Below are 139,225 nucleotides of genomic sequence, written 5' to 3' on the forward strand. Positions count from 1 at the left end.
TATAAGTGATATCATTTCCCAACTTATCGGGCTTATTGATTTATCGAACTAAATCTCACCCATTGATAAATTAAAGAAATAAATATCAAATATATGTGCTTGTTATTATATTAGGATTAAGAGCACATACTTCCATAATAACTGAGGTCTTTGTTCCTTTATAAAGTCAGTATAAAAGAAACGACCTCTAATGGTCTTACTCAATACACTCTAAGTGTACTAGTGTAATTATATAGTTAAGATAAACTAATACCTAATTACACTACGACCTTCCAATGGTTTGTTCCTTTCCATCTTGGTCATGAGATACTGTTTATAATTTATAAGGTACTGATAACATGATCTTCTGTGTGTGACACCACACACCATGTTATCTACAATATAAATTAATTGAACAACTACATTTATCATAAATGTAGATATTTGACCAATGTGATTCTTATTTCTAGATAAATGTTTATACCAAAAGCTAGGCTTTTAGTATACATTCTAACAGGATCGGCGCCTAAGTTCCCTTCCTGGGAACGCGTCCTCACAGTCTCTCCCCTCCAGTGACTTACCTTTACTTACCTGCCAGACGTCTGGTCAGCCCTTCGACCCGTCTGGACTTTGTGCCAGCAATCCGGTCAGCCCGTCGACCTAGCTGGACTTCGTGCCAAATGTCCGGTCAGCCCTTCGACCCATTTGGACTTCGTGCCAACTATCCGATCGGCCCGTTGACCTAGCTGGGCTTTGTGCCAGACATTCGTTCAGCCCGTCGACCTGTCTAGATTTCGCCTGCACACTCGATCAGAGTGTTAGATACTGACAAACCAAACTTAACCTAATTTGTCATTCATCAAAACCTGAGTTAGACCGTTAGTGCTAACCACACCAACACGAGCTTCCTCCTGGTCGGCCGATGCGGTACTCGATCGGATGAACTCAATCAATGGCATCCTCCAGTCACTCGGCATTCCCCTTTTGGCTACCCTGTCAATATGCGCCACCAGCAGAATTTGCTTAACTGGCTTATCCAGAACAACCGAACTTAAGGAACTCACTAACTTAGCTAACTCATCAGTATATTGGTTGTTTGACCGGGGGTACTTTCTACATGGTCACATCTTGGAAACATGCTTTTAACTTCTCGAAAGCTTCAGCATATAACTTTAGCCTAACGTTATTTATCTCGAATGTTCCTGAAAGTTGCTGAACCGCCAACTGAGAATCTGAATAGATTAGGACTCTCATGGCTCCCACATGTCGGGCTACCTGCAAGCCGGCAATCAGGACCTTATACTTCACCCAGTTATTTGTGGCTCGATAGTCTAGCCCTACGAATAGCTGCATTTTGTCCTCGCATGGTGCTATCAAAACGATACCTATTCCACTACCTTACCGAGTAGACGAACCATCCACATATATTTTTCAAATTGTATTTGATTCAGTATTCTATATTTTTGTAACAAAATTGGCTAAGACTTGAGCCTTGATTGTTGTTCGTGGTTGATACTGTATGTCAAACTCACTTAGCTCCGTTGTCTATTTGATAAGCCGTCCGAATGCCTCTGGGTTGAGAAGGACTTTTCCCAGCGCACTGTTAGTCAGCACCACTATGGGGTACGAGAGGAAGTAGGGGTGCAACCTCCGAGCAACGAGGACCAGCCCGTATGCCAACTTCTCAAGACAGGTGTAGCGACATTCTATGTCTTTCAATTTATTACTCAAAAAATACATCGGCTGTTGTTCAGTGCCATTCTGCCGGACCAACGCTGAGCCGACTGCTCGCTCTGTGGAGGACAAGTATATCCAGAGTGGCTCATGCAGCGATGGCTTTACCGATATAGGTAAGGAGGTTAAGTATCTTTTAGGCTCCTTCAGCGCCTTATCGTATTCTGGGTTTCATTGAAACTTTGTTGTCCGGCGCAGAACCTTGAAAAAAAGGTGGCTCTGATTGGAGGACTTAGAGATGAATCTCGATAGAGTGGTGATTCGCCGGGTCAGGCGCTGAGTTTCCTTCAAATTCTGAGGCGATGGCATGTCCTGCAGTGCCTTTATCTTGCTCGGATTAGCCTTGATCCTCCACTCGGTCACAATATAACCGAGGAAGCATCTGCTCTGCGCTCCAAACAGGCACTTACTAGGATTGAGCTTGATCCTATACTTTCTCGAGGTTCGATAAGTTTCTTCTGTTGGAATGTATACTAAAAGCCTAGCTTTTTGTATAAACATTTACTTAGAAATAAGAATCATATTGGTCAAATATCTACAAGTTAAGTGTAGCTGTTCGATTAATTTATATTATAGATAACATGGTGTGTGGTGTCACACACAGAAGATCATGTTATCAGTTATTTATAAATTATAAACAGTTGCTCACGACTAAGATGGAAAGGAACAAACCGTTGGAATAGTCGTAGTGTAATTAGGTATTAGTTTATCTTGACTAATAAATTATACTAGTACACTCTAAGTGTATTGAGTAGGACCATTTAAGGTAAGTTCTTTTTATACTGACTTATTAAAAGAACAAGACCTTAGTTGTTATGGAAGTGTGTGCTCTTAATCCTAATATAATAGCAAATACATATATTTAGTATTTATTTCTTTGACTTATCAAAGGGTGAGATTTAGCTTGATAAATCAAAATGGCCGATAAGTTGAGAAATGATATTATTTATAGTGTGTGTTGTTGATTATAGAAGGAATCTGTGTCCTAGTAATCTATGTTGATAATGTCCCCAAGAGGAGCTCATAAGGATTGTCATGTTAAACCCTGCAGGTGGACTTAGTCCGACATGACGATAAGGTTGAGTGGTACTACTCTTGGACTGAGATATTAATTAAAATGAGTTGTTAGTAACTCAATTAATTAGTGGACATCTGACATCTTAAACATAGGGAGACTAACACACTCATAATAAGAAGGAGCCCAAAATATAATTTGGGATTGGTGCGGTAGTTCAATAATAATTCTTTAGTGGTATGAATTATTATTGATGAAGTTAAGTTGTGTGTTCGGGGCGAATACGAGAAGCTTAATTTCATCGGGAGACTAAAATCAATTCCTCATTTCGGTCCCTATCGTAGCCTCTTATTTAGAAGGTATTATACCCACCTTTATACCCATCCTAATGGGGCCGGCCAAGCTAGCTTGGAGCCCAAGCTAGGGGTCGGCCAAGACCAATAAGATGAGCCAAGTAGGTGGCCGGCCAATGCTTGGAGCCCAAGTATAAGTGGCCGGCCCTAATAAAATTAAAAGGATTTTATTTTTAAATTTTTTCTTATATGGATTCCATGGTTTTAAAAGAGAGTTTAAAATTTAAATCTTTCCTTTTATAACTTTCTACATAAGATTAAGAAAAGATTTGATATCTTTCCTTATTGTAGATTGAAAAGGAAGAATTTAATTTTGAGAAAATTTTCCCTTTTTGTAACCATGTTCATGATTTAAAAGAGATTTTAAAATTATATTTTTTTTTCCTTTTATAGCTTTCTACAAAAGATTAAGAAAAGATTTGATATCTTTCCTTATTTGTAGATTGAAAGGAAGATTTTAATTTTGAGAAAACTTTCCTTTTTTGTAATCATGTTCATGATTTAAAAAGAGAGTTTAAAATTAAATATTTCCTTTTATAAGTTTCTACAAAAGATTAAGAAAAGATTTGATATCTTTCCTTATTTGTAGATTGTAAGGAGATTTTAATTTTAAAGATAACTTTCTTTTTTGGAAATCATCCACATGTTTTAATAGAGAAATTTTAATTTATAAAATTTCTTTTATAACCAACCATGAAGGGAAAAATTATTAGAGAAATTTTTATTTAAAAATTTCCGGAAACAAATTAGGAAGTTTTAATTTTGAGATTAAAACTTACCTTGTTGGGAGAGATTGGAAGGTGGCCGGCCATATTGTTTAAGAAAAGGAATTTGGTTTTAATCAAATTAAATTTTCCTTTTCATGGCAAAGTAATAAGGAAGTTTTTATTTAAAATTTTCTTATTTACCAAGACCAATGATTATAAAAGAGGGGGTAGGGGTGCCTTCATGGTTAACAACTCTATTCTATTTTTCCTCCCTCTCTTCCTTGGTGGTGGCAGACCCTAGAGATTCTTCTCCTTCTCTTCTCTTCTTCTTTAGTGGCCGGTTTCATCCCTCTTATGGAGCTCTTGTTGGTGGCTGGCTCAAGCTAGGAGAAGAAGGAGAGAAAGGAGGTTTTGTTTCTTGCATCCCTTGGAGCTTGGTGGTGGTGGCCAGACCTCTACTTCGCTTGGAGAATTGGTGGTGGCCGAATATAGCTTGGAGAAGAAGGAGCTTGGTGGTTCTCGTCTCGGAAGATCGTTGCCCACACAACGTCCGAGATTAGAAGAGGAATACGGTAGAAGATCAAGAGGTTATTTGCTTACAAAGAAAGGTATAACTAGTAATTGTTTTCCGCATCATACTAGTTTTTCTTTGTATGAATTCCAAACACAAGAGGCATATGATTCTAGAGTTTCGGATTTGTTTCGAAGTTGTGTTTTTTTGTTTTGTTTTCTGAATTTGTGATTCGATTGTTCCTTTTGGTTAAACCTAGAGTTATATAAGAAAATTAAATATTAGCTTTCCTTAAAAGGCTTTATCTAGGAAGTGGTGGTTGCTCCCATATCCAAGAAAGTCTAGTGCCTCGCCATGTTTAACCTGGAAGCCGATTATGGAAATTAATATTTAATTGAATTTATAACATAGGTGGATTTGGATCAATAGTGTTAAGTTCCGCTTGCGATCCAAGTCTAAACCATTAAGAACAGATAAGTTAAATTTGGAATCAATAATGTTAAGTTCCGTTTGCGATTCCTAATTTAATTTCTAAAGAACACAATAGGTTGTTTAGGAAAAGGTTCGACACTTGTATAAAATTTTTGTACAGTGGAATCGGTACGATCTTATTAGGACCAACCAACATCTTCGACATCTGCACAGAGGTCAACATCTCAGAAGGATTTTATTAATATATCGTCTGTTGGATCGAAAGCGCCAGGTTCGGCACTGGACTTTTGCTCGGCGCTCGTTACCTCCGGACTTTCTGCTGGACGCCCGCTTCTCGACCCATCCAGTCTTCCACCTGGTTCGTGACACCAGGATTTTTCACCTAGGCTTACCACCCCCTAGGACTTTCGCCTGAAGCACTCGACCCGCCAAGACTTTTCGCATAGGGTTACCATCCCCCATGACCTAGGGTTGCCACCCCCTAGGGTTTTTCCCTTGCCTAACCGTAGCTAGGACTTTCCTAAGACACTCAATCATACACATTAGATAACAATTAAACTTAACTTTGAATTCCTTTGTCATTGTCAAAACTTGAGTTCGATCGTCGGATGCTTCCCGCACGAACATCGTCGATGTATACCTCCATATTTTTGCAGATCTACCGTAAAAAAACCTTGTTAATTAATCTTTGTAGGTGGCTTCAACGTTCTTCAATCCGAATGATATAACGTTGAAGCAGTAGGTTCCGTCAAGTATGATAAAGCTAACATTCTCTTAATCTTTCTTAGCAAGAGAGATATGATGGTAGCTTTGATAGGCATCAAGCATCAGATCGGCTCGTAGCCTGATGTAGAGTCCACCATTTGATTAATGCTTAGCAGGGGATAGAAATCCTTTGGACAAGTCTTATTTAAGTTACGGAAGTCGATGCAGACCTGTTAGAGTGTATACTGAAAGCCTAAGCTTTTGTAAACATTTATTTTGAATAAAGAATCACATTTGGTCAAATTGTCTACATTTAGTTGTAGTTGTTCAATTAATTTATATTGTAGATAACATAGTATGTGGTGCCACATACAGAAGAGGATGTTATCAGTACCTTATAAATTATAAACAGTAGCTCACGACCAAAATGGAAAGGAACAAACCATTGGAAGATCGTAGTGTAATTAGGAATTAGTTTATCTTAACTATATAATTACACTAGTACACTTAGAGTGTATTGAGTAGGACCATTTGAGGTCGTTTCTTTTATACTGACTTTATAAAGGAACAAAGACCTCAGTTATTATGGAAGGTGTGCTCTTAATCCTAATATAATAACAAGCACATATATTTGATATTTATTTCTTTAATTTATCAATGGGTGAGATTTAGTTTGATAAATCAATAAGCCCGATAAGTTGGGGAATGATATCACTTATAGTGTGTGTTGTTGATTATAGAAGGAAACTGTGTCCTAGAGATACTAGGTTGATAATGTCCTCAAGATGAGCTCGTAAAGATTGTCATGTTAAACCCTGCAGGTGGACTTAGTCCGACATGACGATAAGGTTGAGTGGTACTATTCTTGGATAAAGATATTAATTAAATGAGTTGTCAGTAACTCACTTAATTAGTGGACATTTGACATCTTAAACACAGGGAGACTAACACACTCATAATAAGAAGGAGCCCAAAAATGTAATTTGGGATTGGTGCGGTAGTTCAATAATAGTTCTCTAGTGGAATGAATTATTATTAATAAAATTAAGTTGTGTGTTCGGGGCGAACACGGGATGCTTAATTTTATCGGGAGACCAAAACTAATTCCTCCTCTCGGTCCCTATCATAGCCTCTTATTTATAGAGTACTATACCCACCTTCTATACCCACCTAAAGGGGGCCGGCCAAGCTAGCTTGGGAATCAAGCTAGGGCCGGCCTAAGCATGGTTTATGGGTGGCCGGCCCTAGCTTGAACCCAAGCTAGAAGGGGCCGGCCCTATTGAAATTAAAAAGAATTTTAATTTTTAATTTTTATTATGTGGAAGATATAATTTATTAAAGAGAATTAAAATTAAAATATCTCTCTTAAAATGATCTACAAAAGATTAAAGAAAGAGATTAGATCTCTTTCCTTATTTGTAGATTGGAAAGATATTTTATGTTTTCTCTTTGAAAATTATTCACATGTTGAAAAATTAAAATTATAGAAATTTCTTTTTATCAACCATGAAGGGATTATAAAAGGAAATTTTATTTTTAAAAAAAAATTCCAAAGACAAATAAGGAAGTTTTAATTGTTGATTAAAATTATCTTATTTGCTCTATATGAGGTGGCCGGCCACATACAATTAATTAGGAAATTTTATTTAATTTTTCTTAATTAATTGTTGTCAAGAAAAGTTAAGGAAATTTTATTATAAATAAATTTCCTTATTTGCCAAAGCCAAGGAATATAAAAGAAGGAGTTGGGGTGCCTTCATGGGTTACAACTTCTATTGTTTTCTCCCTATTTTCCTTGGTGTTGTGGCCGGCCATCCTCCCTCCCTTTCTTCCTCTTTGTGGTGGCCGAAACCTATCTCTTGCTTGGAGCTTTTGTGGTGGCCGGATACTACTTGGAGAAGAAGAAGAAGAAGGAGAGAAAGCTTGCATCCCTTGGAGCTTGGTTGGTGTTATTCTTCATCCTTGGTGAAACTATTGTTTTGGCCGAACCTAGGAAGGAGGAGAAAAAGGTGCTTAGGTGGTTTCTCATCTTGGAAGATCGTTGCCCACACAACGTCCAAGGTTAGAAGAGGAATACGGTAGAAGATCAAGAGGTTTTTCTAAAAGGTATAACTAGTATTTTTCCTTTCCGCATCATACTAGTTATTTTTGGAAATAATACCAAATACAAGAGGCATGCGATTCTAGTATTTCGAATTTGTTTTTCGATGTTGTGTTCTTTTGTTTTTTCTTTTCCTTGTGATTTGATTGTTCCTTTCGGTTAACCTAAAGTTATTTTAGGAAATTAAATATTAGCTTTCCTTAAAAGGTTTTGTCTAGTCGGTGGTGGTTGCTCCCATATCCAAGAAGGTCATGTGCCTCGCCACGTCAGTACTGGAACCAATTATGGAAATTAATATTTAATGGAATTAATAACTTAGGTGATTTGGATCAAACGTGTTAAGTTCCGCAGGAGATCCAAGTCTAAACCTAAAAGAACAAATAGATTAAGTTTTGGATCAAACGTGTTAAGTTCCGCAGGCGATCCAAAATTTAATTTAAAAGAACACATGGTAGCTAGGAAAAGGTTCAGACCTATGTACAAAATTTTTGTACAGTGGAACCTCTAGGTTTTCCGAGTAGCAACTAACAAGACCTACCACTTATTTCTTGACTTGGAGACCAGTGCAATGTTGGCTAGCCAACTTGGGAATTATACTTCCCAGATGTGGCCGACCTCTAATAGTTTTTCTACTTCCGCTTGAATGATCTGGTTCTACTCTTAGCTGAAATCTCTCTTCCTCTACTTCATTGACCGGGCATCCAGTCGGATGTGAAGTTTATGCTGCGCCACGCTTGGCGAGATACTCGGGAGCTCATGGATCGACCAAGCAAACATATCATGGTTTTGCCTAAGATAGGCCACCAGCTCCGCTTTCCTTTCTTTAGCCAAATCAGCCGCGATGAAAGTGGTGGCTTTTGGTCGGCTGGGGTGTACCAGAACTTCTTCTTTTTCATTGTAGATCAGCATGGGAGGCTCTTCCAGAATTGCATTTACCTCCATTTGCTGAGACTTCTGAGCTGCCTTTAACTCATATTTAACCATCTCGACATAGCACCGCCAAGATGTCAACTGGTCGCCCTTGACCTCGCTGACCAAGTCATCCACCAGAAACTCGATCTTTTGGAAAATATGGACACAATCGCCTGAAACTCGTTGAGCGCCAGTCGATCCAATATCACATTGTAGGCGGATGGCGCGTCCACCACGATGAAGTTTGCCTTCCTAGTTCTTTTGAGTCGCTCTCCTTCGAGTGATATGGCTAGTTGAGTTTGGTCGATCGACAATACTTCATTACCCATAAATCCATACAGTGGCGTTGTCATGGGTTGCAGATCGCTTCGATAAATTTGTAGTTGATCAAACTCCTTCTTTAATATAATATTCACCGAGCTGCCTGTATCAACAAAAGTGCAGTGAATATTATAATTAGCGATTATCGCTCTGATTAGGGTGTCATTATGAGGGACCTCTACCCCCTCTAAATCTCGAGGGTTGAAACTAATTTCTGGTCCCTTGACTTTCTCTTTGTTGCACCCGACAACGTGTATCTCCAATCACCGGGCATGTGACTTCCTAGTTCGGTTGGAATCACCTTCGGTCGGACTTCTGACGATCATGCTAATGTTGCCCCACGCATGATTGTTGTGGTTCTCCTCCTCTCTGATTGATGGGCATGCCAGCTCGAGCGAAATTCAGGAGGGACTTGATTGATTCTTTCGCTGGGGTCAACGTTGGCACTGCTCAATGGTTCACCTCACTTTTTCCTATTGGCTGCCCATTCGATGATGATAGTGACGATCCGGAGATGTTAATCATCGGTGAAATCATTGAAGAGTCGGTCTGTCTGCCATTGGCTTCAGGTCGTAACAGTCCCTTGTGTTATGCATCTCCAATTGGTGATATGAGTAGAACCGTGGTGTCCATGGCCGGGTTTTTGGAACTTTTAGCCGCTCTGCTTCCACATGTTGCACAACATGAGTTCGGGGCTCTTGATGTCTTGGTCCCTTAGCGGTAGGCCATAGAGGGGTGAATAACCCTACAAAAAATAAAACACCTTTCTCGTTCTTTACATGCTTGATTAAACTAACACTTGTATAAAAAGGATTAAAATGCTAATTAAAGAAAGACTAGGCACAATAAGAGTTACTTGGTTTGCAATAAGGGGATTGTTAATCCAAGGAAGTTGAAAGTTCACTAAAATCTCTTTTGGGCGGAGAAGCCTCTTACAGCAGTCAAATATCACAACTACAAAGCTAAAATTAATTGGAATCAATTACAAATGTTGTTTTTAGCTTTTGGGATCATGGCTATATTTATAACCCTGATAGGGGTGCCTGGAAGGGGTCCAGGCACCTAGAGGGGGATAAAATTTTATCCCCATCACAACGAATCACACCATGTCGTGAAATGATGATTTTTCTGGTCCGGGCGCTCGGAAGGGTTCCGGGCGCCTAGACCCAATAGTCAGCTTCCGGTTGACTTTTTGGTCCAGGTCTTCCGCTCTGGTTCCGCTTGCTTAGGTCTGAGTCTTTCGCTCCGGCTCTGCTTACTTGGGTGATTTCGACTGTCTTGAATAGGGCACACCCGAACCCATTTTCAAGTCTTTTCAAGCAACCTTCCGCTTCGACTTCTCGTCTCTCAAAAATGTCGCGCGCCTCCTTCTCGTCCGCCCGTGTACTCTTTCATAGCACCTCGTTCCTCGGACGCACCGAGTCTATCGGCTCTTTCTCGTGCCGTTCTTCTCACTAGCTGCATCTTTCGCTCGATTTCTTGTGCTCCTAAGTTCCTGCACACTTAGACACAGGAGTTAAATACTAATAGGACCTAACCTGACTTGGTTGATCACATCAAAACTACCTTGGCGTACTAACTTGATATTGCGCTGATCCCACTCGGAGCCCCTTCGGTGGTTGGTGGGTATATGTCGATCGACGTTCTGAGATTGTTGTCGGCTCATGAATTGTTTCCTTCTTTTGAGTTGCTTGGGCCTCCTCGACATTGATATATTCGTTGGCCTTCCCGAGTAGCTGATTGAAGTCTTGCAGAGGTTTCCGAATGAGCAAGCGAAAGAAGTCTCAATCCGCAAGTCTCTATGAAAAGGCAGTCACAATGATTTATGGGGAGGTCACTAGGACGTCTATGGCCACCTGGTTGAATCTTCTGATGTAGGCCCACAATGCTTCCTTAGCCCCTTGCATAACCACGAATAAGTTCACATTTCTCTTCTGATAACGGTGGTTGCTAGTGAAATGCTATAGGAACACTGCTCGGAAGTTCTTGAAGTTGTGAATCGATCCGACTATCTAGTAGGCATCTGAATTATCTCTGCACCAATTTCGAGAGAGTGGTGAGGAAGATTCAGCAATTCACACCATCTGTGTATTGGTGGAGTGTGCCTATGTTGTCGAATTTGATTAGGTGGTCTTCAAGATCGGTTGTCCCTGTATACTCCTTGATCATTAGTGGTCTGTAGTGTGGTGGCAGTTAATCATCAAGGATTGCTAAGGAGAACTATTGATTAACCTGCTCGGGGGAGTTATCAAGCCGAGGTGCTTTACCATTTCGCCCGCCCCGAGTGGGCGTGTTCTCTGAGGAGGATCCCTGTGTTCTTTCCGCTCGGCCTTGCGCCTTTGAGGGAGTGCGAAACAATGCCTGATAGTATGGAATTGGAGCGTTCGACACCTCCCAGGATACGCCAGTCGATTGGTGGTTAGGTCGGCGGACGGCGTGATCTTCCGCCCTGCTTCTCTGGTCAACTCGTTGGCCCACCAACGACGCTACCGGTTCGTTCGGCGCTTGGCCATCGACTGTTGCCTCTTGTTGCTGTTGTACCATTTTAGCGGGTCGAGCGCTTATCAACAACTCCAAATCTTCTTGACTCAGTGTGACAGTCATAAGTCGTCCAACATCCTCCATCTTCATGTCTTAGTTACAGACACGTTCCCATAGATGGTACCAAATATGTTCTTGTCCGAAAGTGGTGAAGACAGCTAGCTAGGGAGGTGGCTTCATGGTTGACCAATGTGTTTTTTTTATTTCAACAAATAAATGTTTACAAAAGCTAAGCTTTTAGTATATGCTCTAACAATCTCCCACTTATACTAAAAGACTAAGCTATCATATCTACTGCCATACATCTGATTTCTATCCCCTCCACATGTCGATCAAAAGCTTTCCCCGGAAGGGCCTTAGTGAAAGGATCTGCCAGGTTATCTGCTGATGCAATCTTGATGACGACAACTTCTCCTCGCTTGATGACATCTCGTATCAGGTGGTACTTGCGCTCTATATGTTTACTTGCCTTATGGGCTAGTGGTTCCTTCGAGTTTGCAATTGCACCGCTATTATCACAATAAATTGTGATGATTTTGGGCAAATCAGGAATCACATCTAAGTCCATTAGGAAGTTCTTGAGTCATACAACTTCTTTTGCTGCCTCAGAAGCTGCCACATACTTAGCTTCCATGGTTGAGTCCGAGACGCATTTCTTCTTAACACTCCTCTATGCAATGGCTCCACCTCCTAGAGTAAATACATAGCCTGACGTAGACTTACTATTGTCCCTATCTGATTGGAAGTCCGAATCCGTGTAACCCACAGGGAGCAAATCGTCTGCTTGGTAAACTGGCATATAATCTCTAGTCTTTCTCAGGTAATTCAATATAGGCTTTACAACAGTCCAATGTCCTTGTCCAGGGTTACTCTGATATCTGCTGACCTTGCCCACGGCAAAACAGATATCAGGTCTCATACACAACATTGCATACATAAGGCTTCCTACAGCCAAAGCATAAGAGATTGCCTTCATATCCTCCATCTCCTTTGATGTCTTTGAAGACATCTCTTTAGATAAGGCTACTCCATGCCTAAAAGGTAAGAAACCTTTCTTGGAGTTCTGCATGCTAAAACGAGCAAGGACCGTATCTATATATGAAGCTTGAGATAAACACAACATTCTTTTCTTGCGATCCCTTATAACTTTGATCCCAAGAATGTGTGCACATTCTCCTAAGTCCTTCATATTAAATTGTTTGGACAACCATACCCTTATGTTCGATAATACCTTGACATTGTTGCCAATTAACAAAATATCATCTACGTATAGTACAAGAAATACCACCACGTTTTCGTTACACTTCTTGTATACACAAGACTCATCTGGACACTGAATAAATCTATATGACTGGATTACTTCGTTAAACCGGATGTTCCAAGATCTTGAAGCTTCCTTCAGTCCATAAATGGACCGATTGAGCTTGCACACTAGATGCTCTTTGCCCTTTTCAATGAACCCTTCTGGTTGCTTCATATGGATGTTTTCTTCAAGACTTCCATTAAGGAAAGCTATCTTGACATCCATTTGTCAAATCTCAGAATCCATATGAGCGGCAATGGATAAGAGTATCCGGATAGATTTAAGCATAGCTACAGGAAAAAAGGTCTCCTTATAATCGATTCCCTCTTTCTGAGTGTATCCTTTCGCAACAAGCCTTACTTTGAAGGTTTCTACCTTCCCATCTGTCCATCTTTTCCTTTTGTAGATCCATTTGTATCCAACGGCTTTTACACCATCAGGTGGTTCTACAAGCTCCCAGACCTTATTAGAATATATAGATTCTATTTCTGAATTCATTATCTTTTGCCAAGATACTACATCTATATCTTGGAGTGCTTCGTCATATGTCCGGGGATCAGGTTCATGTTTGCCTGGGATCAAGTCTGAAGACTCTCCCAAAAACATGAATCTCTCAGGTTGCCTTACAATCCTTCCACTACGACGAGGCACTATCGGTGGTTATGTATCATGTGTGGCACGTGTTGCAGTCTCTTGTGGTACTTCATCTTGTACTGTTGGTACTAAAGTAGACGTGTCCTCTCTAAGTTCTTCTAGAACAATTTTGCTACTGGGCTTGTGGTCCATTATATAGTCTTCTTCTAAAAACTGGGTATTGGTGCTAACAATGACCTTCTGATCTTTAGGATTATAAAATAAACCACCTTTTATTCCTCTGGGATAACCCACAAACATGCATACTTCTGTACGAGATTCTAACTTATCAGCATCCGGATTTAGCACATGTGCTGGACTACTCCAAATTCGAATATGTCTTAGACTGGGCTTTCACTCATTCCACAATTCTGTGGGAGTAGAGGATACTGATTTAGAAGGTACTAAATTCAGAATGTGTGCTGTCGTTTCTAGAGCATATCCCCAAAACGAATTTGGTAATTCTGAATAACTCATCATCGATCTAACCATCTCCATAAGAGTCCTATTCCTTCGTTCTGCCACACCATTCTATTGGGGTGTACCAAGTGCGGGCAACTGGGATTGAATCCCGACCTCTGATAAGTAATTCCTAAACTCTCCTAAGAGGTATTCGTCACCACGATCAGACCGTAGTGTCTTGATACTTTTACGTACCAAGACGCTTCTCCACATTAGCCTTGTACTCTTTGAATTTATCAAAGCACTCAGACTTGTGGCGCATCAGGTAAATGTATCCATATCTTGTATAATCGTCAATAAAAAAAACAAAATATTCAAAACCACCTCTTGCCTTGATAGACATAAGACCACACAAATCAGAATGAACCAGTTCTAACGCTTCTTTGGTTCTATACCCTTTGGCCTTAAAAGGTCTCTTGGTCATCTTACCTTCCAAGCAAGATTCACAGGTTGGAAAATTTTCCAACTTCAATGGACCCAAGAGTCCATCAGCTATCAGTCTTTGAATCCTACTTAAGTTAATATGACCAAGCCATAGATGTCGAAGATACGTTTAGTTCATTTCCAAAGGTTCTTTTCTCTTATTAGAGTTAGAAGATGTGTTATTAATTTCCATATTTTGTTTTGTGGGAGAAATTGGATTTAAAGTATATAAATTACCAACCAATCCACCAGAACAGATAATCACCTTATTTCTCTTTATAACCACATTGTTACTAAAGGAAACTGAATATCCATCCAAATACAGTTTAAAAATTGAAATTAAATTCTTTCTAAAACTGGGTACATAAAGACAATTTCTTAAAACCAAATTTCTATTCCTATCAAAAGATAAGTAGACGTCTCCCACTGCAACAGCCGCCACCTTAGTAGCATTGCCCATGTAGATGGTTATCTCTCCATCAAATAGTCGTCGGGTTTCCTAGAACCCCTGCAAAGAATTGCAGACATGATCAGTGGCTCCCGTATCTACACACCATGTGCTGGTAGTAACACCGCTAAACATGTTTCAACTACTAGAGCATGAGATATACCTTTATTATTCTGATTCCTACGAGGACAGTCCACCTTCCAATGTCCTGACTGCTTGCAGATAAAGCACTTGCCCTTCGGCTTCTTCATTCCAGCATTTTGTCCCTCAGGTTTATTCACTCTCTTTGCTGAAAAGACCTGTTTCTTCTTCTTCTTGCCTTTCGGCTTAGAAGTAGAACCATTTTCAGCATAGTGAATCTGAGAACTTTGACGAAATATACCTTCTACTGCCTGTAGTTCTGTCAGAAGTTGCGACAACGTATACTCTCTTTTGTTCATGTTATAGTTCATGCGGAACTGCTCAAAACTTCTTGGTAGCGTTTGGAGAATTATATCGATCTAGGTTTTCCCATCGATTTCTCCTCCAAGAACTTGTATTTCGTTCAGATAGACCATCATTTTGAGGATATGATCCCTTACGGGTGTTCCCTCAGACATGGTAGCTGTCATTAACTTTCTCATTGCCTCTTGTCTAGCAGTCCGACTCTGGTGCCCAAAGAGTTCTTTGAGATTGTTTATTATATCATAAGCTGTTGGTAAATCTTGATACTGATGTTGCAATATATTTGACATTGATGCCAAAGTGTAACACCGCGCCATCTCATCAGCTTTTACCCATTTCTTATGATACTCAATCTCCTCTGGGGTAGAGTCACCGTTAGGTGCATCAGGGCAAGCCTCAGTCAGTACAAACTGTTGGTTGCTATTCGGAAAACCTAGAGGTTCCACTGTACAAAAATTTTGTACAAAGGTCTGAACCTTTTCCTAGCTACCATGTGTTCTTTTAAATTAAATTTTGGATCGCCTGCGGAACTTAACACGTTTGATCCAAAACTTAATTTATTTGTTCTTTTAGGTTTAGACTTGGATCTCCTGCGGAACTTAACACGTTCGACCCAAATCACCTTAAGTTATTAATTCCATTAAATATTAATTTCCATAATTGGTTCCCAGTACTGACGTGGCGAGGCACATGGCCTTCTTGGATATGGGAGCAACCACCACCGACTAGACAAAACCTTTTATAGAAAGCTAATATTTAATTTCTTAAAATAACTTTAGGTTAACCAAAAAGAACAATCAAATCACAAGGAAAAGAAAAACAAAAGAACACTATATCGAAAACAAATTCGAAACACTAAAATCGTATGCCTCTTGTATTTGGTATTATTTCCAAAAATAACTAGTATGATGCGAAAAGAAAAAATACTAGTTATACCTTTTAGAAAGACCTCTTGATCTTCTATTGTATTCCTCTTCTAACCTCGGACGTTGTGTGGGCAACGATCTTCCGAGATGAGAACCACCAAGCACCTTCTTCTTCCTTGCAAGTTTCGGCCATCAAAACTTCTTCTAGGATGAAGAGGTTCGGCCACCACCACCATGCTCTAAGGGTGGCTATCATTTATCCTCCCTTTTTGTTGTTTTTTCCATGTACCCAATGCAGCTTTCATTTCAAAGGTTCCAAGCTGATGAACAAGGATGGGTGGACACAATCAAGTCAGTGCGATTTGGAGGAGCTGTCAGGATTAGTACCATGGATTGGCTTGGGCAATCTCAATATTTGCGTCAAACTGTCTTCTGGCCTTCCCTATCATCTGCAGTATCTGAGGTATACTATGCACATTTACCGTGAATTTTCCTTATTGAGCTTGGGCTAGTGACGGTTACGAATGTATTTTATTTCAAGAACCGTATAAGCAAGTGTTCGTGCATCTAGTTTTATAACAATGCACTTCGTATCTTTGATCTAAAAAGCTTCTGAAACAAGTCATCTTCTCCAAGCATGCCCTGGTCAACATGCTAGTCACCTACTGGAGTCATTTCCTCGATGGCACGGATGAATACCTGAAATCCATCCTCTACTCCACCATTCTTTGCCACTCCTCAAGCCGAAACAACTGCAAAGGTAGAGTCAACATCAAGTATTACATTGTGCCCGGCTACAAGAAGACCGGGGCCGCAAAATCCAATAAAGACAGGTCAAACATCAAGTAGCATTTTGTAACTTATTCCTCTTAGGTTATATGCTTGGTTAATATATATGCTTAGAACTTGTAAAGACAGGTCAAACATTAATATGCTTGGTTAATATATCCATCTACAGCACTCCTTTTCTACTCCCCTGCTTTGTTCCTTTCTGTTTGATCTTTTGTCTACTTCTCTAACCGGGCTTCTAGCTACCCCTTTTGTGTTTCTGGTTTCTCTCTTTTGAATCTTTATGGATAGATCGAGCAGAATATTCGTGCTTGGCAGTGTAGATCGAACTGCATATGCGAAAGGCATCAGAATCAAGGAAGGGAGCGGAGGGTTTCCCAAAGTTCCTTTGATTTCTCCAATTCTCCTCATGGCAGGTTTATCAATCTGCCCCTTTCTCTTCTACTTGTTCCGTAATTTCTGTGTAAAAGGTTTAATGAATTATTTCCGATTTTTTAAGATTTAAATTTTATGTTGTATATATATCACAATATCACACGAGGCTTAATGATCACAATTTTTTTTTTGAAAGCAACGGATAGGGAGATCCACCGGTAATATGTATCCTACTATATATCCAGTTATGAATTGATCATTGCTTTTGTAATGTGTTCCTCCTCAGTTTATTGAAAATTGAAATTGCCGTCTATGGGTGAATTATGTATGTCGACGAGCTTATATATCGCATGGTTATTGTGCAATGCCACAGAGATTTATCTCTTTGGAGCCTGCATCACTTCTTTGAAGCTTCTGAATGGTAAGGACCTGCTCTTTGTTCAATCTGATATGTTGTGTTTTTAATGGACATAAACAGATTAGGTTCTGATAGTTCTTGTTCATTGTTATCTCTTCACATCTTTTATAATTTCTTTCTGATGTAGCTCAGCATCTAAATTTCAGGGATTAGCACAGAACTAATGCCAATTTTTTTATTTTGATGCAGTGTTTAAAGAGCTTGAGTAGAAGTTGGCCCTAAAGAAAACTTGTCGGTTCTATATAAACACACTTACGGTATGAATTACATGTATATATAACATTGACATATTATTTAGTACGAGATTTACATGTATGAAAGTTTTCATACAAAATTTCTTGATTGCCTACAACCCCAGGTGTGCTGATGACAAGTTGAAGAAGATGGCTCTAAGAGTGACAGCTGAAAGCCTTTCAGAAGAAGAGATTGCTGGACTTAAAGAAGCAATTCCATGCGATGGACACCAACAACAGCGGTTAGTCAATGATGAGGTTTTGTAAAACTTGTGTGTTTGAAAAATTATTTTCATGAAGTTAAGGATAACTTGTATGATACAAATTTAATTTGTGGATCAATATGTATACATTTTGTTTGTATAATATAAAGTTTTATTTATTTGTTAAATAGTCTTATTATAAAAATGATTGTGGTTGTGGATATTCAATTATATGTAAATTTTGAGTATTTTTTATAATTTTTGCTATTTAATTAAGAAAAACACTATTTTTTATAAATTTAAAAAGACAACGTTTTTAAGTAATAAAAGACAACGCTTAAAAAACAATGTCTTTGATATGTGCATTTTTACAACAGCATCTTTAACAACGCTTTTTAAGAACGAATAGACAACGCTTAAAAAGCGTTGTCTTTGTGACCAACCACAACGCTTTTAAAGCGTTGTCTTTGATATGTGCATTTTTACAACAGCATCTATAACAACGCTTTTTAAGAACGAAAAGACAACGCTTAAAAAGCGTTGTCTTTGTGACCAACCACAACGCTTTTAAAGCGTTGTCTTTGATATGACTTTCTACAACACCATCTACAACATCACTTTTTAAGTACATACGACAACGCCAAAAAAGCGTTGTTGTTTAGATTTTTTCTTGTAGTGTAATAAAACTAAATACAGCTCCTGCTGTATTTTAATACAATCATGCACACACATATAAATGCCCTTGACATGTCCAAGGGTCCAATCACACACATAATAATTAAAAGCCATAATGGTTGGATCCTGCATCCACAAAGTTAACACATCCTACTATTAACCTGCCTAAATTATGTATGACATGTGCATAATTAACCAAATACCAAATACACAGAGGCAAAACCCTAGCTCCGATATCAATTGTTGGTTGCTACTCGGAAAACCTAGAGGTTCCACTGTACAAAAATTTTGTACAAAGGTCTAAACCTTTTCCTAGCTACCATGTGTTCTTTTAAATTAAATTTTGGATCGCCTGCGGAACTTAACACGTTTGATCCAAAACTTAATTTATTTGTTCTTTTAGGTTTAGACTTGGATCTCCTGCGGAACTTAACACGTTCGACCCAAATCACCTTAAGTTATTAATTCCATTAAATATTAATTTCCATAATTGGTTCCCAGTACTGACGTGGCGAGGCACATGGCCTTCTTGGATATGGGAGCAACCACCACCGACTAGACAAAACCTTTTATAGAAAGCTAATATTTAATTTCCTAAAATAACTTTAGGTTAACCAAAAAGAACAATCAAATCACAAGGAAAAGAAAAATAAAAGAACACTATATCGAAAACAAATTCGAAACACTAAAATCGTATGCCTCTTGTATTTGGTATTATTTCCAAAAATAACTAGTATGATGCGGAAAGAAAAAATACTAGTTATACCTTTTAGAAAGACCTCTTGATCTTCTATTGTATTCCTCTTCTAACCTCTGACGTTGTGTGGGCAACGATCTTCCGAGATGAGAACCACCAAGCACCTTCTTCTTCCTTGCAAGTTTCGGCCATCAAAACTTCTTCTAGGATGAAGAGGTTCGGCCACCACCACCATGCTCTAAGGGATGCTAGAAAAGAGGCTTCTTTTCTCTCCTTCTTAGATCCGGCCACCAAAGCTTTCTCCACCATGAGAAGGTTTCGGCCACACAAAGGAGAGGAGAGGAAAGAAAGGGCCGGCCACACCCAAGGAAGAAAAGAGGGAGAAAAATAGAATAGAGTTCTTAGCCTTGAAGCCTCCTCTACCCCCTCTTTTATAATCCTTGGTCTTGGCAAATAAGGAAAATTTAATAAAAACTTCCTTAATTCTTTTGCCATTGAAAAGGAAAATTTATTTAATTAAAAACAATTTTTCTTTTCAATTTTGCAATGGCCGGCCACACCAAGAAATCTCCAAGCAAATAAAATTTTAAACACCAATTAAAACTTCCTTATTTGCTTCCGGAAATTTATAAAAATTTCTCAATAATTTTTATCCCTTCATGATTGGTTTATAAAAAGAAAATTTAATAAATTAAAATATTTCTTTTAAACATGTGGATAAAAAGAAAGTTATCTCTAAAAATTAAAATCTCTTTTAATGTACAAATAAGGAAAGATATCAAATCTTTTCTTAATCTCTTGTAGAAACTTATAAAAGAGAATATTTAATTTTTAAACTTTCTTTTAAATCATGAACATGATTAAAAAGGAAAGTTTTCTTAAAATTTAAAATCCTCCTTTAATCAACAAATAAGGAAAGATTTCAAATTTTAAACTCTCTTTTAAACATGTAGATGATTTACAAATAAGGAAAGTTTTTACCAAAAATTAAAACCATCCTTTTAAACTACAAATAAGGAAAGAGATTAATCTCTTCTCTTAATCTTTTGTAGAAAGTTATAAAAGGAAAATTTTAATTTTTAAACTCTCTTCATGATATCCACATAAGAAATAATTTTAATAAAAATCCTTTTTAATATTCTAGTGGCCGGCCGCCTAAGCTTGGGACCCAAGCTTTGGCCGGCCACCTACATGACTCATCCACTTGGTCTTGGCCGGCCCTAGCTTGGGTTCCAAGCTAGCTTGGCCGGCCCCATTGGATGGGTAAGAAGGTGGGTATGCGGTGGGTATAAATCTCTATATACTAGAGGCTACGATAGGGACCGAGAGGAGGAATTGGTTTTGGTCTCCCGATAAAATTAAGCATCCCGTGTTCGCCCCGAACACAACTTAATTTCATCAATAATAATTCATTCCACTAAAGAACTATTATTGAACTACCGCACCAATCCCAAATTACATTTTGGGCTCCTTCTTATTATGAGTGTGTTAGTCTCCCTGTGTTTAAGATAACAAATGTCCACTAATTAAGTAAGTTACTGACAACTCACTTAATTAATATCTAGCTCCAAGAGTAGTACCACTCAACTTCATCGTCATGTCGGACTAAGTCCACCTGCAGGATTTAACATGATAATCCTTATGAGCTCCTCTTGGGGACATTCTCAACCTAGATCACTAGGACACAGTTTCCTTTTATAATCAACAACACACACTATAAGTGATATCATTTCCCAACTTATCGGGCTTATTGATTTATCGAACTAAATCTCACCCATTGATAAATTAAAGAGATAAATATCAAATATATGTGCTTGTTATTATATTAGGATTAAGAGCACACACTTCCATAATAACTGAGGTCTTTGTTCCTTCATAAAGTCAGTATAAAAGGAACGACCTCAAATGGTCCTACTCAATACACTCTAAGTGTACTAGTGTAATTATATAGTTAAGATAAACTAATACCTAATTACACTACGACCTTCCAATGGTTTGTTCCTTTCCATCTTGGTCGTGAGCTACTATTTATAATTTATAAGGAACTGATAACACGATTTTCAGTGTGTGACACCACACACCATGTTATCTACAATATAAATTAATTGAGCAACTACATTTATCATAAATGTAGACATTTGACCAATGTGATTCTTATTTATAGATAAATGTTTATACCAAAAGCTAGGCTTTTAGTATACACTCTAACACAAACTTATAGCTTTCAGCAGTAAGAACAATGTCCAGGTTCCTTTTCCAATCAATATAGTTGGGACCAGTAAGTTTGTTTTCTTTCAGTATAATGGCCAGTGGGTTGAAAGTCATCCTAAGAATCATAAAAATAACTTTGGTCAGGACTCCAAATTTAGAATAATATTGATTACTTAAACAATACTATTTTAAATTAACCAACACCTCAAATTACCGTGAATTTTGCATGCCACGATAGTGTGGACATATACAAAGTTAAACATTTGTAAGAGGAGGTTTTACCCATTAATTTTATTCTTGTCAACCTAACTTTATGACAAATAAAATTAATAGTTGGTTTTCCTTCCGTCACACAAATAATAGCAGTGACTCCGATGGGGAGGGTACTATTAGACGTGCCTAAGTGTATACCATTACTTGACACAAAGTTCATTAATAAGATTGTGCCCCTTCCGATGGGAAAGATCACACACTTTTAATTAATTTCCTATAGTCATCCAAAATGGAAGTTTGATCTAGTGATCCGCAAACAAACTCATCCGATATGGAGGAAGGCACTCAGAGCCAACGCGCAAGTTTGTTTGCATCACTTACAAACCAGTAATGGAGATCGTGGAATTTATTAAAATAAATCTCTCTCCCACTTAGTTATTTAAAGTGAGGAATTTTAAACTATCCTAGCATACATCTCATGCATACACATCACAGTAAATAAAAACAATAAATATGGAAATTTATTTTTCCAACTATTATGGCCTTTTTCCATCACTGTCTTCAGTATGCTCCAACCCTAGCTGCTGCCATCTTTAGTCACCACCATCGGGTCGAGTTGTCGCATCTATCTTGCCTCTTATTCCGCTGCGCCTCTGGTCCTCCAATAGCACCACGTCTCGCAAAGATACGATCCGCGACAAATATAGAATTTTACATATATCGATCCTATATTCCATAAAGGAATATACATGTATTCTAGATCAAAAAAATAAAATTCCAAAAATAATACAGCTCCTGCTGTATTTGATATATATACAATCATGCACATAAAATAATGCCCTTGACATGTCCAAGGGTCCAATCACACACAATATCTAAATGTCATAATAGTTGGAGCCTGCAACCACAACGTTAGCATATCCTACTATTATCCTGCCTAAATTATGTATGACATGTGCATAATTAATTTGAAATCCAAAACACACAGAGGTAAACCCTAACTCTGATACCAATTGTTGGTTAGTCCTAGGAAAACATACAGGTTCCACTGTACAAGTGTCGAACCTTTCCTTAAATAACCTATTGTGTTCTTTATAAGTTAAATTAGGAATCGCAGACGGAACTTAACATCATTGATTCCAAATTTAACTTATCTATTCTTAATGGTTTAGATTTGAATCGCAAGCGGAATTTAATACTATTGATTCAAATCCACCTATGTTATTAATTTCATTAAATATTAATTTTCAAAATTGGCTTCCAGGACTACATGGCGAGGTACATGGCCTTCTTGGATATGGGAGCAACCACCACCGCCTAGACAAAGCCTTTTAAGGAAAGTTAATATTTAATTTCCTTAAATAACTCTAGGTTAACCAAAAAGAACAATCGAATCACAAATTCGAAAAAGTAGAAAACACAAACTCGAAAAAATTAATTCAAAAAAGTAGATCTAATGTCTCTTGTGTTTGGAATTCTTACAAAAAGGAATAACTAGCATGATGCTGAAAACAATTGCTAATTATACATTCTCTTTCTAAACTAATGACCTCGAGATCTTCTGCCGTATTCCTCGCCTCGCCTTGGACGTCGTGTGGGCGACGATCCTCCAAGATGAACACCACCCAAAAGCTTTCTTCCTCTTCCTCTAAAATCTGGCCACCACCACCACCAAGGAGAAGAGAGCAAAGGGAAAGGGAGAAGAGAGAGGGTCGGCCACCAAGAGATCTCCAAGCAAGAGAATAAGAGTTGTGTCTCATGAAGCCTCCTCATCCCTTCTTTTATATTAGTTGCCCAAGGCAAATAAGGGAAGAATTTTACAAAAATTAAAATCTTCCTCTAATTTTCCTTTTCCCTTTTAATTTTTACTTTTCTTTCCTCTTGATTGAAACAATCACCAAATATTAATTGATGATTTTTATTTTAATTTCAATATGGTCGGCCACCTTGCTTGGGCACCAAGCAAGGGTGGCCGACCCCCATAAGAGGAAAGGAATATTATTTTTTATAAAATTTTACAAGAAGAAAAACTCTTATAAAATTTTACAAGCTCTCTTTCCTAAAGTAAGAGTTAAAAAAGGAAAGTTCTAAAAAATTTAAACCATGTTTTAAAATTTAAAACTTCTTTTATAAAATTTCCTTTTTTAACATGGTGATAGAGAATTTAAATTTTAAAACTCATCTTCCTTTTTCTCAAACCATGAGGATGGTTAAAAAAGGAAAGTTTCAAAACTTTTAAAACTCTCTATTAAAACATGTGGCCTAATTCAAATAAGCAAAGTTTTAAAAATTAAAATATCTCTTTTAAAACTTATAGTTTTCTACAAAGAGAAGATTTTAAAAATTCAAAACAACCCTCCTTGTTTGAATTATTGTGGTCAGCCCCTACTAGCTTGATTACCAAGCAATAGGGCCGACCCCTTGGAAGAGGATGTGGTCGACCCTTGCTTGGTCACCAAGCATTGGACCGACCCCCTTCTTGGACATCAAGATGGGCTTATATTTGGATGAACTTGAGGCTATAATGAGGCTATGATAGGGACCTAGAGGAGAAATTGGTTTTGGCCTTTCGATGAGCTTGAGTATCCCGTGTTCGCCTCGAACACACAACTCAAGTTCATCAATAACAACTCATTCCACTAAAGAGTTATTATCGCACTACCACACCAATCCCAAATTACATCATGGGCTCCTTCTTATCATGAGTATGTTAGTCTCCCTGTGTTTAAGATAACGAATGCCCACTAATTAAGTAAGTTACTGACAACTCACTTAATTAATATCTAGCTCCAAGAGTAGTACCACTCAACTTTATTGTCATGTCGGACTAAGTCCTACTACAAGAAAATTGGGATTTTACAACACTTAAAAGACAACGCTTTTTTTTAAAAAGCATTGTCTTTTTCTTTTTAACAACGCTTTTAATGAAAAGCGTTGTCTATTTCTTTATTTTATTACTAATAGACAATGTTTTTTTAAAAACCGTTGTCTATTAGTGATTTTTATGGGTCAAACACAACGCTTTTTGAAAAGCGTTGTCTATCAATATTTTTTTAGTGTCTACGACAATGATTTTTAAAAAGCGTTGTGTATTGTTAAACCCTTATCTAAATCTGGGATAATACAAACCGTTGGATCAAGTACCCTTAGGTTTCACTCTCACAACTCCTCATCTCATGCTTATTTTCCTGAACCCCTCTCACAACTCCTCATCTCATGCCTATCTTCCCGAACCCCTCTCACGCCCTCTCCTTCCAACTCCTCCTCTCATGTCCTCTCCATCCAACTCCTCTCCAGCAAACCCCTCTCCGGCGAACTCCTCTCCGCGAACCTCCTCTCCTCTGAATTCCTTCACCTCTTCATCAAATAGCAAATGCCCTAATCACTCTGCTCTTGGATCGCCGCCTCCGCACTAGATCTACTCGCCGGTGGTTTCCTCTGCAGAAATGGTAGGGTTTACGGTTAATTTGACAAGGTTTTGTTTCCTCTGTTGATTCTTTTGTTTCCTGTTTTTTTTCCCTGCGATTTTTACCATAGATTAGATTATTAGCGAATAGAAAAAAAAGGGTTGAGACGACAGCTTAGGAAATTTATTGGATCATTGGAAATGTATTGATCAGGACAGTCAATTGACTTCAAATGTTCCAGATATGTCGTTTGTGTGTGTAACGCTTCTGTCTAGGGCTTACCGTAACCGAACTACTTAGTTTAATATGTTTAGATCAGTTGTTGCCGATATCTACTAATTACTCAAATTTACTTGCAACCGGTTTGTAACTAGGCACCAGTTCATTCAAACATCTGATTTTCATGTTTTTGTGACATATCTCATGCATTTGATGATCATTTTATGGTACAAAGTAATTGTTGATATTGCATTGAAAGTCTGTACTTATTTTTCTTGTGTTTGGTATTGTGTGCCTATCATCCTTGGCATCAGATCATTATTTTGAAAGGTAACACAATATGTACGAATTAGTGTTTTTCTGAATTCTTTCTGTGACAGATTCTTTAATTTGCTCTTGGCATCTGCAGGCAAATGTTTGGATTTCAAGAGCATCAAAGTATCGGAGTTCAGTTTGGAAGGTTAGCGACAAACGGCCAGGTGATACTCTAATTAGGACGGGATCTATCACCTATGATATATATTTAGGGTGTTGCTCAGCTGTTTTATTTCTCAGGTTATAATGCCAGTGACTCAGATTCTGATGAGGAGAAGATTAACATCAAATCATCAGCAGAAGGACCTGGTTCATAAGGTGAGTTATTCTTCTGTTCTGTTTGGTAAATTTTTAAACTCAGATTCTAGATGATTGATGCTTTATCAAGTTAAAAGGCAAAAGAAATAAGTAGCCATGGATCACTATTATTTTATTTTTGCATCTCAAATAATTTATAGTGCAATATATCAGATATTTGAAAGGTCCTGTAAAATTGAATGGCCAAAGTGATTTACTGCTAATCTTGAACTATCTTTCACATATCTAGTTCTTTTGATTCCTGTTAATTTCATTTTTATTAATTCATTGATCATGACTCATGACAAGGAACACAAATTTGTCTTTCTGTTCTAATCTTGGTCAAGTGAAATTTCCTGCACGATGTTAAATATACCACAAAATTAAATAGTCTAGTGCAAGAAAGATATTCTTTTAGAATTTTAGGCCTTCATTTTTAAGTTGTTTTGTCATGTGCCTTAGTCTAGCTTGAGATGACAGCATACAAGGATGATTGCTCTCCTAGAGATGCTCAATCCTGAAGTTTAAGAATGAATTAGAGGTTTATTTCTCGAATGTGAAATTTATATTGTCAATATTTAGTTCAATAATCTTTGTGATTTTGGGTTGTAAAACTCTCTGCAAATTGGTTTGGGTACATGATTTAAAATCTTACTCCTGGAATGGAACTAGATAGTTTGGTACTGTTTTGATAGTAGGTGTTAAGAGGAAAAGAAGAGGGAGGAGCTTAGCTTAAGGCATTGCCCTGAAGAAGCCTTTTGACTTTCAAGAGTTCGTTCAACATTGACATTTATACGGAACTAAAGTTTTGCCCTTGCGTAGTGAAGAGGCTTCAGTCACCTGGAGTAGTCATGAGTAGGACAGTCACAAAGCTGTGGAGTTAAGCAACAAACTGTATATATAACTCATCCTTTTCTTGTTTTTCATACTCGTTTTTTCAGTTTCTCTGGAATTGTAAATCTCAACTACCTTTTAAGAAGATTGAGAAAATGTCTGATCTGATTAACTTACAGCATTTAGTTATTCTATAAATAATTTGGATTTTCTGCTTTTCTAGTCTGACACCATTTGCTATTGTTTGTATAATAATTGCTAGTTATTCTAATTGTGAATTTATCATTTTGGATAAAGTCTCATCTTGGTGCTGTTTCTCCGAAATTTAAAAAGAAACAAGCTAGATCATCGCAGAAGTTAACTACCAAACTCTACAGTTCTTTGGAAGACCCCAACACAAATAATTTGGAGGATGATCTACCCGTAGATAATGCTTCAAAGCAATTGGTGCTTCATATTGAGGCTTCTAGTACACATTAGATACAAGTGAGAAGTAGTAAAGGTATGTGTAATTATATATAACATATATTTTAATGTGTATGTTTATCATTATTAATTTGTCTCTAATTAACATAGGTTCCTCGACAACAAGATGTCAAACAATGTGGTTATTATGTGATGCGATTTATGAGACAAATTGTTGAAGAAGTTGAAATTATCGAGAGAGATTCACTACGATCTATAGTAATGTTTTCTTACTTATGTCTCAAATTATTTGAAATAAACTATTTAAAATTTGCAAAGTCAATGTTGATTTTTTTCCCCATTAATGTTCACAGTTTACAGAAGCGGAGTATTCTCGAGAAGAAATTGATGAGGTGCGATCGGAGTTGGTAGAATGTATACAAGATCATATTTATGAGTAGGTACGTTCAAGTTTATGTAAGTTCATTACCTTGTTTTAGTTAAAGTTTATATAAGTTCATTACCTTCTTGATGGCCCAAAAACATCAGATGAGTTTAGGAATATGAATTTGGGATTGTCGTACCTTTTCAGGTCAAACAAAATATGACTGACAGAACTCATCAACTTCTAGATGCTCGATCAAAGGGCAGGTAATATCCAAGAGTCGGCTTTAATATCTTGTAGAAAAGACCATGTTTACTGTTTCAAAAATGGTTTTTTGCTACCTTCATGTTGACATGTTGAATTTTTAAATCCTTTCTTTGCACTCTAGAATCAAAGCCATATTTTATATGTATAGTTTAGTACATCGGAAAACTACATTTGCTACTGAAAAATTTCAAGTCAAATTGTGTTTGATAAAGCTACAAGTTCTGCAAACCAAAGAAATCAGAACATATGCTGATTTCGACTTTAGTTCATATGTAAGAACTCAAATGAAATATATGCTGTTCTTTTTGCACTGCATCTCTAATTATGTATTCAGGTCTCATAGTGGTTTCCCTAGCATCTCCAATTATGCTATTCTTTTTGCTATATTTCCATGGCGGAAACAAAGTAGCACATGTATTTTTTGTTTGCTCTATTCCCCGTTATTTTATGCTTAATTCTTTTTCTCTTAAAAATTATTGTATGGTGTGAACTGTGACCTTTATTTTCAGCTACTATCACCGAAAATTTCTTTTGCATAATACTGATGGTATTGTTTTCTGTGATAGATACACAGTGGTAGGTGTTTTGTCCCAGTCTCAAGCCGTCAATCCATTTTGATCAATATATCTAGTAGAAGTAAGCATGCAGATCGTTGTCTTCGAGGCTGGCTAGCTATTTTGTGCTTTTTTTATTTTAAATTTGAATGTCACTAACTACTTTGAAATAGAAATATTTAGTCTTTGTGTATAGTTGAATTCTCCTGTAAATACTAATACTTTGTAGTTGAATTCTATTGTTTGGTACGAGTTTGAAATCATTAGTTGAGCTAATTAATGTTATTTTATATGTCAAATTCGAATCTGCACATGGTAAAAGAAAATTAATAGTTTTGTAAATATAAAAAAATGATTTTGTAAATAGATTTTTTTTTAATTTTTTTTAAAAAAAGACAACGCTTTTAAAGCGTTGCACAAGTGTTGTCTTTGCCAAAAACAACAACGCTTTTAAAGCGTTGCACAAGTGTTGTCTTTGCCAAAAACAACAACGCTTTTAAAGCGTTGCAATAATGATGTTTTTACAAAAAATACACAACGCTTTTAAAGCGTTGCAAAAGCGTTGTCTTTGCTACAAACGACAACGTTTTTAAAGCGTTGTCTTTGAGCAAACTTTTAACAACAGTGCTTTTAACAACGCTTTTTCAGCCACATAGACAACGCTTTAAAAGCGTTGTCTATTAGCTTTTTTCTTGTAGTGTCCACCTGCAGGGTTTAACATGACAATCCTTATGTGCTCCTCTTGGGGACATTCTCAACCTAGATAACTAGGACACAGATTCCTTCTATAATCAACAACACATACTATAAGTAATATCATTTCTCAACTTATCGGGTATATTGATTTATCGAGCTAAATCTCACCCTTTGATAAGTCAAAGAAATAAATATTAAATATATGTGCTTGTTATTATATTAGGATTAAGAGCACACACTTCCATAATAACTAAGATATAGTTCTTTTATAAAGTCAGTACAAAAAGAACTTACCTAAAATGGTCCTACTCAATACACTTAGAGTGTACCAGTGTAATTTATTAATCAAGATAAACTAATATCTAATTACACTATAACTATTCCGATGGTTTGTTCCTTTCCATCTTAGTCGTGAGTAACTGTTTATAATTTATAAAGAACCAACAACATGATCTTCTGTGTGACACCACACACCATATTGTCTACTATATAAATTAATTGAACAATTACAATTACAAATAAATGTAGATATTGACCAATATGATTCTTTTATTTCAACAAATAAATGTTTACAAAAGCTAAGCTTTTAGTATACACTCTAACACTTTGGTCAACTCGTTGGCCCACCAATGACGTTACCGGTTCGTTTAGCGCTTGGCCATCGACTGTTGCCTCTTGTTGCTGTTGTACCATTTTAGCGGGTCGAGCGCTTATCAACAACTCCAAATCTTCTTGACTCAGTGTGACAGTCATAAGTCATCCAACATCCTCCATCTTCACGTCTCAGTTACAGACACATTCCCACAGACGATACCAAATATGTTCTTGTTCGAAAGTGGTGAAGACAGCTAGCTAGGGAGGTGGCTTCGCGGTTGAGTATACGAAAACTCCGCTCGATCCTGCAAAACCAAGAGAGTTAAAGTCGGGCAAGAGAAGGGGTCTCTGGTGTTGGCCATTCGACACTCAAGTCAGTCACTCACCCGTAGAAAGCAAAAAAGAACTGTAGTACCAATAAGAATGTTGGAACCCCAAAGTTATTTTGGTGTGATCAACAAGTTAAGTTAGGTCATATGTTGTTTTGACCTTGTGTCTAAGTGTGCAGGAGCTTAGGAGCACAGGTATTCAAGTGGAAGATGCAGCTAGTTACAAGCACGGCACGCGGTGCATCCGAGGGACGAGGCACTACGGAAGAGTACACCGGCGGACGAGAAGGAAACGTGCGGTGGTTCCGAGGGACGAGAAACCAGAGCGGAAGACTGCTCGAGGAGCAAGAAACGCAGCTAGCGAGAAGGTCAGCACGAGGTGTAACCGAGGGACGAAAACTGCGGATGAGTATGCTGACGGACGAGAAGGAAGCGATGACAATTCCGAGGGACGTGAAGCCGGAGCGGAAGCCTGCTTGAGAAGGCCGAGAGTTGGGTTCGGGTGGGCCCTATTTTAGATGGCAGAAATCACCCAAGCGAGCGGAGCCGGAGTAGAAGACCCGGACTGAGCCGAACTGAACCGGAGCAGAGGGCCCGGACCAAAAATTCAACCAAGTTGACTTAGAGGTCCGGGCGCCCGGATCCATTCCAGGCGCTCGGAACTATTCCGGGCTCTCGGAAGTTGATATTTGACCAGATCACGTCAAATGTGATCCGTTGCGTTGGGGATAAAATTTTATCCCCCTCAAGGCACCTGGAACCCTTCCAAGTGCCCCGACCAAGGCTATAAATACAGCCTTGGTCCAGAAGCTTTTCATTCATTCCAAGCATTTCACTTCCAACACTTGTAAGCATTCATTTAGAGTTGAGCTTCTGTTTTCTGCGCTTCATCATTGTAAGAGGCTTCTCCGCCTGAAAGAGATAGTTAGTGCTAAGCTTTCCTTGGATTGACAACCTCCCCGGTTGTAGCCAAGTAAACCTGGTGTGCTTCTTCTTTTTTGATTTACTTTCTGCTTACTTTATTTTATGCAAGTATTAGTTTAAGAAAAGTCGAGAAGGGTTGTGCGTTTTAATTTTGCAGGTTATTAAACCCCCTTCTAGCCAGCCCAGCGGTCCAACAAGTGGTATCAGAGCCAGGACGCTTCAGGACTAACCGCCGAATGAAGCACCGAAGCAATGGCCGGACCAAGCCACTACCCGCCGAAATTTGAAGGGGATTTCGCTACCTAGAAAAAGCGAATGCAGGTATTTTTTACAACAGATTTTGAGTTAATTCTAATAATGGAATTTGGTTTTGTAGCTCCAGAGGGCAAAGAAAAATATCAATGGATGAAAAAGGAGCAGGCCGACTACGTGGCGAACGACAAAGCATAGTACCATCTGCTAAGCATTCTCCAGCCACAAGAAGTCAACCGGATCAGAAACTACGACTTGGCAAAGAAACCTTGGGAGAAGTTCCTTGAGCTGCACGAAGAAACGTCCAAAGCCAAGCTCGCTACACAATATCTACTTCGCAATCAGCCACCAACCTACGACTTGGGGAAGACGAGACAGTTGCGCATCTACACTCGAGAATTAAAGAAATCGTCACCGGACTTTCGAATCTTGGAGAAAAGGTAAGTAACCGAGATTCGCTCAGGTACGCGTTAAATTCTTTTCTGAGAAATTCAAAATGAGCGTCACTAGTAGATGCCTTTTATATTTCGAAAGATTTAGAAAAAATTACATTAGAAGAATTATTCTCGACATTTGAAGTGCACGAATCAAGATGTGCAGATACGAAGGAGCCCAAGCACAACGTCGCCCTCAAAGCATCGTGAGACGAACCTGAGTCGGAATCTTCTCTCGACGACGAGGAAATGGTAATGATGGTAAGACGATTTAAGAATCTCTGTAAATCTAGGAAGTCTAACCATCCGCAGGGCAGAAAGAAAAGGACGATCCGCTGCTACCACTGCGACGAAGAAGGGCACGTCAAGGACAACTGCCCCAAGCTAAAGAACAAGGACAAAGACAAAGGTTAGAAGCTTGTCCAAAAGCGCAAGGCCTTAAAGGCGACGTGGGATGATATGTCGTCCAAATTGGAAGTCGAGGCATTCTCCGGACTTGCAGTAATAGCAAGTCATCAAGACGACGACTATGAGTTAAGCTCTTCCGAAATAAGCATCGAGAGCATCGATGAAAGGGGAGCTACGTCGGAAGATAGCAGCAATTCAGGGGGAGACATAGACAACGAGATCGACAAGGTAAGTCAGGTACGATCTCTTCCTCCAGATAAACTCTTTAAATTCGTTAAATTGTGAACAAAATATTACTGCAAATTAGAAAAAGAAAATAAAAATTTAAAAGTAATACTAGATATATCTTGCCCTCTAGAAGAATTAGACAAATCAAAATTAGAAAATGAAAAATTGGAATCAGAAAATAAAAATCTGAAAATTCAAGTAGATAACTTGAAAACCCATGCATGCTCATCTAATACAAATTTTAGAAGATTTAATAATTTAAATTGGTATTTTAGATATCGCCAGGGACAAATTAGGAATATTTCAAGAAAATATGTCCCTAAAATTTTTTTAATTAATTCAGTAGGCAGGAACGTATATTGGGTTCCTAAGTCATGCTTAAACTAAAAAATTAATTAGAATTAGCACTTTTGGTGAGAAAATTAAACAAAGAATTTCTTTATGAGGCTTTGTCTAAGGAAGTGGTTGTTGCTCAAATAACCAAGAAGACTTAGTGTCTCGCCATTACCTGGAAGCCAAAATATTGAAATAAAATATTTAATTAACTTTCTGTTAAAGCATTAAAGTTGAAATTAAAAATGCTTTAAAAAGTTTTTCAAACATTTTTTTAAAATTTTTCAAAAATATTTTTATCTTTAAAAAAATTTTCCTTCGTAAATTTTTTACTTAGAAAAATTCTAAAAAAATTCTTTTAAGTTAAAATTTCTTCTGAAATTAGAAATTTCTTAGAAAAATTTTCAAAAATATTTTTTTGTAAAGTTGCCTAAGTCAGAATTTTTTAAAAAAAATACTCTTACTTAAAACTTTATTTAGAAAACTTTCTTACTTAAAGTTTTATATAGAAATATTTTTTTCACTTAGAGACTGTTTCTGTAAAAATGATTGCAAAAACTTAGAAATTTTACAAAAAAAAAAAAGTTAGAAATTTTTGACTTAGAAATGTTTTCTAGAAAATCATTTTCAAAATTTTCTAAGTTTTAACCCTTAGATTTTTCTTGCAAACCCTTTTTTTTTTATGTGATCAAAGGGGGAGAAGGAAAGTATAAGTCTAGAGGGAGGTAGACCAAATTTTTTATCTTTTTACACTTTATTGCAAAATTAGTTAGTTTATTTTTATTTCTATTTACCCTATCTTAACTTGGGTTACTCACATCAAAAAGGGGGAGATTGTTGGAACTCCAAGGTTGTTTTGGTGTGATCAAAAAGTTAAGTTAGGTCCTGTATTATTTTAACCTTGTGTCTAAGTGTGTAGGAGCTTAAGAGCACAGGTATTCGAGCGGAAGACGCAGCTAGCGAGAAGGACGACACGCGGTGCGTCTGAGAGATGAGGCGCTGCGGAAGAGTACACCAACGGACGAGAAGGAAGCGTGCGGTGGTTCCGAGAGACGAGAAGCCGGAGTGGAAGAATGCTCGAGGAGCAAGAGACGTAGCTAGCGAGAAAGTTGGCATGGGGTGCGACCAAGGGACGAAGACTGCGGATGAGTACGCTGGCGGATGAGAAGGAAGCACGCGATGATTCTGAGGGACGAGAAGCCGGAGCGGAAGCCTGCTCGAGAAGGCCGGGAGTTGGGTTCGGGTGAGCCCTATTCTGGATGGCAGAGATCTCCCAAGCGAGTGGAGCCGGAGTAGAAGACCCAAATAGAGGCGAACTGAACCGGAGCAGAGGGCCCTGACCAAAAAGTCAACCAGAGTTGACTTAGAGGTCCGGGTGCCCGGAACCATTCCGGGCTCCCGGAAGTTGATATTTGACCGGATCGCGTCCAACGCGATCCATTACGTTGGGGATAAAGTTTTATCCCCCTAGGGCGCCCGGAGCCCTTCCAGGTGCCCCAACCAAGGTTATAAATACAGCCTTGGTCCAGAAGCTTTTCATTCATTCCAAGCATTTCACTTCCAACACTTGTAAATTTTCATTTAAAGTTGAGCTTCTGTTTTCTGCACTTCATCGTTGTAAGAGGCTTCTCCGCCTGAAGGAGATAGTTAGTGCTACGCTTTCCTTGAATTAACAACATCCCCGGTTGTAACCAAGCAAACCCGGTGTGCCTCTTCTTTTCTGATTTACTTTCTGCTTACTTTATTTTATGCAAGTGTTAGTTTAAGAAAAGTCAAGAAGGGTTGTGCGTTTTAATTTTGCAGGCTATTAAACCCCCTTCTAGCCGGCCCAGCGGTCCAACAAAGAATGTGATCATTAATTACACATACCTTCGCCTGTGCATGGATCCCGCTTTATATAGTGTCCTTGTAGTGTGTGTGTGTATGCTTCTCAAAGCGTGTGCATGTTTTTCCAAGTGTCCTATGTAAGAACAAGTTCAAAAAAGTGTCCTTGACACATTTCTTTAATAAGACATGCAAATATATGATGTGACAGCTAGAATCTTCCCAAGTATGATTTGCATGCTGGACATGCTCTATTGTTAGCGGCACTAACTCCCAAAAAAGATGTGATGAAATATACAGGGGGTCCCACTATAGGCCCAGCGGAAGCCGCTTGGCCGAGACTCCCCACTCGATCACTCGGAGCTATTCCTCTCCTGGCGGTCTGTCTGCCAGTAGATTGCCCTTTGCCCGGCCGGTCAAGTGATCGGGTCGGAATAGCCTCTGTACGGTGCCCCTATCTGTGAACCTCCATCTTTCTTCTCTTGGCCATTCGGTTGAACCAGCGGCCCGATCGGACAAGCCTCTAAGCGGCTTCTTGATCACGACCTTCTCCTTGAAAGTAGACATCCATATCCGCTCAGCCCATTGAGGCTAGTTCGGCCAAAGTCGGCCGCTCGGCACATCCATGATCTTGACTTCGACCTCCACGTCGGTCGTCCTTCCCACCTCGGATCCTTCCTTAGTGGGCCCTCCGTTACCGCCGTATTAAGGAGCTTTTAGATTATGCTAGGATTAGATCGGATTCAAATTAACCCGAACGGATCTACAGGAATTTTTTAGGATTAAATTAAATTTTATTTAAAAAATTAAATAATTTTTTATATCAAAGAATAATGATTAATGTAATAATGATGAAAAATTAATATAAAATTAAAAAATTATAGAAAAATAGTAATTTTTTTAATTGAACTATTTGGATTAGTCGGATTATTTAGATTTGGATTTGGATTTGAATTTGGATTTAAAATTTTTAGATTGCGAATTCGAATTCAGTTTGAGAATTTTTAATAATATTTTTATTTCAATTTTATCCGAATTTATCGGAACCATTCGAATTGACAACCTAATGGCAAAAGATGGAGGAGGAGTGTATGCCATATTTGGATTATTTTGCTCCAATAATTGTAGCTTCCTCTTCGCTTCCTCTCCAATAATTGTACCTTAACAGCCACTGCAAGACAAATACAATTTGTGTGGTGAACAAAGATTCTTGACTTGTGAGGCTTTTTCTCAGTACTTTCCTCTCCACTTCCTCTCCAATAATTATACCATCAACAGCCACTGCAGGACAAATACAATTTGTGGTGTGAACAAAGTATCTTGACTTGTAAGTGAGGCCTTCCGCTCCATTATTTTCTCAGTACGCTTTGTTTGTAAACTTGTCTTCTTTGTTTCCCAAGGAAGAAGGAAGCATCAAACAGCTAGAAATCATGATTGGGAGGTTCGCGCTGACAGCCTTTGGATGGCTCGCGGAGAGCATCGTGGGTGTCTTGGTCGGGAAGGCCGTCGATCGTGCTGTTCAACAGTTCGGTGAGCAGCATGGAGTTGAAGATGACCTCAAGAAGCTGAAGGATTCTCTCGCCAACGCCAAGCTGAAGATCAGCACCATCGAGAACTTGTGGCTGAAAGATGAGTTCCTGCAGCAGAGAGTGAAGGACTTGCTGATAGACCTCAAGAATGCTGCTTATGATGCTGATGACTTACTGGATGAATTCCAATACAGGATTCTGAAGCAGCAGATCGAGCAGCAAGGAGATGAGGCTGGTAAACGAGCATCGTCTTCCTCCTACTCTGCTCCCCCTCCAAGCAAAAGGACAAAAACTTCAATTGCAAGTTGTACCAGTGGCCTTTTCAGAAAAGGAGATGATGATGATGATAATAATAATGTGCAGAAAATCAGGAAAATAAAGGGGAGTTTAGATGACTACTCAGCTGCTCTCGAGGAAATTTACAGTTCGCTAGGCGCAGAAGATGATAGAGGAAAGCAACAATTAGTGTCCTCAGCGAGCCGGCAAACGAGCTCCTTTTCGACTGAACCTCAATTGTTTGGCAGAGACAAAGAGCTGCAAGAACTCAAGGATTTGTTGTTCAAACCAGCAGTTGCATCTGAATTTGGCCAAAGTGGAGTTTCTGTTTTATCTATTTATGGTATGGGAGGGATTGGGAAGACCACTCTGGCTCAGGAGGTTTTCAATGACAGTAGTGTAAAAGAATACTTTAAGCTCAGAATTTGGGTCTGTGTTTCTGAAAATTTCTGCACAGATAGGCTGACCAGAGAGATTATAGAGTGTGCAACCACGGAGAAGTGTGATCTCACGAATTTAGATACTCTTCAAAAGATTGTCAATGAGAAGATCACGCCAGAGAGATTTCTTCTTGTATTGGACGATGTGTGGAACGAGGACAGACACAAATGGGAGAGCCTCTGTGCGCCATTGAGGTCTGGAAAGCCCGGTAGCAAGATATTGGTAACAACTCGCTCTAGGAAGATTGCTGATATGGTCAGTGATGCGGATGCCATTCATCTGCAAGGTCTTGACGTGGAGAGCTTCTGGGATTTTTTCAAGAAATGTGCATTTGGTTGTTCACATAGTGGTGCTCATCATCCTCATATGGAAGCCATGGCGAAGAAGATGACTTGCAAGCTCAAGGGATTGCCGCTTGCAGCAAAGACTCTAGGAGGGTTGTTGAGCGTGAAATTGGATGAGCAATACTGGGAAAGCATTTTAGATAGTGAAATATGGCAGCTTCCCCAAGAAGAAAATGGGATTATGCCAGTGCTACAACTGAGCTATCAACATCTCCCTCCTCATCTTAAGCAATGCTTTGCATTTTGCTCCTTGTTTCCTAAAGGTTACAAGTTTTCTGAATCTGACTTGATCGGTATTTGGATAGCAGAAGGATTTATAGTGCCTCGAGGAAGTACCAGAATGGAGGAGCTAGGAAGCAACTATTTTCATGAGTTAGTTAACAGGTCATTCATTCAAGAGTCAAAGTATGGAGAATGGATAATGCATGACCTCATACATGATCTTGCAGAACTCATATCTGCGGGCGAGTCTTACAGGATTGAAAAAGGCAAGTCCCATGACATTCCTAGCACCATTCGTCATCTTTCAATATACACAGATAAAGAAGGTATGCAAACAATTTTAACAGAATTCTCTCATTGGAATAAATTACGAACAATGATGTTGACAGTAGAAAGATTCCCTCGGGAAGATTTTAATTTTGATTGTGGCGTTTTGGAAAAATTAAAAAATATTCATGTGCTTGTCTTGAATAATTGTTCTTTGAGAGAATTACCCGATGGTATTGACAAGTTGATACATCTCCGCTATCTTGACTTATCCTATAATGAAGGCATTCAAAGGTTACCTGAGTTATTATGCGACTTGTACAATCTGCAGACATTGATATTAGGATTTTGTGATAACTTAAAAAGTCTCCCGCATGGCATGATGAAGTTGATCAACTTGAGGAAACTTTATGGAGTGGATAGGCTTATTTCCGGGATAACAGAGATCGGGAAGCTTACTTCTCTTCAAAATTTGTATTCTTTCAAAGTGACAAAGGATAATGGACACAAACTTGTTGAATTAAACGGTTTGAAACAACTCCGGGGGTTTCTATGTATAACAAATCTTGAGAATGTGAAGAACAAGGATGAAGCAAATATTGCTAGTTTGAAGAGTAAAGAATACCTCGATGTGTTGGAGCTAGAATGGACATCTCTGCAAGAATCTGATTCAGACGTTAATTTGCACATCTCAGAACAGGTGCTTGAAGGTCTCCAGCCGCATCACAACCTACAAAGGCTGATAATCAAAGGATATAATGGAGCTAGACCTCCCAATTGGCTACACAAACAAGTATATTCTAGATTGGGATCTCTCCATCTTGAAAATTGTAAAAGGTGGAACGATCTGTCAGCTATTGGGCAATTATCACAATTAAAGTTCCTCTACCTTGTGAGAACTCCAATCCAGACCAAAAATATACACAAATTGTTCAATCCAAAAGTCTGCAAGTTCTTCTCCCAACTAGAAGAGTTGGTACTAGAGGGTATTACCATGTTGGAGGATCTCCCAAATCTTGGACAACTTCCATGTCTGACGTTCATTCGCATTCAGAGTTTGCCGGGAGTGAAGAAGATAGGTGATAAATTCTTTGCCATGACAGAGGAAGGCAGTTGCTTTCCTAGACTACGTACTCTCCGATTCATAGAAATGCCAGCATGGGAAGAGCTCTATGGATCCGATGATAGAAATCTATTTCCCTGCTTGGAGGATCTTTATATTTCAAATTGCCAAAAGCTGCAGATGTTACCTCCCCTTCCTCCTTCAATACAACAATTAAAATTAAATAACGTTGGGCTGGTAGATTGTCCAAGATTCTGGAAAGCATTTGATGAAGGTAGCAGTACAACTAATTCTGCATCTCTTACGTATTTGTCCATTCAGAATTGTCCAAATTTGACAAGTCTAGATCAAGGATTACTACCACACCATCTATTTCCCTGCTTGGTGAATCTTGATATTTCAAATTGCCAAAAGCTGCAGATGTTACCTCCCCTTCCTCCTTCAATACAACAATTAAAATTAAATAACGTTGGGCTGGTAGATTGTCCAAGATTCTGGAAAGCATTTGATGAAGGTAGCAGTACAACTAATTCTGCATCTCTTACGTATTTGTCCATTCAGAATTGTCCAAATTTGACAAGTCTAGATCAAGGATTACTACCACACCATCTATTTCCCTGCTTGGTGAATCTTGATATTTCAAATTGCCAAAAGCTGCAGATGTTACCTCCCCTTCCTCCTTCAATACAACAATTAAAATTAAATAACGTTGGGCTGGTAGATTGTCCAAGATTCTGGAAAGCATTTGATGAAGGTAGCAGTACAACTAATTCTGCATCTCTTACGTATTTGTCCATTCAGAATTGTCCAAATTTGACAAGTCTAGAACCAGTGTTACTACCACACCATCACCATCTACAGAAGATTCATCTAAAAAAATGTGAACAATTGTCGTGGGTGCCAGTCAAAAGGTTGAAAGAACTCACCTCTTTATGGTCATTGTCATTAAAAGATTGCCCGAAGCTCATGGGCATGAGCACACCAGATGAGTACATTGATTTCCAACTCCCGCCATCAATTACAGAACTATGTTTGTCTGATTGTGAAAATCTTTTCAAATCACTGCCTGGCTGCTTGCATAACCTTACCTCGTTGACTTCCTTGTCGGTAAGCAAATGTCCCAATCTAGTTTCTTTGCCAGTAGAACCATCGCTTAGATTGACTCGTCTAGAAATCCAGAATTGCAATGAGTTGAGATCAGTAGAAGGGCTACCAATAAAAAATCTGGAGGTCTTGAAGATTAAAGGATGCCCTAAGCTTCTACTTCCACAAACAGAGAAATTGCCATTGTTGAAGTTAGAGATTGATGACACAGCGTTTATGAAACAACCTCTCATAAAAAATTCATTATCATCTGTCCGTGGACTTACAATCTCATCCTCTCGTGAAGCGGTGATGTTTGAGGGGGAAGATCAGGAGTCACTGCAAAGCTTGACATCTCTCTATTCCTTTTGTTTCTCTGATTGCAAGAATCTACAAACCCTGCCAGCAAAATTGTACACGCTTAAGTCCCTTCGGTTTTTGCAGATACATAATTGCCCACAAATTCAGTCTCTGCCAGAGAAGGGGTTACCTCCTTCCCTTGCACATATAAATTTTGAAGGTTGTGATCAAGCATTGGAGCAGCAGTTGGTAAGACACTTGGCAGAGATTAATAAGTCATGACTTATTCCATCATCATTAAGACACTTGGTGGTGGAGGTAAAATCACGGTACTATTTATTTTCTTCAGTAGAGTAATTATACATTTGCAATTCATTGGTTTCGCCGCCCAATACTTTGCTTCAAGAAATTAGTACCTAGAGAAATAATACTGAGATAGTGATCCATATTAAAAGCTACAAGGAGATTGATCTTTCAGCACGTATTCGATAGCAACGTTTATTTCTGCTATCAGAGTTGTCAAATCTTCAGATGCTATTTTAACAAACTTCTACAAGTGTAATTTGTTTTTGCTTTTATTCTGAAATGATTCAATTTTTTTTTTCCCTTTCACAAAGTAACTCATTTTTTCTATCTGGTTGTTAATGCAGTGACAATTAGGAGCTAGAATGGATGTAAAATAATAACCCAAAGCCAACCAGCTATAAATACCGGAGCTCTCTATGAAGTACATGCGCCATCTTTCAACATAGTAATGCGAATCAGCAGGTATCATCGTCATTTCCTCTTGTTTTGTATTTTTCTTGTCTTCTATTTTCTTATCTTCTATTTTCTTGTCTTGTATTTTAGAATAAACTTGTGAATGCTGACTGATCAAATAGTTGTCGTAATTCAAAATATTATAAGCTTATTGTTTGAATGCTGTAGTTCTTAAAAAAAAAAAAAAAATTATGTTTACAGATTTTGACACCTAGTTTGGGTGCACATATTGCTTTGGAGAAAATGTTTGAAGTAAATACCGAATATGCATCGAACTTTGAGAATTTAGGGGCAGAGCATGATGCATGACTAACTAACTATCCCAGTGTTAGTTGTCGTAATTTTTGAATCAGAAATTAGAATGAAATAGTAATTTGTTTAATCGAAATTTGTTCAAATATCTAGATTTATTACCGGATGGAATTTGTAACCGGCCAAATTTTAAATACAAAAAATATCATTTAAGGTGTTTAGAGCATTTTTTTAATTATTTTTTATAATTTATATTTTTTATATTGAGAATATTTTTGATATTTTATTTTATAAATTAGATTTTTGGATTTATATATACATTATGTTTAGATTTTTTTGAAGGTTATAATTTGTTATTGAATATAACTGATAAAATCTAGATCTTCATTTGTCAATTTCTCTTTTGTTCTCTACGAGAGGAGGGGGCAGATGCGATCTTCAAGAACATGAGAGGACGATAGGGTTGGCAATGTCGAGGGGCATGGAGGTTGAAAGACAATCAAAGGGTCGGCACTGATGGAGTTGTCGATTGAGAAGGAGATGCAAATTGCAAAACAAAGAACGTGGTTGCTCGTCGAGAGGGGATCCTCCGGACCACTTTTTGTTGTTAGAGGATCTCCCTTTATATGTATTGATGGGAATAGATGGTTCCTACCTATTTTACGAGTGGAGATCATCCATCTCCATCAATACATACAAAGGGAGCATCCTCTTAACCGAATCTGAACTGTCGTCACTCTTTGATCCTCCGATCTGAACCAGCAGAACCATTTGAGGCGGCAACAAAATCGTTGAGGACAATAGAATCAACGAGGCCAAATGGCCGGGGAGAGAGATGAAACGGGAACTGTCATCTTCGAATTTGAAATTCTCAAAACGCTAGCAATGGTGAGTCAGTCACAGTATGCATTTAGTTGTACGAAGCTCTTGTAAGACATCTTTTTAGACAGATTGTACTTTCATTTCTAAAACTGTCTATGAAGATTGTACGATGTTCTTCAGCTACAATCAATATGTATCTCCACTTTCTCAATTTTTAAAACAAAAGTCAAAATTAAGTTGGTTTTTGAAGTTTGAAAAAATTAAGCAATTAAAAAAACATAAGAAGGAAAATCCAGTACTCCATGATATGCAACCGAAAAAAAAAATAATATGAAAAATATAATATTTAAAATAACTCATCTATGAAATATAATTGTCCTAATTAGAATTGTTCTTTTATTACTAGCTAAGATAACAATTTTCTAAGTCAAGTATAAATTTTATAGTAAATGACTTTTGGAATAGAAAATGATACCACTCATCCTAAACGGTCTAGTATCATCGGCCCCCTACTAGATACTGATAGGTAAACACGGGAGATATTTTACCCTAGCGCAACGGTCATTTACATGAGGAAGGTCAAATAATCAACGAGACAATTTGTATCCGTTGAAAATTGACCCAAGACCTACTAGAACAACTATCCATATACGTGGGCACCAACTGTACCAATCCGTGGGACTCGTAGTGAATGACTATGAAGTTAGATTTATTAATTGAGTTTAGATTAATTAATTATGGTTTAATTATTAAAATTATTTAATTAAGATTAAAATTTAATTGTTTAAATTAGAGTTATCGACTAAAGAGGGACTAGTGATACCATTAGATTCTACTCTCCTTTTAGCCCGCGATAAATATGACAAGAAGGAGCTCACCTATATAAATATGGAAATAAGGATGGAAGAGGGGAGGTGAGTTCTTAGTATTCATCTTCTGTCCCTTGCATTCATTCTCATTCACATTTTGTTTGTTTATTTATGTCGTGCTTGCATACTATAACATGAAGAAATATGCCAACACCCCACGCGAACTAATTAATGAAATTTTATTTGGCCTTGCATGAGTGAAAGAGAAGATCGAAAAAAGTATTCGCAAGTTAATGAGTTATTTGTTGGGGGGCAGTCGTGCCCGATTGATTGAGTTCGACCTTAGATTTTGATCTTGGAGTAAAAAATTTAAATTAAGTCTTGTATTGTAATTTGATGTGTGTTTGACTGGGTAAAATATTTATAGAAACACACATGGAGCTTAAAAAATGACACCCTCGACGGCTAAGAGATGAGAAGAAATCAAAGAATAATGGAATAGAACATCCTAAGCATCACAGGACGGGAGCACTAAAATAATGTTCAAGTAGCTCAAGAGCATGACTGGCGTAGCATGTTGGTAGTTTGACAGCTTAAAGTCCTTGGAGATTAAAAAAACCAAAGAGAGTTACATTTATAAAAATTGACTTTGAAAAATCTAAATTTAGAAATCCATAAAAAAAAAGTAAAATTTGAAGGAAAAAAAAACTTAAAGTTTTAGGGATATAAATAATTAACAATCTTCTTAATTAGAAAAATATTTTTACCCAAAAATCAACCATTTCTATAGATTTTGATACAAATTTTGAGTTATCAAATAAAATAATCACTGTTATCAAGTAACAATCATGAGAGAGATAAACCTTTTCTAAAGTCAAGTTCCAAAGATGATAGCATTAAGCTAATGAATAAGGTATCAATATTCAAAAGGAGAATATTTTTTTTTTATTAATGAAGAGAATAAAAAAAAGAGTAGCTTTTGGTGAATTTAGATGACATTGGAGGTACGTGGCAAAAGGTGATTCGCTCGCTCCCAATGTTTCCGTCAACTCGTCCCTAAGTCAACAGAGGTAAATTGCGGGTGGCTACTAGCCATTAGTACAAATGGTCAAAATATGAGGGAGGTCATGCTCGGTCACGTTGAGTTTCGACCCCAAGACCTCATATGACAACACTTCATGTCTTAATCATCGCACCGCCCCGAGGGGACGACATTGGAGGTATGATAGTATTGGTGTTTTGCCTGTCTTAGATGCTGAGGAATAAAGATGACATGAAAGATAATGGGATATTGATAAAATAATGATTATTCTGTGAAGAAGAAAATTGAGGAAAAATAAAAAGAGAATCTTTTAAGAATAAAATTTTTTATTAAATTTTGAGGGGTTAATCTCTTAACATTAAATATGGCTTTTATATAACAACAACTTAAGACTCAAATAAGGAAAGGAAGTATAATAATTATAATTATCGTATCTTAAATCAAATCTTATATTTACTTGAAAAAGAAAGTAATTAATTTAACAATCTTAACTCAAATCAAGACGCGGATTAAGATATATTCTCTCTAAAAAATATCAGAAATACAAAAAATTATCCTAAATATCCTAAAAATAAAAATTACCAAAACTAACATAAAAACCCTAAAAATAATTTAAATGTCAAAATTTAGGGCTCAAAATTTGACGATTACAGTTTCATTGATAATAAATGTAAAGGAGCGTTTGGTATGAGCATGAGAATAGGAATCGGAATGGGAATCATTATATTATGGAATGAGAATGGGTATGAGCATGGATATCACTCTTAAAAGCAATGTTTGATTAGTTGTATACTTTCTATCGGAATAAATCAATATTTCCTTTTTTACCCTTAAAAGAAAATAAGAGAAAAAAATTAGATGTGAGAGAAAAATATGATGAAAGAGAATGATGAGAGAGAAAGTATGATGAGAGAGAAAATGTGATGAGAAAGAATGAAAAGAGAGAAAGTGTGATGAGAGAAAATGAGAAAAGAGAATATGATAGAAGAGAGCATGATGAGAGAAGATGAGAGATAAAATATGATGTGAGAGAAATTATGATGGGAGAGGATGAAGAGATAGAAAATGTAATGAGAAAAAATGAGGGGAAAGAGAGTGTGTGATGAGAGAGATTGAGGGGAGAGAAAGTATGATGAGAGAGAAAGTGTGATGAGAAAAAAAGAGAATCGTGAGTGTGATGGGAGAGATAATGAGAGAGAAAATATGATGAGAGAGAAAGTGTGTTGAGGAAAAAAAGGAGGGCGTGTGACAAGAGAGATTGGGGAGAGAGAAAGTGTGATGAGAGCAAAAGTGTGATGAGAAAAAAAAGAGAAAAGAGAGTGTGATGAGAGAGATTGAGGAGAAAAAAAGTATGATGAGAGAGAAAGTATGGTGAAAAAAAGAAGGAAGAGAGTGTGATGGAAGAGATTGAGGAGAGAGAAAATATGATGAGAGAGAAAGTGTAATGAGAAAAAAGAGGAAAGAGAGTGTGATAGGAGAGAGAAAGTATGTGATAAAATGATAAGAGAGAAAATATGATGAGAGAGACCAAGGAGAGAGAAGTGATATGAAGAAAAAATAAATAAATAAATTTTGATATTTGATATTAAGGGAGAAAATTTTAATTTTAGGTCAAAGGTATTTTTGGAATAAGAGAATATTTTGATTGATGAAAATAGGATAATGACTCATTGAAGGAGAGGTACATGAGAATGAGTTATTACCCCATTTCAAGGATTCATTCCCTTATTTCTATTCCTATTCATATAATCCAAACATTAACAATGACAATCAATAATTCTTATTCACATTCCCCACTCCTATTCTCCTAAATCAAACGTCCCCTAAGTTTTCAAATTTTACACCTGTGACGATAGACAAAACTTGATTCTGAGTCCCAAGTCAATTTACGTGGGACAAGACTATGAGAATATTATTTGTGCATGCTCGAATAACGCAGTTCTATTTCATATTTTTTTATTTCATTTATATAAAAATTAAATATTAATAATCAATGTAATACAATTGTATATTAATGTACAATATATAATATATTATTACTAAGAAAGTAATTATGCTAGCGCTAATAATTTTGTAAGCATAGGGTTTATCTTTGTTTTACAAGTCGTGGATTTACACGGCCACTAGCTAGCTTGTGTCATACTCTCTAAAAGGTCTCATGCATTCGTCATATATTATAATCATAATATTCCACTATTAAAAGAAAATTTGAATGAGCTTAATATCAACTCTTTAGCATTAACTAACATCCATATTGATCTTTTTAAAGATCATTTGCACCCGATGGATCGGTCAACCAAAGTCTACACTTGTTGACATACATAGAATCCATCGCCAAACTTCATGGTCCAAGTTATTTCTCAAAATCAATATCTAGTATCTTCCTTACAAGTTTGTCATCCTAAAAACAGGAAGATATTTATAGAAAGATTCTAAAACACCTATAGATGGATCAACCCACCTGAAAAATTCCGCATGCCTGCCTCATGCTCTTGATCTATAATCTATCCTGAAAACCATTATAGGAATACATGTAAGACAAGAGTGTACTCACTCTTTGCCAAGCAGCAAACCAAACCATTTGATTGCAGACCAAAGAAACATAAATCTATTGTTCGTGCTTCTACAGCAAAAGGTACAAATTACTTGTAGTCGATGGGCACGACCCTATTTCCCAAATGGATAAGGGTATAATAATTTGTCATCCAAAAATATACAACACACAATGGACAATTAGCATTTGCACCATAACAGTTGTACAATGCAATTTTGCTGGCATTTGTGTTTAGTATGCTGCAAGGCATCATTTTGCACCAAAGAAAGGTCTAGTTTTACCGATGTAAATTAGGGTTTGAACATCAACCAAAGATGATTTGAGCAAATTTGTGCTACATCAAAGAGGGGTTTGGACCTTTCTCAACGGTACAGATTTTCACATTGACGGAAATTGAAAGTGTAGAGTAGGTGTGCGGTGAACTAGGATTACCGATTTGTTCTCTTTGACGGAAGATGAATGATGATGGTTTGAGTCTGATGGACAGATTCATCTTGTTCCCTTCAACTAGGAGGAATTCAAGGGGGCCGGCATTTTGGTCATCTTGCAATTTTGATCCGCCTTTCCTGTATAGGAAACAACCATCTGGATTTCGAAAGAAACTGCCAAAGAATTTTCAGCAATTTTGATACTCCTCTAACCTTCATTAGTAGGAAAAATAAGCCTAAATATTCACAAGTTTAATGACATTTCAATGACATGAATCAAGGAGAGATTTCGAAGTAAGATTTCATGATCCAGAACGAGCAAAAACTGATGAGTTACACTTACCCTCCCAAACTTTTGCGACATATGATCCTCCCAAGCCATGAACTTTGAAAAACAAAGATTTTCAAATGGGTTACCAAGAATTCCTTCAATGACAAGAATGATATGCTTTAGTCGCTAACCTTGAGCAAATAAAGAGCCTTCACAATCTATGCTAACTTTTAGGAAGAAAGAGAAACAGAATTAGTATTCAATATAAACATCTTAATGAAAGATTCCCACACACCCACAAAAACATATGAAACTCATTGACAGATTGATTGGAGGTAAACCACAGATTATAGATAAGAATTAAACTACGATATGAGGAAAATAAACCACGTGATGGAATGAAAATAATTCTTAAAACATTCGACGTTTTCTCGTGTGTATTGACTTTTAGAATTTATCTAATTTTACACTGATATCACTAGCTATTTACATGAGGAAAAGACAACACAAATATAACACACGAACATAAAGTGTCAACTAACTAATTCCTGCATACTTAACAACATATAGTCACTTGACTGAGTACAAAATTTTAATTTGACAGTTGACAGTTAAGTTTAAAACAATGGAATTTACCAGCAACAAGCAACTCAACACTTGCCATCCTTTGAGTATAGTCCTTCAAATGGGATGCCAATGCTACCACCTTGATAAATGATGATGAAATGTTTGTCAACCCAACTTCTTAGAGAGAGATTAACAATCTCACCAAAAAGAGTAGCTAATAAACGACTGCAAAGTGGAAAAATATCCTTCAGTACACTATTTCATCAAACAAATAGTGAATGCATTGAAACCATAATATAACCTATAATTATAATACTCAGCGGAAAAAGCGGCGTCGACAACGAGTTGAACCAAGCTCTTCATAATCAGATTTGCTCACGCACATTGGCTCAAAATCAGGGCTCCATGCTAACAGTGAACCACCTCTCCATATGCCTAGAATAGGACTGGATAAGGACCACAAATCATAAAGTTAGCATAGCACACAGTTTCACAGGGAACTCAACATGGTAAGGACATACTCTTCTTGTGAAGTAATCTTCACTTGATAATCACCGGGAACAAGAGGACGAAGCTCCATTTTTCTGAAAGAAGGAAAATGTAGTCAGTAATTATGTGTCAAATTTGATTTACAAGTCAGCAATGTGAGACATGATTCAAGGGCTTATTTGCTAATAATTACCATCTATGCCAATACGGTACAGTATAACCAATAACCTATGTAGTCAAAATTGATAGAAGAAAAAGATGCAATAATAGGAAAATTATTCAGCACTCAAACAAGTCATGAGAGTTCATGCATTTTTATGGCCAATTCCTGGTGGTAACTACTGACAGTTGAAACAATCACTGGCAAATAAACATGGAAATTTTCATTATATGTTTGCTAACATAGTCCTACTTATTTGTTGCATGATTTCTCATATTGTTTCCCATGGTTGAGATGTTATAAATATCTCCTAAACTGATTATTCTTTTGTCATCCTAAACACATGTTAAAACAAAATGAATGGTTCGAATGACCTCATCTTAAATGCAAATTGCTTTGTGACCCAAAAGTGGTAAATCTGTATCTCAATCGACAATCTTGCAGGATTATATGCTTCAGCCAAGTGATCTGGCAAGAGGAGAAATATGAAAGTAGAAAATCTTGTATTATTCGCTAGATGGATAGAACAACGAGATGGACTTCTATACAAGCTTTACAATCTAGTTGCACTGACAAATATAATAGACTATGAATCGAAAATAAAAGAAGAAAAAATATATATACTTAGACTAAGTAGAAATTTTCATTGTAATTCAGGTCTGATCCTATTCATTTGGTTAGACTAACTTGTTTAAAGTGGTTTGTTTCCATCTGTATCATTTTTCCCACCAAAAACTTGTTTCCTAACAAGTTGCAGTGAAATTGTCATCAAGGTTGATTGACCAAAATAGTAAGTTGTGGCCTCTTTTATAAACTTTACAACACTGATTCATCTAGACTGAAGCAAAACAAAAATAAAAATGAATTATACAGCAAATAGAAATAAAATAAAATTAACTGTGAAAATTTTATTTCTACTATTAATTTTAAGATGGTCTTACAATCTCACCACAAAACGAGGAAATAGTGTGCTTCCACCAGTCAGTAGAATGCTGCAACATGACTCACAAAAAGGCAAAAACAACATACACCCTGTAAAATTTCGAGCTATCTTAGATAAACTAAGAAATAACCTTCACCTTGTGCGCAAGAATATTAAGACTACCTTTCATAGGGTATAGGATGAAGAAGAGGATGACAAGAATTAACCGCTCGGACAATGCATTCAGCTAATCCTGCTTGGTTAATACCTTACAAGATTGAGAAGAAGAAAAAAAAGAGTAAATTTCTGCATAATTTATTTTTACAAACTTCATCTGGAATCTTGTAGTTTCTGTATAAATTTCCAGATAATGAACTTAGCTATTCAATATGAAGGATATTATAGAACAATGTAACTATTAACTATTCAAATTCAATGGAAGTATCAACTAAATAGAGCCCCAGAGCTCCTCCATGCAGGTCTCTGAGGTAATTTAGCATGTGGTGCTTATTAGAGGGAAGCAACATGAAGCATAATATTAACTACTTGCAACCACAAACTTAGACCTAGTTGCAACAAAACAACTGAAATGGAGCCGAGTCATCATTTAAATAAATTTAGAAGGCTCATATGCTTCCCTAGAACAATTTATGAAACTAGTTTGGAATTTTTGCATGGAGAAAAATAACTCTTATAAGGCAATGCTTGAACAAGCTCACAAGAGTTAGTCTTACAATAAATCATCCGACCTTCCTTTGTGAAAGTAACATAGGACCAGTGTAACAGAGTCTATATGATAGCCACCATTACGGTAGTTCTCACATATGCCTGATACATGAAGATCTCAACTGAAGCTCTAGATTACTTAATCATCTAACATGTTCCTTCATTGGTATTTTTTTTATGGAAAAAATAAGAATTAGATATCATATAAAATAGTGATTTTCTAAATTCACTTGGACTTCAGTTATAATTATATCTTTTTTTTAAAGGATGACTTTCATTAGAAATGTTCTTGTTTGATATAGTTATACAGATCCATGTAGTTGACCTTTATTGAAAAGGTAATGCTCCCAGTATTTAGTTCATGAAAAAGAAAAGAGTTACAGTCAAAAGAGAACCAAAAGAGTGAAAAATCAACCAAAGTCACCTGCAAAGTAGGCAAGCCACAAAGAGAATGCCAAGCATATAAAAAATAATTGAGCCAGAAATATTTTTCACAATCTGACACTTCCGTTCATTCTAGCAGTACAAGAGATGGAAAGATTTCTCCAATCTCATCCTTCGTTCCTGTTTCTGGCCAAGGAAACAGAGGGAAAGGACACTCAGAAAATCTTTCCCAAAGCAAATTTCCTTCCTCGTGTTTTTCCACCCAAGGAAACACAGCTTCAGGAAGAGGAGTAAAATAAACCCAAGCAATTTTGCTGGTATATAATTTGCATAAACAAACGAATAAAAGCCTTAATTATTCCTCCAGCTAGCCAAGTTTTATAAGGTTTTTTTATCTTCCTATAGAGGATTAGTTGTTCTAATTGTGAAACACTAATATAAACTAAGCTATTGATGTGGTAATTAATATTTTTTAACTTAAACACTAATTTGTCCTGTTTTGGTTGACAAGCAGAATGTTCTGGTGCAGACTGAACCAGTTGAACCTTGATTTGAATATACAAGAATATATTTGTTCTCTCTCTTTGTATTTGTAAAGACTGTAATACTGTATAACCTTGACACTTGCAAATCTGGAAACCTTATAAGATAGATGAAGCAGAGTCAGATATAAGAACCACATACCAAAGCGAAAGCTAAAATATAAATTAAAAGAGTTCATATCACCTCTTCAGAGATAATGAAGCATAAAAGATTGCTATCTTGCAAAAATGCAATTAGACATCTGCATTATTACCCACTATTCTATTTCTCATGTTATTCCCAAGTATCCGGTAGAAAGGGCAAGACATACTACTAGCATATGAAAACACTTCTGACTTATCTAAATTGGAAAAAAGAACACAAGTAATTTTCATCTGTTCCTTCTTCTGAATGCATCTTATGTCAAATAAATTAAGGTGTTATTTGTAGCACAAGCTCTACCCACCTAAATCAGCAGGATGGAATAGCATCTCAGGCACAAGGAAGCGTTCATTTGTCAGGGTAAATTCCTTCACAGGAGAAAAACTATTAATATAGAAAATCTGGTTAAGTTCTAGATATAGGAATTATGATAAATTACATTTTGCAACAAATCAACTTTCATCCTCTGTTCTGGTTTTTCCAAATTGGAGGGTGAGAGTGTCAGCTCTTCCTTTTGTCCTGAAACTGTGGGCAATGTCTCATACGGCAGAGAAAGGTACCTCTGTGCTTCATCAAAATCTTTGACATAGCCTTTAGTATGTTCAATACCATCAGGGAGAACATACGTGCACTTGAATGGGTTCTGTTTTCCACCTCTCCTGAAGAATCAATATAAACAAAATTCAGAAGAACAGTGCATGGAAGGGCAACACCAACAACCAGCCACACATTCTAAAAGAATTATTTATACAAGAGATTCCAAGTAAGTCAAGGTTGACAAAATACTTGGTAGATAGAAAAGTGCAAAAGGTTTTAGTAGATAAAAAAGTTCAAGAGCTCTTGGCCGACAGAGAAGTCCAAGAAGTATTGGCACAAATCCAAAGAGGTCCTGTTGATTGGCAGGTGATGCAGAAGTTTAAGAGGTTTAGGACACTTAAAAGGTGAAGTTGAACAGAGCATGGCAGGTATTGTGGATGAAGACCTAAAGGCTCAAAGCCTCTAGGCAAATGGATGAAGACCTAAAGGTGACGCTTCTTGGCAAATTGATGAAAGCCTGGAGGCGAGACTTAAAAGCAGATGGATGAAGACCTAGAGGCGAAGCTTCTAGGCAAGTGAACGAAGACCCTTAAGGATACTTTAGGAAAGGGATGAAGAGTTGGAGGCAAGTGCTTTAGACAAGAAGACAAGTGAGTTTTGAGAGATTACAAGGGACTATAATCTTGGATTTGCTTCTAGATAGAGATCTACCTGGTTGTATACTCGATCAAGGAACAATTATTCTGGGTTGTAGCTGACGAAAAAGCTAGACCTTGAGTACACTCGTGATCCTGGAGCAGATCTAGTCATTTCAAGGCATGTTTCAGTTGACTGAACAATTGAGTCGACTGGATAGTTGAATGCAAGTGTTCTGCTCACAAACAAAAGGGTTCTACTTCAACTTGAATCAATTGAAAGTTCAGTTAACTAAAGTGACTTGAGTTGAGTAGGTAAATCGACTAATGAAAATAGGAAAATAGTTTGCTTGTCGTTTGAATTGAGTCAATTGAAGATGTTGAGTTGACTTGTGAAAGTACCTATCAAATGGATAAGTTTGAATTGACTACAATGGACTTGAAGATCGACTGAACAGATATCCAATTAGAGATTAGTTGTTGGCAGATAAAGCTTTAGTGATCAACATAGTAGTCAACTGGAGCACATTTAAACCTACTAAATTAGAGAGAATGGCTGTAAAAAACTTAGAGAATACATGTATGAAACTTATCCAAGTTTGATTTGAAGGTATAAATAAAGGGGCAAAGGGGACCTCAAGAACAACACTACTACACCTTAGAATAATTATTCTCTTATATTTCTAACAGCCCCCAAGTGCTCTTGTTGAACCCCAATTTCTTTTATCTTGTAAAAGAAAAAAAAAAATTATACGAGATTTCTTCGCTTCTGAATTTTCAAGAGTGAGTCACCTATCATTAGGTTGTGGAGTAGGACAAGGGCGTCCAAACCACGTTAAATACTTTGTTTACATTGTCATTATTTTATTTATGTTGTAATAACTTTGTTTAAACCTGGTCTTACTAGAGTAGTCAATTTTTATAATTTTAGATTTTTAGCTTTCCACCTCCCTAATCATGTCACTAATTCTATCACTAGCTTTTAACTTAAATTAGCAATAGTGAAGACATTTATAAATTGCAATTGTCTTTAATAAAGGAGTGCATATTCTCCTATAGCACAATTCTAGAGTTATAGAAGAAATTTGAATGTTTTAACTTTAAATTAAAAAATGTTAACTACTTCATGGAACATGTTCTCTTTTGAATAAAAGGGTTATAATGGGAATGGTTGGAAATCTCATACCGTGTCAGGCGACACGATTGAACATTCTGATGTAGTGTTGAAACTCAATACTCCTTAGCACTAAGTAATCTATATTGTGTTTGTTCAAAGCAAAACCTAAAATCTCGTGTTATAGGAACCCCACGAGTTAGGCCCTTTATATAGAAAAGAAGATATACACCAAAAGACTCAAATACCCTTTTACTTATTCTAACACTCCCCCTCAAGCTTGAGAATATAGATTATATACACCAAGCTTGTTACATATGTAGTCAATCCGGGGACCTCTAAGTGATTTAGTGAATATATCTGCTAGCTGATCATTTGAGTTGACAAAGCTAGTAGATATTTCTCCAGATATGACTTTCTCTCTGACAAAGTGACAGTCAACTTCAATATGCTTTGTTCTCTCATGGAAGACTGGATTTGAGGCAATATGCATAGCGGCTTGGTTGTCACATATGAATGTCATTTGTGTAACCTCTCCAAACCTTAGTTCCTGAAGCAACTGTTTTAATCATATAAGTTCTTGACTAGCAATAGTCATAGCTCGATATTCTGCCTCTGCACTGGATCTTGCCACAACATTATGTTTTTTGCTTTTCCAAGAAATAAGGTTACCTCCGACAAATATACAAAATCCAGAAGTGGACCTTCAATCAGAGGGAGATCCTGCCCAATCTGCATCAGAATACCCTACGACTTGAGTATGTCCTTTGTCTTCATATAAAAGACCCTTTCCTGGTGCACCTCTAATATATCGAACAATGCGAGTTACTGCATCCCAATGTTCTTTGCATGGAGAGCTAAGAAACTGTCTTACTACACTCACTGCAAATGAGATATCCGGGCGAGTGACAGTAAGGTAGCTTAGTTTCCTACCAATCGCCTGTACCGTTCAGGATCTGAAAGAGGCTCTCCCTGATTTGATAGGAGCTTGACATTAGGATCCATGGGATTGTCGACTGTCTTTGAGTTTAACATTTCTGTTTCTTCCAGAATATCCATTGCATACTTCCTTTGGGATATAATGATCCCATCTTTAGACTGTGCCACTGCTATCCCTAGAAAATATTTGAGTTTGCCGAGATCTTTTGTCTGGAAATGTTTGAAAAGATGTTGTTTTACTTGTGAAATCCCAAGATGATCATTACCTGTGATGACAATATCATCAGCATAAACCACTACATAGATGCAACCAGTAGATGAGTGGCGATAAAAAACAGAATGATCAGCCTCACTTCGAGTCATGCCAAACTGTTGAATTATGGTACTAAATCTACTGAACCATGCTCTGGGTGACTGCTTGAGACCATAACCCCATTCTGTTGAGGGGTATGAGGGCAAGACGTGCGATGCAGCACACCATGAGATGTCAAGAAGGTACGATACTGAGTAGACAAATACTCGCGTGCATTATCACTTTGTAAAGTTCGAAGGGAAGTACCAAATTGAGTTTTTATCTCAAGGAAAAAGGATTCAAAAATAGAAAACAATTCTGAACGATCCTTCATTAGATATAGCCATGTACAACGGGAAAAATCGTCTATAAAAGTAACAAAATACCTTGACCCCATTGTAAAAGAAACACGACTCGGACCCCAAACATCAGAATGAACCAAAGCAAAAGGAGACATAGCCCGACTCTCAATACGAGGAGAAAAAGAACTACGAACATGCTTACCTAATTGACACGACGCACAAGATAAAGACTCTAAGTGAGAAAGGCTAGAGAGGTGGGTGTGAATAGCCGACCCCAAATCTCCGAGCATGAATAAGAAGTGGAGATGCCGCCGCTGAACCAACAAAAGAGGTTTGCTGAAGCCGATATAGGCCATGAGATTCACATCCGAAGCCAATCATCCTCCCCGTACTCCGGTCCTGTAAGGAAACAAACGTGTTAGTAAAAGAAATGACACAATCAAGAGATCGAGTAAGTTGACTTATCAACAATAAATTAAAAGGAGCGCCGGGAACATAAAGAACATTATGAATTGAAAGAGATGAAGAAGGATGAACAATACCAATTCCCTGGGATTGAGTTTGGGAACCATTGGCCATGGTGACCATTGGTAAATTACCAGAAGTAGTGAGAGAGGAAAAAAGGGATTTATTACCAGTGATATGATCGGTGGCCCCAGAATCAAGAACCCAAGGACCCGAAGAACGAGATATGCCAGCAAAGGAAGTACCAGCGTCTGCAATGGTAGCAGTGGAACCCGAAGCCTATCGATCCTCAAACCATTTCAGAAAATGAAGTTGTTAGCAATACTTTAAGTTTTCTATTGTAAATCATCTTCAAATAAGCGAAATAATCTATTCACCCCTTCTCTCTAGCTGTTTATCTGTTCTAACATTGACAACGATCACACCAAGGCCCAAATCTGGTAATTGTCTAGAATAGGAAAATCTTACTGCTCGAGTTTCCAAAATAAGTTCGCCGGGAGACGGAGAAGAGTCGCCCAGGTATTTTCCATGGTACCTTCTGTGGGGCTGCCCAGGATCTGGTCACGGACATGAGAATAATCTGTGGGTAGACCATATAAAGCCAAAGACATAAAAAATTTCTTCCGATTTTCAAGCTCTTCAACAGGATCAGCCGCAGGTGGGAGCAGTTCATTGAAGTCACAAAGAAGGCTAGAAACTGAACCCAGATAAGTTGACATTGAATCCTTAATCTGATTGGCGTTGAGGATAGTCATGAGATCTTCACAAACTTGATAGAGTCGCCGAGAGGTGTTTGTAAAGAGTTGTTGGGCTTGTGTCCAAACAGCTTTGCAGGTTTTGTGAGTACGGAAGACATTCCTAAGAGATGAATGGATGGTGGCTCGGATAATACAACACAACTGAGCGTCAACCTTCTTCCACAGAGGACGATCGGCGTCTTGAACATCTTCTTCAGTTTGAGTGAGATGTGTCTCATATCCCTGTCCAACAAGCCAAAACTCAATGTGAGATGCCCAAGAAACATAATTCGTACCATCCAACTGTTCGGAAGAGAGAGGTACAGTGATGTGGTTGGTAAAGATTGAGGTATCCGGCTTTGGAACGCCGGATGTAGCCATTAAGCAGATTGGAAAGAACTGCAATCGGTCGAGGACAAGAGATGTGATAAACGGAGCTCGCTGCTAGGCCCGTTCCTTGAAACCCTATCTTTTGCAATTCCCTCTGGCGAGAGCAACAAGGAATCAAGGGAAGAAGGTAACTCACAACCGCCGGAAGTAATGCTGCTGGTTTCTCCTTGCAGCCTCTGCCTCCAAATCGGGAAAGGGCCGGAAGTTACTGCTTGTCAGCGACACCCAACTAGAGGCGCAGGCTGCTGAGACGACCGGAAAGAGCTCACGGGATCAGAGTTTGGGAAGAGAGGCTGCGTGCGGCGCTGGAACAGGTGAGGGGGCGACGGGAAGAATCGCCAGTGCTAGCCACACGCCTGGACGGACGGAGTTGGGCGGAAGCGGCTCACCTCGAAGCTCTGAGAAAGCGTGCGCCGACACCGATCGAGGCAGCGAAGAAAGCTGCCGGCCAGTGACGAGGAAGAAGAAGAAAGCCGACGGTGGGAGTTGTCGCGAGCCCTAGCCGCACGATCGAGGAAGAGGTCGATGCCAGATGGCGCCGGTGAGAACTCGCGCGGAAGGAGGCGACGCGAGGAAGGAAGCGGCGCTCGCTGCTGGAGAGAACTCGCGCGGCGCTCACTTCTGGAGAGAGGCTCGTCGCGCGACAGAGAAAAAAAAGAAAATTCGGCGCGGGGAAGAGAAAAAGAAATTAGGGTTTTGGCTCTGATACCATGTTCAAAGCAAAACATAAAATCTCGTGTTATAGGAACCCCACGAGTTAGGCGCTTTATATAGAAAAAAAGATATACACCAAAAGACTCAAATACCCTTTTACTTATTCTAACAGTGTTGTTATGTCATATTGATGAGTACCGTGTCATGCCGACATTCGACAACTTTTGACATACAACAATATGCATCAAGATGAACATTGGTTTTTTTAGCTTGTGTTCATAACAACACTATTAAAAATGTACCATTGTAAATGGAATACAAAATCTAAACTCAGGGATATGGTTGTTCTATCATTTTTTTTTTTTCTTCATCTCCTACCCCTCCAATTGGCCACCGACACTATACATCTGAACATCGGCATGGTATCTAATACGGGTTGTATCGAGCGAGTTTTGAAGATGACGTGGAGATTCTGGTCAAGGTGATGTGGGGGTTAATGTCGAAATACGAAAGCAATTCCCATCTATTTCTATGGATCACCCAGCTTTCAGAACTAGCTCAGGTGATTCTAGCATAAAACACTCGGATGGGGTCGGCTGGTTATAAACATGGTCGAATATAAGAACTTTTGTACGTTACTTTTAAAAATAGAAAATAAAATGACCGGCCGGGTAAAAATTGGACGGATATTAAGTTTTCTGTAAACACTCGGTCGGGCAAAGCCCAAGCAGGCCCAGAGATACTTAATCTTATATGTTGCTTTCAATGTAAGGACGGACAGATAGAGGCTGAGTGAATATAAGGCTTTCCCTGTACGCACGGCCGAGCAAAGACCGAGCGGGTTTAAGGACACTTAGCCTTCTAAATCACTTAATAGGCGCACGGCCAGATAAAGGACGAGCGAATATAAGACTTTCTGTGTGCGCCCGGCCGAGCAAAGATCGAGCGGGCTTAAGGAGACTTAGCCTTCTAAAGAACTTAATAGGCGCGCGGCCGGATAAAGGCCGAGCGAATATAAGACTTTCTGTGTGCGCCCGGCCGAGCAAAGACCAAGCGGGCTTAAGGACACTTAGCCTTCTAAAGTACTTAATAGGCACGCGGCCGGATGAAGGCCGAGCGAATATAAGACTTTCTGTGTGCACTCGACAGAGCAAAAATCGAGTGGGCTTAAGGACACTTAGCCTTCTAAAGCACTTAGCGCGCGGTCGGATAAAGGCCGAGCGAATATAAGACTTTCTCTATACGCCCGACCGAGCAAAGACAGGGCGGGCTTAAGGATACTTAGCCTTCTAAAGCATTTAATAGGGGCGGGGACAAATAAAGGCCGAACGAATATAAGGCACTCTGTAAACACTCGATCGAGCAAGGCTCAACCGGATTTAAAATACCTTATGGTATATTACTTGTAAAAGGAAGTTCTAACATACATAATTTATCCTATAGTTTCTTAAAAGGATCTTTGGCACCCTATACACTATATAAGTTTCTGAACAGATCTTTGCAGTATTAATATATGACAGAACAGATTGATATAATATGGCCGGCTTTATATACCGGCTGAGATATGCTCAACATACAACAGTCGACAACACAATAACAGCTTAGCAGAACTTGTCAGGGAATATTCCTTTGAGACGTTCTTCGAAAGTTATTATGTTTCTCATATTAATTGTAGTAGCATATTCTCTTAACTACCTCCGTAATGGTGTGGAGCATAAACGACAAAAGAAATAGAAAAAAGATTCCTCGGATTATCATGAAACACCCATGTTGTACTTTCTTCCATCACCTAACAAACTCTAACAAACCAGAGACCACCTCATGATCGCGAAAGTTATGTGAGGTGGTATAAAAGGAAGATTCTCTCCGCCGGCAAGGTATACAAACTCAAACATTCGCATATGAACTCTACTTCCTCGCAAGCACTTCCTCTACTGTTCTTCATCCACTTCAAGGAGATTGTACTAACTTGAGCGTCGGAGGGTCTAACCAAGGATCCTCATCCCGGTCTTAGATCACTAATGCTTTGTTGGATCGTCTGATTGTGCGCAGGATCATTGAGAAGTTTCTTCATATCTCAAGAAGTCTACTACCCTTCAACCAGCTGGAGCCAACGCGCCATCTCGCAGCCTTCAGACAGTATCAAATTTGGCGCCGTCTGTGGGAATCTTAACCTGAATCTGAAGCTTTGAGATGGAAGAGGCTGGAATGCTTAATACCATCACTTTAACACAGGAAGATCTGAATCTGCACATCAATGCCAAGGCACAAAAATTGCTACAACGACAAGGAAATACTGGTGGTACGCTGCCGCCCCCAAATCCAGCGGCATCAGCAACGGTCCCTCAAAGGGAAAAAATACTAGAGGAGGGTCATGCTCGTCTACTTCCGGCGCCCCTCTCGCCAATCTGACGTCCCTGAGCACTCTCCCGCACACTACTGGAGCGATTAGATCAAGGAGGGATGCTCCAGGAATCTTCTGGAGAAGCACCTATTCAAGACAAGCGTAAAGGAAAAGCTATTGCTAGTGATAGCTCTCCTGAATGAATTATTACCCCATTCTCTCAATGGGTGTTGGAGGATCCGTTGCCAAAGCACTATCAGAATCTGAATATAGGAGAATATTTGGGAACAACTGACCCGAAAGATCACCTTCTCAAATTCAAGAACACCGCTCTGCTTCAGCAATTTACCGATGGCGTTAAATGCCGAATGTTCCTCACCACATTCAGCGGGGCAATCCAACGATGGTTCAAGCAGCTACAAGATAACTCAATTCGTCGATTTGAAGATTTCCGCAAGGTATTTCTCCACCACTTTTCTAGCAATCGACGTTATCACAAGGCCCCTTGGAGCCTTTTTCACTCAAGCAAGGGTTCAAGGAGACATTACGAGCCTACATCAAGAGGTTCAACCAGGTGGTTATGGATGTTACCTCAAAATTTTAGTGAGTGCCTTTTCGCAGGGGCTTACTGACAATAATTTTTTCCGAGATTTAGCCAAGAAGCCTCCATAGAACTTTAATCTGTTGCTAGATCGGGCAATAGAATTTATCAATGTTAAAGAAACACAGGCGGCTCGAAAGAGGGAGGTCATCGCGCCCGCTCCCACGCCCGTCACCAACCGCCCGGCGTTACCTGCCTCTCCACCTAAGGGACCCCGGACAGGACCTCAATATCGTCATCCTGAGCAATGACCCCAAGCTGTGCAACATATGGAAGCTCCTCGGGAAGTTCCACAAAGATGGTGCACATATCATCGGACAACCACCCACAACACGGAGGATTGTTACACTTTACGGAATCGACAGAGCAACAACTCTCGATATCGCTGGCATTCACCAGCTCCCACTCATAGACCGTATCAATAATCTACAAGCCTGCTCAGGATTTAATATCGGACGACCGAACAGCAGCAAGCAACACTTCAACCTCAGGCCGAGCAAGCTCAGGTGCCCACCCGAGTTTAGCAAGAACAACTGTTGACGCGGCAAGAGGATAATCGTAGCAATGCCCCTCGTGGCAATATTGGCATGATTGCGGGAGGACCAACCGATGGAGATTCCAACCGGGCAAGAAAGTCGCGCGCACGCCGGTTGGAGATCCACGTGGTCGGCTGTAGCACAAAATAGGCGACCGGACCTGAAATTAGTTTCGGGTCTAAAGACTTGGAGGGGGTGGAGGTCCCCCCATGATGACGTTTTAATAATAAAGGTTGTTATAGCTAATTATAACATTGCTCGTACTTTTGTTGACACGAGAAGCTCAGTTAACATTATCTTCAAATCAGCATTCAAGCAGCTACAAATAGACTCAAGTGAGCTTCAGCCCATAGCAACTCCTCTGTAAGGGTTCACATGTAATGAAGTTCAGTCGACCAAATAAAGTCAGTCATATCTTTAGGGGAGGAGCCCCTAATGAGAACACGTCGAACGACCTTCATAATTGTAGATGGCCCTTCAGCCTACAATGTTATCCTAGGTCGTCCGGCTTTAAATGAGTTTTGAGCGGTTGTTTCAACCTTCTGCCAAAAAATAAAGTTCCCTGTGGATGACCGGGTGGGGGAAGTTAGAGGAGATCAGCTAGTAGCACGCAAGTATTACGTGGAGATAGTAAAGACAGAGGCTAATGTCGCCTGAAAAATTCAAAGGATGGAGGTTAATGTTATTCAAGAAAAGACGCCCGTCCTGATATACGAAGAAAAAGAAGAAATACAAATCCAAGCCGACCGGCCAGAAGCCATTACGCAGATCGCTGCCGACCTGACTCTTAAGCTTAAGGCCGAGCTGATAGAATGCCTAAAGTGCAACAGTGATGTGTTTTCCTGGACACCCAAAGAAGTGACGGGTGTATCTCCCACAGTCATGGAGCATATGCTTCATGTCTATCCTGACGTCCGCCCTGTCAAACAAAGGAAGCGAGATTTCGGAGTCAACAGAACAAAATCATCAAGGAAGAAGTAGACAAATTATTGAAGGCAGGATACATCCAGGAGGTACAATTTCCAAGCTGGCTAGCGAATGTTGTCCTAGTCTCTAAACATGGAAACAAGTGGCGGGTCTGCATTACCGAAAGATTATTATCCTCGCATTGATCAAGTGGTAGATTCTACTGCTGGCTGTGAATTTATTTGTATGTCGGACGCTTATCAAGGATACTACCAAATCCCGCTCGCTAAGGAGGATCAAAAAAAGGTTAGCTTCATAACTGCCGAAGGTACTTATTGTTATAATGTTATATCGTTCGGACTAAAGAATACAAGGGCTACTTATCAAATGCTCAGGAACAAGGTCTTCAAAAAACAAATCAGGCGAAATATGGAGGTTTATGTGGATGATATCCTCATTAAATCCCTTAGAGCCAGGGATTTATGTGCAAACATAAAAGAAACTGTAGAACCTTGAGATCGTACAGGCTCAAGCTTAACCCTTGCAAATGTTTGTTCGGAGCCAGAAGTGGAAAATGTCTGGGATATATAGTTATTAAACGTGGAATTGAACCTAATCCCAGCGAGGTACAAGATTTGTGGAATATGGCTCCTCCTCGCAATCTGAAGGAGGCACAAAGGTTGACCGGCCGAATCACCGCTCTGTCTTGTTTTATCTCCCGGTCGGCTGATCGAAGTCTGCCGTTCTTCAAGACACTTCGCCGAGCAACCAAATTTCAGTGGGATGTTGATTGTGACAAAGCATTTGAGGAGCTAAAGAATTATTTGTCCTCTTTACCTGTATTAGCCAAACCAATAGCGGGGGAGGCTTTGTGGCTTTATCTCAGCTAATGAGCGAGCTGTTGGCACAGTATTAGTGAGGAAGGAGAAGAAAGAACAACAGTCTATGTATTTCTTTAGTCATCTATTAAAAAGAACCGAGTACACCGCACTCGAAAAATTAGCCTACGTATTGGCTTTAACTGCTCGAAGATTGCGTTCGTATTTTTTATCTCATCCGATTACCGTATTAACTAATAGTACTTTGGGTCGGGAATTTATTAACCCTGAAGCTTCCGGAAGGTTGATCAAGTGGATCACGGAGCTCACTGAATATAATATACAGTATCAACCTTGGGTGGCTATCAAGGCTCAGGCCTTAGCAGATTTTATAATAAAAACACAAGGCCCGAAAATGAAAGAAACTTGGAAGATATATGTTGATGGATCCTCTACTCAGCAAGGTAGTGGGATAGGTATTCTGGTTATATCGCTCAGGGAAATCGAATGTAGTTATCTGCTCGGTTAAATTATCTGGCAACTAATAATAAAGCGGAGTACAAGGTCATAATAGTGGGATTACATGCTGCACGGCATGTAGGGGCCACACGGGTCTTAATCTACTCAGATTTTCAACTGGCAGCTCAATAACTGTCTGGCAATATTGAAATTAACAATAATCGGCTCAAGTTATATGCAGAAGCGTTTGATAAATTAAAAGTTGAATTCCAAGAAATGACCATACAAAAGACTTCTCGTTCGAATAATCAAATAGCAAATGAGTTAGCTCAATTAGCTTCTGCCATAATTCCTTGGAATTTATTAGTCGCTTGCATCGAGCGACAGGCCGACCTTGAACTACAGAGTGACTGGAGAACACCAATTATTTTATTCTTACAACAAGGTACTCTACCAACTGACAGGGAGTAAGCACGAATGCTCAAGAAAAGAGCTAGCCGGTTTACTATGATTGAAAATCATCTTTACAAGAGAGCCTTCTGTTGTCCTTTACTCAAGCGTATTGGGACCGAGGATGTGCATTATATCTTGCAGGAAGTGCATCAGGGTTCTTGTGGAAGTCATGTAGGGGGTCGGTCTCTCGCCCGTAAGGTATTATTAGCTAGGTATTTTTGACCTACCTTACAATTTGATGCAGCCCAATTGGTAAGGACCTATTTATCTTGTCAAAAGCATCAAAATATTCCACATCATCCTACAAAATTGCTTAAAACCTCTATTGTTTCATGACCGTTTAATCAATGGGGTATGGATATAATAGGACATTTTCCCTTGGCATCTGTTCAGAGAAATTTTTTATTAGTGGCAATGGATTATTTCTCAAAATGGATGGAGGCTGAGCTTTTAGCTAAAATAACTGAGCAAATGGTTATTAAATTCTTATGGCAACATATTTTTTGTAGATTTAGCATTCAACACAAGCTAGTTTTCGATAATGGAAGGCAATTCCAGGACAAAAGGATCCGAGAATTGTGCCTAGGATATGACATTACGCAAGCCTTCACTTCTGTAGCATATCCGCAGAGCAATGGACAAGTTGAAGTAACCAACAGAGAGATTATTAGAGGGCCCAAGATTAAAGTAGATCATGTTAAGGGCAGTTGGGTAGATAAATTACCCAGTGTATTATGGGCATAACACGACTCCTCAAGAATCGACAAGTATAACTCCCTTCCACCTGATTTATAGTGATGAGGTAGTGATCCTGGTCGAAATAGGAGTAGAATCTGATCGCAAGCATTTATATGACGAAGATAATGTCAATTGGCATCTTATGGAGCTCGACCTGATAGAAGAAGTCTGGGATAAAGCAGCAGCTCGACTCATGTCATATCGTCAAAGGATGAGGCAGAACTATAACAAAAGGGTGATTCCTAAATTTTTTCAAGTGGGCGATTTTGTCTGGAAATGTATCAAGCCGGTCGGAGATGTTAACAAACTGGAGCCACAATGGAGAGGACCATACAAGGTAATACAAAAGCTCGCCTCAGGTTCCTATTATCTTCAAGACGCAGATCTTGAGCGACCCTGAATGAAATCATCTCCAGCCATATAGAACTTGACAAGTACGCCTGTAACTTACTTCTGCATTTAGTTTAAATTTTATACATGCAATAAAAAATGCAGGCGGATCAGTCGAACTCGACTTCAAACTCTATACATTCGACAGTCGAACTGCGACTTTAAACTCTATACAGTTGAACTGCGACTTTAAACTTTGTACTGTCGAACTCGACTTTAAACTCTATACAATCGACAGTCGAACTGTGACTTTAAACTCGAACTCGACTTTAAACTCTACATAGTCGATAGTTGAACTGCAACTTTAAACTCTATACAATCGAACTCGACTTTAAACTTTATATAGTCGACAGTCGAACTCTGATTTTAAACTTTATGCAGTCGAACGACGACTTTAAACTCTATATAGTCGACAGTCAAATTGCAACTTTGAACTCTATCCAGTCGAACTGCGACTTTAAACTCTATCCAGTCAAACTCAACTTTAAACTCTATACAATCAAACTGTGACTTTAAACTCAAGTATGAGTAAGCGTGTTCTCACGCCTACGAATTCTTAAACTCTACGAGCAATCGAGTTTGTTATAAGTCTCAGAGATCCTGGACAAGTTATAAACAAGTATTCATTATGGACGGATCCCAACACCAAGAGCTTATAAATGTCCGACCTGATTATTTCACTCAACATTATGTTCTTGCCCAGCTTATCATTCAGTCTGGGGATTCCTTATGAAAATTGTCTATAACTGTCCGGCCTGATTATTTCGCTCGGTATTATGTTCTCGCCCAACTTATTATTCCGTCCAAAAATTTATTATGGAAATTGATTATATATGTTCAGTCGGATCAGTTCACTAGGCATTATGCTCTCGCCCAGCCTATTATTCCATCCGAAAAGTTATCATGGAAATTGATTATATATGTTCGGTTGGATCAGTTCGCTTCGTGTTATGCTTTCGCCCAACCTATTATTTCGTCCGAAAAGTTATTGAGGAAATTGATTATATATGTTCGATCAGATCAATTCGCTCGGCATTATGCTCTCGCCTAGCCTATTATTCCGTCCGGCAAGTTATTATGGAAATTACTTATATCTGTCTGGTCTGGTTATTTCGCTCAGCGTTATATTCTCGCTCAGCTTATTATTCAGTTTAGAAATTCATTATGAAAATTATAAATATCCGACCTGGTTATTTCGATTGACGCCCATTCTTCATTTAGCTTATATAGGTTGTTCGGCAATTAATTATGAAAAATTTCTCTAAGTCGCACATCATGAGTATATCGGGGAGTTCAGTGTATATGTAAAGGTATTGGTGGTTCTGAAGGGGCACGAAGTTACGCCAAACAACAGGTACCATTTAACCAGTGTTTTGAATGTTTCTCGACATGTTATTTTCTATTCCTTACAATAGTGGGATAATATAAAAATGGAACATAGGGATATATACTTAATTAAATTTACTTAAGAGGCCTTTTGGAAGCTCTCTATTAAGTCGTCGACAGTCTATGAAATTCAGAGGAGGTTTAGCAGATAAATAATCGCCCTCCATAGTTGCTGAATGACTCCTCCAGCTGCATGGCTAAGAGTCCTTGTCAATATGAGTGGCAAATGTTCCGCCAAATTCGGGAGAGTTGAGATAAGCTCTTCGTTTAATTTCACCTCGCTCGTCCTCCCCTGCCTTATATATTTGTAACTGAGACCAAGCAGCGTCGATAGTAGCCCGCTCAGTTTTGGCATGATCTAGCTCAGCTAGTAATGATTCTATCGGTGCATCTTGGGCTCTCAGCTTCTCTTGATGCGTTAATAGCAAACAATCCTTAGTGGCTAACTCTTGGGTTAGTTCAGGGGATCTGCACGCATGTGATGATTTTAGTTCTTCTAGTAAAGTAGTCTTGAGAGCCAGATCTGAAAGGGCTTTCTCTTTCATTGCTCTCTCTACTTGGAGCTTGGACTCATTGCCTTGCAGCTAGAGCTGTAAATTCTACTTGTCTGTTGATTGAGATTTCAATAATCGCTGGCAGTCTTGTAGAGTCTTTTCCATACCGAAAATAAGCTCAGTTTGCTCCCCTATTTTTCTTTGCAAAAGGATATTCTCGTTGTCGGGAGCAGTGAGAGTGGCCTGTAGCTCTTCTACGCGATCCTTCAAAACTTTATTAGCCCTTTCTAGATCCACAACCAGTTGGCTCAAATGTAGTCCAGAGGCATAAAGCTGAATAAAATAATGATAGGGTTGTAATTCTTAAAAAGTAACTTAAGAGGATTTAATTATAAACTTACCACAATAACGTTTTGGTTGTGTTTGTCAGCACATTTGGGAATTGGAGTCCCTTGCACTTGTTTGAGTGATTGAGCCCATAATTCAGCTAATGAGCCCTTCAACTTGAGTATCCCATAAGGTGGAGGTGGAGTGGCATCTATTCCTTGTTGGGATGGTAAACCAATGGATTGTTTGAAGAGGCATGGGGAATTAATTGGAAATGTGGGCCCTGAAGAAAGAGCAAGAGTGATCTCGGGCAATTGTGAAGGAACGGGAGCTGGTTGGCTAAGCAAAAATGCTGATGTTGGTGCAGTTGACTCGGGACCCTGAGTAGGTACTAATTCTTCATATACATGGCTCATCGACTTCTTATTGGATGAATACTTGGAGCGGGGAATAATTGAAGTAGCGCTTAAGGTCGGTAAGGGAATGGGCTGAGTAGATGAGGGGGTTGACGTTGTCTTGGGAGGACAAATAACTGGGGGAATCGCATGAGACATAGGTATAAAGAGGCATGGCCTTATCATAGCAATTGCAAAAAAAGAATGACTATATTTTTGAGACCCAGATTCTTTACCTCTATCAAAAGAAATCTCGGCCAAAGCAAGGGGAACTTGCTCGACGATGGGTAACACGAGTAAATTCGGACCCGAAGCTTCTGTCCAAGGCTTTTTGCGCTTGACGATGAAAGGATTATCCAATTCTGAGGAGTCGGAAGGAGACTGAGGAGTAGGTGCGGCCGGGGGAAGTTGACCAATAGAGGTGGAGATTTGCTCAAGTTGACGCTCCTGCAATAAATCCTCCCCCATTTTGTTTAGAGTCGCTTTTGTTAGCCGAGTATTTCTATACAAAAAAGTTGAGAGAATGGCCTCAGCTATGAAAATAAGTAAGGGTTTGAAGCTTATATGATAAATGGTCAAGGAATAACAAATGATTATTTACAAGGAAAATAAGAAGTTTCACTCATCAAAGGAAGCACTCAGTTCTAAATTGCCCGGAGTGAGTCCAAAAATAAATAATATGCCTTCTATGATCAATGTGGGCAAGTCGAACTTCGCACCCTTTAGTTTCTCCATAGAAGCACCAAGGGTTAAATCTACGGTGATATCGCCCAAGTTAGGGATAGGGGAAGGACTCTGTTGCCAGGTTATAGAATAAGGTGGAGGAGAGGGAAGACGTATGAAGAAATATTTATTTCTCCACTCCCCCTGGGTTGGAAATCTATTAAACAAAATCGCCTTAGAGCGAGCCTAGAATTTAAACAGGTCATTCTCTATTTGGCAAGGACAGAAAAAATAATAACATAGACGAGGAGAAAGGGGACATTGAGTAAACGAAAAATAATAACAACACCACTTAGGATGCTAAGGGATTGTGGGATAAGTTGGTGTAACGGAAGGTTGAAATACCGACTAACATCAATAAAGAAAGGATGTAAAAGAAACCGGAGGCTCGACACAACACATTCCCTGAAGGCAACAATGCTTTCTGGTGGGGGATAGTGAGGACAGCTTTCTGGGGTAGGAAGAACTATATAGGAAGGGATGTCGTAGTTTACATAGAGGTCGTAAGCATCGTCGAGGGTGAAACTAGAAGAATACTGAGTATACCACTCGTTATTCTCCAACATCTTTGAGAGAAAAGATCACTGGATTCAAAGAAGAAAGGAACAAAGAGTCGGAGGAGAAACGATGAAGCCTTAGGCTTTTTTGCCGAATATTTATAAGGATTCTTCAAAAAGGTTAATTGAATGCCACTGTCGGATTATAGCAACGTAAAAAAGGCAGAATTAACTATGGATTGTTTGATGGTTGGATAAGGCGGTGGTCATAGAAAAACGGGTACACTTAGGATATCATGCTCATACGTGTCACCAATGCGAGGCATACATTAGTAATTGATGTAATGGGTCATCATCCCGAAGCATCAGCATGATTACCGAGAATGGATTTAAATCTCGGGGTCAAATTAACATTAGAAGAGTGTAGCAGTCAAGGAGCCTTGAAATTTCTATTTGGGCAGGCAACATAACTTGTAGTCCATCTTGTCTTAAAAATTGAATAAATTTAATCTCGAACGAGAATAAGCTCGGACAGAAGTGAACCCGACCAGCCGCTAAAGGTCGGACGGATACTAAAAACATTTAATCTCGAACAAGAATAAGCTCGGGCGAAAGTGAACCCGGCCAGCCGCTAAAGGTAAGACGAATACTAAATACATTTAATCTCGAACGAGAATAAGCTCGGTCGGAAGTGAACCCGGCCAGCCGCTAAAGGCTAGACGGATACTGAATACATTTAATCTCGAACGAAAATAAACTCGGACGGAAGTAAACTTGGCTAGCTGCCAAGGGTCAGACAAGTGTTAGGACAAACAGAACTTAAACAGAATTGGTTAAGCCTTACTCTCCCGCCTAGAATTTAGCTCGTCAAGAAAAACATAAATTATTAGCAGATATAGAAGTATTAATGCTCAGATTGTTAAAATGTTCTTTAAAAGCATAATCAAGAAAATGGAAATATAACAAATTACACTAGTTTAAGAAAAAAATCGAAAGGGCGGTTTTTTAATAATCTCCTGCGATCAAGGAAATTGGCAAGAGGTTGGGACGTTAGATAGCCTCCTTCCTTTAACTGTTCTATGGCCCCTCAGCTCCATACGTTAAAGCCTTAGTGATGGATATGGCGATAGGGTTATTGAATTCGGGTGATTCAAGGAGTAGCTTTTTCCTTTCTTCAAATTGCTCGCCTTCTCCAGTTTTGTAGGCCTCCAATTCCACCCTGGTATTTGTTAGCTCAGTTTCTCTAGTAGATATCATAGTCTGGGCCTTTGCCAAAGCAGAATGTAAAGAATCTTGTTAAGTGTTTTTAGCTGCTAGCTCAGAAATTTTGGTGGCTAGCTCAGAAGTATGTGTAGCTTTTAGTGTTTGCAACTGAGTGGATAGCTATTGATTCAATGCAATCTGTTCATCTAACTTCGTCTGCAGACAATTCTCGTATTCGCTCAGAGGCAGGGGTGGGAGATGCCTCCGGAATTTGCTGATTCAATGACTTGTTTGCCTAAGCCAAATCATGCAACTATTGAGCCACACTCATACTCATCACCTATCGCTGAAAAGTAAGCGTAGTTAGTAGTATCCAAAATGGGTGACAAACGATTAATTAAAAATTACGTTACCTTAGTTTACTCATATGGAAATCTGTCTGCTAATTCTGTAGGAGCAAGCTCACTAAGTATGTTTCTTGCCTCTTCCCAAGTAGTCATTAGTTGACCTCCTAGTAATATGGGGAGAGTATGCGAAGGAGTAGATGTTGAAGACAATGAAGCTTGAGCAAAGGTAAGGAGAAAATGAAGAATGGTGAATCATGTGTAGGCAAGGGACATTCTCCCCATAAAGACATAAAGAAACTGGGGTCGGAAGTGTCGCCTGGTAAAGAAATATTCTCCTGAATTTGAGCAGGTTGTGGAGTTCAAAGAGTCGGATAAAGGGTGGATAAGGTCGGTTCAGGGGATTGCTCTCTTATGTCTCCCTGGGCAGAATCTTCTGGAGCAAAAAGTGTTTTCCTCTTGGGAGAGGGGGCTAAAGTAACTTTGCGCCCTTTTCGTTTTTTCTTAATAGTGACCTGCAAAGGAATATCTTCGGGTAGGGGAGGTAAATCAGCAGGTAGCTCCCCCAAAGTAGCTACTGCGCTAGAGGGGGCTGCCTAATTGCCGGAAGCCCCACCGAACGGAGTATTTTGTGGCAATCCCCGTTCAGCCAAAAGTTCTTGTTCTCTAGCAAGAAGCTCTTCTTCCTCTAGACCAATCACCTTGTCAACTAAGGCTTCAAAAACAGCATTCACTACATAAAATAAAAAATGTTTTAGTTAGTAATAAAGTAATGGTTAAGATATCATAACTTACTTAAGAAACCAGGTAGCCTCTTTTAAATGAGGCTTAAGATAAATACAGAAGATCTTCGCGCAGCCATTTGTGAATGAAAAAGCAATGACCGATCAATTTATTAGAATAGGCAAGAAAAGTAGGATCCTGTTTGAGACTTTTTAGATCAGGAAGAGGAGGAAAAGAGGATTGTCATTTAGTAGACCAAGGGACAGGCTCGGGCAGCCTCATGAAGAAAAAGTGAGATTTCTAACCTTTATTGGAAGAAGACATTTCCTCGAAGAAAACCATCTTCAGGCGGGATTGAAAAAGAAATACCCCATGTTCTGATTTCTTAGGATAAACAAACAGAAAAAGATTACTAGGGGTAGGGGGAATGCCGAACAAGCGGAACATTATGTATAGCCCGCACAAATAACGAAAAGCATTCGGGGCGAATTGTTGTAAGGTAATACCAAAGTATTGGCTTACCTCCGACATGAAGGGAGGGATAGGAAAACGAAGATCGGCCATTAGCTGGTCCTTAAAGAAGGTAATGTGATTGTCAGGGGGACAATGAGGGTAAGCGTTGGGTTCAGGAATGACAATACGATAATCCTTAGGGATTTTATACTGAAGGCGGAGGGCAGCTCTATCAGAGTTGTCAAAATTCGAGCGAGTATGAGTATACCAGGGGGACAATGATTCTTCCGCCATAAGAAAATGCAAGAATAATGAAGGGATGGGCAAGTTACTGGAAGCATGGAGTGTTGTAAAGAAAGAGCAAGGAAGCGTGGGGTATTGTAAAGAAAAGAAATCGCCCGAGGAAAAGGTGGAGAAGGATGAAAGGCAAAGTTGAAGAATGAAGGCTGTTTAGGGTTTTTATCAAGTGCAATTCAAGGGCAACCATTCGATCAAATGGCGAGTAGGTGGAGGAGCATTGATTCACATGAAAGAAGGTATCGTTGATTTGCGAGGTTGAGCATGTCATCGCAATTCACGAAGCAGAGAATGTCAGAAAATGAGTAGGGATGCCACGTGGCGTCCACCCATAAATGGCCATTTATAAGAGACGTGACGAGTGACGCCTTTTTGCATCCCAAGTGCTTTTTCTACCCGTCCTTAGTACCTCGTTCCTTCTAAAATAGTCAGTTATGAACAATTGGTTTATGAAAAAATCATCAAGGGTATAAAACACAAATCTGGGCACGAATGGATGAACAACCTTAGTAAGAAGGCGAGCGGGCGAGAATAGGGCTTAGGCCCATCAGTCAGTCGCCTGCATCTCCTACGACTAGACTTGAAGGGGAACGCTAGTGATACGGGTTGTATCGAGCAAGCGAGAATAGGGCTTAAGTTCAGTTAGTCACCTGCGTCTCCTTCGACTACACTTGAAAGGGAGGCTAGTGATATGGATTATATCAAGCGTGTTCCGAAGATGACATGGAGATTCTGGTCAAGGTGATGTGGGGGTTAAGGTCGAAATAGGAAAGCAATCCCCATCTAATTATGCGGATCACCTAGCTTTCGGGCCTTGCTCAGGAGATTCTAGCGTAAAACACTCAGATGGGGTGCACTGGTTATAAACCTGGTCAGATATAAGAACCCTAGTATGTTACTTTTAAGAATAGAAAATAAAACGGTCGGCGGGGTAAAAATCGGACGGATATTAAGTTCTATGTGAACACCCGGCAGGCAAAGCCCAGACAGACCCAGAGATACTTAATCTTATATGTCGCTTTCAATGTAAGGACGGCCAAACAGAGGCTGAGCCAATATAAGGCTTTGTCTGTATGCCTGACCGAGCAAAGACCGGGCGGGCTTAAGTACACTTAGCCTTATAAAGCACTTAATAGGCGTGCGGTCGGATAAAGGCCGAGCGAATATAAAACTTTCTGTGTGCGCCCGGCCAAGCAAAGATCGGACGAGCTTAAAGACACTTAGCCTTCTAAAGCACTTAATAGGTCCACGGCCGGATAAAGACCGAGCGAATATAAGACTTTCTGTGTGCGCCCGGCCGAGCAAAGATCGGGCGGGCTTAAGGACACTTAGCCTTCTAAAGCACTTAATAGTCGTGCGGCCGGATAAAGGCCGAGCGAATATAAGACTTTCTGTGTGCGCCCGGCCGAGCAAAAACCAGGTGGGCTTAAGGACACTTAGCCTTCTAAAGCACTTAATAGGCGCGCGATTGGATAAAGCCGAGCGAATATAAGACTTTCTCTGTACGCCCGGCCGAGCAAAGACAGGGCAGGCTTAAGGATACTTAGCCTTCTAAAGCATTTAATAGGCGCGCGGCCAAATAAAGGCCGAATGAATATAAGGCAGTCTGTGAACACTAGATCGGGTAAGACTCGACTAGGTTTAAAATACCTGATGATATATTACTCCTAAAAGGAAGTTCTAACATACATAATTTATCCTATGGTTTCTCCAAAGGATCTTTGGCACTCTGTACACTATATAAGTTTCTGAAAAGATCTTTGCAGTATTTAATATATCACAGAATAGATTGATATAATATGGCCGACCTTATATACCAACCGAGATATGCTCAGCAGACAACAGTTGACAACACCATAACGGCTTATCAGAACTTGTCAAGGAATATTCCTTTGAGACTTTCTTCGAAGGTTATTATGTTTCTCATATTAATTGTAGCAGCATTTCTCTTAACTACCTCAGTAATGGTCTGGAGCATAAATGACAAAAGAGGTACATCTGTGGATAGGAAAAAGATTCCTCGGATTATCATGAAATACCCAGGTTGTACTTTCTTTCATCACCTAACAAACTCTAACAAACAGAGGACCACCTCATGATTGCGGAGGTTATGTGAGGTGGTATAAAAAGGAAGATCCACTCCGCTGGCAAGGTACACGAACTCAAACATTCGCATTTGAACTCTACTTCCTCGCAAATACTTCCTCTACTGTTCTTCATCCACTTCCGGGAGATTGTACTAACTTGAGCGTCTGAGGGCCTAGCCAGGATCCCCACCCTGGTCTTAGGTCACTAACGCTTTGTTGGATCATCTGATTGTGCGCAGGATCATTGAGGAGTTTCTTCATATCTCAAGAAGTCTACTACCCTTCAACCAGCCAGAGCCAGCATGCCATCTCGCAGCCTTCAGACATAATCAATATCAAAACAATATTGTTCAAATCAAATACCAAAATTTCAATATGGTTCGAGATGTTTAACCTTATTAATGGGTATATTATAGATGATGGGTATCCTTCAACAATAATCAAGATAGGTCACACATTTAATAATCTTCAAAATGAACACCAATGTGATTTTTACGCTTGATAATATATAATAATTTATATAATATCATGTAAAATATCAAAATTTCATTATACATCAATTTAGGCATAAAATAGTAAGAACTAGTATTAATACTTTAATACTATGCAATAATTTATTGCTATAGCTCTACATTTAATACTTTACAGCTCAATAATTACAAAACAATTAATAATTTAAAAAAATGTTTATTTCGATTTGTTTTTATTTTTATTGCAATTATTGTGTTCCTCATTCTTCCCCACTAATCAATAAGATTGTCAGAATGATCTTTCATTTGACTAATCTAATTCTAATACTAATTTTATGAACTATGAAACACACAATCAGTGATAATATAGAGGGTACAATCATTTAGTACCAATATAAAACTTTTAAATGATATTAATAAAGATACCATTAATAGGATAAAAAGTGGACAATTAGCATCGGTAAAAACTTTTGAATCACATGAAATTGTCGTATAACCCCCTCAGTTAACTATGTTATGATATATCTTACTTTATGATTTAAAATCAAGATATTAAAACTTAAAAGACAATTCTAAGCAGTAGGTAGTCAACCCCCTACTTAGGGCCTAAGCAAAAGGCATGTCCTAGGTGGGGATCTAGGCAGTTTAGTTAAAATATTATGAAAATAAGAACACAGATTCAAGTTTACAATCATAAAGACGATAAAAGAATTTTAAATAGATATAAAGCAATAGAGTAAAAAAAAAAATACATGTTGCCTATAAAGGATAAGATGAAAAAGATGAAGAACAGTATACAGGTGTAGGATTACTAGAAAGAAAGAAATTTTGGAGATAGATGTGTAGGATTACTAGGAGACAATAGAAAACATTAGATGTAATTTTGGTTGAAAATAAAACAAGTCAAAATAGGTTAAGGTGGTATTGATATGTTTAAGGACAAGTAATAAATTTCATAGGACGAATCATGTAAAAAAGAGCTGCTTAATCGATCAAACTAGATCAAAATAACTTAACCTTTAATTTTAATGGTGTGATAAGATCTACTTAGTTGATCCAAATAATTGGGGCAAATAACTTGTTTTTACTCTAGCACCACATTATCCAAATTTTTTAAGATGTCGTAACTTCTTTTTGATGCACTAGCATGTTTCAGAAGTCATAAAATTTTAGGTGCAAGAACAGAATGCTCAAGAAAGTTCATACATGCAGTTCAGTAGATCAGAGTATCTACACATTGTAGGAAACAAATCCATATTTGAAATTCACTACTCGACTGCATCACCTATATAAAACCTATAGAACTAGTCTCATTCACCATTCAAATCTTTAGCTATATAGAAAAAGCAGGTCCAAACTGAGTAGTGGAAAACAAAAATAAAAGAAAGACAACCCTAACCAAGAAGGATACATATCAGAGTAACTTGTTTTGCAGGAATGCTTGTTGTTCATGTGCTAACTCATTGGTATCACGTGAAGAAAACAAGTTGAATACCCTCTGGAATAACTACCTCCCAAAAATAAAAGAACTATTCAAAACTCTGATAAACATTTTAAGATCATAGATGTGAGTTGAGGGCATAAGATTCATGTAGCTCACCCCAAGTAGGTGGGATTAAGGGGTTGCCCAAATGTTGTTGTCAGGATATAACGTTTCTATATTTTCCCATAGTTTAGATGGCAAGATAAATGTTCCATCAAAATTGATAAACCATTCTGTTTTCAGCAAGAACATAATGGTTCAACACTACTGGCAAGGATATCCACGAAAAATAGGCGTTTTGATTGAATGACAAAGGGCAGCTCAATTGATAACTAACCTTGCAAGGCGGAGATCCCGTGACACATCGAGAGAGACGAAGCAGAGCTTCTCTTTGGCGTGGTCAATGATGAGGGTCTCATCCATGACGTTGACGGAGCGGTACGAGACTAACTCCTTGAGGTAGTTGGTCAGGACCTTGCCACCGAGGTCGAGGCGCTTGACCGCGTAGTTGAGCGTGAAGTTTTGGAGCACGGGGGCGGCGTGGGTGAAGGAGAAGCCGCAGTCGACCACGAGGCTGCATTGAGTCTGATGACAGTGGGAATGGCCGCGACTCGCCTCGAAGAGGTGGACGAGGGAGGGGGAATCGGCGACGCAGAGTGAGCGGAAGCCGAAATCCTCGAACACGATCTCATCGGTGACGCGCTGGACAGAAGAAGGGTTGAAGAGAGGCTCCACGAGGAGGAGCGAGGAATGGTTAGGGTCGACGCGAAGGAGGGTTCGGATCACTCTGTCCCACACCTCCCTCTGGAGCTCCGGATTGACGAGGTAGCCGCGATCGAAGGGCCGCCGGAGGGACACGGAAGTGACGTCGGTGTCGGCGGCACGGAGTTCGTCCGCCACCAGCCATTTCTTGGAGGCAGGAGACTTTCCGACGCAGTTGGGGACGATGGCCACGGGATCCCTATCTCCGCCAAACCCCGCCTTGCACAGCCCCGCCCCATTGTCGATGACCACCACGCTCCCTTTGGACATCTGATGCGATCTCGTCCGCCACTTCCTAACCGCCTTCTTCTATCTCTTCTCAGATCCGCCACATCTCGCCGCCTACCCTCGCCGTCCCACGGAAGCACGAAAATAGAAGGAGGAGACATAAATTGCCTCTGATTTTATTATTTAAAATTTTTTATTAGTAGAAAAGCATCTGATAAATCTAGGGTAACTTTGCATGCACTCCTTATTGGGAAATAAAACTTTACATGTAGTCCCTAGTGGTAAAAATCTTTATTTTCACTCCCTAGTCAAAAGACATTACCTAATTGCCCATGATACTTTTAGGTATAAAAAGTCCAAAAATCAGTATTATTCCTATTAAATTCAGTACATTAAATTAGAATCTAGTATATTTTCTATCAAATTGAATACGATCCTTTTTCACTTTAATTTGATGAAAACTATACTTGATTTTTTTTAAATGGTACTCAATTTGATGAAAAATCTACTATATTTTCTTTAAATGGTAAATGGTGCTAAATTTTTAAGTAATTATATTAAACAGGAAAAAAGTCGTGCTCAATTTAGAGAAATGATATTCATCTAGAATTTTCATCTAGAAAATTCATCTAGATAGACACATAAATGATGGGCCCACAAAAAATGAAATGGTGGGTCCCATCATTTATGTGTCTATCTAGATGAATTTTCTAGATGAAAATTCTAGATAGTATTACAACTCCTCAATTTAATAGAAAGTATACTCAATTCTAGTTTAATGTGTTGAATTTAATAGAATTATACTCATTTTTAGACTATTTGTACCGAAAAATAATCAGGGTTAATTTTGATAGAAAATATACTCAATTCTAGTATAAAGTACTAAACTCTAGTTATAAAGTATTGAATTTAACCGGAATTATACTCGTTTTAAAATTTTTTATACCTAAAACATCTGAGGGGTAATTTAGGTAACAAAATTTACATGAGGGAGTTGAAACAAGTAATACTTTGCATGTAAGGAGTGGAACAAAGTTTTTTGTGATTGGGGACTGCATGCAAAGTTGTGATTGTGATTAGGGGTTTTTCTCTAATTTACCGATAACTCTATTCAGTATTTGTATACTGTGTGCATAATGTTAAAATTATTATCGTATCTAGTACAATAAATTTTTATGCTCTGTTTACTTGGGAAAATGGAAAATAGAATTTTGAAAAAGTTTTTGCAGTAGAAAATTTTCACCGTTTACTTCATTGAAATTTTCAGATAGAAGAGAAACTTAATACATCCACAGATGATTTTGGAACCAAAATTGATCACTTCAAAATCAGACGAAAAGCCACGGATGGAGAAAAAAATGACGCATATACCCTTTTTCATTCATAAAATTACACCATATACCAAAAAAATGATGCATGTACCATTTTTTGTTTATAAAAGTACATCGCATATATCCACCTTCCTCTATTAAGATAAACAAGAATGTAACAGAAGAGATTTCTTCACCCTTTCTCTTCTCTTTCTCCGAGAATAATTTTTCATCGTAGATTTCTTTCCTTTCTTTATCCGCACGTGAGAGTAAATAGAGCATTACACACTGAGTTAGACATGTTTAATGACTCATGTAATAAGATGAGTTAAGGTATGACTTAAAAAAAAGGCTCCTCTCTCCCCTTAAAGTTGATTTTATAATTTATAATTTTTTATATAATTTAGAGATAAACGATATTCAAGATGAGTATAATCATAGTTAATACATAAACTTATATCTTTATCTACATTGCAATAAGACATGTAATAGAACAAGAGTAGTTGTTTCAATAAATTTTGAAATCAAATTCGGATGTAAAATATTTTGTTAGGTGTCTGAGATGGGCATCCTCATCTTTTGCTCAAATAATAGAATTTGTTTTTACATGGTCGGAGAGCAGCTAAGCTAGATCATGGTCAGCCATCCACTATAAGCTCGCAGCCAAGCCAGAAGTTCACAATAGACAGCCATCATGAGCTCGCTGTTGGGTTCATGGAACGTGATGAAGGATGTGCTCGCCTCAAGCGACAGTGGAGTTGAGATTTTATAGGACAAAAATATAGAAGGGATTGTTCTTGTTCGAGAATGAATGATGGGGTAACTCCTTGCCGAGTTTTCTCTGGTGGTCTTCCTTCATGAATCTGCTACTATCCTTCAACCGAGTCAGGTTTTGATGAGTTAAGCTTTAGCAAATCAGGTGACAATGAGTAGCTATTGGCAAGTCATCTACCAGCAAATCAACGAGGATCCAATAGATAGTCGGTAGTCATCAATAGTTGGTGAGTTAATATGATATCATTCTGAAATCCAACAAACAGAGAGGACTTGTCTTATCTAACAAAGATTAACACAAAGTTAGAGGGGGCCAAGGCACACCTTGGCATCCCTTCGACGCTTAAATGCTTAGTCAGAACTCAGAAAATGAATGGAGAGATGAACATAGAAAGGATCAGTAAAATAATAGTTGCTTAGTTGATTGTGTCTACCTTCAGCTATGGAAGCAAATACCTTTTATAAAGAAAGAAAGACCTAACTCTTCGTTGGCTCTTCATTGTCTAGCGCCTTTTAGCTCTGACAGCTATAACTCTTCATTATTCGATGTTCTTTAGCTTCAATGGCTATGACTCTTCATTATTTGATGTTCTTTAACTCCCACGGATATGACTTTTCATTATTTGATGTTATTTTACTCTGGTAGTTGCGACTCTTCATATGCAAGGAATGGCCATGCCCCGTACATACTGGTTTCTAGAATATCTTCAAATAATCAACTAACTTTTACATTTGTAACTGTTGTGTCGTTCTGTATTTGTAACTGATACACCCTTCCCTTTACCATTCAAGTATGTACTAGAAATCACTGCTTCAACTGCTTATCCGACATATCTTCTACAATTAATATATCTCTTGCTCTTCCGATTTGGCACACCCTTCCCTTTAGGCCTTTACCATTCCTTTACCATTCACGTCTGTACTAGAAATAATTACTTCAATTGCTTACATTAATTTACCAAAGGACATATGTAGAAATCTGAATTTATCAAAAGACATATTCTATTTTGGCATTTATCAAAGAATGCACATTTTTAAATATATTTCCTATTTTACCCTCCTGACAATTTGACTTTTTATACCGTTTTTCTTCTCCATTATGTTTCTGTCTCTTCTCTTTTTTTTTTGTATCGACATGCAAAAAAAAAAATGAATAACATTAGTCAATTTTTGAATAACATTTTAATACATTTGAATAAATAAAAATAAATAATGAATAGCATATTTGAACTCCTTGTAATTTCATAAATCCACTGGAACTAAAATGAATGTAATCAGAGTTCTCTAGGTTGATCAATGGGTTTCGGTCAAAACCCACTAATGGACCTAGAAAACTCCGATTGTACCCATTTCAGTTCCTATGGATTCCTGATGTTGCAAGGAGTTCAAATATGGTGCAAAATGAAAGAATCGTCAAAAATACCCACGTTGGGCCTGATATGGAATCATATCAGGCCCAACATGACTTTTTTTTTGCCGATTCTTTGATTTTATATATTAACATCTATGAAAAGCTGAAATAAATAATAGACACCATATTTGAACTCCTTGCAATATCATAAATTCAAAGGAACTGAAATGGGTGCAATCGGAGCTCCCTACGTCCATCAATGGGTTTCGCCACTTTGTTAGTAATTTCTAAGATCTCCTCCAACTCACTTAAAAACATAATTTTCTTTTGACGGTTAGTTACAGGCCAATATCTCAGCAACCTACTGATAATTGAAGTTGCCAGCTGAGGCTCTTTCTCTATATATTGCGTCAGATAGTAAGTCAGCTGTTGATGATAAACACCAAGTGTCTTTGATCTGTGCAGAGGTATCAGGCCCAACGTAGGTTTTTTTGTCGATTCTTTGATTTTATATATTAACATCTATGAAAAGTTGAAATAAATAATGGATACCATATTTGAACTTCTAGCAACATCATAAATCCATAAGAACTGAAATGGGTACAATCGGAGCTCTCTAGGTCCATCAGTGAGTTGTTGGTTGCTACTCGGAAAACCTAGAGGTTCCACTGTACAAAAATTTTATACAAAGGCCTGAACCTTTTTCTAGCTACCATATGTTCTTTTAAATTAAATTTTGGATCGCCTGCGGAACTTAACATGTTCGATCCAAATCACCTAAGTTATTAATTCTATTAAATATTAATTTCCATAATTGATTCCCAGTACTGACGTGGCGAGGCACATGACCTTCTTGGATATGGGAGCAACCACCACCGACTAGACAAAACCTTTTAAGGAAAGCTAATATTTAATTTCCTAAAATAACTTTAGGTTAACCGAAAGTAACAATCAAATCACAAGGGAAAAAAAACATAAGAACACTACATCGAAAATAAATTCGAAATACTAGAATCGTAAGCCTCTTGTATTTGGTATTTTATTTCCAAAAATAACTAGTATGATGCGGAAAGGAAAAATACTAGTTATACCTTTTAGAAAAACCTCTTGATCTTCTACCGTATTCCTCTTCTAACCTCGGACGTTGTGTGGGCAACGATCTTCCAAGATGAGAACCACCAAGGCACCTTCTTCTCCTTTCTTCAAGTTTCGGCCAAGCACAAAGCTTCCAAAAGATGAAGATCTTTTTCCACCAACCAAGCTCCAAGGGATGCAAGCTTTCTCTCCTTCTTCTCCAAGCTAAAATCCGGCCACCACTTGATCTCCAAGGAGGATGAGAGGTTCGGCCACAAGGATGGAGAGAAGAGAAAGGGAAGTGGCCGGCCACACCAAGGAAGAAAAGAGGGAGAAAATAGAATAGAGTCGTTAGCCATGAAGGCACCTCTACCCTCTCTTTTATAATCCTTGGTCTTGGCAAATAAGGAAATTTAATTAAAATTTTCCTTAATTCTTTTGCCATGAAAAGAAAAATTATTTTAATTAAAACAATTTTCTTCTTTTAAAAACAATGGCCGGCCAAAATTATTTCCCCAAAATAAGGAGAGTTTTAATTAAAACAAAAAATTAAAACTTCCTAATTTGTTTTCAGAAATTTTAAAAATAAAATTTTTCTTCAAAAATCCCTTCATGGTTGATAAAAAGAAATTTCTATAATTTTATTTTTCAACATGTGAATAATTTACAAAGAGAAAAAATAAAATATCTTTCCAATCTACAAATAAGGAAAGAGATCAAATCTCTTTCTTTAATCTTTTATAGATCCTTTTAAAAGAGATATTTTAATTTTAATTCTCTCCAATAAATTAAATCTTCCACATAAGAAAAATTAAAATTAAAATTCTTTTTAATTTAATGGGGGCCGGCCACCTAAGCTTGGGTTCAAGCTAGGGTCGGCCACCCATGAACCAAGGCTTGGCCGGCCCTAGCTTGAACCACAAGCTAGCTTGATCGGCCCCTATATCATGGATACGAAGGTGGGTATAGGTGGGTATAGTACTCTATAAATAAGAGGCTACGATAGGGACCGAGAGGAGGAATTGGTTTTGGTCTCCCGATAAAATTAAGTATCCCGTGTTCGCCCCGAACACACAACTTAATTTTATCAATAATAATTCATTCCACTAGAGAACTATTATTGAACTACCGCACCAATCCCAAATTACATTTTTGGGCTCCTTCTTATTATGAGTGTGTTAGTCTCCCTGTGTTTAAGATAACAAATGTCCACTAATTAAGTAAGTTACTGACAACTCACTTAATTAATATATAGCTCCAAGAGTAGTACCACTCAACTTCATCGTCATGTCGGACTAAGTCCACCTGCAGGGTTTAACATGACAATCCTTATGAGCTCCTCTTGGGGACATTCTCAACCTAGATTACTAGGACACAGTTTCCTTCTATAATCAACAACACACACTATAAGTGATATCATTTCCCAACTTATCGGGCTTATTGATTTATCGAACTAAATCTCACCCATTGATAAATTAAAGAAATAAATATCAAATATATGTGCTTGTTATTATATTAGGATTAAGAGCACACACTTCCATAATAACTGAGGTTTTTGTTCCTTTATAAAGTCAGTATAAAAGAAACGACCTCTAATGGTCCTACTCAATACACTCTAAGTGTACTAGTGTAATTATATAGTTAAGATAAACTAATACCTAATTACACTACGACCTTCCAATGGTTTGTTCCTTTCTATTTTGGTCGTGAGCTACTGTTTATAATTTATAAGGTACTGATAACATGATCCTCTGTGTGTGACACCACACACCATGTTATCTACAATATAAATTAATTGAACAATTACATTTATCATAAATGTAGACATTTGACCAATGTGATTCTTATTTCTAGATAAATGTTTATACCAAAAGCTAGGCTTTTAGTATACATCCTAACAATCTCCCACTTATACTAAAAGACTAAACTGCTATATCTGCTGCCATACATCTGATTCTCAACCCTTCAACATGCTCATCAAAAGCTCTTGCCTTAAGGGCCTTAGTGAAAAGATCTATAGGTCATCATCTGATGCAATCTAGGCAGCAACAACTTCTCCTCGTTTATACGATTTCTCGTATTGGGTGGTACTTGCGCTCTATTGTGTTTACTTGCCTTATAGACTCATGGTTTCTTCGAGTTTGCTACTGCACCACTATTATTACAATAAATTGTAATAATCTTTGGACAAACCAGAAATCATATCTAAGTCTATCTTGAGGTTATTGAGTCATTCAGCTTTTATGACTACCTCAGAGGCTTTCCATATACTCAGCTTCTATGGTGGAGTCCAGAAAAACACCTATGCTTATCACTCTTCCATAGTTATGACTTTACCTCCTAAAGTAAACACAAAACCCCGAGGTTGACTTACTATTGTCCCCATCTGATTGGAAATCCGGATCCATGTAACCCACAGGGAGCAAATCATCTGACTGATAAACTTAGCATATTATCTTTAGTCCTTCTAAAGTACTTCAACATATGCTTTTACAGCAGTCCAATGTCCCTGTCCAGGGTTACTTTGATATCTGCTGACCATGCCCACGGCAAAATAGATATCCGATTTCGTGCTTAGCATACATTAGGCTTCCTACAGCCAAAGCATAAGGAACTACCTACATGCCCTTTATCTCCTTTGATATCTTCGGAGATATCTCTTTAGATAAAGCCACTCCATGTCTAAAAGGTAGAAAAACCTTTCTTGGATTTTTGCATGCTAAAACGAGCTCATTATATGAAGCTTAGCACAACATTCTTTTCCTTGTGATCCTTGATCCCAAGAATATGTGTTCACTCTCCTAAGTCCTTCATAACAAATTGCTTGGACAACCATACTCTTACTTCTGATAACACCTTGATATTGTTTCCAACTATCAAAAATGTGATCTACGTATAGTACAAGAAATACCACCACGTTTCCATCACACTTCTTGTATACACAAGACTTATCCGGTAACTAAATCCATAAGACTGGATTACTTCATTAAACCGGATGAACCAAGACTTTGAAGCTTTACTTCAGTCCATAGACCGATTGAGCTTTCATACTAGATGTTCTTTGCCCTTTGCAATGAACCTCTGGTTGCTTTATATGGATGCATTCTTCAAGACTTCCATAAAGGAAAGCTGTCTTGACATCCATTTACCTAATCTCATAGTCTATATAAGTAGCAATAGATAAAAGAATCCGGATAGACTTAAGCATGACTACCGATAAAAGGTTTCCCTTTTTCAACAAGCCTTGCTTTGAAAGTTTCCACTTTCCCATCTATCCCTTTTTTCTATTGTAGACTTATTTTCACCTAATGGCTTTTACACCATTTGGTGATTCTATAAGCTCCCAGAATCTATTACAATACATATATTCTAATTCTGTATTTATTGCTCTTTGCTGCATCTTTATCTTGGAGTGTTTCATCATATGTCCGGGATCAGGCTCATGTTCATTTGGGATCAAGTCCAAAAGACTCTCCCAAAACATGAATCTTTTAGGTTGTTTGACAACCTTCCCACTATGATTAGGCACTGTCTATAATTATGTATCAATTGTGATACGTGTTGCAGTTTCTTGTGATATTACATCTTGTACAGTTGGTACTAGATTAGACGTGTCCTTTATTAAGAACAAATTTACTTATGGGTTTGTGATTCATTAAATAGTCCTCTTCTAAAAATTCAGTCATTGATGCTAACAATGACCTTCTGATTTTTAAGACTATAAACCTACTTTCGTTTCTCTAGGATAACCCACAAACAAGTGAATTCTTATCCAACTTATCATTGTCTCTCTTTAGCATATGTGCTGGACTACCCGAATTCGAATATGCTTCAAAATAGGCTTACGCCTATTCAGCAATTCTATATGAGTACAGAGTTCTGACTTTGGAAGGTACTATGTTCACTTTTTTTTTCAGAGTATATCCTTAAAACGAACTTGATAATTTTCTGAATAACTCATTATCAATCTAATTATTTCCATAAGAGTCCTATACCTTCTTTCTACTACACCAATCTGTTGGGGTGTACCAGGTGCAGTTAGTTGGGATTGAATCCCTACTTTTGATAAGTGACTCCTAAATTGTCTCAAAAGGTACTTACCACTACGATCTTACCATAGTGACTTGATACTTTTACTTTAACGTTTCTCCGCATCAGCCTTGTACTAGTGTACTAGTGACTCTAATGGTCTTACTCAATACACTCTAAGTGTTCTAGTGTAATTATATAGTTAAGATAAACTAATACTTAATTACACTACGACCTTCCAATGGTTTGTTCCTTTCCATTTTGGTCGTGAGCTACTGTTTATAATTTATAAGGTACTGATAACATGATCCTCTGTGTGTGACACCACACACCATGTTATCTACAATATAAATTAATTGAACAATTACATTTATCATAAATGTAGACATTTGACCAATGTGATTCTTATTTCTAGATAAATGTTTATACCAAAAGCTAGGCTTTTAGTATACATCCTAACATGAGTTTCGGTCAAAACCCACTGATGGATCTAGAGAGCTCCGATTGCACCCATTTCAATTCCTATAGATTTATGATGTTGCAAGGAGTTCAAATATCGTGTCCATTATTTATTTCGACTTTTCATAGATGTTAATATATAAAATCAAAGAATCGATAAAAAAAAGTCCACGTTGGGCCTGATATCATTCCATATCAGGCCCAAGTTGGCCCTGATATGATTTCATATCAGGCCCACGTTGGGCCTGATATGATTTCATATCAGGCCCACGTTGGGCCTGATATGAGTCCATATCAGACCCAACGTGAGTTTTTTTGCCGATCCTTTGATTTTATATATTAACATCTATGAAAAACCGAAATAAATAATGGACATCATATTTGAACTTCTTGCAACATCAGAAATTCATAGGAATTGAAATGGGTGCAATCAGAGCTCTATAGGTCCATCAGTGGGTTTCAGTCAAAACCCATTGATGGACCTAGAGAGCTCCGATTACACCCATTTCAGTTCCTATGGATTTTTTATGTTGCAAGGAGTTCAAATATGATGTCTATTATTTATTTCGACTTTTCATAGATGTTAGGCCCAACTTGGACCTAATATGAAATCACATCATACCTAATATGATATGAAATCATTTCAGTTCCTATAGATTTGTTGCTCTGGAACTTGTGATCTTGGCATGGTCTAATTGCCCCTCACACACCTGGTGAGCTAACATCAGGTTGCAGAGTCCACTCAACAACTTTTCTCTCATGTTGAACTATGAAATTATAAGTTGTCCTCAATCCCATGTTAATTACCTTGTTTGTTCAGTTTGTTTGCTAGAATTGTACGTTTTTTTTAGCTTGGGAGGTGGGACTATTCAAGTTCATAATATTCAAGTGCTAGGTGGCTGCTGATATCATTCCATATCAGGCCCAACGTGGACTTTTTTACCAATTCTTTGATTTTATATATTAATATCTATGAAAAGTCGAAATAAATAATGGACATCATATTTGAACTCCTTGTAACATCAGAAATCCATAGGAACTGAAATTGGTGCAATCGGAGCTCTCTAGGTCCATTAGTGGGTTTTGACCGAAATCCACTAATGAACCTAGAGAGCTCCGATTGCACCCATTTCAGTTCCTATGGATTTCTGATGTTGCAAGGAGTTCAAATATGGTGTCTATTATTTATTTTCAGCTTTTCATAGATGTTAATATATAAAATCAAATAATTGGCAAAAAAAGTCATGTTGTGCCTGATATCATTCCATATCAGGCCCACGTCGGGCCTAATTTGATTCCATATCAGGCCCAACGTGGGCGTTTTTAATGATTATTTCATTTTGCATGTTAACATCTATGAAAAGCTAAAATCAATAATGGACATCATATTTGAACTCCTTGCAGCATCAGAAATCCATAGGAACTGAAATGGATGCAATCGAAGCTCTCTAAGTCCATCAGTGGGTTTTGACCGAAACCCACTGATCGACCTTGAGAACTCTGATTACATTCATTTTAGTTCCAGTGAATTTCTGAAATTGCAAGGAGTTCAAATATGTTATTCATTGTTTATTTTTACTTCTTCAAATGTATTAAAATGTTATTCAAAAAGTGGCTAATGTTATTCATTTTTTTTCTGCATGTCGATACAAAAAAAGAGAAGAGAGAGAAGAGAAAGAAACATAATGGAGAAAAGAAAAGTGGTATAAAAAGTCAAATTGCGAGGAGGATAAAATAGAAAATGTACTTAAAAATATGTGTTCTTTGATAAATACTAAAGTAAAGTACATCTTTTGATAAATTCAAATATTTATTTATGCCCTTTGATAAATTACCGTTGTTGCTTATTTGACATATCTTCCATAATTAATATGTACTTGAATAAATTCTCATACTTCATACTAGTCTACTTCTGAGCTCGACAGGAATGCCGAGCCCTTTATCAAGTAAGCTAAATGACCCTGAATATGGTTGCATTCCTTGCAAACATTCCGACTTAAATTTGACTTCTATCTTCTTAGACTCAGCCGACTCCAACCTCTTTTAACTAGTTGAAAAGGTGTATAATCCACTTTGACTAAGTCAAGGGATTTTCACCTAGAGTCTAGTTGACCAAGTCAATATTATTAATCTCTCCAAATCTAGTCGAAGGATATAAACTGACTAATTAGACAATTAAATAAAAAAACATGCTCAAAAATCAACAATCCAATAGAAACAAAAAAAGGTACACTATTTATAAGAATTCAATAGGATCTAGATATGGAAAAGCTTGGGTGGTGATTGACAATACACTTATGTGCTCGTAACCATGTTATCTATATCTATTAATAACAAGAAGTTGTACTTACATGTGGTGTTGCTAGGAAGTTATAAAATTTTCCTCGCCCATTTGATATGATTCGTGTATCATTTAATTAATTTCCTTGGGATGGTCTAGTGGCTAGCGCATGAAATATTGCCACCTTGAGGTCTGAGGTTCAAATCTTAACAAAACGCGTGCATACTTTCCCAAGTGTCCTTGTAGTGTACGTGTATGCTTCTCAAAACACGTGCATACTTTCCCAAGTGTCCTACGAAAGAACAAGTCAGAAAAAGTGTCTCTGACACATTTCTTTAATAGGACATGTAAATATCTGATATGACAGTTAGAATCTTCCCAAGTATGATTTGTCTGCTGGGAATGCTCTGTTGTCAGCGGTACTAACTCCCTAAAAGATGTGATGAGATATACAGGGGGTCTCACTGTAGGTCGAGCGGAAGCCGCTCGGCCGGGACTCCCCACTCGATCACTCGGAGCTATTCGTATCCCGGTGGTCTATCTACCAATAGATTGCCCTTCACCCCGCTGGTCAAGTGATCGGGTCGGAATAGCCTCTGTACGGTGCCCCTATCTGTGAACCTCTACCTTTCTTCTCTTGGCCATTCGGCTGGACAAGCAGCCCGATCGGACAAGCCTCTGGGCGGCTTCTTGGCCATGACCTTCTCCTTAAAAGTAGACGCCCATATCCGCTCAGCCCACTGAGGCTCGTTCGGCCTAAGTCGGCCGCTCAGCACATCCATGCCCTTGACTCTTGACTTTGACCTCTACGCCGACCGTTCTTCCCACCTCAGATCCGTCCTTAGTGGATCCTCTTTTATCATAGTATCAGGGAGCTTTTAGATCATGCTCGGATTAGATCGGATTCAAATTAACCCGAATAGATCTATAGGATTTTTTTTAGGATTAAATTAAATTTTATTTAAAATATTTTTTTATATCAAAGAATAATGATTAATAAAATAATGATGAAATATTAAAAAAAAATTATATAAAAATAATAAATTTTTTAATTGAATTATTCCGATTAGTCGTGATTATTTAGCTTTGGATTTAAAAATTTTAGATTGCGTTCGAATTGGAATTCAGTTTGAGAATTTTTTATAAAATTTTTATTACAATTTTATCCGAATTTATCGGAACCATTCGAATTGACAACCTAATGGCAAAAGATGGAGGAGTGCATGCCATATATGGATTATTTTGCTCCAATAATTGTAGCTTCCTCTTCGCTTCCTCTCCAATTGTACGATTAACAACAGCCACTGCAAGACAAATACAATTTGTGTGGTGAACAAAGTTTCTTGACTTGTGAGGCTTTTCTCAGTACTCTCCTCTCCCCTTCCTCTCCCCTTCCTCTCCAATAATTAAACCATCAACAGCCAGTGTAGGACGAATACAATTTGTGGTGTGGAGAAAGTATCTTGACTTGTAAGTGAGATTTTCCTCTCCATTCTTTTCTCAATACGCTTTGTTTGTAAACTTGTCTTCTTTGTTTCCCAAGGAAGAAGGAAGCATCAAACAACTAGAAATCATGATTGGATGGTTCCCGCTGACAGCCTTGGGATGGCTCGCGGAGAGCATCATGGTTGCCTTTGTCGGGAAGGCCGTCGATCGCGCTGTTCAACAGTTCGGTGAGCAGCATGGAGTTGAAGATGACCTCGAGAAGCTGAAGGATTCTCTCGATCACGCTAGGTTCACCATCAGCACCATCGAGCGCTTACGGATCAAAGATGAAGGCCTGCAGAAGAGATTGAAGGAGTTGCTGATACGCCTCAAGAATGCTGCTTATGATGCTGATGACTTATTGGATGAATTCCAATACAGAATTCTGAAGCAGCAGATCGAGCAACAAGGAGATGAGGCTGGTAATCGAGCATCGTCTTCCTCCTACTCTACTCCCCCTCCAAGCAAAAGGACAAAAACATCATTTTCTAGTATTAGTACCAGTGGTATTTGTTGTTTCCGGTAAATTCCGGAGTATGCAAACTGATCGTCGAGGCTAGTGTTCGACACTATCTCCGTAAACGATATTGCTCCGCTACGGTGCTTAACGGATTGTTGCAATTCGTTCCCAAGATACAACGACGACAATCGTCTCGGAATCGTAGCACTCCGACTTCCGAGACCAGCGAACTTTCTCGTAGGCTTCTTGGACTCTTGAATGCACAAGATGAGTGAGTGAATACTTGAGGAAGAGAAGATTAAGTTGAGTGATTTGATTCCAATCTGGAGGGTTCTATTTATACAGAAGGAAGAGGCTTTAGGGAGGGGTGTGACCTTTGGGTGGATTAATCTGGGCCGTCCGGACTGAAGAGTTATAACCCTTCACATAACCCCTTTAATCTCATCCATCAGATCTAAGAGTTGTGACCCTCAGATCTATCAGCCATCGGATCTGGATCCATTGATCCGATGCTTCAGATCATGTCTCATCCCAAGCCGTCAGATCGTGACTCATTGTGATCCAACGCTCTAGATCGCATCACAAGCGATCCACCATACTTCTTTGATCAACGTTGATCAACGGCTGCCATCCGTTCGCAAAGTGCGTCTACAAAGCGCCCATTGCGCACGTGGCGGGTGGCGGGCTCACAGGTGCGAGCACCTGCTCGCCCCTGAGCAGAGAGTACCTGGTACTTTTCTGAGTTAACTCCAATAACTCAACATCATTAATAAGTAAGGAATGCACATCGGAAATTTCTGATGTGGGACTATTCTCCCTTGCATTTCCTTAATGAATAACCAACGTTATTTTGGGCCGACTTTGAACATTAATTTCTCATTCACCCTTAATCGATTTTGAGCAAATTAATAGTCTAAATCTATCTACGCGAAACGTAGATTTCAATTTTGAAGTCAATTACGACTTTCAACAATTGATGGCTTCCGATTTTTCCTCCTCAAAATCGTATTGGTCCATTTAGGCCCCAATATCCAACAGTATTTTCAGGAAAGGAGATGATGATGATGATGATGTGCAGAGAATCAGGAAAATAAAGGGGAGGCTAGATGACTACTCAGCTGCTCTCGAGGAAATTTACAGTTCGCTAGGCGCAGAAGATGATAGAGGAAAGAAACAATTAGTGTCCTCAACGAGCCGGCAAACGAGCTCCTTTTCGACTGAACCTCAATTGTTTGGCAGAGACAAAGAGCTGCAAGAACTCAAGGATTTGTTGTTCAAACCAGCAGTTGCATCTGAATTTGGCCAAAGTGGAGTTGCTGTTTTATCTATTTATGGTATGGGAGGGATTGGGAAGACCACTCTGGCTCAGGAAGTGTTCAATGACAGTAGCGTGAAAAAATACTTTAAGCTCAGAATTTGGGTCTGTGTTTCTGAAAATTTCTGCACAGATAGGCTGACCAGAGAGATTATAGAGTATGCAACCAAGAAGAAGTGTGATCTCACGAATTTCGCTGCTCTTCAAGTGGCTCTCAAAGAGAAGATCACGCCAAAGAGATTTCTTCTTGTATTGGACGATGTGTGGAACGAGGACAGGCACAAATGGGAGAGCCTCTGTGCACCATTGAGGTCTGGAAAGCCCGGTAGCAAGATATTGGTAACGACTCGCTCTAGGAAGATTGCTAAAATGGTTGGTGATGTGGATGCCATTCATCTGCAAGGTCTGGATGAGGAGAGCTTCTGGGAATTTTTCAAGAAATGTGCATTTGGTTGTTCAAATAGTGGATTTCATCATCCTCATATGGAAGCCATGGCGAAGAAGATGACTTGCAAGCTCAAGGGATTGCCGCTTGCAGCAAAGACTCTAGGAGGGTTGTTGAGCATGAAATTGGATGAGCAATACTGGGAAAGCATTTTAGATAGTGAAATATGGCAGCTTCCCCAAGAAGAAAATGGGATTATGCCAGTGCTACAACTGAGCTATCAAAATCTCCCTCCTCATCTTAAGCAATGCTTTGCATTTTGCTCCTTGTTTCCTAAAGATTATAAGTTTTCTGAATCTGAGTTGATCGGTATTTGGATAGCAGAAGGATTTATAGTGCCTCGAGGAAGTACCAGAATGGAGGAGCTAGGAAGCAACTACTTTCATGAGTTAGTTAACAGGTCATTCATTCAAAAGTCGAAGGATAGAGAATTTATAATGCATGACCTCATTCATGATCTTGCAGAACTCGTATCTTTAGGCGAGTCTTACAGGATTGAAAAAGGCAAGTCCCATAATATTCCTAGCACCATTCGTCAACTTTCAATTTACATAGAGGAAGAAGGTATTGAGACTAGACTTTTAACAGAATTCTCTCATTGCGATAAATTACGGACTTTGTTGTTAGAGAGATTCGCTAGCATGAGTTTTAATTTTGATTGCAGTGTTTTGGAAAGATTTAAAAATATTCATGTGCTTGTCTTGAAGTGGTGTTCTTTGAAAGAACTACCTGATAGTATTGGCAAGTTGATACATCTCCGTTATCTTGACTTATCCAACAATGAAGGCATTCGATGGTTGCCTGAGTCATTATGCGACTTGTACAATCTGCAGACATTGATATTAAGATATTGTTTTAACTTAAAATGTCTCCCGCATGGCATGATGAAGTTGATCAACTTGAGGAACCTTTATGGAGTTGATATGTTTATTCCCGAGATAACAGAGATCGGAAAGCTTACTTCTCTTCAAAATTTGCATGCTTTCAAAGTGACAAAGGATAATGGACACAAACTTGTTGAATTAAAAGGTTTGAACCAACTCCGGGGATTTCTATGTATAACAAATCTTGAGAATGTGGAGAACAAGGATGAAGCACATATTGCTAGTTTGAAGAGTAAAGAACACCTCGATGAGTTGGTGCTAGAATGGACATCTCTGCAAGAATCTGATTCAGACGTTAATTTGCACATCTCAGAGCAGGTGCTTGAAGGTCTCCAGCCGCATCACAACCTACAAAGGCTAACAATCAGAGGATACAACGGTGCTAGACCTCCCAATTGGCTACATGAACAAGTATATTCTAGATTGGAATCTCTCCGTCTTGAAAATTATAAAAGGTGGAACGATCTATCAGCTATTGGGCAATTATCACAGTTAAAGTCCCTCTCCCTTGTGCGAATTCCAGTCCAGACCAAAAATATACACAAATTGTTCGATCCAAAAATCTGCAAGTTCTTCTCCCAACTAGAAAATTTGGTACTAGAGGGTATTACCATGTTGGAGGATCTCCCAAATCTTGGACAACTTCCATGTCTTACGTATATTTGCATTCAGAGTTTGCTGGGAGTGAAGAAAATAGGTGATAAATTCTTTGCCATGACAGAGGAAGGCAGTTGCTTTCCTAGACTACGTACTCTCCGTTTCACAGAAATGCCGGCATGGGAAGAGTTCTATGGCTCCGATGATAGAAATCTATTTCCTTGTTTGGAGTATCTTCATATTTCAAAGTGCCAAAAGCTGAAGATGTTACCTCCCCTTCCTCCTTCAATACGAAGCCTAGACTTAAATGACGTTGGGCTGGTAGATTGTCCAAGATTCTGGAAAGCAATTGATGAATGTAGCAGTACAACTAATTCTGCATCTCTTACGTCTTTGTCCATTCAGAATTGCCAAATTTGACAAGTCTAGAACCAGTGTTACTACCACACCATCTTCTGCAGATTGATATACAAAAATGTGAACAATTGTTGTGGGTGCCCGTCAAAAGGTTGAAAGAACTCACCTCTTTATGGTCATTGTCAATAAAAGATTGCCCGAAGCTCATGAGCAAGACACCAGATAAATACATTGATTTCCAACTCCCGCCATCAATTACAGACCTATGTTTTTCTGATTGTGGAAATCTTTTCAAATCACTGCCTGGCTGCCTGCATAACCTTACCTCGTTGACTTCCTTGTCGATAAGCAAATGTCCCAATCTAGTTTCTTTGCCAGTAGAACCATCGCTTAGATTGACTCATCTAGAAATCCAGAATTGCAATGAGTTGAGATCAGTAGAAGGGCTACCAATAAAAAATCTGGAGGTCTTGAAGATTAAAGGATGTCCTAAGCTTCTACTTCCACAAACAGAGAAATTGCCAGTGTTGGAGCTAGAGATTGATGACACAGCGTTTATGAAACAACCTCTCATAAAAAATTCATTATCATCTGTCTTTGGACTTACAATCTCATCCTCTCGTGAAGCGGTGATGTTTGAGGGGGAAGATCAGGAGTCACTGCAAAGCTTGACATCTCTCCATGTCTTTAATTTCTCTGATTGCAAGAATCTACAATCCCTGCCAGCAAAATTGTACACGCTTAAGTCCCTTCAGTTTTTGGTGATATATAATTGCCCACAAATTCAGTCTTTGCCAGAGAAGGGGTTACCTCCTTCCCTTGCACATATAAATTTTAAAGGTTGTGATCAAGCATTGGAGCAGCAGTTGGTAAGACACTTGGCGGAGATTAAGAAGTCCTGACTTATTCCGACATCATTGAGACACTTTGTGGAAGTAAAATCACTATAATATTTATTTTCTTCAGTAGAGTAATTATACATTTGCAATTCATTGGTTTCGCCGCCCAATACTTTGCTTCAAGAAATTAGTGCCTAGAGAAATAATACTGAGATAGTGATCCATATTAAAAGCTAAAAGGAGATTGATCTTTCAGCACGTATTCGATAGCAACGTTTATTTCTGCTATCAGAGTTGTCAAATCTTCAGATGCTATTTTAACAAACTTCTACAAGTGTAATTTGTTTTTGCTTGTATTCTGAAATGATTCAATTTTTTTTCCCCTTTGACAAAGTAACTCATTTTTTCTATCTGGTTGTTAATGCAGCGACAATTAGGAGCTAGAATGGATGTAAAATAATAACCAAAGCCAACCAGCTATAAATACCGGAGCTCTCTATGAAGTACATGCGCCATCTTTCAACATAGTAATGCGAATCAGCAGGTATCATCGTCATTTCCTCTTGTTTTGTATTTTCTTGTCTTCTATTTTCTTGTCTTGTATTTTAGAATAAACTTGTGAATGCTGACTGATCAAATAGTTGTTGTAATTCAAAATATTATAAGCTTATTGTTTGAATGCTGTAGTTCTTTCAAAAAAAAAAAAATTTATGTTTACAGATTTTGACACCTAGTTTGAGTGCACATATTGCTTTGGAGAAAATGTTTGAAGTAAATACCAAATATGCATCGAACTTTGAGAATTTAGGGGCAGAGCATGATGCATGACTAACTTACTATCCCAGTCTTAGTTGTCGTAATTTTTGAATCAGAAATTAGAATGAGATAGTAATTTGTTTAATCGAAATTTATTAAAGGATGGAATTCGTAACCGGCCAAATTTTAAATCCAAAAGATATCATTTAGGGTGTTCTGAGCATCTTTTTTATTATTTTTTATAATTTATCATTTTTATATTAAGGATATTTTTGATATTTTATTTTATAAATTAGATTTTTGGATCTATATAAACCTTCTGTTTAGATTTTTTGAAGATTATAATTTGTTATCAAATAAAACTGATAAAATCTAGATCTTCATTTGTCAATTTCTCTTTTGTTCTCTACGAGAGGAGGGGCAGATGCGATCTTCAAGAACATGAGAGGACGATAGGGTTGGCAATGTCGAGGGGCACGGAGGCTGAAAGACAATCAAAGGGTCGGCACTGTTGGGATTGCTGATTGAGAAGGAGATGTAAACTGCAGAACCAAAAACATGGCTGCTCGTCGAGAGGAGATCCTCTGTACCATTTTTTGTTGTTAGAGGATCTCCCTTTACATGTATTGGTGGAAATAGATGGTCTCCATCTATTTTACGAATGGAAATCATCCATCTCCATCAATACATATAAAGGGAGCATCCTCTCAACCGAATTTGAACTGCCATCGCTCTTCGATCCTCCGATCTGAACCAACAGAACCATTTGAGGCGGCAACAAAATCATTGAGGACAATAGAATCAACGAGGCCAGGTGGCCGGGGAGAGAAATGAAACGGGAACTGTCATCTTCGAATTTGAAATTCTCAAAACGCTAGCAATGGTGAGTGAGTCTCACTCAAACAGTATGTATTTAGTTGTATGAAGCTCTTGTAAGACATCTTTTTAGACAGATTGTACTTTCATTTCTAAAACTGTCTATGAAGATTGTACGGTGTTCTTCCGCTACAATCAATATGTATCTCCACTTTCTCAATTTTTAAAACAAAAGTCAAAACTAAGTTGGTTTTTGAAGTTTGAAAAAATTAAGCAATTAAAAAAACATAAGAAGGAAAATCCAGTACTCCATGATATGCAACCGAAAAAAAAATTTAATATGAAAAATATAATATTTAAAATAACTCATCTATGAAATATAATTGTCCTAATTAGAATTGTTCTTTTATTACTAGCTAAGATAACAATTTTCTAAGTCAAGTATAAATTTTATAGTAAGTGACTATTGGAATAGAAAATGATACCATTCATCCTAAACGGTTTAGTATCATCGACCCCATACTAGATACTGATAGGTAAACAAGAGAGATATTTTACCCTAGCGCAACGGTCATTTACATGAGGAAGGTCAAACAATCAATGAGACAATTTGTATCCGTTGAAAATTGATCCAAAACCTATTAGAACAACCATCCATATACGTGGGCACCAACTGTACCAATCCGTGGGACTCGAAGTGAATGACTATGAAGTTAGATTTATTAATTGAGTTTAGATTAATTAATTATGGTTTAATTATTAAAATTATTTAATTAAGATTAAAATTTAATTGTTTAAATTAGAGTTATCGACTAAAGAGGGACTAGTGATACCATTAGATTCTATATACTCCCATGGCCACAAATACTAAATTGGATAAAGACATTGAGGGGAAAGAAGTTGACTCCAAGGTGTATCGTAGTGCTATAGGAAGTCTTCTCTATCTCACGGCTAGTAGACCCGATATACTTTTCGCCGTAGATATATGTGCTAGGTATCAATCTTGTGCCAAGGAGTCACATTTGAGTGCCGTTAAGCGAATTTATTCGTTATCTCAAGGGGACTTAAAATGTTGGTCTTTGGTATCCTAGAACCGAAACTTTTGACCTAGTGGGCTATACCGATTTCGATTATGCCGGATGCAAATTGGATCGCAAAAGTACTAGTGGTAGTTGTCAATTTCTAGGGTCCTCTTTGGTAAGTTGGTCAAGTAGAAAATAACATTGTGTAGCTTTCTCCACAACCGAAGCGGAATATATTGTCATGGGAGAGTGTGTATCACAATTATTGTGGATGACTCATACTCTAGAGGACTATAAATGTAAAATACCGAAAATAGGCGAATATTAATAAGGGAATTTTCCGAAATTTTTGGAAATTTTTCGGGAATTTTTCGGAGCTCGTACGGATGAGTTGACGGGGATAAAAATGGGGTCCGGAAAAGCCTGTTTAGGCTATCCCATTTAAGTGAGGAAAAGTTTATATATTTAATTCTTTTTCTTTTTCCTTATTTTTATTTCGCGTTTCTTTTTCCTCTCCCGCGAGCCGTGCCGAGCCTCTCCTTCCCGACGCCGTCTCCTCCTGCCCTAACTGCTCAAGGCAGTTCTTCTCTTCTCCTCTCACGCCGAGGCCTTTTTCCCTCTGCCCCTTTCCAGCGCCGCCGACCCGAGTAGCACCGACTGCTACCCTTTTTCCCTAGCCGACGCCACCACAGCGATGCCGTCTGTGCCTAAATCCCTTCTGCCGCCGGCGACGAGAGCCACCGCCGACCCCCTGTCGCCCTAGCCGTGGAGATACCGAGCACTGGCCGCCTAGTTGAGCAACACTGCCGCCGATCGAAGCCTCTCTTCATCTTCCTCCTCAGCCTAGCATCGGCTGCTGTCCCTCTCTGCCCTAACGTTGTGATCCTTACCCTCTCCACTGCACAGTGCCGACGCCGACCCACCTTCACTGGCCACCAGGTTCAGCCGTGCCCTAGGTCTTTCACTGGGCCGCCTCTGCTCGGGTGGTTTCCGGCTAGGAGCAAGAAGGGTCAAGTCTTAGTTCTTCCTGCTTGGTCCGATTGTTTACAGTAAGGTAAAAGATTAGGTGGTCAGGTGGATTGTGGTTTGATTTGTGATTCCATTTATTGAACTCAACATGATCTCAGTGGGAAGGATTTCAGCAGGGGGATTCGGTTCCGTGGGGACTTTGTTTGGTTCTGGCAGCACTCCAGTGAGCAGCTCCCCTTGTTCCAGCATCAAGAGGGGCTGTGAATTGAGGTATCGTGTAAATTTTGATACATGATGAATTAGGTTTATGTATAGAATTGGATTGGTATTGAATTTAATCCATTGCTTGTTTTGTTACATGGGATCAATTCCATTTCTAAGGAAGGATAAGGTTATTAAATAGATTTGGAGATTTTTATTTAGCTATATAGCTAAATACATTATCTGTTTGATAACACAGGACTTTGACGCGAGACGAGTATCTCGGAGTCAGGACTGGACCATTTTATCGGAGGCGGGTACTTTTGACTTATGTTATTTGATATACATAGTAGTGAATTTAACAAGTTGCATTAATTATGTCCTTTATTTGTTTCGGTTAGTCACTACCCAATATCTGATACATGATTGATTGATTGCTTGATTTGCATCCCATGTATACTTTATTTGTTTATACATGCTTATAGGGGGTAGTGATATACCATGCTTCACCATGTTCAGAACCTAGGTTTTTTTATACCTTCTGTGTACCTTTGATTCGATATGATTCATTGACCTAGGGTGCACTTTTCTATATATATGGATTAGGTCAGGATGTTTTTATGGTTAATGTCATGCACCATTTGCATGATTGCATGCTGTGCGATAGTCCGCTCCATTATTGTTGAGCACATCGCCAGTTACATAGATCTGCACACACCACCACTCATGGGTTAGTGGTCGATTCAGGCAGAGTATGTTGCAGCAGGGACTCTGTTAGGCACCGTTGGTCCGCTCATGGGTAGTGTGACACAACGTGTTATCCAACAAGGATTCCTCCCCGTCATTGTGTACCGGGAGTTGAGAGCTTTGCGCTCCCCCATTTAGGATTTGGGGTAGGAGGATAGGTGTACTCCGACAGCATCCCGTCCACTCGGTCACTCATCAGGAGCAGTGACGACAGAGTGCACGGTTGTCACAGCCCTACCCACTCGGCCTCACTATTGTGTGAGATGGTTGACTGGCGTCAGGGGTGACCAGGACGCATCATTGGCATCATATGCATGATGCATTTATTGTTTGTGTTTGTGGTTGCTGCATTTATATGCTGCATATTGTTTGGATACCTATGTTTGACATGCATGCAGGATTTCTATACCACTCGGACTGTTTGACCTTATACTCAGGTCCTGGTTAGTACAGTTTCTCTCCTGTTTACCTCAGTTTAGCATTTATCTTTATTTCATCAAGAGACTGTACGCATGATTAGTGCTAGGTGTTATTTCCCTACTTTGTATATCAATTGTACCTGCTGAGTGTTGGACTCACCCCGCCTCCATTGTTGATATTTTCAGGTTGATGCTGTCAGGAGAGAGTTCCAGTTGCTAGTCCCTGCAGACCTCGAGGATATGATTGGTTTTCTTTTGGTTTCTTTTCTGTTCTAGACTGTTTTGAACTTGTTATGTTTTGGATTATTCGACTTATGGACATTGTATGGATTTTATTATGTCGATGGATTTAGATTTGGATTTATTCTACTACATGCCTGCCTGGACGGCAGAAGAGGTGAGTTCATCAGATTTGAGCTTTACGAGTGTAGTGGAGTAAGGTTGATTTCGAGTCAGGGTATTATCTTTCTGTTTACTTATATAAACTGCGTGGTGATGGTTTATTTTGTTGTTATTATTCCAGCCGCATGTGGCTGAGGTATTTAGTGTTTGTAGAAAGTTTCAGATTGTCCGCCGTACAGGGGAGATGCTGCCGAAATTTTTCGGACAGGGACTCCTCCGGGGCGTGACAATTTAGTGGTATCAGAGCAGGTATACGATACTTGCTATGTGTTTTGGATTTTCGGGATTTATCTGATATCAATTTAGTGGTATCACGATTCTTTGTTTACGTATTTTGGACATTTGGGATAACCTGATACCAATTTATTATTGGTATCAGAGCACCAAGGTTGGCGATACTTGTTTGATTTTCGTGTTACGGATTTTCGAGATTTGGCTGATACCAATTTATTGGTATCAGAGTAGGTTAGGATACTTGCTTTTGGTGTTCTGGATTTGTGAATTAGCCCAAGTTTGCGAGTCAAACTGGGTATTTATTTTCGGATTTTTGTTATGGTTATGTTTCGGATTTCCGTTTCGGATTTATATGGATTTCCGGTGATTTTCTCGTTCGGAATTTTGAGGTCAAATGTGGGGACTGGACAGCGACGGAACATCTCCAGACAGCAAATAGGTATGATATTTATTTTATGATTTTTATACTTGTAGTAATATCAGTAATTTAATTTAACAGATATGAGACGATCTACTCGTATTGCTGCGAGACGTGGTGCTGGACGACCACGCGCGAGGACCACGAGATCTCTGGATATGCCAGAGATGCCCACTGTTAGTGAGCCTGTCAGTCAGGGACTGACTCAGCATGCTGCGGGCACGTTGGACTTTCAGACCCCGACGGCTCCTATAGAGGTACCTACCTCGGTTGTGCCGAGCGTACCTATCCCTACAGTAGTTCCGGTACCATCAGGGGTACCATTGGCTTACCTGACATCTGCTCCAGCGCAGCCTACGGCGTATTCAGTACCACCGCCACCTGGACCTACAGTGTACCCGATACCAGTGGCACCTGTACCCCCAGTGCCTACAGTAGCAGCAGCTGCACTATATCCGGTACCATTACCTACCGTACCTCCAGCTGCGGCCACTTATGTTCACCCGGCAGTACCACCGACGGCTTATGCTTCAGTATATACAGCAGCACCGGGAGTTCCTCCTCTGGTTTATTCCGCGGTACCACCTGTAGTATCAGCTCCAGTGTTTCCGCCAGTTCCTGCAGCCGTCCCGACACAGCTCACTGATATTGTCGCAGCACGAGCTAGGATTCCCGCATTGGCAGAGTCGATGAAGACTCGATTCACTCTCTTCCGAGGAGACCTCGATCCGAGTATGGCCTTGACATGGATAGAGACGATGGAGCATACCTTTTTCTATATGGCTTGCTCCGAGTGGGAGAAAGCAGAGCTGGCTGCTTACCATTTACGGGATGAGGCTAACGCCTGGTGGATTACTCAGCGTTCCATCATCGGCGAGCGGGACGTCAGTTGGGCCAGGTTCAGAGAGGCTTTTGAGAGCCGTTTCTTTCCATTGTCATATCAGATGGCTCGCCGACAGGATTTCATGAGTCTGAGTCAGAACAATCGCACGGTGACAGAGTATAATACTGAATTCAACCGGTTGGCTAAGTTTTGTCCAGAGTTAGTTGCGGAGGACAGATCTCGCATGATGCAGTTTATACAGGGACTGGATGGTTATCTGCAAGTAAGGCTTGCCAGTTTAGGGATCACATCTTACTCGGATGCACTGGATCGAGCCTTGATGATAGAGTTAGCTCAGCAGAGAGCATATCCAGACAGGAAGAGGAAGCATACGGGTCAGGCATCAGGGCAGATCCAGCAGACACAGACGACCGGACAGCAACAGAGTAGTCGCGGTCGGTCAGGTCAGGGTACTTCTGGGGTATCTCGTAGGCCTCAGAAGTCAGGGCGGTCTTCTTCAGGACGTTCCCGGGTTTCTCAGCAGAACCGGCAACCATCTTCCAGCGATACTCACTGTTTCCGATATGGATCCAAAGATCACCTCACCCCAGCTTGCTCTCTGGGACAGTCGGTTTGCTTTTATTGCAAACTGCCGGGGCACCAGAGCCGAGATTGTCAGCTGAAGGCTCAGCACACGGCTTCCGGAGGGTCAGGTCAGAGGGGATAGTCTAGTCAGTCAGGGGCATATCGAGGAGGGCAGAAAGCCCATTCTTCACATCGTCAGCAAGGAGCAGCTCCCACTGTAGCAGTTGCATTTGGCATACTTGGACAGGAGTACTCTAGTGCTTCCATAGCACCCCAGCGTCCTGTTACAGGACCTTATTATCCGACTCAGGGACAGTACCAGACTCAGTCCCAGCCAGCTGCACAGTATCAGTCACCATCCTCTCAGTCTTCTCTGGCTCATTATCCATCACCGCCTCAGTGGCAGGCTTCTGCCCAGCCGCAGTAGCCGCTGGCAGCGTTACCTCCTCCTCCTCCGCCAGAGACTGGTCGTGTTCATGCGATTACCAGAGAGGATGCTCAGCAGGCCGACGGATCCATTTTCCGCGGTATGATTTCCATTTATGCATTTTCCGTTGATATATTGATTGATACTGGTAGCTCGCACTCTTTTATGTCCCGTACTTTTATGCGGGAGATTGGTAGGTTACCTACTGCTAGTTTGCAGCGATTGACCGTCTCCCTACCGTCCGGTGATACTTTAGACGTCACCCAGGAGATCAGAGGTTGCCCGTTAGACTTTGGCAACATGATACTTACGGTAGATCTTCTAGTATTGGAGATGGTCGAGTTTGATATCATTCTTGGCATGGATTGGCTGTCAGTATATCATGCTACCGTTGATTGCCAGACGAGGGTGGTCACCTTCCGGCCTCCGAACCAACCCTCGTGGAGTTTCACTGGCATCAGAGATGACGGCATCTCGATTATTTCAGCGATTCAGGCGCAGAAGCTGCTGTCTCACGGCTGTCATGGTTTTCTATTATCTCTGATTAGTACTGAAGACAGCAGCAGTTCGCAGCTCTCCGACGTTTCTGTAGTCCGAGAGTATCCAGATGTATTCCCTGAGGAGCTTCCTGGTTTGCCTCCTAGAAGGCCAGTGGAGTTCACTATTGAGCTGATTCCGGGAACCTCACCGACATCGAAAGCTCCGTATCATATGACACCAAAAGAGTTGAACGAGCTGAATGTTCAACTCCAGGAGCTTTTGGATAGGGGATTTATTCGCCCTAGTGTTTCTCCATGGGGTTCACCGGTATTATTTGTCAAGAAAAAGGACGGCACTATGAGGTTATGTATTGACTACAGACAGTTGAATGCAGTTACCGTCAGAAATAAATATCCATTACCACGGATCGAGGATTTGTTTGATCAGCTCAGAGATACCTCAGTGTATTCTAAGATTGATCTGCGATCTGGATATCATCAGCTGAGAGTCAGAGACTCAGATATTCAGAAGACAATGTTCCGTACCAGATACGGTCATTATGAGTTTTTGGTAATGTCATTTGGGCTTACCAATGCTCCAGCGGTGTTTATGGACTTGATGAACCGCATCTTTCTGGAGTATCCGGATCAGTTTGTTATCGTTTTCATTGATGACATATTGGTCTACTCGCATTCTGAGGAGGTGCATGCACATCATCTTCGCATAGTCTTGGAGACTCTTAGACGACATCAGCTGTACGCGAAGTTCAGCAAGTGTGCATTTTGGCTATCTTCAGTCGATTTTCTGGGACACGTGGTTTCTAGCAGAGGTATTTCAGTTGATCCTCAGAAGATCGAGGCTGTCACCGGTTGGGAGCAGCCGAAGTCAGTTCAGGAGATCCGCAGTTTTCTGGGATTAGCTGGATATTACCGACGTTTTGTCGAGGGTTTCTCGCGTATTGCTATGCCGTTGACACGCCTTACCAGGAAGGGCGTGAAGTTCATGTGGACAGAGGATTACGAGACCAGCTTTCAGGAGCTGAAGCGGAGATTAGTGTCGGCTCCAGTTTTGGTTTTACCTTCTGGAGAGGATGGATTTGTACTCTACACCGACGCGTACACCGACGCGTCTCTACAGGGTTTGGGCGCTGTTCTGATGCAGCACGGCAGAGTAGTCTCTTATGCTTCTCATCAGCTGAAGGAGCATGAGAAGAACTACCCAGTTCATGACTTGGAGTTAGCTGCCATCATCTTTGCCCTGAAGCTTTGGCGGCATCATTTATATGGTATTACATTTGAGATTCTCACTGATCACAAGAGTCTCAAATATATTTTTACTCAGAAGGAGCTTAATCTCCGACAGAGGAGATGGATGGAGTTCCTGAAGGACTACGATTGTACCATTAGCTACTACCCGGGGAAAGCTAATGTGGTTGCAGATGCACTCAGCAGGAAGTCCGGAGGGACTTTGGCTTGCCACCGAGTTTCAGTTACAGACTTGGTTTGGGGTTTCTCCGAGTTAGATCTTGAGGAGCAAGGACCGACAGAGCAGGGTATTCTGGTTACCATGGTTGCTCAGTCGTCGATCAGGATGAGGATCCGAGAGGCCCAGGCTGGTGATCAGCATTTGCAGTTCATTAGCAGTCAGATAGCTTCTGGGCAGCAGACCTAGTTTACGCGAGACGAGGAGGGTATTATATACTTCCGAGGCAGATTATGCGTACCTCAGTCTCATCCGGTCTTACAGGAGCTACTCCAGGAGGCACACCGTTCTCGATTTGTGATCCATCCAGGCGGGACACGTATGTATCGAGACTTGAGGCGTTCCTACTGGTGGAACGGCATGAAGAAAGACATCGCGGATTTCGTAGCTAGATGTCTTGTTTGTCAGCAGGTGAAGGCTGAGCACCAGAGACCGCAGGTTACTGGATTCCTATTCCCGAGTGGAAGTGGGATCACATTATCATGGACTTTGTGGTGGGTTGCCGAGGACACGACGAGGCCATGACGCGATTTGGGTAATCGTTGATCGATTAACCAAGTCCGCACATTTTATAGCGGAGGACCGATCCCTGGATCGATTGGCGATCTATATATTATCAGACTACATGGTGTTCCGCTGAGTATCATTTCGGATAGAGATCCACGGTTACGCCTCGCTTACGGCGTAGTCTGCAGCAGCCTTGGGCACGCAGCCCGATTTAGTATCTTTTCCATCCGCATGATGGACAGAGCGACCATTCAGACTTTAGAGGATCCTGCCGAGGTCATGTGTTATGGATTTGGAGGCAGTTGGGAGGACCATTAGTAGAGTTTGCCTACAACACAGTTTCATTCGGCTATCCAGATGGCACCGTTGAGGCGCTGTATGGTAGACCTTGTCGGCACCCCCTCTGGGATGAGGTTGGAGAGGCCCAGTTGTTGGGACCTCATAGAGTTCAGCAGAATGCAGGTTCGTCACTATCAGATGGAGGATGTCGAGGCGCAGGATCGCCAGAAGAGTTATGCCGATCGGAGACGCAGACCAGAGTTCTCTGTTGGTGACCATGTATTTCGAGAGTTTCACCCACGAAAGGGGTGAAGAGATTTGGCCTCGGGGTAAGCTAGCTCCGCTGTATATTGGTCCTTTCGAGATCTTGAGAGGATCGGAGTGGTAGCCACCGACCGGCACTACCACCGCCCCCGCCAGCGCTCACGATGTTTTTCACGATCTATGCCGAGGAGATACGTGCCCGATCCGACGCATGTGCTGGCAGATATTCCAGTTCAGCCCGACATTACTTATGAGGAGGTTCCAGTACGATTCTGAAGAGCGTCAGTTGCGGAACAAGACTATCCGGCTGGTTAAAGTCGGATGGCAGCATCATTCAGATGAGGAGGCTACTTGGGAGCTCGAGGATACTATCCGAGCTCGATATCCCCATCTTTTCACTTGAGGTATGTGATTTGGTTTACCATTCAGCATTTATACTTTCTGTCTGTTGTTAGTACTTGCTGATGGTAGATAACGAAATTTGGGGACCAAATTTTTATTAGTGGGGGAAAATGTAAAATACCGAAAATAGGCGAATATTAATAAGGGTATTTTCCGGAATTTTTGGAATTTTTTCTGGAATTTTTCGGAGCTCGTACGGATGAGTTGACGGGGATAAAAATGGGGTCCGGAAAAGCCTGTTTAGGCTATCCCATTTAAGTGAGGAAAAGTTTATATATTTAATTATTCTTCTTTTTCATTATTTTTATTTCCCGTTTCTTTTTCCTCTCCCGCGAGCCATGCCGAGCCTCTCCTTCCCGACGCCGTCTCCTCCTGCCCTAACTGCTCAAGGCAGTTCTTCTCTCTCCTCTCACGCCGAGGCCTTTTTCCCTCTGCCCCTTTCCAGCGCCGCCGACCCGAGTAGCACCGGCTGCTACCCTTTTTCCCTAGCCGACGCCACCACAGTGACGCCGTCTGTGCCTAAATCCCTTCTGTCGCCGGCGACGAGAGCCACCGCCGACCCCCTGTCGCCCTAGCCGGCCCTAGTTGAGCAACACTGCCGCCGATCGAAGCCTCTCTTCATCTTCCTCCTCAGCCTAGCATCGGCTGCTGTCCCTCTCTGCCCTAACGTTGTGATCCTTGCCCTCTCCACTGCACAGTGCCGACGCCGACCCACCTTCACTGGCCACCAGGTTCAGCCGTGCCCTATGTCTTTCATCGGCACGCCTCTGCTCGGGTGGTTTCCGGCCAGGAGCAAGAAGGGTCAAGTCTTAGTTCTTCCTGCTTGGTCCGATTGTTTACAGTAAGGTAAAAGATTAGGTGGTCAGGTGGGTTGTGGTTTGATTTGTGATTCCATTTATTGAACTCAACATGATCTCAGTGGGAAGGATTTCAGCAGGGGGATTCGGTTCCGTGGGGACTTTGTTTGGTTCTGGCAGCACTCCAGTGAGCAGCTCCCCTTGTTCCAGCATCAAGAGGGGCTGTGAATTGAGGTATCGTGTAAATTTTGATACATGATGAATTAGGTTTATGTATAGAATTGGATTGGTATTGAATTTAATCCATTGCTTGTTTTGTTACATGGGATCAATTCCATTTCTAAGGAAGGATAAGGTTATTAAATAGATTTGGAGATTTTTATTTAGCTATATAGCTAAATACATTATCTGTTTGATAACACAGGACTTTGACGCGAGACGAGTATCTCGGAGTCAGGACTGGACCATTTTATCGGAGGCGGGTACTTTTGACTTATGTTATTTGATATACATAGTAGTGAATTTAACAAGTTGCATTAATTATGTCCTTTATTTGTTTCGGTTAGTCACTACCCAATATCTGATACATGATTGATTGATTGCTTGATTCGCATCCCATGTATACTTTATTTGTTTATACATGCTTATAGGGGGTAGTGATATACCATGCTTCACCATGTTCAAGACCTAGGTTTTTTTATACCTTCTGTGTACCTTTGATTCGATATGATTCATTGACCTAGGGTGCACTTTTCTATATATATGGATTAGGTCAGGATGTTTTTATGGTTAATGTCATGCACCATTTGCATGATTGCATGCTGTGCGATAGTCCGCTCCATTATTGTTGAGCACATCGCCAGTTACATGGATCTGCACACACCACCACTCATGGGTTAGTGGTCGATTCAGGCAGAGTATGTTGCAGCAGGGACTCTGTTAGGCACCGTTGGTCCGCTCATGGGTAGTGTGACACAACGTGTTATCCAACAGGGATTCCTCCCCGTCATTGTGTACCGGGAGTTGAGAGCTTTGTGCTCCCCCATTTATGATTTGGGGTAGGAGGATAGGTGTACTCCGACAGCATCCCGTCCACTCGGTCACTCATCAGGAGCAGTGACGACAGAGTGCACGGTTGTCACAGCCCTACCCACTCGGCCTCACTATTGTGTGAGATGGTTGACTGGCGTCAGGGGTGACCAGGACGCATCATTGGCATCATATGCATGATGCATTTATTGTTTGTGTTTGTGGTTGCTGCATTTATATGCTGCATATTGTTTGGATACCTATGTTTGACATGCATGCAGGATTTCTATACCACTCGGACTGTTTGACCTTATACTCAGGTCCTGGTTAGTACAGTTTCTCTCCTGTTTACCTCAGTTTAGCATTTATCTTTATTTCATCAGGAGACTGTACGCATGATTAGTGCTAGGTGTTATTTCCCTACTTTGTATATCAATTGTATTTGCTGAGTGTTGGACTCACCCCGCCTCCATTGTTGATATTTTCAGGTTGATGCTGTCAGGAGAGAGTTCCAGTTGCTAGTCCCTGCAGACCTCGAGGATATGATTGGTTTTCTTTTGGTTTCTTTTCTGTTCTAGACTGTTTTGAACTTGTTATGTTTTGGATTATTCGACTTATGGACATTGTATGGATTTTATTATGTCGATGGATTTAGATTTGGATTTATTCTACTACATGCCTGCCTGGACGGCAGAAGAGGTGAGTTCATCAGATTTGAGCTTTACGAGTGTAGTGGAGTAGGGTTGATTTCGAGTCAGGGTATTATCTTTCTGTTTACTTATATAAACTGCGTGGTGATGGTTTATTTTGTTGTTATTATTCCAGCCGCATGTGGCTGAGGTATTTAGTGTTTGTAGAATGTTTCAGATTGTCCGCCGTACAGGGGAGATGCTGCCGAAATTTTTCGGACAGGGACTCCTCCGGGGCGTGACAATAAACTTACTTATAACATTATTCAAGTTCTTTGTGATAATGTGAGTACAATCAACTTGACCAAAAATCCCGTTCATCATTCAAGAACGAAACATATAGAGGTTAAACATCATTTTATTCGTGATCATGTCACTCGAGGTGATATCATTTTGAATTATGTTGGATCAAAATCAAACTTAGCCGATATCTTCATTAAACCTCTTCCCGAAGTTGAATTTAGCTTTCTTAGAAGGGAATTGGGAATGTGTTGTATTGATTAAATCACATCCTCCATGATCACTTTATAGGTAGAGTTCTTTAAGGTTTATTCACCTTAACATTGCCTCTCACAAGAACATGGATTGTCCTCTTAATATGATTTAGATGGGGTGAGAGGTTAGGGACATTTATCTTGGTCATGATGCTTGTTATGATGCATTATTTTGGTCAAGAAAAGTGGTTTTCATATGAAACATTCATTTGTCCAATCATAGGGAAAGCAGGTGCACAAATCATGTGCACTTTGCCCTACGATTATGATTGGAAATTTCAAATTTACAGTATGTATAAAACCTTTGTTTGACACCTTGATTGAAGGTTGGTATTGAATGAGAGTTATCATTGAACAATTGGATACATACTTACTCAAAGTATTAAAGTTTTTGATACTTTTCGATTTTGTGTAAATCTTGTCTAGGGAGTGTCGCTTTTTGTCAATCTTTAATTTTTCCTTGATAATATGAGACATAAATAGTGTTTACACCAAATTTCGTGATTTTTAGAGGAATATACAATTATTTGTGCATTTCCAAAACTTGGATCTGAAAGGTTTTCAGAAATGCAGAAACATCGACTTCCCAATCGATCGATCGATCGATTGGGAGGTTCACATTTCACTCCAGAGAGCATCTGAATCGTTCAATGGATCGATTCAGATCGTTTGGATCGATCAATGTATCGATTACGACGCACTTTCGTTTAACCACAGAATGCGTACTCGAGTTTTTCCAGAAGGCATTTGAATCGATCAATGGATCGATTGGGACGTTTTTTCAATTTTCACAGAAGGCTTTTAAATCGATCAACGGATCGATTCAGTGCATTTGAATCGATCAATGGATCGATTGGGACGCCCTTTCGATTTTCACAGAAGGCTTTTTAATCGATCAATGGATCGATTCATCCCGGTTGAATCGATCGTTGGATCGATTGAGACGCCTGTTCAGATTCTCACAGAAGCGTCGTGAATCGATCGACCGATCGTTTCACTTGTCCTCAATCGATCGGTCGATCGATTGAGAATTTAAAACCCGTCTTAAACTCCTACATCCGAATCGATCCACTTATTCTCTCCCTTTTTCTCTCTCTCGACGCTGTCTTCCCCTAGGCGATTTTCCAAGCGATTCTTCCGTCTGCCTCGCTCGTTCACTCTGACGGTTTTCTCCGGCGAAGGGGAGCTCTTCCATCTCTCTTCTGGTTCTGCTCCTTCTCTCTCGACGCACTGGGCAGCTCTTTTCCTCGTCTCCGCGTCCTCACACAACATGCGGACTCAAAACCCTAACCCTAAGTAAATTTTCTTTGCTCTCTTCTTATTTTTTTTGGGTTTTTGCTCGTATATTTGACCTAATCTGTATGTGTTTTGTGTGTCTTTGTGCATTGCATTATCCCTCATGCATTGCATTATCTGCATTGCCCTTGCATTTTTGCATATCCTTCCCTGTTGCACTGCCAAACCGCGTGCCATCTCTTGTTTTTTTTTTTCTATCCCACAGAAAGAAACAAAAGGTTCGTGAATCGGGCGAAGGATCGTCTGTACCTTCCTCACGTCCTCAACCTCCTACTGATCCGAGATTCCCAAATGTTGCAATGCAACAATCCTTTAGCAAAAACACCTTCAAACTTATAACCCCTAGATCAGTTGATTTGCAATACTATTGGACATCTTGTTTTGATACCTATAATCAGTTCAAGCATTATAAACTTGACTCTTTGTTAACCTATGAGAGGGATGTCAATGTAGGTCTTGTCTCCGAATTTTACAATAATTTGCACACTTCTGATGGTGTAAATTATCGCACTCATGTTGCGAAACGGAGCTTGGACTTCTCCTATGAGATTCTTCGATCTTATCTCGAATGTCTACCTTCCAACAATGATTTTGTCTTTTATCCCAATCTTCCCGATGAGTTGCCTCCACCTTTTGAGCATATTAGCATTGCATCCATGCATCAGTTCCTCTTTGGTTGTCCTCGTCCGGATGGGCCAAATGCTCAAATCATAAAATTTTCTTCGCTTGAGTTGTCGGCTGAAAACAATGCTTTGTTTAAAGTGATCATCAACTGCCTTTTCCCCATTGTCTCTCGTGCCTTAGCCGCTCTGCGACCTCCTCACATGTTTGCTCTCTATGCCATTCATCATTCCCTTGACATCAACATCGCTCTGAATATCTTTCATTGCATCATTCATTTTACCCAGCCCGTGCAGCAGACGATCCATATGCCTTTCGGGCATCTTATCACAGATTGGCTGGAGTCCCAGAAGATAGATGTCTCCCGGGGGCGGCTGGAGCACATGACTGTGGCTTATTCTCAGATTTCTTCCCGCTCCTTCACGAAGACGGGTTTAGTTGGTGATCCAGCGGGAGTTCGATGGCGCGATGGACGTGCTTTTGGTGAGGGACCCAGGGCTCGCCGCGGGGGGGGGGGGGGGTGCACAGGCATTGGTGTTGGTGCAACCTTAGGTCAAGGTTGACCTGGTTGACCAGACTCGAGTTGACTTGACTCGAGTTGTGTTTTGATATTTGACGAGTTATGTTTGACGATGTTTGACAAGAACAGAAAGACATGTAGACATGGACAATGCAGGTGCAGTTGTCCATGCGGAAAGATACTGATCAAGGTCTGATCAGGTTGAATGAAGAAGAGTCAAGTAGGTCAAGGTTGACCGGATACTTGACTGGGAAGTCCTAACTGGGATGTTAGGCAGTCGGGAAATCCTGGTGAGTGAAGCCAGGTGAAAATCCTAGTGAGTGAAGCTAGGTGAAAGTGAAAGTCCTGGTGAGTGAAGCCAGGCAGTTGGAAAAGTCCTGGTGAGTGAAGCCAGGCAGTCGGAAAGTCCTAGTGAGTGAAGCTAGGCAGTTGGGAAGTCCTGGTGAGTGAAGTCAGGCAAGGGAAAGTCCTAGTGAGTGAAGCTAGGCAGTTGGGAAGTCCTGGTGAGTGAAGCCAAGCAAGTGGAAGTCCTGGTGAGTGAAGTCAGGCAAGGGAAAGTCCTAGTGAGTGAAGTCCCGTGAGTGAAGCTAGACCCTAGTGAGTGAAGCCAGAGGCAGGGAAAGTCCCGTGAGTGAAGCCAGGCATGGAAAGTCCCGTGAGTGAAACCAGGCATGGAAAGCCCCAGTGAGTGAAGCCAGGCGGTTGGAAAGTCCCGTGAGTGAAGCCAAGCAGAATCCCGGTGAGTGAAGCCGTGAAAACCCTAGTGAGTGAAGTTAGGTGAAAGTCCCGTGAGTGAAACCAGTAAGGGAAATCCAGATGGGTCAAGGTTGACCGGACATCTGGTGAAAAGTCCAAGCAGGAGCTTGGCACGGAAAAGTCCAAGTATGGAGACTTGGCACGAGAAGACCAAGTTGGAGACTTGGCACGGAAAGTCGGAGAGGGCTGTAGCTCGCTCTCCTGACCGTGGTCGAGAGGGCTCGGAGCTCTCTCGACCGGACGAAGTCGGAGAGGGCTCGTAGCTCGTTCTCCGGACCGGTCGAGAGGGCTCGGTAGCTCGCTCGCCGGACGAAGGCCGAGAGGGCTCGGTAGCTCGCTCTCCGGACTAGGTCAAGAGAGGGCTCGGTAGCTCGCTCGTGACCATTTAGGGAACGCCGGATCGGTCTGGTGACCGATCCAGCGATACGCCTGAGCATCTGATCGGTCTGGTGACCGATCAGATAACGAACAGAAACGTTCTATAAGGCATCTGATCGGTCTGGTGACCGATCAGATAACGAACAGAAACGTTCTGTAAGTCATCTGATCGGTCTGGGGACCGATCAGCAGGGAGTCTGATCGGTCTCCACGACCGATCAGAGACGCAGCCACCTCTCTTACAGAGAGGTGGGATCGGTCCGGGGATCGATCAGACTGGGGCCTGATCGGTCCCCAGGACCGATCAGAGGAGCCCTGGACCGATCAGGCTTCAGCCTGATCGGTCCAGCTCTAGCCGTTGTGACACAACGGCTAGATTTCTCTGTTGTCTTGTTTGTCTTCTTCGCAGGTTCATATAAGAAGGCTACTACAGTGAAGCCGACAACACTTCTTGCTTCTGTAAGTTCTTCTTGGTTCTTTCTCTAGAGCTTTGCTGAGCTCTCGTCTGAGCTTCGCGTGAGCTTCCTTTCGGCTGGGTTCCTGCTGTTGTAGGAGTCGCGTGAAGTTGCTGCTTCATCCAGTCGACAAGAAGGCAAGCTAGGGTTATTACATTCTTGTATTGTACTTAGTTTCTTGCTGTATTCTTGTACTCCTGTTTATCTTGCTGTTGCAAGACATTGTGGCGAGGTTTCTCCACCCAGAAGGAGTTTGATTTAGCCGGTTTTCCGGGGACTCATCCACCGACGGATTGATAGGGCTCGTCCACCTTACGGACACGCCGAGGAGTAGGAGTTTCATCTCCGAACCTCGTTACATCGACGAGCTTGAGGTTTGATCTTTCCGCTTTTGTTTATTTGTTTTATTTTCCGCTGCGCTAACTCTAATTGTAGAAAGAAACGAAGGATTTGGGGTCGGCTATTCACACCCCCCCTCTCTAGCCGCGATCATCGATCCTAACAATTGGTTCCTGCGGCAGATGATGCTGAGGAGGATATCCCAGAGCCAGCTTCTCCGACATTCGAGGAGACTGTCGACACTCGCCTGGAGGAGCTGACCATGGAGGTAGCCGACCTGCGTTCCATGATGGAGACCATGGTTCATCGACAGACTTAGATGCAGGCGACTATGGATACATTAGTGGATTTAGTGAGCTCCTGGGTGACGGGTAATCCGTCTCAGTCTGGTCCATCCACCGCCCCTGTTCCCCCTGCTAAGGATGCACCTGTTCCTGAGTCTGCGGTTGCTCTAGCTCCGGCCACTACGTTTGCTCCTTCTGCTGAGCCTGATCCCACTCCTCCGGGGGATGATCTTATTGAGTTCTATGCCCCGCTATGACATGTTATTGTATGCTATATGGATGGTTGTTGTTATGGAGTCCCTGTGTGACCTTCGTCTCTTTTTGAATGTATGATATACTCCTTATGATGTATTTCCTTTTTTTATATATATCTATATTTCAGTGTTGTTCTATTCTGTGGATATATGTGTTTTAGGGGGAGCACCCCTCGGATTTATCGTATTTGCCTCGTGCACTTATTGAGGGGGAGTTCTGTTTTTTTTTTTTTTTTTTGACAAAGGGGGAGATATATGTTGAAGTTTACGCTTAAGATAATTAAAATCAAGCTTACTGCTTAAATATGTTCATGTTTATTGCTTATGTTTAATTTAGATGATTTTCAGCGTTGTTGCAATCATTATCTATCATTGTATCATTATGATATTTTGGAAGTTAGCCTAAACTTAAATAAATTGTCAAACATCAAAAAGGGTGAGATTGTTGGTGCAATCATGCCCTGGAAGTTTCAATGTGTTGACAATTATTTAAGTTTAGGTTAATACGTTGGAACTAACATGCATTGTGAGTTTGCATGAGGAGTTTCTTGCAGGTCGGAAGACCAGATGCAAGAGAAGTCCAAGAAGGTCGAGGACTGGATTCTTGGTAAAAAGGTTTCTTGCAGGTCAGAAGACCAAATGCAAGAGAAGTCCGAGAAGGTCGGGGACCGGATTCTTGGCAAAAGAAGCTCCTGCAGGTCACAAGATTATATGTGTGTTAGGCTCACTATTAGAGATCGATTGGTGAATCGATTCAGACATGGCTGTGAGGTAGAATACCTTTGAATCGATCAGCCGATCGATTGAAGGTAAGTCAATCGATCGGTCGATCGATCGGAAAGGATCTGCGCGAAGCACAGAACCCTTCTGAATCGATCAGCCGATCGATTCAAGGTATTGAATCGATCGGCCGATCGATCTGTGAACATTTTGTGCGAAGCACAGAATCATCTTGAATCGATCAACCGATCGATTCAAGGTATTGAATCGATCGGCCAATCGATTCACAAAGCTGCGATTTCATGAGCAAGCGGCTGAATGGATTCAAACTCTGCCCCAATCGATCCAAGTCAAATAAAAGAATCTGCACCGTTGATCTTGACGCGATGGCTTCCAACGGATACTTGTGAATCGATTGGGACATAATCTCAATCGATTCACGGCGACGGCAACGTGAGAAACGGCTAGTTTTCTTGATGTTTAAAACGCTGGAAGAAAGAGGAATAAGCACCGATTAACAAAAAATACTGTTCTATTGCTCTGGTGTGAAGAATCCTTGAAGTGCTCAAGATCTCTCAAGCGTTGGAAGTTAAAGCTCTCAATCTCTCCAAGCTTTCAAATCTCACGCCACAAGGAAGAAGCTATTTCAAGTTTGTAAATCTCTTCTCTTCCTCATTGTAGTGAGTGTGAGCTATTTCCTTTTGGAGAGGAAGTATTGTAAGTGTTGTAAGGTTTCTCCACCTTCGGTGTGATTCCGAGAAGGAGGGTTTTTGGATAGTGGAAGTGTGGTGAGTGACGTGGATCCTTGGACTAGTCACCTCCTTGAGGAGGTGGATACCAAGTAAATACCGGAGTTAGCATTGGCTTCAAGTTTCCGCTGTGCAAAATCAAAAATCAAGAAAACGAAGTGAGTCATTCACCCCCCCCTCTAGCTCAACCGATCCTAACAGAAATGACATAGGGTATGTGAATAAAGTCAAGAAATGACTGTCATCACAATTTGATACAACTGATATGGGGGAAGCTGAGTACACCTTAGGGGTGAAGATCATTAGAGATCGTCCTAAAGCACTTTTGGGTCTGTCACAAGAGTCTTATATAAATAAGATGTTATATTATTTCAGCATGTCTAATTGCAACATAGAACATACACTTATTGTGAAATGTACTATTTTGAGCAAGAGTATGTGTCCTAAAACTCCAGAGGAACTAGCTGAGATGAATAGAAGATCATATGTCAGTGTTATTGGTAGTTTGATGTATACTATGTGTAGGATCGGAAAAGACGCTAAAGGGGTGGGGGTGAATAGCGATCGTCAAAAAATCGTGACTAACATCAGATATGTAGCAGAAGAATAAGAAGCAATGCTAACACAACCAAGTATTTTACTTGGTTCAGAGCCTTCGATGACTCCTACATCAAGGCCCGCACTCATCGAGTACTTTCGTTGGACAATCACTATCAGTTCGCAAAAAGTGTTACAAAGGTTGAGTACAAGAACTGGAAATAGTAAAGTTACCGATAAATAAAAAGGAAACAAAATGCAGTCTTCCATTCTGCGAACTTCGGAGCAGTCTTTCGATGTTGTCGGAGCTTTTTCTAAGCAGCACTTGTATGAAAGTCGTAATCATTGTTGTTTTAAGCTTCGAGTTGAAGGTCTTTATATAGGCCAATTCCGGGCGCTTGGAACCCCTCCGGGCGTCTGGACCACATGGCTCGGCCAGTCGACGCACTCCACCTCAACTTGTGGATGAATTTTCGGGTCCGGTCGCCTGGACCAACTTTGGGTGCCCCGACCGTCCTGGTGCCCGCGACACCCGCTCGATCAAGCTGGTCCGGGCGCTCGGATCAGCTCTGGGCACCCGGACTCCCGTTTTCTTCAGCAGCTGCTTCCCTTAAAAAAGGTTAGTCCATAAAATAGAAAATATTTTTTACCTTGCAAAATAAAGTTAACACAATATAATAAAGTAAGAGTAGTAATTAGATTGTCTCTTTGAGACCAGGATCTAGTCAAGATCTCAGCTTAGGTTTTCCAAATGGATCTAAGTTGGATCGACGCCTACAATTCCCATAATGGGAAACACGTTCTTACTGGATCTCTCCTCCAGTTACTTTCCTTCACTTACCAACTACAATCACTTGACTTACCTTTGACCCACCAGGCCACCTGAGTTAGATCATTAGTATAAATTACACCAACACGATAATCCATTGTGGTAGTGGGAAATCAATTGATTAAGTATGTTGCAGTAAGAAATGCTTCATCCCAATAAAGTAAGGGCATAAAAGCGTGAGCTATCATAGCAAGACCCATCTTGGTGATGTGACAAATTTTGTGTTCAGCAACACCATTCTATTCACTTCTGTGTGGAAATGATAGGTGATGTTGAATATCTTGTAGTTCAAGGAGATTATAGTGTATTGGTTTGATCGTCCTACTAAATTGATTTTCAACTAAAGTTCGAAATTAGAGAAAAGTTGAGAGTACATCAGATTTGCATTTAAGAGGGAATATCCAAGTATAGAGGCTAAAATAATCCATAGAATGCACAAAATAGCAATACCCATTAGAAGAGAAATCAGGGGATGATCCCTAAACATCAGAATGTATCAAATCAAGAGGTCCTATAGTTTGAGACTGAAATAGCAAAAAAGACAGTTTATGGGCCTTTCCAAATTGACATGCATCATTAAAAGAAATAATCTTATTGCCTAAAGTAGGTAGACCATAATGAGAGATAAGACGAGCAACTGTAGTGGACACCAGATGTCCTAAACGATGATGTTATGTGCTAATAGAAGAGTGCTCTCCAAGACAAGCAGATCGCCTAGTAGCGGGCTCACCAGTCTGTGCTAGACGATAGACCATCTTTAAGGGTATCTCGAAGTAGTTCCACTTTCGTAGCCTGATCTTTAATAACACAAAAGGTCGAATGAAATTAAAAAAAATACACTATTGTCAGTCGTAAAATGAGCAACACTGAGTAAATTCTTAGTGATGACAGGCACATGTAATATATTTTGAAGCTACAATAATCTGGTAGGGCTACAAATAGATGAGTCATCAATCTTTGATATAGGAAGAGTCATAGCATTGCCAACCATAATTTGTTCCATACCTTGATAAGGAGAGTGAACCTGTAAGTTCTCTAAATCAGTTGTAAAATGGTCAGTGGCGACTGAATTAGGGTACTAAGTAAGATTAGATATTATGCCAGGTTCGGTTATCATAGCTGATGGTGGTGGCGTAATCTTAAAATTCTAGTCAAAGCGGCATTAACACGATGCTTCAGAATGACCCTTCCCTTTACAAATTTGGAACTAGTATGATGTACAACACTTAACAGTGATATGATCAAACTTGTCACACAGTTGACACTTGGGTCTCCTATTTCCATTATGCCACCTCCGCGATATGAACGTTTCTCGCGTTGCTGATTATGCGTCGAGAATCCATGTGCAGATATAAAAGGAGCTAGGCTCGGGTTCTCTGAATATTGGGTTTGATACTGGTCAGGTAACCTGTAAGAGTTGGGAGCCCCCGAAGGGTTAGAAGAAGGGGGGCGCCCAACAAAGGGTCCCTTGTAGTAGCACCTATTTGGAGCGACACAAAAATTTCTCCCAAACGATTCGAGTGCCAAATATGCCATGGGAGTGGCTCGGTGGCATGTATCTGCTGCAGACATTACTCATGAGTAAGTAGCATGCCGGTTAACTCTTCTATACTTACTCCTTCACTTTTGGTTGTTATGGCAACTACCATAGATTCATACTCGAATCCGAATCCTCAAAGGATGTAAAGCACTCAATCGGTCTTTGGAACCCGATGTCTAGCACCTGTGAAATCGTCTGAGATGGATTTTACCTTTTATAAATACTCGATCATGGATAGCCACCCTTCTTCACTGTCTGTGGTTGAATCCGGAGTGCATGAGGCGTGCACCAAATTATGAGGCTACCATTTTCTCCAATGATGTCCATAAGCGCCTTGAGGTGGTGCAAGGGGGGCCAATGACTTGACCCAAGACTTCCTCTGACATTGTTGACAGAAGCCAACTGAGAAGACGTTGGTCTTGCAGCACTCCTAGATTGTATATTCGGGATTGACTTTGATCTCCTTTGCACCAGCTTCATTTCGAGTTACTATCATCTCGGCTAGGGTTACAGACTCTCCATAAATGAATTGAAATAAGTAATGCCCTTTTAGCACAAGTAGTACCTAGGATTTCCAGAGGGTGTAGTTCCTCTAGTTTACTTTTGTCGATATTTGGGTAGTGAACGACGTCATTAGTTGTAGATTTCCAACCATAGGTCGTTGGAATTTTCCTTATGGCTTTGATACCAAGAAGAAGAAGAACAAATGGATAAAAGGATATATTATATTAATTCTGGTCATACAACCATTATTGTTGATATACTATTTATAGAGAAATAATGATAAGTAAAGATTCTTAATTTGTGGGATCATGATAAATACAAATAAATATAGATCCTGAATTTGTGGGATTAGATACGATTTCTAAGAATTTGAAGATAATTGTAAACCTAATCCGGAATCCTTAAAATCATGGGAAGTATATACCTTAACATATGGGTAGATGACGAGCAAGATTCGTTTCCCCCTTCTCCATTATTTTGAAGAAATTTTTACATACTTTCACATTCCACTCAATCAATTAGCTCTCAATTTCTTTCCATTTCTTTGTGGAGTATTCATCGGATTATAATATGCAAATAACACCCACCATCTTCCATTACTTTTTTTTACCTAAAGAAAGTCCTTGGGGATATGGTACCGCGGTAGGATATCCAGATTGTCACCCAGGCATCCGTGGTTCGATCCTCAACTATGACGTATTTACAGGAATTTTTTCTCCAAATGGGGTGAGCAACCAAAGGATGTTATGCTTCTGGACTGCTTGCCGTGTGCACTTCCCGATTTACTCTGGTGGCTGGTGAAAAAATTCTATGGGACCGGACTGGTCACTCAGAGCTAGTCAATGAGGTTAACTAGTTTTTTCATTTTTTTTACCCAAAAAAAAGTGAAATTGGTGTCTTTTTCTTCACCCAACCTCACAATTTACCTGATATCCAAAAAATTTAGGAAAATTACATCTTTATTCTATCTCCTTCACCCTTTACCTAACCCACTGGTTTGGAAACTGATCTCCCCCTAAAACCAGACTGAGGCTATTTCAAAAAAAAAAACTCTATGTATCAACACATCGCCGAATTCCTTTCAGAATGTCATTTTGACATATCTCGTCTTCTTGAGGAAGACACCCTTTTTTATTATAAGCTGAGCCTCATTAAGGTGGATCTCGAGGTAAATTTCTAAGTAATCTTGACTTGCTTGCATGATATCTAATTCTGAAATATTTTGTATTCTTTTGCAGAAAATAGAATGTGAAAAGTATCCCTCAATAAGCATAAGCATGTTACCAATAGATACGTGCTAGCTTCGGTAGATGCAGACCTAAGTGCAGAGTCTATATCGAGTCCTCGACTCTCATTATTACCACTAGTCGACACTCAACCATTGTCACCTGTAGTTGTGTCTTTTGACACCACCCCTACAATTATTGGATCGAGACGTGCTAGAGAGAGGGTGAATAGCATTCGTGGCTTTCACTTTTCATATTCGTAAAACTTAACGAGTAGGTGCAGCGGAAATTAAAACAAACACAGAAGGACCCAAGTATTTTTATTTGGTTCGGAGCCTTGGCGACTCCTACTTCAAGGTCCACGCTCGTTGAGTATTTACTTTGGGCAACAACTGTAATCACGCAAAAGTACAAGTATGAAATACAAATAAAGAAATAATTATATTATACTGACAACAGAAATAATAAATTTGAAGCTCCTGATCATCGGGGTGTTGCTACAGCTGTTCTGGATTGTCTCGTTAGCAGCGTGCGGAAGTAGGATCGCTTGGGATGTATTGTTGACAGCTGCTGGTCGAGACCTCTTGATAAAGGCCATTGAAGGCGCCTCCAAGACCCTTGAGGGTGCCTCCATCACTGGCAAACTCGCAACGAGGATGAGCTTTGACTCCTTCATAGCCTATCCTCTTGAAGGCGCCTCCATCTCCCTTGAGGGTGCCTCTAGTGCCGTCTGAGGCGCCTCAACTCTCCATGAGGGCACCTCCAGCTCCGCTGCGCAGTCTCCTAAGCCTTTGCACCCGAGACGCCTCCAAGCTCCATGGAGGACGCCTCGAGTACTATTCATCCGAGGCAAACCGTGCTATTTTGTCCCTGCAAGGTATGTTAGTCCCAAGCATACCCTGCAACACAAAGTTAGTACATAATAATAAGTGTAACACCCCGGCCCGGGCGGGCCCCACCCGATCGAACCGGGAACACCACTAGAATTGCCCATCGGATTGATAACTAACTCCATAGACCACCGGAAGTCCTTTCAGTGTGCTTTTGTCCTCACTCGCACGCACCCTGGAAAACTTCCCAGGAGGTCACCCATCCTCAGATTTCTCCAAGCCAAGCACGCTTAACTTTGAAGTTCTTAAGTTTGGGCTTCCGAAAAGGAAGGTGCACCTTGGTGATATGGATAGTACCATCTAACTTTTTAAGTCATACTTAATCAGAATCTCAGAACCGGGGTATTACAATCACCCCCACTTAAAGACACAACGTCCTCGTTGTGTAACCACAAATCACACCACAGACAAATCTCAAAATCTCCCTCGCTAGGTGGTGCCCTGGGTGCTCCTGCCACAGGCACTCACGGTCGCAAGGTTGCTCTGATACCATTTAATTGTCACCCCGGCCCGGGCGGGCCCCACCCGATCGAACCGGGAACACCACTAGAATTGCCCATCGGGTTGATAACTAACTCCATAGACCACCGGAAGTCCTTTCAGTGTGCTTTTGTCCTCACTCGCACGCACCCTGGAAAACTTCCCAGGAGGTCACCCATCCTCAGATTTCTCCAAGCCAAGCACGCTTAACTTTGGAGTTCTTAAGTTTGGGCTTCCGAAAAGGAAGGTGCACCTTGGTGATATGGATAGTACCATCTAACTTTTTAAGTCATACTTAATCAGAATCTCAGAACCGGGGTATTACAATAAGACAAACATAAATATTTTGACAGTCATCGGACTGCCCGATTTTGACTTTGGATTTTCGACCGGAAACCCTAGGTCGAACCGACGCCTACTGTTCCCTCACCGGGGAACGCATCCTCACCTACTCCACTCATGAGAGTTACTTGATGTCAGTCCGGTCCTCCAGACCGACTGGACTTTTGCTTAGCGCTCGAGTCTTCAGGTCTTTCCGCTGGACGTCCGCTCCACGATACGCCCAGACTTTCACCTAGTTCGCGACACCAGGACTTTTCACCTAGAGTCCCCGACTCTAGGACTTTTGCCCGAAGACCACGACCCGCCAAGACTTTCCGCCTAGGGTTACCACCCCCTAGGACCTAGGGTTACCACCCTTTTGGGTTTTCACCCTGCCTAACCGCAGCTAGGACTTTTGCCTAAGATATCTTAGGACTTTCCTGCAAAGCTCATTCACACATGTTAGATAACAACACAGCTTAACTTTGAACCCTTTAATATAATCAAAACACAGGTTCGATAGTCAGATGCTTCCCGCACCAATAATCTCCTCCTTTTTAATTATGGCAATACGGTTCAAAGTTAAGTCAAAATTATAACAATAAATACAGGAAGTTAAACATGAGCATAAATGAAATAATTTGAAATCAACACCTATGCTTTCTCTTTCACGTTTAAATTCTTAATTTACTTAACTTTGACTTTTCTCTCCCCATTTGACATAAATCAAAAACAACAAGTAGAGAGAAAAATATTCTATGTAATTTTAAGCTCCCCTTGAATAGTAGCACTTAGCAAAATTTAGCTTAGAAAATACTTAACTAATTTAGAAATATTTTGAAAAATATCTAACTTTTTCAATAAAAACTTAGAAACTTTTATATGTTTTTCGAAAAACAAACTTAGCTAAATTTTCAGCTTTAAAATTGATTGCGTTGAGAAAACACCTTGGCAAATAGCTAAGTTTTAGAAAATAATCTAACTAAGTTTAGTTTTAAAAAAAACTTGATTAAGTATTTAGCTTAAAGGGTTTTTTTTTTTACAAAAGCATAGTTAAGTACTTAGCTTGAAAATACTTAACTTAAAAACATTGTTAAGTATTTTACAAATTTAAAACATTTTCAAAAGTATTTTAACTTGATTTTTCAAAGAAAATTTAGTCAAATTTTGAAAATAAATGTTTTGTCAAGTACTTAGCTTTCAAAACTTAACTTAAAAATATTTTGATAAATATAGTGCTTAGCTTTAAAATATATAAATAAAATTTGATAAACCTAAGTTTTGAAACTCTCTTTTTCACAACAAAAAAAATACTTAGCTAAGTATGTGATTTGAAAAATACTTGAGCAAATACTTAATTTTTGTAGATAATTTATTTTTCAATTTTTTAAAATAAATTGAATTTTTGGGAAAAAAAAATATTTTTTGAAAAATAACTTAGCTCGACTCCCTTCACTTCCCCTTGATTAATGCTTAAAATTTTTTGAGGATCCTAAACTCCAAGCATGTATTTAAAAAAAATTATTTTATATTTTCCTAATTTTCCATCTCACTCATTCTAGGTTATCAAGCATGTTCAGCTTATGAGTGAGTGTGAGATGGAGTTGTCAATATTGAAATTGAGATATGGGTTTGGATTTCAAAATTTAAAATATAAGTAAACATTTCAGATTTTGAAGCTTCGAAGATATATTAAAAATTAATAATCTTCCATATTAAATTAATTTAATATAATTAAGAATTTGAATATCTAAGAATTAATAATTTGAAATTTGATTATGATTTGAGAATAAATTATCTTTTAGAAATAATTAAAATTTTGAAAATCTAATAATTAAATGATTAGGATTTTGAATTCCAATATGATTTTGAAATTAATTAGGATTTAGATTTTGAAAATTGAATATGATTTGAAATTTAATTATTATTTGAAACTTAAGATTAAGATCTTGAAAATGAAAATTTAATAATTTGAAATTTTAATTATGAATTGAAACTTAAGATTAAGATTTTGAAAATGGAAATTATTTTAAAATTAATTATAAAAATTAAGTAAGGTTTCAAAATTAATTATGATTTGAAACTTAAGATTTTGACAATAATGATTTTGAAATTAATCATAATTTAAAAATAATTTAATCATGATTTAAAATTAATTAGGATTTTAAAAATTAATTATGAAATTAATTATGTTTTTTAAAATAATTATGAAATTAATTATATAATTAAATAGAATTTGTTTTTTAAATTAATTATGATTTAGAATTAAATAACTATTTTAACCCTAGATCCATCTCACCCTTTTTCTAAGTTATCAATCAGGGAACCTTGTATGTTGTTGTGAGATGGTTAACTTTAATTTAAATTTTGTCTAAGGATTAATTTACATTTGAGTTAGACTTAGATTTTTCAATTGGTCAATTAAATACAATTTCAAAGATTAGCTCCTAGGCTGTGGCGAGGCACTAGGCATTCTTGGGTATGAGATCATCCACCACTTCTAGACAGAACCTTTTAAAGAAATTATATATTTAATTTTCCTTTTGAAAACTCTTAGGACTAACTAGTGATGTGTAAATTACGCCTGAGTCCTTAATCTAGCATAATCTAAGCATGCATAAAAATAAAGCAGAAAATAGCAATCATCAAGCAATTCTATTTATTTGTTAAGATAGTTTTTCTATAGACTCCCCCTGGATCATAGCCTCGATATGGTATATTAAGGTAATGGACTTGATCCTTGGGGATCCAATATTTACCAAGTCCAACTTGATTAATCAAGTTGGACTTAGGTACTCATGCTTGGACTACCTTTCTATTTGGTCTGTTAACAAGTGATAGATATGAATGATATTTTATTTTTGTTCTAAATCCTACTCTGGATCGATTGTATACGACCTTATGTTTTCCAAGAATTAAGTCAAGATTCTTGGAACCCAGTGTAAACAGTTCCAATACAATCTTCAAATCCTTGACTTGAGTTTTCAGGCTGAAATTCTCTTCCTCAAGCTTTTGGACTTGAGTTGAGGTTCCAGGCTTAATCGGGTCAGTCAAGGATTCGGTGATAGTCACTTCTTTAAGGGTTGTTACCTCTTTTAGAAGTGATTTGATTGGAATGTTAGATTTAGCTAATTTATGCATCAGGTAATTAATTAAGTTATATAACCGAGAAGTACTTACAGAGGGGTTAGGCCCTTCGGAAATGGATACGGGTCCGTGGCTTCTCTCGGACTCAACTTCCGATTCATCCTCGCTTCTAGATTCGTTGACTTGGTCCCGGGCCATCATTGCAAGGAAACTCATCTGTTCGAGTTCTTCATCGTTAGACTCTTCTGAAGAAGACTCACCCCAAGTCGTCTTCAGAGTTTTCTTCTTTCTTTGTTTCTTCGTATCCTTTTGATTTGGGCAATTTGCTTTGATATGCCCCTTTGATTGCAACCATAGCAGATTACTTCGAACTTCATCTTTGAGCTTGGTTGGACCTCCTTAGACTGGATCACCTTCTTGTTGAAGCCCTTCTTCTTTTTGTAGAGTCTTCTCACCAAGTTGACGAGTTCGGTCGTAAGCTCATCGTCGTCATCTTATGAATCAGGTTCTTCTTCTAACTCCGGTTCGATTCTACGTCTTACTTTTGGTTTGCGCGCTCTGCTTGTACCTGCAATCAAAGCTATACCATTCTCAGTCGATCAAGCGTTAACTTGTTCATGCAATTTAAATTCAGCAAATAGTTCATCTAATTTAATTGAAGAGAGATCCTTGGATACCTTGTAAGCATCTACCATGGATGCCCACAAGGTAGTCCTCGGAAAAGCATTAAGTGAATACCTGATTATGTCTCTATTTTCTACCTTTTATCCTATTGCGTGGAGATCGTTGAGGAGGTATTGGATGCGCGCATGCAACTGGCTCGCCATTTCTCCTTCTTGCAATTTTATATTATATAATTTATTAAGAATGAGATCCCTTTTACTTACCTTGGTGTCGGATGTTCCTTCATGTAATTCAATCAGTTTCTCCCACAATTCTTTGGCGCTCGAGAACGGGTCGACGCGGTTCAATTTCTCCTTCGTCAGTCCACATTGGAGGGTGCAGGTTGCTTTGGCATTGGCTTCTACTTTCTTTATCAGAGTTGCGTCCCAGTTATTGTATGATATTGACTTGTCGGCGCCGTCAGTTGGGAGTTCCATGCCGATTTTGATGATCATCCAGACTTCAAAGTGTGTTTGAAGGTACGACTTCATTCGGCCATTCCAGTAGCCGAAGTCCTCTCCAGTGAATAGCGGAGGTCGAGCTGTACTGTATCCTTCTTGAAGAGCCATAGAAACTTGTACAAGGAAAAACGAAAACAAAAACTTGTCCCAGGACTTGATCCTAGATTAGTAGTGCGGGAAACAGGAAATCTAATACGCGATCTCGAGTGGTGTTGCACCAACTTCGAGAATAAAAAAATCGATTATGAAAAACTAGATCGGAAGACGGCAAGAATACCGATTTCGATCGACTTCGAAAAATTGAAAATTACCACGAAAAATATGCTTGATTGGTGGTTTCACCAAATCGAAGCGACCCCGCTCTGATACCAATTGTTGGATCGAGACGCGCTAGAGGGGGGTGAATAATACTCGTGGCTTTCACTTTTCATATTCAAAAAACTTAACAAGTAGGTGCGGCGGAAATTAAAACAAACACAGAATGACCCAAATATTTTTACTTGGTTCGGAGACTTGGGCAACTCCTACTCCAAGGCCCATGCTCGTTAAGCATTTACTTTGGGCAACAACTATAATCACGCAAAAGTACAAGTATGAAATACAAATAAAGAAATAATTATATTATACCGATGATCCTGTCCGAACCAGGAGTCAACGGACACTGGGCACGTGGCGCTCCCTGCTGGATCCTCGAGCGCTCCGGCGAACCTGTAGTAAAACCGAGCCGGGAGGGGTGTCCCGGCGACGGCCCTCCGACGCTCAAGTCAGGCGAGGAATAACGAATAGGTGGCCTCAAGATGAAGATTTTTGCATACCTCCGGTGAAGAAATGGAGGCCTTATATAGACCTCTCGAAGAAGCCTGGGCGCGCCAGTCGAAGCAACCACCTGCCTTTGACCATGCCCAGGTATGGGTCTGTCAGAAGGGCCATGCCCAAATATGGATCTGTCAGGCAGACGTCCATGAGACCATACTGCTACTGTATCCACCTTTCCATGATGTGACGGCAAGATCCTCCATCGTGCGATCTTGTGTACGGCCTAGTCATCCTTCTGCTGATATCCCATATCCCGAGCTGAGCGCATAGGCCGCTCGGCCACCTTTGTACCCTTGCCCGTATTTTGGCTGAACGGACAACCCGCTCGGCCCTCTGGCCCCTGTCGAGCGGACTACCGCTCGGCCCTTCGATCCTCCTACCTTGGCGTCGGAAACCCAAGCCCCTGGATGGGTTATCTCTAGCTCCGCTCGGACCTACCCATCTGCTCGGCGCGGCCGTTAACCGCTTAGTCAGCCCTTCATCGGTCCTCAAGCTGAGACCATTCAGGAAGTGGGTCCCCCATTCTTACTGCCGGATCACTTGCCTTCCCTTCAAGTCTAGTCGAAGGAGGCAGTGAGTCCGACTGACTGGACTATATGTGTCCGAGCGGGCGGTCGCCGCTTTTCCGTAGCTTATAATATCACTGGGGCCGTCCGGCCCTTCTGCCAAATTCAGCCGCTCGGCTCTTTATTTTGGTTGTCTTGTCGCTTAATGTTGATATTTGCTTGTCTAGATCTCCTCGAAAATCATGCAAATCCTCTCCATTAAGTCGGAGCATGCGCAGTATGGGCGCATTAATTGCACTCGGTGACAGGGCGCCACGTGTCGACCCTTGTGTGGCGGCGGCGTCACTTACGATGGGACGCCCCCGTTTGAAATGGACGGCCCGATGGCGTCCTTGTTTCTCGTGACCTGGATCGGACAGCGGAGGCTGACCGGCCTCGGCCGTATAAAGCCTCCGTCCCTTTTTTGGCCGCATATTCGCTCGCGCGTTGCCTTCTGCTTCGTTCTGTTGCTGCGGCCTCTGGCGATCTAGTGTCTGGTTTTAGGCGACGATCACCTCATCGGTGATTCTTTCCACCCGTTTCCTTCCCAGTGAGTCTCCTTCCTTCACTTACTAAGTCTTCCCTGCTCATTTCGCCCTTTTCGTTTCCCTTCCTTCGATTTCTTGCTATTCTTTCGCCTCTCCGAGATGGCAAGCTCCTCCGAACCCGCTGTTGGCGTTCAGGGCCCTTGGTACCTGACCATGGAGAGCCGATTTGATGAGGAGGGTGCTCGGCGCCTGGTTCGGACGTATGGGCTTCCTAATGACCACGAAATAATTATAGCCGACCCGACCGACCGGCCACATGACCCGCCGATCGGCACAATTTGTTTCTTTTTAGATCAATTCCAGGGCGGCCTCAGATTTCCTACCCATCCCTTTATTTTGGAGGTTTGTAACTATTTCCGCATCCCGCTCGGCCAACTTGTGCCGAATTCCTTTAGGCTGCTGAGCGGAGTGGTCGTCCTCTTTAAGTTGCACAGTATTCCTCTTGACCCTAAAATATTCCACTTCTTCTTCTACCCCAAACAATCCGAGCCGGGCACTTTTATTTTCCAAAGTAGAATAGGCTTTAAATTTTTTGATAATATGCCGACCTCCAACAAACACTGGAAGGAGTTTTTCTTTACATCCGACTTCCCGAGGCCAAGATTCGAACCGGATGGCGGCATCACTGCCGACTCAGTATGAGCTTGGCAAGTTCGTACAACCCTATCTTCATGCGGCGAATCGTTGTCCACGATACAAGATCGACCATTCGCTCAAAGGTGTTGTATATTTTCGATTGTCTCCTGCTCGGCAAATCTCCGCATGAGTAAGGACCCTTTACTCCCTTGGTCTTTTTGTCTAATTGATTTTAATTTCTTTATTGCAGCTGAAGTCATGTGGCGCTCCAAGGCTACCGCTAACCTGAAATTGAAGTCCGTGGAAATTGAAGCGGCTACGAAAAGAGAGCTCGCCGAGCGGGGCCTCATCCCCAGCCGACCGGCAGATGCAGGAGAAAGGGGGGCGCAGTCCGCCCTTGAAACAGAAGCTGCCCCATCCGCTTCAACGGAGGTTGAGGCGGATCTCGTTTCCTCGGCTCCCGCCGAGCTGGGAATTCCCCCGGTTGGAGATCCACCATTGGAGGTTCGGCGAAAACGTCGAAGAGACCCCGGTCCCCCGCCACCCCAAGAGGGGAACCACAGGCGCCGATCGGCGTAGATCGGGACCCCTGTGGCCTCGCCTATCGCACAGCCCTCCGGCTCTCCTCCCCGAACTCGCCGCCGCTTACGTCGGTTGGGCGAAACTTCCACCATAGGGGAGTCCCCGCATCAGGCGGCCGCGACTGAAGAAGCGCCGTCCGGCCACCCTACCATCAAGACCACCCTCCGATTCCCGTCAGAGGAATATTTACTGTCTGCCGATCGGCCATCGAGCCCCGTTCACGAAATAACCCTGACTGGTCCGCTCGCCAAGCTCTTCGAGGACGCCCAGATTCAGGTGGCCCTTATGACGCCCAAGCAGCTCGGCGATAACAATATGCAGCAGGCCACTCAGGTAAACCCATCTTCATTCCCGTGTCATGCTATTGTTTGATTCCCGACATTATTATTTCCCTTACAGCGCTGGGCTGAGCAAATCGCCACGAGCCATCGGCTAGCCGAGTTGGAGGATCTCCTAGAAAAACTCCAAGTGTCGGGAGGTCCCACGGCCGAGCGGGAGAAACAAGCTCTTGAGGCCGAACAGAAGAAGGCTATCAATCTGGCTGCAGAGGTGGCCCGACTCGAAGACTTGGTGAAGAAGCGGGACGGGGACATGAAGCGCGCCAATGGTCGGAAGAGGCGAGCAATTGCTGATCTAGATAAAATGAAAGTCGAAGTCCGGGCCCTAGATCAGCAGTCTAAGAAGCTAGGGGCCGAGTTGGATGCCGAGCGGGAGATCCGTTCGGCCGAACGCACAAAAGCTGAGATGGACTTGAAGGCAGTCCAAGATACCTTAACCGCTTCCCGAGCGGCACTCAAAAAATATAAGGAGGGCGAGCCAAGTCGGCTAGCAGCAGCGCGCCAGGAATACATCCGCTCGGAGCGATTTGGCGAAAAGTTTGGTGGCAACGTCTCCTCAACCTTCCTCGAGGCGGTCAAGGTCACCACGGCGTACTTCAAGAAGGGGGGGCATCTTCATTCCCCCTCCCGAACTGGCGGCCATGATTGATGACATCCCGGACACCTTTTTTAATTTTGAGGATCCGGAGTGATGCGGGTTATTTCAAGCACTTTCTGTACTTCATCCGCTCGGCGGATGTAAAATTTTTGTACGTGCCGTTCGGCATAATTTTTCTTCTAATGAAACGATGCCCCTTTTCCTGTCTTCCTACTCATTGTCCATAATATTCTTCTGTTTGCTTAACATTGATGCTTGTAAAATTTTTGCCAGTCATGCTCTTAAGCTTTCTCCCTCACGCGTCCGATCGGCTTGGCTCATTGCATAAAGTCCGAGCGAGAAGACCTACTCGCTCTGCACGTATCCTGCTTGCGTGAAGTCAACAAACGCCGAGTATCGAAGGACCAACCCCCAATCGGGCCTGAATGTTTTAATATTTATAGTTTTCGCGGTTTCTTACTCTGATATTCGTTCTTCCGCTTGGTATATTTATAGCCGATCGGCGCGGCTCTCGATTTTTAACGACGGTGCTTGTCGGCGCGGATGTTTATAGCCGATCGGCGCGGCTCTCGATTTTTAACGACGGTGCTCGTCGGCGCGGATGTTTATAGCCGATCGGGCTCTCGATTTTAACGACGGTGCTCGCCGCGGATGTTTATAGCCGATCGACGCAGCCTCGATTTTAACGACGGTGCTCGCCGCGGATGTTTATAGCCGATCGCGGCTCTCGATTTTTAACGGTGCTCGTCGGTTTTCCGCTTGGTTTTTATACCGGTCGGTGCGGCTCTACGGTTTAACGTCTGGGCTAGACGACTCAGCTAATTTTGACGCTTCCGTTCGGCGAAGCTTTTTGCCCTCCTTTTTATCACTTTTGGTTCCTTTCACCCAGCTCGGATAACGTACTCTTGGCCGAATGGCTCAGGGTCTGCTTCGTCGAGCATCTGGGCTAGGATAATATACCTCCGTCCGAATGGTACGGGGCCTTCAATTTTAGAGCGCTTGGCCCGACCCATTTACCTCCGGCCGAGCGGCTCGGGGCCTTCGTTCTTTTGTCGGCGATGTCTTATTTGTTCTCTTGATTTTTCGTTTCTGCATTTCAAGTATTCAGTCGAAAAAAAGTACACAAGATGATTTACATATGCACACCTTTCACCCTGCCTGGTAAGGCTGGAGGTGGTTCGCGCTCCACGGCCTATCTAGCTGTCGACCTTCCTCATCCTCCAGATAATACGCGCCCGAGCGGAGCTTTTCGATGATTCTGAAGGGACCTGCCCATGGAGCTTCAAGCTTGCCGACGTCGCCGACCGGCTTGACTTTCTTCCAGACAAGGTCGCCGATCTGGAATGATCGGGGAATGACGCGCCGGTTATAGTTTTGCTTCATTCGTTGTCGGTACGCCATCAGCCGAACGGACGCCTTTGCCCTCTCCTCTTCTACCAAATCCAGCTCCATGTTTCTCCGTTCGGCGTTGTCCTCATCGTAGCTCTGGATCCGGGCGGACTCCACGCCGACTTCAACCGGAATGACGGCCTCGCCACCATATACCAAATGGAACGGTGTGACTCCTGTCCCTTCTTTTGGCGTTGTTCGGATGGCCCACAAGACGTTCGGCACTTCATCCGGCCAACTTCCTCCCAAATGATCGAGCCGAGCGCGCAGAATACGGAGAATTTCCCGGTTGGCCACTTCAGCTTGACCGTTGCTCTGAGGATAGGCCACGGATGTGAAATGTTGCTCAATGCCGTAGCTCTTGCACCAATCCTCCAACATCTTCCCTGTGAACTGCCGCCCGTTGTCGGACACTAGTCGGAGAGGGATGCCGAACCGACAAATGATGTGTTGCCAGATGAATTTTTTAACCATTTGTTCAGTGATCTTTGCTAGCGGCTCGGCCTCCACCCACTTGGAGAAATAGTCTACCGCCACTAGTAAAAATTTCCTCTGCCCGGCCGCCATCGGAAATGGACCGGCAATATCCATTCCCCATTGGTCGAACGGGCATGAAACGCTTGACGCCTTCATTTCTTCGGCCGGCCGGTGGGAGAAGTTGTGATACTTCTGGCATGAAAGGCAGGTAGATACTGTCCGAGCGGCATCTGTTTGTAAAGTTGGCCAAAAGTATCCGGCCAAGAGGATCTTCTTGGCCAATGAGCGCCCGCCCGGATGACCCCCGCATGATCCTTGATGTATTTCTTGGAGGATGTAAGCTGAGTCCTCCAAGCTTACACACTTCAGCAACGGGCGCGAGAAAGCTTTCTTGTAAAGCTGATCTCCGATGAGTGTAAACCGACCGGCTCTTCTTCTGAGGAGCCGGGCTGCATATTCATCGGAGGGTGTGGTGCCCGAACGGAGAAATTCTATAATAGGTGTCCTCCAGTCGCTTGGAAACGTGAGGCCTTGCATCCGATCGACGTGCGCCACCAGCAGTACTTTTTCAATTGGTTGCTGAATGGCAACTGGTGTTATTGAACTCGCGAGTTTGGCTAACTCGTCTGCTGCCTGGTTCTCCGTTCGGGGGATCTTCTGTATAAGAACCTCTCGGAAAGTAGCTTTGAGCTTTTCAAAGGCCTCAACGTAGAGTTTAAGCTGAACACTATTGATTTCAAAGGTGCCAGAAAGTTGTTGAGCGGCCAACTGTGAATCCGAATAGAGAGTCACCCGACCGGCACCCACATGCCGGGCTGCCTGCAATCCGTCTATGAGGGCCTCATATTCTGCTTCGTTGTTGGTAGCTTTGTAATCCAGCCGGACGGATAGGTGCATCTTCTCTTCTTGAGGTGAGAGCAGCAATATCCCGATCCCACTTCCGAGCCGAGTGGAGGACCCGTCCACATATATTCTCCACATAGCTTCCGGCTCTGGCCTTTGCACTTCGGTCACAAAATCAGCCAAGGATTGGGCTTTGATCGCCGAGCGGGGCTGATATTGGATGTCAAATTCACTTAATTCTGTCGTCCACTTGATGAGCCGTCCGGACGCTTCGGGATTCAACAGTACTCTTCCAAGTGGACTGTTCGTCCGGACAATGATGGTGTGAGCCAAGAAATACGGTCGAAGGCGCCGAGCGGCTAGAACCAAAGCAAAGGCCAACTTCTCGAGCCCGGTGTAACGAGATTCAGCATCCTTTAAAATGTGGCTTAGAAAATACACCGGCTGCTCTTCGCCGCTTGCCCTCACAAGTGCTGAGCCTACAGCATGCTCAGTCGATGACAAATAAATATAAAGTGACTCACCCCCGATCGGCTTGGCTAACACTGGCAGAGAATTAAGATACGTCTTCAATTCTCCGAACGCTCGGTCACATTCTTCGTCCCACTGGAACTTAGTAGCCTTGCGCAGGATCTTGAAGAATGGAAGGCTCCGGTCGGCGGTTTTGGAGATGAATCTGGACAAAGCAGTTATCCGACCGGTCAACCTCTGCACTTCTCTTGTATTTCTCGGGGGCGGCATGTCTTGCAGAGCTCTCACCTTGCTAGGATTTGCTTCGATTCCCCGTTCGGTCACTATGTACCCCAAGAAACGCCCTCCTTTTGCTCCGAACAAGCACTTCTGGGGATTTAGCTTGACTCCATATTTGCGCAGCGTTCGGAAGGTTTCTTCTATGTCCTTGAAAAGATCGGCCGCTCGGACAGACTTAATGAGAATGTCGTCCACATAGACTTCCAGATTCCGCCCGATCTGCTCCCTGAACACTTTGTTCATCAAGCGTTGATAGGTGGCCCCAGCATTCTTCAGTCCGAACGGCATCACATTGTAACAATACGTGCCGTCGGTGGTCACAAATCTAACCTTTTCTTGATCTTCACGGGCGAGCGGCACCTGATGATAGCCTTGGTATGCGTCGAGCATGCAAATCAATTCACAACCGGCCGTAGAGTCCACCAGCTGATCTATCCGGGGCAAGGGATAAAAATCTTTGGGGCATGCTTTGTTTAAGTCCCGAAAGTCGATGCAGACTCTCCACTTGCCGCCCGGCTTGGAGACCAATACCACGTTGGCCAGCCAGCTTGGGAACTGCACCTCGCGTATGTGGCCGGCCTCCAGAAGCTTTTCTACTTCCGCCCGGATTATGGCATTCTGCTCGGCACTGAAATCTCTTTTTCTCTGCTTCACTGGCCGAGCGTCCGGTCGGACATGCAACTCATGCTGCGCCAGGCTCGGTGAAATTCCGGGCAACTCATGTGTCGACCAGACGAAGACATCATGATTTCGTTGGAGGCATTGGATCAGCTTCTCCTTCTGTTCTTCCTCCAGATCAGAGGCGATAAAAGTCGTGGCCTCCGATCGGGTCAGATGGATCTGAACTTCCTCCTTTTCATCATAAATCAAAGCAGGAGGTTTCTCGGTTATGGCGTGTACCTCGATTCGGGGCGCCTTCCGAGCGGAACAAGCTTCTGCTCGGATCATCTCTATATAGCACCGCCGAGCTGCTAGCTGATCTCCACGCACTTCTCCCACTTTGTCCTCCACGGGGAACTTTATCTTCTGGTGGAAGGTTGAGACAACCGCTCGGAATTCGCCGAGCGCCGGTCGTCCCAAAATGACGTTGTAGGATGATGAAGAGTCGACCACCACGAAGTTTATTGTCCTGGTCCTCCTAAGCGGCTCTTCTCCCAGCGAGGTGGCCAGCCGGATCTGTCCGACCGGCTGAACTTCGTTGCCCGTAAACCCGTAGAGCGGGGTCGTCATGGGCAGCAGCTCGGCACGATCAATTTGCAGCTGATCGAACGCCTTCTTGAATATGATGTTGACCGAGCTCCCTGTGTCAACAAATATGCGGTGAACGGTGTAATTTGCTATTACCGCTTTAATGAGCAGCGCGTCGTCGTGGGGCACTTCTACTCCTTCTATGTCTCCGGGCCCGAAAGTGATTTCCGGTCCACTTGCCCGCTCTTGTCTACAGCCGACCGCGTGGATCTGCAGCTGCCGAACGCCCGCCTTTCTGGCCCGGTTGGAGTCTCCTCCGGTTGGCCCGCCAGCAATGACGTTGATCTCGCCCCGGGAAGTATTGCTCGACGCCCGGCGATTCTCCTGTCTTGGAGATCGGTGCCGATCGGGTGTCTGTTGATGTCGCCTTTCGGTGCGGGTCCGGTCGACTTCACGGGTCCTTTGTCTCCTGTCGATGGGAGGAGACCGTCGTTCGGCTTTCCTGGGAACGGGATTAGCCACGAAGGGAAGACTTCGACAATCCCTCGTGTTGTGCGTATCTGACTGGTGGAAGGAGCAGAACATAGGGGGCCCACCTCTTCTTTGGCTTGGGCCGAGCGGCGGCCACTTCTTGTACGTGCGATCTGGCGTGGGGGGATCGAATTGCTTCGGCCCTCGGTCCTCTGGGTGGCTGCTGAGCGGCGTGCTGTTTCCGCTCGGTCTGAACAGGTGCGCGCTCGGTTGGAGTTTCCTTTTTCCGAGCGGCCTGCGCTTCTTCCACATTTATGTATTCGTTGGCCCGATGCAGCATGTGATCATAATCTCGGGGTGGCTTTCGGATGAGCGACCGAAAGAAGTCTCCATCTACAAGGCCTTGTGTGAAGGCGTTCATCATCGTCTCCGATGTGGCCGTTGGGATGTCCATCGCCACTTGGTTGAATCGCTGGATGTAAGCTCGAAGCGATTCTTTTGGCTCTTGCTTGATGGCAAACAAGCTGACACTTGTCTTCTGATAACGCCGACTGCTAGCGAAGTGGTGGAGGAAGGCCGTTCGGAAGTCCTTAAAGCTGGCGATGGATCCGTCCGGCAGCCTCCGAAACCACCGTTGAGCCGATCCCGAGAGAGTTGTAAGGAAGACGCGGCACTTTACTCCATCTGTATATTGATGGAGTGTAGCTGTGTTATCGAACTTACCCAGATGATCATCCGGGTCCGTTGTTCCGTTGTACTCGCCGATCGTCGGAGGCACGTAGTGCTTGGGTAGAGGGTCTCGTAGAATAGCCTCCGAGAATTGGCGATTGATCCGCTCGGGAGATGAGTCCGCCCGGGGAGCTTTTCCTTTTCTGTCATCCCGCCTTGGCATTTCGTCTGAAGAAGAGCCTCTATCTCTCCGAGCTGGTGCGGCTTCAGGGGTACGAAATAAGGCCCGGTGGAATGCGACGGTGGCCGGAGGTGCTTCCGCTCGGCCGCCCGACGCAGATGTTGCTTGTTGCTCCGGCTGCTTTCTGTTTTTGTTCCACAAGTTTGGCGGCCCTTATCTCGACTAGAGCTTCGAGTTCTTCCGTCGAAAGCGCCACCGTGTGTTGTCGTCCAACCTCGTCCATCGTTCTTGTTCGGATGCAGGTGCGTTCCCACAGACGGCGCCAATTTGATCCTGTCCGAACCAGGAGTCAACGGACACTGGGCACGTGGCGCTCCCTGCTGGATCCTCGAGCGCTCCGGCGAACCTGCAGTAAAACCGAGCCGGGAGGGGTGTCCCGGCGACGGCCCTCCGACGCTCAAGTCAGGCGAGGAATAACGAATAGGTGGCCTCAAGATGAAGATTTTTGCATACCTCCGGTGAAGAAATGGAGGCCTTATATAGACCTCTCGAAGAAGCCTGGGCGCGCCAGTCGAAGCAACCACCTGCCTTTGACCATGCCCAGGTATGGGTCTGTCAGAAGGGCCATGCCCAAATATGGATCTGTCAGGCAGACGTCCATGAGACCATACTGCTATTGTATCCACCTTTCCATGATGTGACGGCAAGATCCTCCATCGTGCGATCTTGTGTACGGCCTAGTCATCCTTCTGCTGATATCCCATATCCCGAGCTGAGCGCATAGGCCGCTCGGCCACCTTTGTACCCTCGCCCGTATTTTGGCCGAACGGACAACCCGCTCGGCCCTCTGGCCCCTGCCGAGCGGACTACCGCTCGGCCCTTCGATCCTCCTACCTTGGCGTCGGAAACCCAAGCCCCTGGATGGGTTATCTCTAGCTCCGCTCGGACCTACCCATCTGCTCGGCGTGGCCGTTAACCGCTTAGTCAGCCCTTCATCGGTCCTCAAGCTGAGACCCTTCAGGAAGTGGGTCCCCCATTCTTACTGCCGGATCAACCGACAACAGAAATAATAAATTTGAAGCTCCTGGTCGTCGGGGTGTTGCTACAGTTGTTTTGGATCATCTCGTTAGCAGCGTGAGGAAGTAGGATCACTTGGGATGTGTTGTTGACAATTGTTGGTCGAGACCTCTTGATAAAGGCCATTGAAGGCGCCTCCAAGACCCTTGAGGGTGCCTCCATCATCGGCAAACTCGCAGCGAGGATGAGCTTTGACTCCTTCGCAGCCTATCTTCTTGAAGGCGCCTCCAGTGCCGTCCGAGGCACCTCAACTCTCCATGAGGGCGCCTCCAGCTCCGCTGCGTAGTCTCCTCTGTTAGGACAAAAAGTAGCTAGAGAGGGGGTGAATAGCTCGTCGCGTGCTCGTTGCTCGGTGTTGCTTGTTTCTTCAAGAATGCGCAGCGGAAAATACATAAACAAACACAAACACGCTAACACTAGGAGTTTACTTGGTATCCACCTCCAACGGAGATGACTAATCCAAGGATCCACACCATGCACGCACCCTCCACTATGAAAACACTCCTTTTCGGTAACTACCGAGGGCGGAGAAGCCCTACAAGACTCTCAGTACAAGAAGAAGAAAGGGCAGTAAAGAATAAGCAAAAGCTTACAAGAAATGCAGTAAAAACCCTAGCTTCTTCTTCTTCTCGTTGCAACTCGCCTCTTGACTTGGATGAACCTCCAAGAACCTTCAAGAACTGGCGGTGAGGAGCTTAGAGAGTGCTGGGGAGGAGCTGTGATGAATCTGGAATGAATCGGTGAAGTTCTGCTGAAGAAATCGCACGCCAACATCTATAAACAACGCCAACGGTCGAATCCCAATCGATTGGATTGCTCCCAATCGATTGGGGAGGCTTTGGATCGATCCACGGATCGATCCAGAGCGCCTCTGTGCTCTGGAAAAACTTCTGGATCGATCCACGGATCGATCCAGCACTTATCGCGCGAAGCAGCAGCGTCCCAATCGATCCACTGATCGATTGGGACCTCTGGATCGATCCACGGATCGATCCAGAGAGGTTCTGTTCGTGGGGACTCACCGGATCGATCCACGGATCGATCCAGATCTTCTGGATCGATCCACTGATCGATCCAAACCTGCTGGATCAATCCACGGATCAATCCAAACCTGCTGGATCAATCCACGGATCAATCCAAACCTGCTGGATCAATCCACGGATCAATCCAAACCTTGGTTTTTGCCCAAAACCAAGCCCAAAGCCCCCTAAACCAACATCTAGTCAACCATGACTTGTTGGTACATAAAACCTAGCATCCGGTCACCCTTGGCCAGCTAGGACTCTCTCACCAAGTGTCTGGTCAATCCCTTTGACCCACTTGGACTTTTCTCTTCTTGCCAAGTATCCGGTCACTCCCTAAGACCTACTTGGACTTTTCTTCCTCGTGCCAAGTATCCGGTCAATCCCTTTGACCTACTTGGACTCTCACCAGATGTCTGGTCAACCTTGACCCATCTGGATTTCTCTTGCCTGGCTTCACTCACCAGGACTTTCCCAATTGCCTAGCTTCACTCACTAGGTCTTTCACCTGGCTTCACTCACCAGGATTTTTCTCCTGCCTAGCTTCACTCACTAGGACTTCCCAATTGCCTAGCTTCACTCACTAGGTCTTTCACCTGGCTTCACTCACCAGGATTTTCCTCCTGCCTAACATCCCAGTCAAGTATCCGGTCATCCTTGACCTACTTGACTCTTCTTCAATCAATATCTTATTGTCAAACATCTAAACCCAAACCAAGACTCAGCTTGGTCAACCAGGTCAACCTTGACCTGAGGGATGTTGCACCAACAATCTCCCCCTTTTTGATGTTTGACAATACCACAATAACACTTACAATGCCACATGTAAGTTAGGCTAATCCCATAGCCTCATTCTTCATGCCACTAGGTAATGAAAGCATAAGTTAAGCTTTTCATTCTCCCCCTAAGAGGGAAAACTCCCTCTTAGATAATGAAAGCCTAACTTACTCCCTTTCACACGTCCTTTCATTCTCCCCCTATTGGCACACATCAACCTATGCCCCCTCTTTGGGCACACTTCAACAAATCCATTTGTTGAAAACTCTCCCCCTGAAGAGTTGCTCATCATTGGTTACAACTTCACTCGTTGAACCAACATGATAATGAAGGTCCCATACCCTTCATTTATCCTTAACTTCTTCCTCAATGTAGACAAATACCCAACCTTGAGCATTTTCTAACATCTTGAGTTCCCACTTGAAATAATGAGGATATCCACTCCCCATTTCAAGTTCAAAAGCTCGTCCATGAGCATTTTCTTTAAAGAAGGTTAACCACCTTCCAAGGTTCATGAAAATAATTTTCATGTCTTTAAAGAGTCCCTCCCCCTAAAGACATGGTGGTAACTTCTGTCATTGCACCAACAATGACTTGGAATCCCTAAACCTTTAGGAAACCCAAATTTAGAAGTTTTGGAGGTTCAAATATTCAAAATTTGAAACAAACCTCAACCTAAACTTCAACGAAGTCTTCCTTAACCATTCCATCCTTGTTTTCAACACGAAAACACTCGGTTTGTGTATACAAATGTATTTTTAAGGGTTTGGAATGGTTACATAGACTAACCATGGTTTAAAGATCAGGCCTTCCCAGCCAAAATCAGTAACTTGGATCGATTGGAGTTGGGTTCCAATCGATTGAACCTTTCTGAATCGATCCACTGATCGATTCAGACTCCCTGGATCGATCGGCTGATCAATCCAGTGAGCTTCTGCTCGCGGAATTACCTTCTGAATCGATCCACGGATCGATTCAGGAACTCCAATCGATCCATGGATCGATCGGAGTTCTGATAGTTGCTGAAATTCCATTTCAGTCAACTTCAGAAACCCCTAGAAAATTCTATAAAAATCCAAAAATCATGAAATTTCGTGTAGACATTATTTAGGGCATACTTAATCATGGAAAAATAGTTTTCTATGAAAATACATCATATTTTCAAAGATTGACATAAACTTGAAAACTTGCAAAAACTTTAGTGTTTTCTTCAAGTTTGTGTCTAACTATTCAATGGTGATTACTATCAAAAGACAGCCTTCACCAAGGTTTTCCAAAAACATTTAAAAATATTTTCAAAACCAATATCCCATCATGTTCCTTGGGCATAATGCACATGACTTGTACATTAGCTTTCCCAATGATGGGAAAACACATAACTATGTGTTTTGATGAACCTAAAACTCAAAAGAATGCACTAAATCAACATCTTGAGTTTTGTTCATCTTCCTAACATCTCACTTGTATCTAATGTACACTAAAACATGTACAAGTCACCTTATAGTCCTTGTGAGATGTGAGATTTTGGTTTTGCCCTAATCTGGGGATCATGCATGTCTATCTAGGCATTTTAAAGATATT

At 40.7% G+C, this 139,225-nt stretch overlaps 4 protein-coding genes and 1 long non-coding RNA gene across 36 annotated transcripts; 4 read left to right on the forward strand and 1 right to left on the reverse strand.

Annotated features, from left to right (window-relative positions):
* Positions 1–24,885: 24,885 nt before the first annotated feature.
* Positions 24,886–28,672, forward strand: LOC122025508. 2 transcript variants are annotated; one of them, XR_006123742.1, is made up of 8 exons: positions 24,886–25,153; positions 25,740–25,809; positions 25,886–25,963; positions 27,074–27,278; positions 27,353–27,460; positions 27,556–27,642; positions 27,774–27,832; positions 28,400–28,672. It is a non-coding gene; the product is annotated as an uncharacterized LOC122025508 (long non-coding RNA). The 2 variants fall into 2 exon arrangements; XR_006123744.1 differs by lacking the exon at positions 28,400–28,672 and having other exon boundaries at positions 27,110–27,278; positions 27,774–28,393.
* A 6,951-nt stretch (positions 28,673–35,623) lies between these two features.
* LOC122023803 (putative disease resistance protein RGA1) lies at positions 35,624–42,012 on the forward strand. 10 transcript variants are annotated; one of them, XM_042582159.1, is made up of 4 exons: positions 35,624–35,736; positions 35,810–40,263; positions 40,585–40,702; positions 41,326–42,012. In XM_042582159.1, exon 2 carries the CDS (start codon positions 35,840–35,842, stop codon positions 40,214–40,216), a length of 4,377 nt encoding a protein of 1,458 aa, XP_042438093.1. In that variant the 5' UTR covers positions 35,624–35,736; positions 35,810–35,839; the 3' UTR covers positions 40,217–40,263; positions 40,585–40,702; positions 41,326–42,012. The 10 variants fall into 10 exon arrangements, with proteins under 10 accessions (XP_042438093.1, XP_042438092.1, XP_042438099.1 ...); XM_042582158.1 differs by lacking the exon at positions 35,624–35,736 and having other exon boundaries at positions 35,745–40,492; XM_042582165.1 differs by lacking the exon at positions 35,624–35,736 and having other exon boundaries at positions 35,745–40,492; positions 41,375–42,012.
* A 4,252-nt stretch (positions 42,013–46,264) lies between these two features.
* LOC122023701 (actin-related protein 6-like) lies at positions 46,265–76,130 on the reverse strand. Of its 21 annotated transcripts, none has more exons than XR_006123207.1 (11): positions 75,333–76,130; positions 51,243–51,462; positions 51,108–51,171; positions 49,193–49,277; positions 49,037–49,079; positions 47,960–48,022; positions 47,740–47,884; positions 47,508–47,663; positions 47,063–47,098; positions 46,944–46,985; positions 46,265–46,738 (listed from the first exon to the last, which is right to left on the reverse strand). XR_006123207.1 is itself a non-coding variant. In XM_042581973.1 (8 exons), the coding sequence occupies exons 1-8, from the start codon at positions 76,025–76,027 to the stop codon at positions 47,653–47,655; spliced, it is 1,314 nt and encodes a 437-aa protein (XP_042437907.1). In that variant the 5' UTR covers positions 76,028–76,130; the 3' UTR covers positions 46,265–47,652. The 21 variants fall into 21 exon arrangements, 1 of the variants encoding a protein (XP_042437907.1); XR_006123206.1 differs by having other exon boundaries at positions 46,265–46,774; XR_006123205.1 differs by having other exon boundaries at positions 46,265–46,813.
* A 12,411-nt stretch (positions 76,131–88,541) lies between these two features.
* LOC122022734 lies at positions 88,542–89,330 on the forward strand. 2 transcript variants are annotated; one of them, XM_042580818.1, is made up of 2 exons: positions 88,542–88,733; positions 88,807–89,330. In XM_042580818.1, exon 2 carries the CDS (start codon positions 88,837–88,839, stop codon positions 89,272–89,274), a length of 438 nt encoding a protein of 145 aa, XP_042436752.1. In that variant the 5' UTR covers positions 88,542–88,733; positions 88,807–88,836; the 3' UTR covers positions 89,275–89,330. The 2 variants fall into 2 exon arrangements, with proteins under 2 accessions (XP_042436752.1, XP_042436753.1); XM_042580819.1 differs by having other exon boundaries at positions 88,576–88,733; positions 88,811–89,330.
* A 902-nt stretch (positions 89,331–90,232) lies between these two features.
* Positions 90,233–95,399, forward strand: LOC122022732 (putative disease resistance protein RGA1; the record flags this gene model as incomplete). Its single annotated transcript, XM_042580817.1, has 3 exons — positions 90,233–93,981; positions 94,073–94,189; positions 94,778–95,399. A coding segment is annotated over one exon (2,637 nt), but the record flags the coding sequence as incomplete, so codon positions are not given.
* Positions 95,400–139,225: the final 43,826 nt, after the last annotated feature.

Source organism: Zingiber officinale, chromosome 9B (assembly GCF_018446385.1).
Source record: "Zingiber officinale cultivar Zhangliang chromosome 9B, Zo_v1.1, whole genome shotgun sequence".
Lineage (NCBI taxonomy): Eukaryota > Viridiplantae > Streptophyta > Magnoliopsida > Zingiberales > Zingiberaceae > Zingiber > Zingiber officinale.

Bases quoted from the DNA above. Each gene is read 5' to 3' on its own strand.
- LOC122023701 (XM_042581973.1), bottom strand. From the start codon at position 76,027: ATGTCCAAAGGGAGCGTGGTGGTCATCGACAATGGGGCGGGGCTGTGC. The intron at 51,463-75,332 runs GTTAGTTATCAA...TTGATTCTTCAG, and splicing joins CGGGATCTCCGCCTTGCAAG to GAGAGGTGGAAAACAGAACC. The intron at 51,172-51,242 runs GTAATTTATCAT...TCTCCTGTGAAG, and splicing joins AAGTTGATTTGTTGCAAAAT to GAATTTACCCTGACAAATGA.
- LOC122023803 (XM_042582159.1), top strand. From the start codon at position 35,840: ATGATTGGGAGGTTCGCGCTGACAGCCTTTGGATGGCTCGCGGAGAGC.
- LOC122022734 (XM_042580818.1), top strand. From the start codon at position 88,837: ATGATTGGATGGTTCCCGCTGACAGCCTTGGGATGGCTCGCGGAGAGC.